Raw genomic sequence first — 116,711 nt, 5'->3', positions numbered from 1 at the left:
GGTTGAGAAGGAGAGAGAAAGAGAGAGAGAGACAGCGGTAGAAAGACAGAGCGACGATGACAGAGCAGGATAGACAGAGACAAGGACAGGTGGGAGGAGAGACCAAAACAAAGAGAGGGAGAGAGCGTGATAGAGAGACAGAGAGCAGAAGCAGACAAGAACATAATGTGTTTACACTGCATCCAGTGATTTTCAGCATAGGCTAAGACAGTTGTCTTAAATTTAGTCAGTACAATCTTTACACCTTAAGAATGAAAATGTGTTCATATGTCGAGTTGCTGTTGAATGTTGTTGCGTGAAGATATACTTCTGTGTTTCGCCATTAAGTAGAAAACAGTGTGTGAATCAACTGTACATAGTCCAACCTGCCTCAAACGTGTCAGATGCCAGTCCTGGTCTGGGAAAAAAAGGACCATGCCAATGTTATATTGTCATCAAAGCGCCACCTAGTGGTAACAGGAAATGCTTTATACTTTGATGTACTCCGAACAGGTCATACTAACAGATTGCCACGTCATATGTCAGAAACGCCATAACACCTTAATGATGCTTTACTGTGTAAATTGTGAGCTGTCGTTGAACGGCATAGCCGCTGTGACTGCCAATATTTTTCCATGAAACAAAATGTTGTTGTTGACGGGCAAGGACATTTTGAAAACTCATAAACATGATATAAGTGGTTAAAAAAAATACAAATTACATGTCATAATGGTTTCAAATTTGGGTTTGGTCAATGAATCAATGACTCTCCCCTTCATGTTTTTTAATGAATTAGCCCACGCTTCATTTCATTCACAGCTACAGAATTTGATGTATCATCTCAAACAAAAATATGTCTTTGTGTCAAGACAAGGAGGTCAGCCATTTTGAAATAACTGTGCAATTTAGCTGTATTTTTTTTGTTGTTGTTTATTTTTTTTGCTATTTACTGATGCTGTACTTTAATAAACCTGACTGATATATTACCAGTGTATAGCTGTTCACATTTAATGGAATGGTTATGGCAGCCTGGTGCATTTTGGCAAATGGGAAGTTGTGGCTCAAATGCACAATGTCCGACGACGCTTATTAGATTCCACGCATGAAGGCCTCTGCATGTCAGTTTCTGAGTTTAAGCCATTGTGATGCGTACTGGCAACAGGAAAGCAAGCCTTGTGTGGCAAGTCATCATCATTTGTGTGCGTGTGTTTCTTCGTACGACGTTCATTATGAATGTTTGCTGTCAAAACTTGCTCTGTGTCACATTTGTCCTCACATTGGTCACAAAGTGCCATGAAAAAGTGCTTTATTATCATATTACCTACAAATATATATATATTGTAGGGGTGGAATCCCAGTGGTTTGACGGGATGTGCTGAGGTTAATGAGCCACAGTGTGGCAGCAGTCGCCCTGTTTGCATGTCCCAGTACAAAAGGGAAGTATTGTGTTTACGCAGTTAGGCTCAGCGCACTTGTGATCGTTATCGCCAGTGATTATGTGTTTTTAAAGGGATGCTCCTGTATCATGATATTTGTGTTCCGCTTGTGTTTTTTGTGGAGTTGTGGGCATTATATGCATGAATACACATTTTATGATTTATTCTATTTGGCTGCAGGCTAATGTTCCATGTTTATGTGTCACACTGCAGACACAGTAAGGATGTGATCTTGTCTCTTTACTGTGAATAAGCCATCATGTTGCCCAGCACACTACAGTTATCTGAACTGATGTTCCTTTAGCTTCACATTCCCAGGTTGTAGAGAGTGTTTGCAGATCCTCTCACTGGCCTCTTATCAAGTCTGGAGGTTCTCAGCTGGACAGTAAACTCCTCCCCGAGGTTTTAGTTCAGCAGCAGGTTATATTTCTACAGGACACTCATATCTCTGAGGTCAGAGGAGCACTGGATCAGAGATGCTGTTAGTTGTAACTCTGCTGAATTTGCGTATGTCATGAGAATTTCATCTATAAACATCTTATTTAGTTATTGGAAGTCATGAAACACGGGGATAGAAAATAATTGGATTTCTGGCAATTCAAAAAGGTAGCTTATTAAAGTTTCCTGAACAATAGAAGATAAACGCGCATTTTGTGTAAGTCTATATAAACTTTATTCTATATAGACTACGATGTGATATCCAGAAATAAAGGGGGGAAAGTTACCTTTAGTATCAAATGGACAGGTACTGTTTAAGAAATGTGATTAACGCCAAGCTAAAAGAAAGAGACCTGAAAACCAGTGACATGAAAAGTTTTTTATTTTATTTATGAACTAGAGGACAGACTAATACATATATATATAAACCAGGAAGTCCCATTGAGATTATAAATCTCTTTTACAAGAGTGACCCGACCAATTTTATTTCATTCATGTTTAGTAATAAAATATCCAGGCGATTCCTTAAGCATAGTTTTGGTTTCTTCTCTGGACAACCTCTACTTGTTGCGTTTACTCCTCCATTACTCTCCTGTGCGTAAAGGCTGCCAGCTGGGTCGGTCCGTGAACGCACCTCCTTCTTCCTGAGAGCCTTTTGTCGCAGCGCTGCAAGAGAAGCGACTGATAATCGGAACTTTCAGTCTCTGCCGTCACACAGGTGTGTGTGGTTTGTGTGTGTGTGTGTGGAGGGGGGGTCAAATCAAACCTGGTATCGCCTGGGAGAGTGGGGGGGGAACACCAGCCGTTTCCCACGGACTTTCCGAAGAAGAAGAGGAGGAGGAGGAGGAGGGCGGGGGTGGGTGTTTGTTTATTTCCTGGGGGGGGGGGTACCACTCAGTCGCCTCCCGGACAGCATCCCGAGCTGGTCCCTCTGGGTCGCCTCTGCTTTCGACAGGTCGATCCGAGCCGAAGCTTAACCGAACATGCCGAGCAAAAGCCAGAGTCCGCGGCCGCGGCTGTGCGCGCTGGAGAAGGGGGACAACGGCTACGGCTTCCACCTCCACGGGGAGAAGGGCAAGACGGGCCAGTTCATCCGGCTGGTGGAGCCCGACAGCCCGGCGGAAACCTCCGGGCTCCGCGCAGGAGACCGGCTCGTGTTCGTGAACGGAGAAGACGTGGAGAACGAGAGCCACCAGCAGGTCGTGGGCCGAATCCGAGCCACCGACGGCCGGCTGGAGCTCGTCGTGGTGGACCCGGACACGGAGCAGCTGCTGAAGAAGCGCAGCCTGAAGTGTCTGCAGGAGTTTGTCACCGACGGTGTCCCCCAGGGAGAGGAGGAGGAGGAGGAGGAAGAGGCAGTGGTGGTGGTGGTGGTGGACGGGGAGGATAACGTGGATCAGCGGCACGCCGGCGGAGAAGAGTTGGAGGAGGAGGAGGAGGAGGAGGAAGAAAAAGAGGAGGAACAGGAGGGGACGCGCAGGGAGTCCGACCCGGTCCCGCGGAGCAACGGAGAGATCGATCCTCACGTGGAGAAAAAGCTGATCAGCTCTGATCAGGTGAGTCAGAGGTAGAATAAGAGCAGCTGAAACTTGAGGTCACGTCTTCTTTTTATCATGACGTCATAATCACTTTATGATGAAATAGAGGAGAAACTTTCCTTAGAAACAATTGGAAATTACTATCGATCCATAGGCAGATACTAGAGATGCTTTTTTATTAAGGAATGTGAATAGTGTTTATGCTCCAGCATTTTGTCGTAGATCCAGGAAAAAAATGTGATATTTATACAATAAACAGCTGCTAAATAGTCATTTTCCATTAAAGCTGCTATAGAATGGGAGTTGGATCATTATGCATCCAGCTGTAGGTGCTCTGCATCAGCATCCTGGGTCAGCTGCACCCACCTACTGCCATGCCAGGCCGTGGGCAGGGTCATCTGGCAGGACATTTACTGTGGGTGAGAGGACAAACCGGTCTGGTTCAGCTGGGATCGGGAGAACAGGGACCAAACGAACCCCGTCCCCCCCGTCTCCGTCAGCCCGGACCGGAAACGGTTTCACATGATGTGGTGTCGAGCAGCAGAAATGATATTCTGCAGCTCGACACCAATAGAACGCCTCACGAACCCTCCACATCAAAAGACAGGAAATAGTTAGTTAAATAGTTGCTTTCAATTTCCACAAAATGAGTCACACTAAAGGAATCTTCCTCCTTTTATCTGTCTCTGTAAACCATTAAGAGTTCAGTCTCATTCTGCCACACACCACTTGTTGCTGGGTCAGATGTGTGTTCCCCCCCCCCCCCCCCCCCCCCCCGCCCCCCCATCTGCAGCTGTGAACTCAGCTGGACCAAGCTTCATTAAAACAGTACTTTAAGTGAAGAGGGTCTCACTGTACCCTGGATGTTTACCCCTGAGGCCGTGTCTGTCCAGATCACCTCCTTGGTGTAAAATAAACGGAAGGTGGGAGAGAGGTGGGAAGAAGGGAGCAGCAAACAAGGAAGTTTGTTTCTCTGTGTCCTTTTCTGTAACTTGTCCACCCGTGTGTTGAATGGAAGCCAGTAATAAGAAAATGATGATCCAGCAATCGAAGCTTTTCTGCACAAACTGCAGCAGCATTGCGCTGCAGCGTGCAGGATGATGTCTTCACCTCCTTTTGAGGAGGATCCAGATCACCATGTGGACGGTGTGAATCCATTTATGAGGGGAATGAGCTGCTTGGAGGAGGTCTGCGCTCGTCATTTTGACAATTTAAATGTATTTCCCCAAACACTTAACCTTTTCATTTATAAGCTGCACTTCATTCATCCAACAATTGAATCAAAGATATGCCTAAATATAACGATTTATTTTAAGTTTCTCCATTATAGCATTAAAATAAGAGATTTATTATTTATTGTCTGCAGCCCTTGAGCAAATATACAGCCATTGTTTCTTTGTTTACTCTCCATGCTGTCCGCCGATGGCCTGATGGAACTGCGCATGTGCAGTTCACGCTCTCGCACGCAATCCCCCGGGAAGGAGTGCAGGAACAAACACTGACACTCCTAACAAAGTCGTTGGGTTTCTTTAATCTGGGAATCCTCCCAGAGATTGATCAATCCAGTGTAAATTACACTTGCGTGATGCTAAGCATTGATCGCAGTCGAGAATCTTTTTTTTTTTTCCAGAAATAAGCACGCAGTGATGTATAAGAGCTAGATTTGGGAAATGACTTGATGAAAGAAGGAACAGCAGCTACCTGACGTTTTGTGTCTCCATGTTACAGGTTTAGAGGCATCTCAGAGTTTGTTTTTCACATTCCCGCTTTCTGGAATTTTTTTTTTGCATCCTGTCTGCCATTCCTGTGCCTTGCGGGTGAAACACGCACAAACACACTCGTGTACGGCCTTGTGAGACACACACACACACACACACAGCGATCTGTTCAACACCGACGTCTGAACCGCGTTTGTCTGGCCTCTTCTTAGAAAAGATCTATAAAAGAGGGTTTGAGAGAGCGACACCTTTCTGCGGAAACCTGGAGCCTCACCCGAGGTTGCCATGGCTACCTCGATGTGGTGTGTGCATGCGCGTGTGTGTGTGTGTGTGTGTGTGTAATGTGTTTGTGTGAAAAAGGAGGTAGATGGAAAGTGAGTGCAGGAGAGGCGTGAAAAAGAAAATTGAACAAGCAGTGATGAAGGTCAAAACACGGAGCATGGCCCCGGGAAGAAAATAGAAGCCGCTGTCGTCATCGTGGAACAACACACGCACAGAAACGCACAGCTGGTTCCAAAGGTCTCTGTTTTGTTTACCAGGCAGTAAAACTTTTACTCGGCCTTTGTTGACTGCAGTAGATTCTATCTCCCTGTCTCAGATCACATTACGAATGCAGATCTGGCTGAGTTGATCTGTATTTTCTGACTTGACAAGTTATGAAAGGTTCTTTTTTTTTTTTTTTTTTGCAATAACGGAACTATTTCAACGACAGCAACGTTGAGCGGCTAACCTGTACGCGCGTCATCGCTCCTCTCTGTTCCGTTTCCTCAGTGATTCATTTGGGCTGAAGAGCGAGAGTGTGAGGGCGAGAGATGTTGCCGACTGTTTACAATTCAGAGGTGTCCAAACTGTTTCCTTTCCAACCATCTCTCTCTCTAGCAGCTGATTGCGCTAATGAGCGCCTTCTCTCAAGTTGAAGGAGGTGTTGACAATTAAAATCACCTGCTTTTAGTAAACCGGCTGGACGGAAAACCTGCAGCGCCTCGGCCCTTCGCGGAACGGTTCGGACACCCCTGGCTTACATCAACCCTTTTCAAAGCGTAATTCAATTCAAATCGACAGTAGATCAGATGAGATCCGGGACATCACATTGCTGATTTCACTCTAGAATTGAAACTGAGAGGATTTCCCCTGAATATATCACCCTCAAGCTTTCGAGGATTCAATCTATTCTTTTTAATGAGATTTTTTTTTTTTTTTTGGCTCACTTCAGCTGTCAGTCTTTGTATGAGGGATAATCTGTGGTCGGATTTTTTTTTTTTTTAACCGATGATTGAAAGGGATTAATCAGATCAGTATTTCATCATCCATCTCTGGTATAACAACACATCCATGTGACATTCCAGGTTAAAGTTACTGGAGTTTTTAATTTTCCAGTCCACATTCTGGTCAACAAATAAACATAAGCATTCGTCGGTTATGTTGCCGCGTATGAGGAGAAGAAACGGTCACACCCATCGTCGCTGTGTGAGCCAGGACTGTCAGGAGTTTGTTTTTTTGGCTGAACTTCTCTTGTCTGTGGGAGTCTTGGCCTGTGCACAGACCCCCCAGGACATTTGTGTTGATTTCCTCTGATTGTTGTAGGTGGAAGATTTCCCCACTCTGTCATCTTGGTCCTCTTCTAACCCCCCCTCCCCGCCCCCCTCCCCGCCCCCCCGCCTGGAGCCCCAGCAGCTCACAAGCAGGAAAGCAAAGAAAAAGAAAGATTGAGAGAAACTGTATCCAGACGAGTCCCAGATAGAAGATGTACTACATCTGATGTAGGACAGTAAAACAGACGGGGGGGGGGGGGGGTTGAATAGATAATGAATCACTTCTCAAAGTAAACAGTAAAACAGACAGTTCCATTATCATTGAAGCCATTGTGATCAGCCTCTGTTTAGCTAATAGAGTGTGTGTCACTCTGTTTGTCTGACAGGCTCGGATGCACTTTGTGATTCGCTCTTTTCATTTGCTCACGCGTTACATTGATTCATGTTTGATTATTTCCTATGAACGTACGTGGGAATTTATAAGCCGCTTGCCATTGGTGCGAACAGGACGATGATAAATGACGTGAAAGCAAAGCTTTGAAAAGGTTCGAGTAAGTCACAAAATAATCAACCTCACATCGAGCGCCGTTTGTCTTGCATGCCACAGGAAACCACATTCTCTGTTTAGTGCGTGCGTCTTTGTAGACTCTGGCAGGGTTAGGCATCGCGGTCGGGTTTTTCACATTGTGACATACAGTGCTGCAAAACTTTGAGGCCACATTGTAGCTTGTGTGATTCATTTTAATCCATTGCACACGCAGGAAACAGAGGAAGCCCTTCCTGTTTTCTACTTAGACTGCTTTTACCCGCTTTATGCTTCAAATTATTTGTGAATCACAAATAATCACATAAGACGTGTTTGTTTTAAGACTGGCGATAGCTTCTATCTTGGTCTCGTTGTACATACGTGGTATTGTTACTTCAGAGACATGATTTTATGCTCGGCATTTTGTGCCTCGATAAGATCTTGGAACAACCCTGCAAGATCTTTTTTATTTTAAACCCTGCCTTTGTTCTGCGCCGTGCCAAGGGGTTGATTTGTTTTAATGTCCAAAAGCATCCTGGCCTCATAATCACGTTTGACCTCCCACTTGTTCCTCGGCTGTTACGCTGAATTATGAATTTATTTTTGGGAGCGACTTAGAATTTCAGTCTTTAAGTTTTGCAAATGCTTTACTATGTGACATTCTTTAAAACCAAAATCTCACCTCGCACTTTACCAGCGTTGATGATTGACTTCTGGACAAACAGATTCCGTAGAGCGATTGGCATGCAGGCCAGAGGTGGACGATGCAGAGGGCTAAGAAGTGCCTGGTATGTGTGCCAAGATATAGCAGGCTTTATTGTGTACCCCTAGAAATAAGAGGAGGCACTCGAGGAAGGCCTGCAGCGAGACACTGAAGTGTGAAAGGACAGCCCAATTAGTTTTTTTTTTTTTATTGCTGGCCTTAGGATGCAGCTTCACCACTTCAGCAGAGATAATTATGTTAGACTGAAATTAGGACAGAACAATAATCCAGCTTCATCCTTCCAACTCAGAACGCTCTCACTGAACCTCCTCAGTGACGTCAATACAAACAACGGCACCACTGTCCCGTCCCTCGTGGCCAAAAAAAGCCACTGTGGCCCGGGTCAGAGTTGGAACCTGAACCCTGTGCATTTGTGTGTGAGTAGGTGGGTGGAGGGTTTTCTTGTGATTGGATCCCACTGGATGCTGGCCAAAGACTCTACAATGCCACATTCCATTTCCCTCTCCATTCTGCTGAAGTTCACCACCTCTGGCCGGACAATGAACCGGAGGGCCGCGCCCTGCAGAGGGGGCGCAGAAATGACTCGGCCCTTTGCCCTGAAATAGACTGAAACTCTTAGACCACCTCCTTCCTATGGTATGACATGCAGATGCCTACTGTACATCAAGAAAAACCCAAGACAGCAAATTATCGACATGAGTCGCACAAATCTGCATTTTTTTGAAACAAAAAACTGAGCACGTTTTGAGTGAAAGGTGTTATTTTCTATCTTTCTCTCTATTTCTTGCCCCCGCTGAGCTTTATATGCTGCCCCCCGCCCCCATCTACATAATCCAGTCACAGTTTAGGCCACACCTGTGACTAGTATACACACAAATCAAGCTTGCAGGTGGAATGCATATGGCTGCATCTCATTGTCTCCGAGTGCTTTTTAAGTATATTAAGCAATGCAGCGCAGGAAGGGTGAACAAGCTGCTTGTGTTCGAGGTTTTCATGCAGTTTCAGATCCTCAAAGGGGGTGGCTAGGGAGGATGAGGGACAGGAAGACTGGTGGAGGAGATAAAAGTTGTTGATTCCTTGGTTTGTGTCTGGCCAAATGCAATCAAGGTTTTTAAGGCGCTCCTTGAGGTATAGCAGAAACGGTTGGCTTCGTTTTCAGAGCCCTTATCAGCGCCTGAAGCCCCCTGCTGTGATGACTGACATTACGTCCCCGAAAGGACTGCATTGTAAAGGGGACCCTCAGAAAAAACGTTCTTTGATGCCATTGGAGCGGCTAGTTTGTCCCATCCTCAAATGGAAGGGCTGGGGGGGGTGACAGTAGGGTGCTTTGTTCCTCCCGTGTGCCTGCTTAGCAGCTGGTTCAGTGGTCCGGCTTGAAATCCGACACCCCCGTCCTGCCCGAGAGAGTGGTGCACTCCGTGTGCAGAATGAAACAAAACTTGTGCTGTTCTGGTTAAAAAGGAACTCGGTTTAAATCAAACATTTGTCGAGTCCACCCCCGGGGCTGTTAATCTCCCGTCCAGAAGCTATGCATGACAATCCCAAGGACTGGGAGGCCAGACGATTTGCCATGTCACTCAGTAACCCATGGTGCCTGGCACTGTGTCGGTTTTCGTGGTTATTCTTTATGCTGATCAAAGAGGCCAAACTCTTGTTAGCGCTAGTTAGCGGCAGCAGGAGAAAGGATGAAAATGAGACTGTTTGGAGGACATCCTGTCTCTGCGCTCCCTGATCAGCCGAGTGTGACAGCGTTTCATGCAAAGCTTTGCAGAACTCATGCACTAATAAGTCGTCACGATCAGAAACCAAAACACGAACGGTTGAAATATGCCAATGAGGACTTTACACCATTCTACGACATTTGTGAATGTGAACTTTTCTCTGTCTTACTGAAATAGAGAGCAGCGGAGTCAGGTTTGTACAGGAATGAAACAAACCTACAATAAGAGCAGCCTTCAATGTGACTGAATGTCGAGTTACCTCTAGTCCACTGGCCCAGCATGGGGAAAACGTGAAGTAACTGGGAGGCTGAGAGGTGGAGCTCTGCTCCCTGCGCGCCGCGACAGCTTTGCCTTGCTTATATGAAAGTTTTTTTTTTTCATGATTTCATGGTTTCATAATGATTTACAGGAGGTTCATTTATATATATATATATAATACATATTTCTTTCCAAAGCTGTAATTTGAGTTTTAAATATTTACTTTTGCATTTCTGGGAACAAAGATTATCCAAACATTCTGCTTCGTAGCAGAGCATTAACTCAGCAGAGCTAATTCTTCATGATCAGCCATCCATACATGTTGAGGTGCTGCTGCTGCCTTGTCACAGGTCTATAAGTTGAACTTTGCCGCTCTAGCTTATCTCTTGGTTATCACAGCTTCCTGAGGAAAACCAGCAACGGGACCAGAACAAGGTTACATCAACCTTTGGGGTGGAACCTGTGTATTCTTAAAAATATGTATGGAAGCAAACCATTTTCTGGAGCTGCAGGCGTGACTTTGAAGTGTGTTTTGAGAATATTAAAACGGCTGCATGGTTTTTGTTTTGCCGTGATCTCTACTCAAAGCAATCGCTTACTTTCAGCTGCCAAGTCCATTTGACGTCTGCGCAGTGAAACACAAACATGAGCGCCCTGAACGTTGATTCACGGCACTCTGGAGTGAAAGTTACTGAGTGAAACTTTTTGCTTTCCATTCCCGCTGCCCTGGATTCTCTAATATCGGCCTCTGATAAGTGAGTACCTACACCAGCGGGACACGTTGACACTGGGTCATGTGTTATTAACCCTTTAAAGCCCGCACCACTCGAATTTTTGCAAAATAAGGTCTTAATGGAACCTTCTGACAAATGAGTCAAAAAAAAAGTGCTCTAATTTATGTAACTTTTGCAAAATTCAGAATTTCTTTCATGGAAAATGCAGATGCATGTGTTGGATTGTATCTGTTAGCTTTTTCGGCCAAATATAATATATTTGGCGATGATGGCTTAACCGCTGATGAGCTTTTGAAAGACGGAGCTTTGGGCCTGGAAACCTCGCCTCATGACGACTCTTGGACGAATGGCGTCAGGATGTGTTTCTTTACTCGTGCTGTCAGAAATGAGGAAACCATTGGGTGTTTATCGGGAAGTGCAGTATGTCTGACAGCTGAACACTGAAAGAGGAATCTCCTTTTGTTCCATAGTCAATCAGACACTCTGAATTTGGGTTAATGAAGCTGAAAATAAAACCACATGATACGACCCGCATGCCAGTACAGTCAACAGTCAACATGCTGGTTAGCTCAGCTAGACATAAACACCATAAACAGCCAGCCTAACTTTAAGCAGGCCACCGTTCCTTATAAAGAAACAAAAGGGGAATAAACGTTCTAAAGCTCATGTTTGTTCCGGAGAATCGGCGACTGGATGAGCTCGTAATCCTGGACAAAGATCAGCGTCTCGGAAAGGCTTTTAAATGTCAGGCTTCTTTACTCTGTTCTCTTGTAACTAACCTGAACCTTTCCCCCCCCGATTGCGTGCATTTGCGCTTGCATTTTTTTGTGTGCGTTTTTGTGTATCGATTTCTCTTTTGTGACAGGAAGTTGAGACAGTGCAGAGGGAAGGAAATTAAGGGAAGGTGTGTCAACAGTTCCTTTTCAACACTTCCCTCCTCAAAGGAATGTTAGTGTCACAGAGAAAGTATGTTTCAGCATTTCCCACACGACGAGCAAAAATGTAGAACCGTTAGGGGAGACTAACAATGACGGAGTTCATAACTATGATTATTGGTTGTAGTTAAGTGGGGCTAAAACTATTTGCTCCTTGATCAGTGACACTTTTTTTTTATGTACATTTCATGCATATTGCACAGAATTCATGGCGATAGTCAGGTTTTAGGTTTGTGTGTGTTCAGCAGATGCCACAGATTTCAGATTGTGGAGATTCTTTCATGCCTCCACTCCTCTCTGACACAAACCCTCCTCTGTTGCCCTTTCTAGAGCTTCTCTCACCCTCACTCCCCACTGGGGGGGGGGGGGGGGGGGGCAACATTAGCCAGAACGGGTGTCAGTCTGAAGCCAATCGAGGCAGCAACGTCTGCATTCGGGTGTCCGACGCTGGGAAAGCATGCCCTAGTCTTTAACCGGGATTAAGAGCTTCTAACAATCCAGCACGAATCCCGTTTCTTCAGAAACACACCCGGCAATCTAATTTCTGATGAGCCTCATGCTTCAGACAACATGAAAGTGATTATTTACTCTGCCCTTGAATGTCTTAAGTATATGACGGAGCGCTGTTAGTTAACTGCCGCCTTTCAGGGGAGGGAAAGTGAGTAATAAGAAACAGTCAGCAGATCAGTAAACCGTTCACGAACAGAAAGCCCAGCACTTTTCTGTTCAGGCTGCACTTTGGATCGCTCGTTTTACTTTTACAGAACGTATAAAGAAGGTGGTCTCATTTGAAGTTTGGGTGTAACACTTCAGAGGGTGAAAAGCATGCAATCAAACCCAACTGTGTGTATAATCAGTCACCATTATGTAGCCTGGAGCGCATCTGATCAGCAGAAAAGTATATTTCCTGAATTTTTGAGAATCCTTTAAAAAAGCTGGACATTCTCTGCAAAGAAAGCCTTTCTGTCTTAATACAGAAATGGCCTTAATCTCTGTCTGCAGGAACATGAATTAAAACCAGCAGCAAAGGACTGCTGTGGACGTTGGACAATATGAAACCTCTTCCCTCTGTCCCCCTTTTTCCTGTCCCAGAAAATCCTTACAGGGGTTAAAGATCATCAGAGAAACAAAAATGTGGTGTGTGTGTGGAAAAGAAGATCTGCCAGTTCCAAAGTTCAGACCCTCATTTTTGTATCATGTTTCAATCATTGCTGACGTGAGGAGAGAAGGTGCTGACTCGGACCCCCCCCCCCCCCCCTCAGTTACCTGTTTATTTGCATCCACTGGTGTTTTAAAGTGGCTTTAACCCATCAGCCCATGCGTTCTGTAGAAAGGGAGTCATACTGACTTATTTATAGAGGTTGTTCATTGTCTCCCAATGTTCAGCTGACAGAGGGGTGGGAGCACATTGAGGGAACAGCGTGGTCACATTGACAAAGATTATCCTGACCAGCGCGGTTCCTCTGAGGTCTGCAGCTCCCGCGTCTCCGTTCAAAGAGCTACAGAAGCCCCTCGTCTATATTAAGAAGCTGCTTCATTTGGAATAGCGGAAGGGAGGTTCTTTGTGTTGAGCTCGTTTTTCCTGAATGACAATACAGTTGTTGCTTTTCCTGCCATCCTGGATGGCGAGGTCAACACCCAGCTTCCATTGTCGTCCTTCGGAGCCTGGAGCAAAGCACGGCTCCGGAAACAGCCCCTTCCTCAAGACGTCAAAACCCAGAGTGGAGTCAAACTGCCCCCCCCCCCCCCCCCCCATCCACCCCCTCCCCCAAATCCTCCACCAGCATCCCCAGTATAGACTTCCAATCACATGCATCCAAAGTCCTCTTCCTTCCTGGCCAGTGTTTTGGAGTCACACGAAATCAAACGGCAGCTTTAGGGCAGTGAATTTGAAAAACACGCTGCCCGACGCAGCAGCATGCGGCAGCCACCTGCATGTTCAGCCTCGGCTTTATATTCATGGTCAACGATTCACAGGAGCTCTCTGTGATCTTTGTTCCTCTTGTTCTTCCTGAACAGGTATTTTTAAAAGCTGATGCTTCGTTCTTTTAATGCCTGCCTGCTTCGCCGCATTAACTCGTAGCAACGTCTCCTGTCTCTCTCTCTCTCTCTCTCTCTTCTGGCCTCTTCCAGGAAGGATGCACTGAACGGCGGCCTCGTCTCTGTGTGGTCCGCCGAGGATCCAACGGATATGGCTTCAACCTGCACAGCGAGCGGGCGAGGCCGGGCCAGTACATCCGAGCTGTGGATGAGGACTCCCCAGCAGAGAGAGCAGGCCTGCAGCCAAAGGACAGGATAGTGCAGGTAGTTTTATGAGGGTCAACACTAGATTACTGTGGGATTACTTGCTGCCAGATTTGGGGCTTTATGTAAGAAGCATTAGTGTAAATCCAGGTCGGTATTAAGGAAATGTACTTTTAAAGTCCTCTTTATTAGATGAAACTGAACATAAAAAAAACATCAATTTATCCAGTCTATTTAGATGAGTCTCCCAGACGTCCACTAGGGGCAGACTTGAGCGAACTTCATTATCTGGAAAGCCTTGGAGAACAACGTGACCTCACCTGTAAGGTATCAGGCAGAAAACTGTTTACATCACATGAGGGAAATATTCACTTTCAGTTCTTACTCATTTACACCTTGTAGATTATATATTGTCCTGGGATAATATCCATCAGGTGTTCTTACACAAGATGACCTTTCCATGGGAAAGCATGTTAGAAATGTCTCAAAGGGTGTGTGTGTGTGTGTGTGTGTGTGTGTGTGTCTGTGTGTGTTTAGGTCATAGGGTGGACTTGCATGTCTAAGCCAGTCCCACAGAGGAAGCTGGACAATAGCTGCTTTGGTCTGTAACAGCAGCAACAATAGCTGTCGGCTCCGGACAAAGCCCTGCTCCTCAGTGGGTGGTGCGGCGGTCTGGGGCCCTCTGGGGGTCTGGAAATCTTTAACAGACCCAAAACTCTTGTGGTTTTAATCCTTATATCCTCCTTCCTTTTCCTCATTCTTCCTTCCCACGTAACTCTAGTTCTTACGTTTTCTTTGGGAGTGAAGGGAGGCATATATATATATATGTATGAATGACAAGCCGCTGCTCCGATTTGATTACGTGTTGAAGAAATATATTACACAGAAAAAATAATAATTCTGTATTATAAGGTGTGTGATATTAAAGCCACAAGGTCTGTAATTTTCTTTTCGTAAACATGGAAAAAGCAGGTGTGGTTTGTGATTAAAAAAATACAGGCAACTCTGTTGCTCCTCAAACATTGTGAGGATGCAACTCTGAGAAAAGTGTCTGGCATCGTATGAACCAGAATTTTAGGACATCCTGTCCAGAATCCCGCCATGAAGCCGTGCGTCAGTGTCGCCAGAGTCCTTTGAGGGATTTAAGATCTCACACATTCTTCTGAACACAGTTAGCGCTGGGAAAATGGCTGACGCAGAACTGTGTTCAGTATTCTGCATGTGGATCAGTTATATTAGTTCTCTGCCGTGATGGAGGAACATCAAGATCCTTGTTCTCCTTATTGGGGAGAGAATTACTCATTAATCTGCCAATTAATAGATTTTTGTCAATAAAAAAAATTAATAAATATTTATAATTTATAATAATTGTAGATGTGCATTTTCATCTGTTTTAGATCAAAAATAATAATTAATGCTGAACTAAAGCTGTAAAATATACACGTAGTATTTGTCATTACTGCCATTTGTATAATATGATTAGGCCACTCCCCCCAGACTGGTTCTTGGTTACTTCTTTTGTTTTAGCGCCTGAAATGGTACAACAGCTTTAATTGTGTCTTTTAAAGTATAGCCGTCACACAGTCTAGTAAAACATGACTAATAAGCATGAGGGTTACAGGAAAAGAGAAATTAAATTCAAACAACTGTAATTTGGCAGGTAGCCGAGGACATTAAGACAATAGTTGTTAAGGGTTTGATAGAATGTGTGTGTGTGTGTGTGTGTGTGTGTACGAGACACACAGGATGTCCTGCCCTGGAGGCTCCGGCAGTCAAAGAGATAATATTTAGAAAGACATCCTCACATTGATTAAAGATGTGGGAACAACAATAAGACAGTTTAAAACCCGAAGCGGTTGTCTTCCCAGGTGAACGGCGTGCTGGTGGAAGGGAAGACACATTCAGAAGTCGTAGCCGCCATTAAAGTCGGCGGCAGCGTGGCCCGTCTGCTGGTGGTGGACGCCGACACAGACGCCTTCTTCAAGAGCTGCAGAGTGGCCCCCACCCAGGACCACCTCACCGGTGAGAGGAGGAGTCAATGACTGCAAATAACTTATAATACATGCCCCCCCCCCCCCCCCCCCCCCGCCCTGATATTTAGGGAATCTGTGTTTTAGTTTTTTTTCTTTTTAACTCCCTCTTTCCTGATAGTTTTCTTTTCTTTCCCTTCCTCCTTTTCTGCCAAGAAACAGACAATGAGTGCCTCTCTATTCCCCCCCTCGAGTCGAAGTCCTGTTGAGAAAGTTAATCTTTGGGATGTAAATACTTCAGATCATGCAGCTCAGATTAAATGCATCCGTCAATAAAAAGAATCTGATAATTTGGCAAATACAGCAATTACAACTATTAATTACATTCAAACGTACTTTTCCTGGCCTCTTAGCTGCAGCTCAGCAACAGATGAAGTTTGTCCACATCTTGTGGAGATTTTCTGGTTTTATAACATGGCATTAACCTGTTATCACATTAACAGGTTAAAACTCCATCCTCTGATTAAAGCCACAAGATATGGCATAAATATCCTGAGAATTTATAAGGAGACAAACGTCCAAACTCTGAAACCTTCAAACTGAAAAAAAACAACCCTGATGTTTGTTATGATTGATTCACAGGACTTTGCTTTCCTCTCCTTCCACACAATCAGATCAGACGCTCAATAACTGCATTTCAACTTGAGACAGAGCCGAGTGTATCTACCCCAGCCCCTAGGGGGAGCCGTAGCACAGTCACACACACCTCCCAGGGTGTGTGTGTGTCCTGCACTCAGCCATATCAGTGTCTCTCCGCACCACCAGCCCTGTCTTGTTAATGTGGTGATGTAGCGCTCTGCGTCTGGAGAGGAAATTGATTTTTATTTTCATTTATTTTTAATGTTGTCTTTCATTGAAAATGTTGACAAGCGTGAAATTTGGTGACACACACACAAACACACACACACACAGTAGTGTAGAAAGTAGAAAACACACCTGGAGGAGCAGAAAATATAAATGTGAGCATGTGCATCTCCCCGTTGGTTATTATTATCCCCCACTGAGAATAAATTGAAGAGGGGAATCCAGGAAGATGTTCGGTTCTGTTCCCGATTGTTCGTCATTTTTTTGTTTCCAGAGCAGATCTCAGATATTATTTAACACATTTCATCACCTTTTTATTGAAGTATTGAAGGTGCTGCCTTTTCATTTGGATGTTTATTTTTATTTTTTTCATGGCTACACGTTGAATTTTGGCTCCATTTGTGAGTGGGATTAGTCTTGGATGAGAGATCTGTGAAGATTCTCAGTCATCCAGGTCATGGTAGATCTTGGATGAGAGGATTTAATGCTTTCTAATAAATTAGCTTGATTAATATTCATTTATTCATGAACATGTGGGCAACATGTGCTGCGTCCTGGACTGGGTCCTCCAGTGCTCTGGATTAATACGTCCTGCAGGGGAGATTCTAGCTAGGCGTTTCCCAGGTAACTGCCTGTGAGGATGCCTGCCTCCACTCACCCTTAACTTGGACACACCGCCTCTCACCCATCAGCCCCGGCTGGCCACTGCTTTGTCTGGTTTCCAAGGCGCTCGCTCCAAGTGGCCTCTCAGGCTGGAACTGGAGCAGAGTTGGGACTTTGGAGAGGCTCCTCTCAGCGTCACATACACACACACACACACACACACACACACACACGGGACAGACCTGATCAGATACAGATAATCTCAGATTAACTCTGAGGGAGCAGCTGCTATCGCTCTTAATAGTAAACATTATCTTAATCAACGATTTGTGCTGAGCGGAGGCAGATCCCAGGAATGGAAGGTAAGGGATATCAGACCTCAGAGACTATGTGCTAAAACATGGCTGCATGGGAACCTTAATGCAACTAGAGGGAGGAGGAGGAGGAGGAGGAGGAGGAAAGGAGACCAGGAGCAGCTTCATCTTGTAGAGATGAACCACGCGTGAATAATGGATGATCTGCTCATACCTGAGCTATGTAATAGAGTACCTGTTGGGGGGAATGAAAGGGGAGCTGCAGATGTACTCTTGATCTAGCAGAGTGGGTCTTCCTGCTCCGGTGGTGCACGACTGGGACTGAAGGACGGCAGATATCACTGGGACATCAGTCCTGGCAGCCAGGGAGAGACAGTAAAAGCAGATTTTTGGAGTCTAATGACCGATTCTTGTGTCATGCCCACAGGGCCTCTGCCGGAGCCCGTGATAAATGGAGGGATGGAGGAGAAGGTAAGATTCACCAGCAGCAATATCATCAGGAGGATCACACTTTTAAAGAGTTCAAAGACATCGTTTGCTTTGGGAAATTGCTTTAGAGCAAAGCCAAATAAGGATTTTCAACTTTAAAAGGATGTGAAAAGCTGCGGGCCTCCTACAGTGGCCACTTCCTCCTTTACCAAAGGAGCCACATCTTCCCGGCAGGGTGGAGTTCAATAATAAGTCAACCTTCAGCTCTGAATACTCTGTAGCAGCTTCTGGTGTGGACAAACAGCCCAGCAGGACAAGGCCAGACAGCGTTTGGAAGTTAACGTCGCGTTTTCTCAGGTGTGGTTTGTCACATCAGAGAACTGGTGAAGCGGCAGCATTAGTCCCAAAGGCATGGACTGAACGGAGTTTCCTGCGATTGTCTAAATGCTCTGGTGTTCATTGTGTGGTTCACACACACACACCCAGCTAGTCGCTTGGCCGAGAATAGATTGAGTCTAAAAGAATCAAATCCACTAGAAGTACAACTTTGTGATGAGACACTAGCTTCACACTAATCATGCTCGATCATTTGAGTAACAGAAGCTATATCTCAATTCAGGGAGTTAACAACCGTGTGTCATTTGCTGATCGCTAAGGCTGTGTTGAGGTTTTAAATGAGAGTCCTTTTTTCTGCGGGGAATTTCGGCACTTATTACCATCACTTATTGTCGTGTCAAGAAACACCCCGCCTGTTTCCTGGCAACACTGACAGATAGAATTGATTAATTCATTACTAAATAGTCATAAATTCATTATGGTAGAAGCTGTTGCATCATAGAAAAGTAATTTTCCCTGGTGGATTAATAAAGTATTCTGATTCAGATCTGATTCGGATCTAAGAAGAAGAAGAAAAATAAGCATAATAAAGAGTAGGAAACGCTATTTTCATTTGGCCAAGGGCAGCTATTCATTTTAGCTTAAGTGAGTTGAGCGTTCAAACGGTACAGAATGTTAGCTGTGACTGTGAGCGCATAAAAAGTAAGTGAAGAGCGGTGAGATTTTTTTTCTATCCTGTTGTGGTTTTTGAGAACCACTCAGGTTACTAGACTACCAAAGTCTCCGGTGAACGCACACCAAGCCTTTAACATTTTACTTGAGATAATGACAAACTTGTACAAAGACACCAGAGCAGTAAAAACAACTGTGCTGACTGAGGCGGCTTTCCGCTTAGACATCGGCCCGGACACACGGAGTAAAGCGTGACCAGGCTTCCGTATCTCAGGGTCTGTGTGTGCAGCGGTAAAAGTTTTTCCTCGTATTGTTGCGTAACTGGTTGAAAGCTTGGAGAGCAGAGGTAGGGAGGGGGTGGTGAGAGAGGTCAGGGACAAGTTGTTTTTAAAGGCCGGTGCAGAATACAAATCTTTGAGTGCAACTATTATACTGAGGCTGTAGGACGTTCCTTGTCCTGCAACTTTTAGCACATGCTTCAGGAAAAGCGCAGGATGACATTATGTCAACAGGGAAAAGAAGCAGGAAGAGCGTCCCAAATTTCACCACAGTTACAAAACAAACGTGCTTTTCTTGATTCCATGGTAACATAAAAAAAATATCATTTTTCAAAGTAAGGCCAGATCAAGAAATGAACATATATGACAAAAATCATAGAAGAAAGCATAACTTAGTTTTCCTCAAAGGAGTTTTTTTTTATTATTATTATTAGTCAGACTAAATGCCAACTAAAATCCAATGCTGCACCCCTGTGGTGAGCTATGGTACTGCACATAAGTGAATTTAAAATAATAATAGTTTCCCAATCACATACGTTAAAATGCAAGTCTCTGCTGGTTTAATTATCATGATTAAATAATAGCAATAATTTATATATATGTATATATTTGGTTAGTATTTAGTTAATGAAGACACAATGACTACGTGTATGTGTTTCCAGGTGAATGGTAGAGGGGCCAAGGAAGAGGGAAGGGACTCAAAGCTGTCTGTCAGTCCATCGCCATCCAACGCCTCCTCCAACGCCTCAATCGGAACTCCGCCCACAAACACCCCGCCTGAGGTAGAAAAGACTCTATCTGTGATCATGTGTGTGTTGTGTAGCGTGTTCTTGCTGATGTATGTTGACGTCTGTGTCCCCTTGTCACTATTCAGGGTTTGAAAACGGAGGCCATCCCAGCACTCAACCTGTCTCTGCAGCAGGTCAAAGAGCGCGCTCACCAGAAACGATCCAACAAGAGAGCCCCGCCCATGGACTGGACCAAGAAAAATGAACTCTTCAGCAATCTATAGTGCGCCTGAAGGTGCACTCACACTCGCCTCACACACAGATTTGATCATTGTTACGATGAGATGACGGAAAACTTCACCACACTCTAAAAGAGTAATTCAGCGGTTGGCTGTAAACAAATTGAAGCTGTTCTGTAAAATGAAGTATTGTTGTTTTTATTACTCTTCACATTCGTATAATCCAGAACATTTAAAGTACAGTATACGTACAATGTGCTACTAACAAGAAAGATACACACCAGCATGTCAATACTTGTGTGTGGAACCTGAGTCTGGTGCCTGTGGAAAGGGATTTAACGTTCTGCTTCTCCGTCTGTGAATCCGTCTTTTAATGGATTATGCTAAAAGGTTAAATGTCTTCTGTTGTGAGGACAATGGGACCAGCCTGACAATCAGTTCATCATTCATCTAGGGTTTACTTTGCTATTAGTATGAAGAGATCAAACATCTGACACAACACTGGCTTAAATTTGCTTTCAGGTCATTTACATTGATAGTTTTATTTAAGTAGATTATAATTTACCTCTCTCATGTTTTTTTTTTTTTTTATTAATGATATGATCTCAAAATAAGGCATTCCATTCCTCAAAAAAAAAAAATCTAACAAAAAACTATTTTTTATCTTAAAATACTGGCTTTAAACTGGAAACAGGTGATTTTGAAAGATATAATGTATGTATATACAAGATATATATAGATGTCATATGTCCATTTTTACATTCAAGATGAATTCCAAACTTCTGAAATGACAATAACTTCCTCCTAATTATGTGTACCATTGCTTCATCTGAAAATATATATATAATCTTTTATGAAATGTGAACTACAGCTTATTATGAGTAACTTTTACTGTCCTCTGCATCACATTTTTAAGGGATAGTGTTATTGCTCCTGGAGAAACCATTTGCCTTAAGTTTTGCTCGTTTCTCTCATTGACATAAAAACAAGATTTAAGATTGCACTTTCTAAAAGAATGTCTGTGCTTCACTAGGTTTTATTTGTCCAGTATAGAGAATAGTGATGTGTTTTTGTTTTTGTTTTCAAAATGAATGACTGAATCATATAAAGATTTTTATTTGGCTTCTATAAGCAGAAAATGATTTCTTACTGTAATAAATCAGTCATTTCAACATTACCTGCTGACGTTGGTTCTTATTCAGTTCCGGTATGTGAGCAGGAATGGTTGCTTTGAGACTCATTTTCCTGGCTTGTGCTGTAAAGGCAGTGGAGGTTTCATTTCTTGACAAAAACCAAAAAAGATGAATAATTCTTATACTGTACCTCACTTTATTTTGTTAGAGACAATAGAAGGATTGATTGAATTTGAATTCCAAAAACATACAATGAAACATAGTAATAATATTAAATTGCAGATTGTCATATTGATGCATTACATAACTTGCATTATCAATTATTAATCCACCATATATGCATCATTGATATAAAATATCTAGTACTGAAATCTAAAAAGAGAACCTCGTTTCATGTTGCACCCAAGTGGCCGAGACAGGCATTACAGTAGGACAGCTTGAGTCAGTAAAGATTTTACATTAAAACCACAGCAGGGATGTTTAGTTTCCTCCTGTTTGCTTTCAGATTGTCTTGATATTGAATAATTTTCCTGCACTCATACTTCCAGCAGAGAAGTGTCGGATCCTGCTCCACTCTCTGACATGTCTCTGGCAGCTGTCTCTGACTAATGGCCTCAACCTCTCACTCTCTTCCTACCCTCCTTCTAGTCCTGCCATTATTACCACAGCTAACTGTCGCCATCTGCTGCTCGCTCTCGTCTCGGTGGGATCATTAACGTAATTGGACTTTCTGACATCGATGGACACCATCGGGTGGGGGGGTTATATAGGTGATGCATAGAGAGATTATAATACTGATGAAGGCTGATGATTTAGTGTGAGAATGTTACGGGGTGTGATTTCTGATTATAATTGAAGAATGACATTCAAATCATTCAAAGCTGATTACAGATATAGTGACGATGGAGCTCTTTAAGGCAACGTATTTTTTTTGTCAGTTTTTCATACAAAAAAAAAGGGATATAAACTCACATACTGTGTATATATATATATATATATGTATTACTTCTTGAGCCCTCCCTGTCAAATTGACACAATACCCAGACAATATTACTCATTACACACATTAAGCTCTGTTCAAAGGTCCTCGCTTACATCTTCACTTCCTGCTCCTGTTTGAGTTGTGCTTTTGAACTTTAAATAAAAATAAACAGAGTGTGAAACTTAAATAGAAATATTACTCAGGAATGCAAACTACCAACTGGGTTTTAGAATCACTCTGGAATCATTACCTCTGACAAGCAGGCTATGTTTCTACCGGCCTCTTTTTTTTATTTGTGCCAATGAGGCATCCTTTGGACAGCTACACGATGCTATGGGGGACGTTCTGAGCAAGTTTTATTTTTAAAAAAGCGATTATGCGGCATTTTCCAGGTGTCATGTAACCTTTTGACCTCTCAGTGGGCTCTTACTCCCCAGGCAGAAAACTCTATTCCCACATGACAATTTAAGACAAAAAGAGCACAGCCTCTCATTTTGCTGCAGAAGAACGCGTTGAGAAGAAAAGTTGATAAGACGATAAAGGGCAGGTGCAGGTTGTGCGCTGGACCTTTACAGCTTAGATGCAAACAGAGTTGGTTGCCAGGCAACCGGGTCCACCGGGGGTCCTTGTAAGGCTTGGGAGCTGGGGTGAGACGAGGGGTCGTCACAACTCTACCTTCAAACCCACACAGCTAAATTTAGACCGTGTGTGTGTGTGTGTGGTGTGTGTGTGTGTATGTGAGAGAGAGAGAGAGAGAGTGGGGGGGAGGGGGGGGATACAATGTGTAATGCATCAGCTGATTGGTGTGTAGGTCTGCTGTAAAACAATCTTTATTCTATTCGTCTTCTCTGAGAAAGCTTTATCCCTGTCTGCCTTAGTTTCCACCCCCCCCCCCCCCCCCCCACACACACACATCATCTCCTTTTATAAAAATACCCAAGGACAATCCTCACTATTAATAGGAAGTGTTGTCAACTGGCTCCGGAGAAATGGGACCTTGTGTCCAGCTAACTATTTTTGCGGTCATTTGTTGCTACAGTCCCTCACTCTCCCAATTACATTAATTTACTGGACACGCAAAAGAAAGTCCCGAGTTCATGTGTGCCATTTCAAATCTGAAATTTTCTCTCAAAAATCTCAAAAACAACCTGTAAAAATAATCCACCACAGAGGACGTGTTGATTTATTACAGTATTAAAATATTGAATCCTGACACGCAGTTTTTTCCTTGGAAGACCGCCAATATTATTCTCTCTAAATGCCCACAAAGAATTGCCCCAGAGCAGCAGTGATGGCTTATTTACTTGGCTCCTCATTAAGCACCGGGCACTTCTAGTTCCAGCTCTGAAGTGGCAATCAAGCTCCACGCATAGTTGGAGTGATTTATAGGCCCTGGGGGGGGGGGGGGGTCACCATCCAGCACTCAGCTATTCCCTCGACTGCTGCAACTGGACTTTATGTGAGATGCTGCTGTTCTTCTGTTGCATAGATACAGACACACTGAGACATGTTCTCATTGGTTTATGTCAGGCCACAGACGGGGAGAACCCAAAAGCACGGCAGGAGAAGGGAACCCAGAAACTGTAATATCAGATGAGACAGTCGATCATAACTTGACTTATCTATTTTTAAGTCCTTATGTTGAGACATTTTTGGGGGCTCCTCACACTTGCACATTTGAGCATCCGCTAAGCTCTGATCGCCCCTTACCGAGTGTTTCAAAGGGCACTCAGTAGAACATGTTCCTCTGCCAAGGCCCAACAGTCTCTTCTAATTAATTTCAAACCTAATTCATCCACCAAGTACAATATGCACAATTATTTAAAAAAACAAAACCCAGACTTTTAATTTCAAAGGAAGTGAAGATAAATTCAGGAAAATACATCAAGCAAATTTAACAGACTTTATTAACAGATGGAAAAATAATCTAGCCGTTTTTTACCACTGTCATTTTAGATGCCAGTAAAAACTCTTTAGATGGAGATAAATCTCTTAATTCTGATTAGTTATGTGGAGAAATCCAAAGACCAAAGGGCCATGTTTCAGTTTCAGGGATGCGTTTGTTGAATGGCCTTCATTCCCTTATAAGAAATTAGCCTCTGTGGGTGTGTGTGTGTGTGTGTGCTTTGGTTCGGACATCACTTAAAGCTTAGCACCATTCCAGGTAAACACCTGTCACAAACACACATACACACCCTCACTCGTGCAAACACGTGGATGTCCCAGATATTCACAGGCAATTTTGGAGGTCCTGGTGTTTAACTGACGGCAAGTGGAAGTACTTTATTCTCGAGTAATCCTAACTTCACATTGTCTGTTGGTTTTACTTACAAGTCTTCACTTGCATGGTGTCACATTCCCAAACCTCTCTGAAAGAACATGGACATTCGGCCATTGTGTCATTACTGCTTTCCTACATGCCCACTGCACTATTTATACCAGAGGAGCACAGCTGCTTCTATAGGTACAGTTACAGTGGGGGGGAGGGCTTCGGGTCCCCACTGCCTCAGCTAATAATACAATACAGCATATACACTACCATCCTACACACACACACACGTCTGGATATTATTGACCGTCCTCCATCCTCTGTCAAAGTGCTTCCTGTATCTGTCGCAGTGATGAGCAGCCACAGACGGGCAGTCCTGACCTGCCCTCCTCCGGCATCACACCTGCCAGCAACCCTTCAAACACGCCGGTTACATCGCGACTAAGGTTGTCCCCGTCCCACCTCCAAATCAGTGGGCGAGAGGGGTCACGGCTGCAGGATGTTTGTGACGTGGACAGAGTGAGAAATTTCATATAATTTCGAAGCATTTCAGGGAAAAATTAAAAGTAAATTTCTCTGTTTCCCGCTTCTTCCCTGTGAGAATTTGCTGACTTTCTGTTTTATATTACAGCAAATGCATGATATATGATAGAAAAAATATTATGAAGAGTTACTTTTTGTGCACTCAGATCTTTGGAACTATTTTTCTTTCAGTATCACTCCACATAAGTAGATAGCTTGCTAAGAATAAAACTACTCACAAAAGAGGTCTATGGATTATGACTAGGTCATCATTTCTGTCAATCACACTTTTGAATATTTAAACGCATTATTGTATCATTGTGAGTCCTGTCTTGTTTTTATATATTTAAGAGGACATCTGTATATCTCCAGTGTGTGTGTCCCTCTTCAAGGGTGGTGCAGCCTTATCAACACTGTGTTTTATTAGCATTAGAGGATGAGCCTCAGTAACCTGACCCCAAAGGGAGAGCTAAATGTCAGCGAGCCACCTTGAGCTTTTGTGCTGCGAAAACCGGCCCACAACAGCTCCTCAAGTCAGAATGGAAAGTGCAGCAGCTTAATCACGAACACAAGCATAAAGGCAAAAAGGAAAAAGGTAAATGTCCACATTACATTCACCTATAAGAGAAGTCTTTGGGTCCACTGGCAACAGTCATGAATAGCAACGGGGGTCACGCCCAGGTCATCTTTTTAATGGAGGGCCCGATGAAAAGGCAATTATAAACCGCACCCCTGCGTCTCCTATCACCCAGTGGATAAACACAGGTAATACTGATTTTAAAGGACTATTTAAAAACTTTTTAAACATTAAAATATTTATTTTATTAACATTTTTATTTGTAACAGTGGCTTTTTGTCTATTGTGTGCACGTATTGTAACTTGTGCTGTCGTGAAGGTTCGTCTGTCATGTCTGACATTTCGCTTCACCTTGTGTGTCGAGACTGAACGTATCGACTGGGCAAGCTACAAATGAATTGCCCTACTGGGGTAAACAAAGTTGTCTGAATCTGTGACTAGAATGAATAACTTTGAATGTAAAATGAACATTATTAAACTGCCTGTTTGAGAGTAATGAATGTGGGAGAGAAGCTCAAACAAAAAATAGCGTCTTACATGCAGTGTTGTAAAATAATTTACTAGAATAAAGGGAATAAAACTTGTAATTACACTATTGATACTCGTCTTTGTAGTGAAAAAATAATATGAATATTTTATTTTTTTTAAAGTATATAAGAAAAACGTTTTTGTTCTTTTATTAAAATCTGTTACTTTTTTATATTTCATTATTTTTTTGAGATTAAAGGAGCGTTCACATACACACACACACACACACACACACTCTCTCTCATGTGTACATCAGTGTCCCGTACTTCTAGCCCCTCCTAATTACCCTGACCATACATGCCCCTCAATGCACATTATTTGCAGCTTGCCGGGCAGCACCCCCCAGCTGCCGTTGTCCCCCCAACCCCAATCCACCAACATGACAGCCCTTTCTTTATCACAGGACCATCCCTGCCCACCTTTTTGTGAGGCTTTCAGCCAATGACTGGTGAGTACATGATGAGCTCGCACCAATGGGGCTTCTTTTTCAACTCTATAAAACTTTTCAGAAAGGTTTTGCCGGGTCAGTCCAGGGCTCCGAGAGAAAAGCAGCAGCCATAGAGAGAGAGAGAGAGAGAGAGAGAGTGAGGAAGAGGGGGGGTAGAGAGACTGCGAGTATAGCTTCCATTGTTTTAAGGTTCAGTGTCAGGCCAGCTGGACCGCTCAGACTGGCGTGAATGCTTCCGCTTTCTGTCCTGAAGTCCCTCCATTTCAGCAAGGATGGAGAACGCACACATCAAAGAGTCAGAGGACGTCCTGTCCTACTTTGGCGTCACTGAAGACACTGGCCTCTCACCTGAGCAGTTTAAGAAGAGCCTGAACAAGTATGGCTTCAATGGTGAGGGAGAAAGAGAAAATGATGGATGGATGGATGGATGGATGGGAAGTTCCAGGAAGAGGAGCATTAATGCGTTGTTTAATTTGGTGTTTAATGAGAAAAAATGTCTTAAACACCCACACTGAGGGGAGAAGAAAGAGAAGCTGGAGGTGAGATGGATTCTCTGTGAGCCTTTGGTGATGGCCTAATGGAGGGAAACCTCGGCATGTTTGTTGAGCAGCTGATCAGAGTTTCACGTGCCTGACAGTCGGCTCTGGCTGAAGGACGATGGTTCATTTGAGACTTTAGGAGCAACTCAAGGTCAACTTGCTGAGTTGTTCCAACTTGCATCTCAGCCTCGACTCAGTTGCCAAAGGAAGGCATGAAAAAGGTTGTGGGCTGAAATGCTTCACACCTGTGTTTCTCCATCCACGACATAGGAAAAAGATTAGAATTCATTTTGACATTTTGAACACATACATTTCAGAAAATCTGAAACGTTGCAAACTGCAAAGCAAATTGCATCTTTGTGTTGATACTTTCTGCAGTTTTAAGAGCTGTGTTTTTTTTTTTTGCATCGCATCCTGCTCAGTGGGTTGACTCTGTGTTTGGTGACAAATTGATGCTGGAACAAACAGTAAACTATAGCTTGACATCATAATTACTGGACATGAAGACTGGCAGCAGGACGAGCTCGTAGTTCTTGTTTGCTTCGCTGCGTTGTCATTCGTGAACAACGTGCAATGGTTCAGACCGTCGCTGACTTTGTGGACTGCAAGCGTTAATATCGTTGATTCATTTGACGTATATATTATTGAGGCGTTAATACGTTTTTTTGTCTTTCTTCACCCACAGAGCTACCAGCAGAGGAGGGTGAGTTCAGACGTGATGTTGGAATCACATGTCATGTTGTGTCACCTGTTCCTCTCGCTTCCTGTGATGTGATGACAAGCCATTGATTAAATCCCTGTCACTGGCTTCACGCTTGATCCCAACTCACGCGCCTCCTTCCTTGCTTGACTAATCTTTTTTTGCATGCTCGCATACGTTATTGAGATTACGTCGTGTCATTATAACCGTTATATGTTTATAATAGCAATTTCTTTAACAGGAAAAACCATCTGGGAGTTGGTGATTGAGCAGTTTGAGGACTTGTTGGTCAGGATCTTACTGCTGGCCGCCTGCATCTCTTTTGTGAGTTTACATTTGTCACATAACACAGAATGTAGATGAAGAGAAAACTTCATTTATGGATTTTACTGTCAAAAGACAAAGCCATTTGTGATATGTGTTCATCCTTCAGCAGTCGTCATGAATTTCATTTCATTTTCAATTAAATAAAATTCCAGGCAAGAAGGAAGTTTACATTTTATGTTTTTCCCTTAAAGAAAGGCTTAATCTGTTAAAAACTCTGATTTCATTCTCAGATGATTTTATTGTACAATAATAACTGTTATAAATTTGGAGCAAAGGTTTTTCCTTCTCCAAAATGATACATTCATCATATTAGTAGAACATGTTTTCAATTATAAATCATTTTATGACCTTACTGCAAACCCTCCATAAAAAAAGGCCCGCGCATCAAAAGGCTAGGTTTAGATTAAAGCGCTATAAATGTCCAATCCAAGAATGTCAATCCAGGAAAAGCTTGTGAAAAGGAAACAAAATTATATATTGGCCGCAGAAAGCATTGTAAACAAGGTCTGCTAGGCTAAAGATAAGGAGAGAGAAAGACACACGCTTCAGCTCAAAATGTTTTGCGCTCTATTACTAACAGATCTGAGCTGCATCTTCTCTGACACTTGTTCTGTTTTCTTTGAGATTACACACAATCTCCCACACTCAATCTGCCAAACAGAGTGCGAGTTATTCAATTACATGTCCTAGTTCTGAATTGTGCAAGGAATCCCTCTTCCTCCCTCTTCCTCCCTCTTCCTCCCTCGTCTCCCTCGCGTGTTGCTCCCTCCAAAACAGTTTAGTAGAGGAGAGTAGGCTGGACACTTTGTCTTAATCCTTGATCTCCCTCTTGCACAGCTGTTACTATGGCCTTAGAAGGCCCTAGAACTCTGTTGTGTGTGTGTGTGTGTGTGTGTGTGTGTGTGTGTGTGAAATAGGCAGCAAGACAAAGACAAAGACAGAACGAGTCTGACTGCGTGTGTGAATGGCTGCAGCTTTATTTAAAGAACGTCTCAAGCCAGGACGAGAAACCATATCCTTGGACAAAGGTCAGGGATGGAAGGAACGAGGGATGGCTTGCAGCAACAGAAGAGAGTGAAAGGCAGAAAGAAAGGCGGGGGGGGACGTCGGGGATTGGGTTGCACAAAGACATTGTTTGTTACGATGACAACCGTGTGTAATATTCTCAGTCATATACAGTGTCTAAAAAAGAGAACACTAAACTCGGAGGAATGTCCTGCCATCGCAATGCGCTGACAGGCGCTGATGCTCATTCTGGAGATCGGGCGAGTCTCTGAGGGGAAACAGGGTGAGGAGAGAGAGCGAGAGGCTGATGGTGTTACCCAGAAAGGGTGAGAAACAATCTGAGAGGAAAAGCAGGCAAATAAATAAATAAAAACATTGCAGGTTGCAACTCAGAGAGAAAAGAGAGGGGTGGAGCTTCTTCTTCTTCTTCTTCTTCTCCTCTCTCTGAGTTTAGCTCTGTGCTTCGCTGAACTGCAGCTAATCTGTGTCAATGTCAACACGAAGCCTTTCCGAAACAGATCTGTGGTAGTAACGTGGGCTAATTTTTTATACGTCATCACAGACTTCAAAGAATCGCTGAGTCGTGCAGGCATGGTTTGTGATGTCATGCTTTGTTCACAGTGATGAAGAAGAAATGTTTGTCACTTGAATGAGGAGACCTGCATGATCTCAGTGGGGGGGGGGGGGGGGGGGGATTCAGATAAATTAATTACGTTTAATTAAATTTGCTGTTATCTACTCAGATATGTGGATTTGCCATTTTTCATCACCTTGCAATCTGAGAAAATGGAAATGCTGTAAAAAAAAATTACATTTAACAAACTACTAGCATAATTGACTAATTATGAAACATAAATAATAAATTACATGTGTTGCTTCCAATTTGGATAGAAGTGAACTGAATTGAAAAAAAAAGAGGAAATAACATTTAAAACAAGAAATTTGTTGCCATTCTAAATCTTGGTACACAATATTTGCAGGGTTTTCTCTGGACGTTGAAGCGCTGTTTTGTTTTGTTTTGTCTTTGTCCAAGAAAAAGGAAAAAAAAAATGTAAAGGTGCAAAAATCATTTTAAATATATGTGATTTTCATTTTGTGTATGATGTGTCTCTCTAAGGTGTTGGCCATGTTTGAGGAAGGTGAGGAAACGGTCACAGCCTTTGTTGAACCCTTCGTCATCCTCCTCATCCTCATTGCAAATGCTGTCGTTGGAGTGTGGCAGGTCAGTGGCTGAGCGGAACAATTGCGATCTCAAGGACTCATACCTGCCCCTGAACACTGACAGTCACACACACACACACACACCTAAATAGCCTCTTATACTTAGTAACGTTCACACACCATAAATCTCACGCGGTGGGCAACCGGCTCAGGGCGAAGCCCCCCCCCCCGTCCTTTACAGCGAGGCGCGCACCTTCCAGAGCTGACGCTGAGTTCAAGGGAATCCAGAAAGAGTGTCCTGACGTCAGCAGGAGGTGAAAAGATTGAGGGATTAAGCCAAAGAGGCTGAGCGGCAGTATGAGGGGAGGGGGGGGGGGGGCATGCTGGACTGGGACACATCCCGCCTTGAAGTCTCAAGCTGCATGTCTCTTTGTTACGATCCACGCTGAGCAATCCACAGTAAAAATACAGAAGGATGATCGGGTTACCACGGGCATAGTGTGTCTGTGTGTGGTAGGGGGGCTCATATCAGACCCTGCAGCAGTCATTTGGAAACTATGCACACTGATTCACAAATGGGGGGGGGGGAATAGAGAGGGAGGGTAGCTGGCATAAATTGGACTTTACACTTTGAGGCAGTCGAGGGCAGCCTTGGAAGAAATCGCCAACCGCCTGCACATGGAGCTGGTTGACCTCGGATCAACCTGCTGTTCTTACTGCACGGCCCAGAAAACACACAGATGATTTGTTAAATGGGTTATTCATCATCCCATCAATCAATTCATGTCTTACTGTCTTCATCGTCTCTATTACTGGAACAATGAGGGTCCGAAAGACAACATTAATACTGACAACGTTTCATGCAATGGTTCGTGCTTTGTTCAAAAGGAACGCAATGCAGAGAGTGCCATTGAGGCTCTGAAGGAGTACGAGCCTGAGATGGGGAAAGTCTACCGGGCAGACAGGAAGAGCGTGCAGAGAATCAAGGCCAGGGAGATTGTTCCAGGTGATGTGGTCGAAGTTTCCGGTAAGAATGCAAAAACTGGAATATGTTCTTCGGACTGCTTTAACAGTTGCATATATGCATATAAGTCCATTTAACCCGAGTGGATGTTTGAACAGACAGAACCATTGTAATTTGGCTGCATCGGTGGCACGGAATTTATGTGATGTGGCGAGGATCATCAAAGCAGATTGACAGAGAAGAGCGAGTGTGCGTGGACGTCCATGATGTCCCTTTGGTGCGTTTCACATGGCCGTGTTTCTGTGGACACTAGTTGGTGACAAAGTGCCTGCTGACATCAGAATCATCTCCATCAAATCTACGACCCTGCGAGTGGACCAGTCCATTCTCACTGGTGGGTCTCGTGTCACAGAGCAAACAAACAAATAGAGGTTCCTTCCCTGACCACAGCCCCGCCCGGACCCTGTGTGTCTCTGATAGGTGAGTCTGTCAGCGTCATCAAGCACACTGATGCCGTCCCGGACCCCCGAGCCGTCAACCAGGACAAGAAGAACATGCTGTTCTCTGTGAGTCCTGTCCCGTCTTTTTGTCCAGTTTGACCAACTGCCCCCCGCCCCCTGACGATTTGGGTTTGTGCCTCTCTTAAAACACTCTCCAGGGCACAAATATTGCAGCTGGAAAAGCCACTGGCATCGCCGTTGCAACCGGCGTCTCCACTGAGATCGGGAAGATCCGTGACCAGATGGCGGCCACCGAGCAGGAGAAGACTCCGCTGCAGCAGAAACTGGATGAGTTTGGGGAACAGCTCTCCAAGGTGGATAGTGAGATAAATAGAAAATAGTTGATATAATATAAAACAAAGCTTTAAGGCCTCCCGTGTGCCTCTGGACCGCCTGTCCTCCAGGTCATCTCCCTCATTTGTGTGGCTGTGTGGATTATCAACATCGGCCACTTCAACGACCCTGTCCATGGAGGCTCTTGGATCCGCGGCGCTGTCTACTATTTCAAGATTGCTGTGGCTCTGGCAGTGGCTGCCATCCCTGAAGGTAAGCCCCCCGGTTTAGGAACGTATCTCAGAAGTACATCATGTACCTCATCTATAGGATATAGGATGCTGCGTGCGCCAGTGCATTCAGGATTAAATCCAGGCTAGTGGCTCATGAATGAGCTGCGCAATATTGTTATTATTATTTGGTTAGCTTCTTCTTTTTTTTGCCGATTCAATGGCAAGCAGCCACAAAGCCCAGATGATCCTCCCTCGGGGATGATTAGAATCCGAAAAGGATCAAACCGCCACTGAACACTTGAAGCAGCGATGTCTCTCCACCTGTTCTGAGGCAGAACCAGCATCGTCCTACAGACGCAGATGCCACCATAATGTCACTACACTGGACAAACTCCAGGCCTTGTCAGAGACGATGTTTGCCAAGCATCCGACCGCAAATCCCACTGAAAGCTTTGCAGCAGCCCCCCCCTCCCTCCCTCAGGAATACTATGGCGAATACAGCAGCTGAATGTGTGCCAGCACGGGACTACCACTGCTGGTCACTCTGCCCAGTGGCGGGGGGGGGGGGGTCCCCAGACATATCAGATGGGTTAGGCCACAAATATCTTCATGTCTTTTAATTGCAATTAAGATTGTTAACTGTGATTATTTTTTAGATTAAATGCATCATAATTTGTCGCCAGACTTTGAGCCATTTAAACATGAAATTCCAATAAGGATATTATTATTTTTTTGGGGGGGGCATAAGATCATCATTATCTATTATTTATATTTCTCTCTAGGAAAAGAACATTTTTGTCCACATTTCAGTTTTTTCAGTATTTCATTCAGTTCCTCTCCTGGTGCCTGATCTCCTTTCCTTTCCCGTTGACGGCAGGACTTCCGGCTGTGATCACCACCTGCCTGGCTCTGGGAACTCGACGTATGGCCAAGAAGAACGCCATCGTCAGAAGCCTGCCCTCTGTGGAGACGCTGGGATGCACCTCTGTTATCTGCTCTGACAAAACCGGTACCCTCACCACCAACCAGATGTGTGTGACTAAGGTCGGCTCATGCTCATTGCTTAACTTTAATAACATCTTCTTATAACAGAGGAAAAAGGCAGATGTGATGTATTGTTTGTCATATTTCCACACAGATGTTCATCATCGATAAAGTTGACGGCGAGAGTGTTTCACTCGCTCAGTTTGACATCTCGGGTTCAAAGTACACCCCAGAGGGAGAAGTGTAAGTGAAATAAGAGTAAAATATTAACGTATATTAAGACCAGAGCATGCACAGAAACACTGTGTCACCGTCCTGATACTTCCTGATTTTTGTCACTGATTTTCCTCCAGTACAAAGCTGGGCTTGTCTGTAAAATGTGGCCAGTATGATGGACTGGTTGAACTGGCTACCATCTGTGCTCTGTGCAATGACTCTTCTCTGGACTACAATGAGGTCTGCGGCACATTTAGGACATTTGGTTACCCTGTAAAGCCCTCCCAATTCAAAATTTGTTTTTTTTTCTATGTGATCCAGTCCAAGGGTATTTATGAGAAAGTGGGTGAAGCCACAGAAACAGCCCTCTGCTGTTTGGTGGAGAAGATGAACGTATTTAACACTGAAGTGCGTGGCCTCTCCAACGTGGAAAGGGCGAATGCTTGCTGTGCCGTAAGTCCAAGAGATAGAATTCACTCGATGACTTCAGTCCAGTTGTACTAAACCTTAATACCAATGGTGTTTAAATCAGTCTTGATTTCATTTCTTTTACTGCTAAAGTTCAGCTTTCCCCGCTTTGGTGTTCGAAAAGGTGATCAAGCAGCTGATGAAGAAGGAGTTCACACTGGAGTTCTCCAGAGACAGGAAGTCCATGTCCGTTTACTGCTCTCCCGCCAAGTCGGCCAAAGCCCCGGTGGGACGCAAGATGTTTGTCAAAGTGAGAATGTGACTGAAGACAATAGTAATATAATAATAATATAAATATACAATTACCTGAATGGAGTTCACGTTAAGTGATAACATTGCTGCATGTCGGTGATGAAGTTGCATGTCCTGTTAACTGTGTCATCAGGGCGCTCCAGAAGGTGTCATTGACCGGTGTGCATACATTCGAGTTGGCACCTCCCGTGTGCCCCTGACTGCCCCGGTCAAAGAGCACCTTTTGTCCGTTATCAAGGAGTGGGGCACTGGGCGTGATACACTGCGCTGCTTGGCACTGGCCACTCGCGACACACCTCTTAGGAAGGAGGAGATGATCCTGGAGGACGCCTCCAAGTTTGCAGACTATGAGGTGATAAAGTAATAGTAATAGTTTTTAAATCACTGATTTATTACAAACTACATGAATTTGTTTGTATTTGTCGCTCCAAATAAACTTTTTTTTTTTCTCCAGATTGACTTGACCTTTGTGGGCTGCGTCGGCATGCTGGACCCTCCTCGTAAGGAAGTCATGAGTTCCATTGAGCTGTGCAGGGCTGCTGGCATCCGCGTCATCATGATCACGGGTTGGTAGACAAATTAAACTCAGCAGTTCAATGTCATCGTGAAGGAAGACATCGATCAACACTGATCAGGACTTCCATTCTCTGCCCGTAGGCGACAACAAAGGCACAGCCGTAGCAATCTGCCGTCGCATCGGCATCTTCGCAGAGGATGAGGACGTCACTGGAAAGGCCTTCACCGGTCGTGAATTTGATGATCTTTCTCCGCACGATCAGAAGAAAGCCGTGCGAAAGGGCTGCTGCTTTGCCAGAGTGGAACCGTCCCACAAGTCTAAGATCGTCGAGTTCCTGCAAGGCTTTGACGAGATCACTGCCATGGTGAGAGGGACAACTCGTGCTTTTGCTGTCATTCTGAGTTTTAAAAGTTTATAAAACCGCTTGTAATATAGGTAGAAAACAATAAAACATCCGACGTTAATAGTTTACTCCTCTACATAAAACCCCCACCCCTTCACAAAGACTGGTGACGGAGTGAATGATGCCCCTGCCTTGAAGAAAGCGGAGATTGGCATTGCCATGGGCTCTGGCACTGCCGTCGCCAAGTCAGCCTCAGAGATGGTCCTCGCCGACGACAACTTTTCTTCCATTGTGTCCGCTGTCGAGGAAGGCAGAGCCATTTACAACAACATGAAGCAGTTCATCCGCTACCTCATCTCCTCCAACGTCGGGGAGGTCGTCTGGTGAGTGCCTGACGCTCAAGGGTGGTGCATGGAAAAAGGCATGTCATGTGGGGGAGAAATCATCTCAGTATAAATGTTTGAGCCAATATTGGAGACAAATTTTGGTTTGGCACTGAGATATGAACCAATCATGAGCACCAACAGGGAATCATTTAGTCTTCGCTTAAGACAAGAGGGACAAGAAGCGGGACAGTGTCCAAACTAATGCAGTCATTTCCTTCAGTATCTTCCTGACTGCCGCCCTGGGTCTGCCCGAGGCCCTGATCCCCGTCCAGCTGCTGTGGGTCAATCTTGTTACCGACGGCCTGCCCGCCACCGCGCTCGGTTTCAACCCCCCCGACCTGGACATCATGGGCAAAGCTCCCCGCTCCCCCAAAGAGCCCCTAATCTCTGGCTGGCTCTTCTTCAGATATTTGGCCATTGGAGGTAGAAGACATTCCTGCTCTCACTCTGTCTCTGTCTCATCCATTGAAGGGTTTCCGTGCAGCGAGAGATTAGCTGCTGCATCTTATTTCACTTCCTTATTCAGCTTTGGGTTTGATTTCTTTATTGCTGAGTCATTCTTCTTGTTGTGCTGGCCGAGGCACCCACACATTGGAACCTAGTTTCACACATGTTGCACCTGAAGAATGAAGAATGGTCTGTTGACTGCAGAGTTTCCTTTTTATTCCGTATGGTAATATGCCTTCCAGGTTATGTTGGTGCTGCTACCGTGGCAGCTGCTGCCTGGTGGTTCATGTACTGTGACGAGGGTCCTCAGGTCACTTTCTACCAGCTGGTTGGTGTTTTACTCTAAGATTATGCATCTATTAATCCCAAAACGGACTTCATTTAGAATCATATTAAGTGAGACTACAAATGATTAAAAGCCGTTCCAAGTCAGAAATCGTGTGTTTAATTCCCCGTCAGTCACACTTTATGCAGTGCACCGAGGACAACGAGGACTTTGACGGGATCCACTGCGAGGTGTTTGAGGCTGCCCCTCCGATGACCATGGCTCTGTCTGTGCTGGTCACCATCGAGATGTGCAACGCTCTGAACAGGTCTGACTATGTTGGCGATCTCAATATGTGACATTCCACCCTGTGGTGGAATGCGACAAAGTAAATTGTCTCCTATATTTAAAGCACTTACTCCATTACGTATCTCAGTCGTAGCTGTCAAACATGAGCTTACGACAGTAAGAAGAAGATGTGTCTCATGGATTCGTCTTCATGTCTCCCTCCTTTGCTGACTTTTGGAAGAAGGCTTTATGGACTTAAATCACAGACAGACACAGACACGCTCTTTCATATGCCCTCACACATTTTCAGTCTGCATTAACGTTACCCTCCGCCTCCCCATTCACCCCCCCCCCCCCAGCTTATCTGAGAACCAGTCCCTGCTGCGCATGCCCCCCTGGAGCAACTGCTGGCTGGTGGGCGCCATGACCCTCTCCATGTCCCTTCACTTCATGATCATCTACGTCGACCCCCTACCCGTGAGTCCGCCCTCCTGCACTACAAGCAGAAATCCATCTCCCTGTGCTCCTTCCTCACGCACCTCACACACTGCCTCTCTCACACACACACACCCTTCTTGTTGCTTTATACTTACAATGCCCCCAGATTACTAACAGAGGTCGAATTAGGCAAACATTGAGTTTTCGTGTTGAGATAACTCTTTTCCTTTTTTTCCCCATCATTTCTGTGTGAATATTCCCAGTGAAGATTTTTTAGAATAAATGTAATTCAAATTTGCATAAATTCACTGAGCTTTATTAACAACAACTCATTCTACAGGTGACATAATAGGCACAGAATGTCTTTATATGAATTGAACATGATATTCCCGATCATCTGAGCTCTAATATTAATCATACCTGCACAGTCAGCTGTTTTAACACAGTGCTGCTCTTGTCCACAGATGATCTTCAAACTCACCCACTTGAATGTAGAACAGTGGCTTATGGTGCTGAGGCTCTCTTTCCCCGTGATCCTCATCGACGAGGTTCTCAAATTTGTAGCGCGTACATATCTGGAGGGTAAGTTCATCGTGCATCCTTCATTCTCTTAGTATAATGTTTTTAATGCACAGGAGCAAAACACAGATCATGATGAACATCACGGTGAGTAATGATGCGGAATGAGGATCCTGGTGAGAAAATATTGTGTTTGTGTTTGTGTTTGTGAAAAGTGCGGGAAGTATCTTGTATTTGGACAGATAGGCTAAGTTTAAATAGCCAAATATTGGAATTCCCTGAACTGGTTCATCCTACAAATGTCCTTCAGCACACAACACTAACTGAAAACTGACAGGAATATCTTTTCCTATCCAGGAAAAATCTAGAATTCAACTGAGCGGGAGAGAGATGAGACAGGATGGAGCTGCTGAAAGCCACCGAATGTGACCGAGACATCAAGGGCCATGAATAAAAAGAAAACAGACAAAGCCGTCTGATAATACACCAAAAGAGCCGCAAAATATATATTTTTCTGTGTATGTACTTAAGTTAATATATAGATGACCTATTAAAACTATTCTGTGTTGATTCTATTCTTTAAGAATAAAATATATGTATTTAAAAAAAAAAAAAGGTTGCCCAGCTTATTTTCTTGAACACAGGTTGTACCTCGTAGATGTTTAATCGTGTCGGCCTGATAAACAGGCGTCTGCTCAAATTATTATTTTTGTAATCAGTGAAAACTTGAATAATTTTGGATTCAACCATTATTTGCACAAATGAGATGAATGCATGCTAGTTCAATTAAGATGTTCATATTAACACCGTTTTACGGCATGTAAATCCATTTTACAAGATGATTAAGAATGCTCAGTTGACACATGATTTTTTTTATTATCATGTAGTGAAACACGCATGTTATGCACATCAGTATTATACAGTATTATACATACACTTTGGTGTATGGAGCGCCTCAAAATCAAGTTTTAAGACTACTGTTAAACTGATGCCGTGAAAGGTTTACGACACACATTTCTTTTTTATACATTCATTCATTAAATTTGACTTCACTTCTTTTCTTACAGTCATCAAGCTTCTTTAAAGCCTAAAGCCGACATGGCTGTAGTACGAACAGGAAGTTACCAACAATGAGCTAAATTAAAAATAAAAAGACAATTAAGACATGCCGAAAATAATATATTACATCTGAAACGCAGTTTATTTCAGAGACTTCCAACTTTGGATCACTTCATTACTGCACTGTGATTCAGTGTCTTATTACAGGTCCTTCACATAAAACATGAGGGTAGAAAGGTAGTGCGCTTTATACATGTAACAAACGTGTTGCGTTAATCGAGGGTTTCTTTGGACTCTTGTCAAGTTTTAGCTAAAATATATTTTACCTATGTATTAGTAGTGAAATAAACTTTCTCATAGCATTTAAGACTCATTGGAAATCACTTTTGGTCACTCAGCAACAGTTTCAACGCTGAAGCATTATCATCCCTGAAGCAAACACAAAACGCAGATGAGAATAAATCCCATGTTGGAGGCGCTAGCAGCACTTTCCCTGTGATTCTCAGTATTTCTTGTAGTGATGGTAGGTCAGCCCTCCTGTCATATTTGGACTTTGGTTCCAGTGAGACTTTAAAATCAGGAGTCGTCTGCAGCTTCACTGACTTCATCTTCCAGAATGTCCTTGACTTTCTCAAAGCTCTCGGCCTGCCGAATTAATTCCAACTTCACCTGCAATGGAAGTAAAAAGCGTCCTAAAGTATTAATAACTTCCATTCATTCGGGCTATTTAACAATCGCTCCCCCGCGTGAGCCGTCTTCTACAGCTGCGTACGACCTCTCACCTGCAGGGACTGGGAGAGCTGGACGAAGTCCCTCTGAACGGTCTGGCTGGTGTCAAACTGGGAGCGCAGACTGATTACCTGGCTTCGCAGCTCCAGACACTGTTGATGCAGGGCTGCCTGACAGCCACAGAGAAAACAGTCAACAATGCCTGTCTGTATTTGTCATATTCAGAATATAAACTTTGCCGTAATCCCAAGTATTCAGAGAACAAAATTAGAGATTCTAATTTATTTAGCAAGGAGACCTAGCAGAGGAGTCAAAAGCAGGTTGAATTTACTTTATCATTGCTGAGAGCCTTGTTGGTGTTCTGAATGTGAGAGAGCGCCACCCGCAGGGCTTCCAGCTCCGTGCGGCAGGCCAGCAGCTCAGCTTCTGTCTGGTCCTTCGTAGCCTGGATTCTCTCCATCTCCATCTTCAGACTGGACAGCTGCACTGCACACACAAGCACAAAGAAAGGCCGCTTCGAGTCTACATTTGGAAGTCGATCCCTGCATCAACTGAAAAAAGGTGTCATTATTTAAATTAAAGATTTACTTCAACTGAACAGTTCTGTTTCTTTTGATAATAATGTGATCACCAGAGGCTATTAAAGGAGGGATTTAATTACGCGTGATGCAATATTACCCATCATCCATCACGGGACCTTCAATTGTCTTAGCTCACAATAAAATCAGTTTTTTACTCACCTTCTATAATTTCTGATGACAGTATTTGCAAACGGGGAGCACGCAGGAGAGAAAGGAAAATATAAAAAAAGTTCAGTGTCACGAGTTGGTGTTGAAACCCTTCTCCACATAATCACACTTCACTGACCAGTCTCCTCCGTCTGGCTGTTCAGCTGCTCTCGCAGGTTGACGATCTCAATGCGCAGACGCTCCTCACAGTGCGCCCCCTGCAGGTCAGACTTTAGCAATCAGCATGCACATTGTTGTAGCAAGTAGAGAGAGACAGGCCCCCCCGACGTCCCTCCTTCCTTCCTTCCTTCCTTCTCTCCTTCCCTACCCATTGATTAAAAACCATGGAAGGGAATCGTACCTGCAGCGTTGCTGGGAATAAGGAGCTGGGCTCCGGTCCTTCATCCACAACCTCCTCTCCCTTCAGCCTCGACAGCTCATTGGACATCTTCCTCTGGGAGAAGGACAATTCCATCTGGACACACAAACTCTAATGTGAACATCTGCTCCTACCGACTAATACATTAAATGAAAAATAGTGTACAGTTACATAAATACTATACAGGTAACTATAACAACCTGCCGTAGAGGTCAAGTGACTGTTGCTAGGTTAGCCACTGTCTTGCGGATGAGTGAGTTGTCATGCATCACTCAAGCAGACAAAGAGCAGCTAATTCTGTTGTATTATCAACATCTTGGGAAATACACTCCCCCCCCCCCCCCCCCCCCCAGTACACAGTACAATAAGTAGCTGGAGCCAGCGGCCGGTACAGACAGACAGCCTGACTCTGTGGGATCGACGTTCCATCGCTCACCAGCCGACTCTGGACCGCATTCTGTGATTGGCTGAAAGATTTCTGTAAATCCTGGAGGAGGAACTCTGATGTGTGGACCTGAGACTGGAGCAGTGATACCTGACAGCACACAGAAACGAATCAACATTCAGATAGCTCTGTGTGTGTGTGTGTGTGTGTGTGTGTGTGTGTGTGTGTGTCCCTCTGTCTGTGCTACACTCATAGCAGCCATGCTCACCTGTCTGTGTGTGTGCTTGGTCTGTGTGTCCAGCTCTTTCTCCAGCTCCTCGTTCTCAGCCTGCAGTCGACTCACCTCCCCTCGCAGCTCTGACAGCTGTCCAACACATCGCAAAAGTAATCTGTTTTTGGTCAAACTCAAAATTTCCAACTGAATAATTCAAAATAGCTCATAGTAAAGTCTGAGTTCTTTTCCTGCTATAAAATGTTGTGCGTGAATGCTTGACAAAAAACTTTCTTAAATACAAAAATTGTAAAACGTTTATTTCAAAGCAGCTTTTTTTTTTTTGGGAATCAACAAACGGGTCAATAATATCATAATGCAAACCAGCGATATCGGTTTTAAATTGATACCTGGGCGTTGAGCGCGTCCCAGTCGCTGTGTGTAATCAGCCTGTGTCCAGCTGGTGGAAGGTAGATGGCTTCAGGCACCAGAGTGCCTGTGGACACCAGAGATTCGGTGTCCTCCTGAGCTTTGAGTTTTCTGGGCAGAGAGGGCGTGTCTAAGGAGAAGGAGGACAACGAAGCCGAGTCGCAGTGCCGCAGTGAAAAACACCCTTCTGCTGAGAGTGGCACCCCGTCTCCCTCCGCTGCCACCTCGGGCTCCACACGCAGGATTTGCATTCCGTCTGCTAGCGTCATGTTCTCCAGCTCGGACTGGCTGTTGATGAAATGTGTCTGGGATTCATTACTGGTGTCTGTCTTGGCTTTCCTTTCAGTTATCTAAGAAATGGGGGGGGCAAAGCAAATCGTCTAAGTGTAGAACGCTTTGGACAGAAGACATGAAGTTACACACTGACCATGTTTTGTCCACTGGATCGTCTCCACTCCAAAGGCTGAGACAGGAGAACAGATATCCTGGCCTCATACTGCGCTGCTGTCTCTGTAAACAAAAATATTTACTGAAATATTCATAATGAAATGTTTTCTCCATACAAAACACCCGGGAAAACGAAAAGGAAAAGTGGTTCATTGTGTGAATTACGTGCTCTCAAGAATTGTGAGTCTCAAACACACACGTGCGTATAAACATATACATAAATACACACCGACCTCTCAGAGCCTCCTGCAGAGACTGCATCTCTTGATCACACTGTTTCTGCAGCTCTGCCAGTTCCTCCTGTTTGCTCAGCTCGCAAATCGTTGCCACACCCTGCCAGTGTTCAACCTGAGCTCGGCACTCGGTGAGCTGGGCCTGCAGGCTCGTCTCTAAAAGTGATGATCAGGGTGCCATTTCTTTTTTATTTCGTTCACTTATATAATTCTATTACATAGAAAATGATGTTTCCTACAGACTAACACCTTCACAAGCATCACCATTGCACCAAATGAGAAAACTTGGTTATATATTATTAACTTTCTTTGACTGCAATAGAGAGTATCTTTCATTTCTCAGGGAAGAATGCTTGGATCTTTATACGGAAGAATGCTGAGGGGGTTGGTATCTAAAATGTGGGCAGTTTGAAGGGGAACATTACAAAATCAAAATCCACTAGATTTAAATGGTTGGTTGTTACTAATCCAGAGTTACGGGTAGGTAAGTATGCGTTTGACTGACTGCCATTCTAATGGCTTGTCTGTCTGCTTACGGTGGGCAAGTTATACTTCAAATAACTTGATTTATGTTGCAGCACTATTACATATACTACAGTATTTGCAGCAGGTCTCTGAAGGTTTTACATTTAAGGTGAATCTGTAGTATTAAACTATTACATGGTTGTTACAGCTGCCATGCTGTATCACAGCCGAGGATATTCAGTAGAAGATAAACGAGTATTCATGCTGGATCGGATTTAAAAATTCACTTTGGTCTCGACTCTTCGTGTCAAATGTTAGTAGCTGCACAGTAAACAGCTCAAGTGTTAGCTAGCAGCTAGAACCGTCCATTATTTCTATGATAAACGATGCTTACAAGCAGTCAAACTGTTGCTCCAATATCAGCAGGTTGAGAACAGGCTGACATTTTGGTTCAGTAAGAACTCGAGTTATAAAGCGGCTATTATCCCATCACAACTAGTGTAGCGTTAAATAAAGTTACCTGCGTCTTCACTCTTTGGGTTCATATTCTTGTCAGTCTGCACTCTTTGGACAATATGACGGGAAAAAAAACCGTTTATAAAAAGTCAATGAAACCTATCAAAGTACTCATTTTGGTTTGGTATTTGAAATTGTCAACGAAGTGACAACATCAGGAAACAACTTTCCCCGGTCTGAGCCTACGGAAATGACGTCAGCTAGCTTCCTGTTTAACCAGTGCCCCTCCTTTTGAGTTCGGTCAACATTTGGTTCGTGTGGTTCCTACACACTAGTTTATCGATTCTCGCTGACAGCTTGTTTGTGATGATCTGTTAGATAATATGGCGATCTGCACGAGTCCCATCTTTTCCCCATACTTGGCTTTCATCGCCCATAAATTCCTGTTTTTAACAATTATTCATTATGATCACACTCATTTCTTCATTATTTGGTTCCTCTGTGTCTATGATGGTGGTGGACCTTAAACCCTGAAGGTTATTTTCTAATTTATTTTGCGCTTTCTTCATGGCCACAATAGAGGTGCAAGAACTGAAAATAGTTTTTCTTCTTTTTTTCTTTATCAGCCTCCAAGTTAAGGCACGCAATGTCTTCTTTCAGCCGCTTGACAGACATCTCTTCTTTTGCAATTCCATTTGTTCCATTGGGCATTCTTGCCTTTGCTGGATGGTTGAATTTGCGTAGAGTTCTAGGAGGCATTGTAAGAATAAAAAAATTACTGTCATGAAATAACTGACAGGATAACTGTAAAGACAGGCCAGTCCTTTGATGCACTGCAAAATATGAGACTCTTTGTCACTATTTATTGGGAAAAAAATACCTGACAGTCAAGTAAAAAGTTTTTTTTTACCAAGCAGCACTAATCCTGAAAATAGGAAGCTATTTTTTTTAACATCTCCACGTCAGTGTTTTTGCACCTGCTTCCTGTTTGATAAAGGCATGACTATACAAGCTCCATAGTTTCCTGTTTGGCTTTCAATAAAAATTATACAGGATCCAAGATGACTGATTCTTTGGCAAAGTGAAACATACCCTAAATAGTGATGGTGAATAAAAAAAATGTTTTCACCTAAAATGGGTTTTAGTCAGATTGCAGTCAAACACTCATCTGCAGTACATGCTGTGCTCAGAAGCTGCAGATCTATAAATAGCATTGACTCGGCTCGACTTTGTAGCCTTCATCCTTTTACAAGCATCACTTCGATTTTCATCTAGAAAACTGATATGCAGGAATTCATCCACGCCGTCTCCGCCTTACCATTTACAGTCAAACAGGGTGTGGCAAGGGCAAAACTGAGCAGAGGATACAAGAGACAAAGCACAAGTCATTCTGTCATTGTTACAAATACTTTAAAGGCATTGAACCCTGAATGTGAGAATCATATCTTGACATGCATCCAAATTAATATAGGACAAATAATTATCAAATGCAATTGGAAAGCTGAAGATTTGCTTGAAATTATTACCATGAAAGGTTTGTCAGACTTTAAACTCAAGAAAAATCCTCAATTTCTATACTGAATATATCTTTATTTAGGACAGTTGTAGTTGATCACAGGGAAAACAGGGAATTATAAGATGAAAGTGGTTTTAAGTGCTTCATTGCGACCTCAGTTGTCATTTAGTTTAATAACAAGAGTTGTCTACATCATAAATTCTAAATATTAGCCGACATAGAAATTCACTACGTAACTCAGACTTCCATTCAGCCTTTAAAGAACTGTATAAAACACTCGTGGAATGTTCTCAAAAACCATCTCATACAAATCGACTCATGTAAGAGTGCTTAACATGTTAAATCAATATACAATTTATTTATTATAAGCAGACTGATTTTTAAATATCTTGAAGTGACATCGGCCTTAAACCTGAATGGCAGAGGGGTACAGTATCAATGTATAATCAATTTTATGAGATTATCAGTAACAAAAGATCATTTTCCATTAGACCAAATCCTTTTCACATGCACATGTTTTCTTTTTACTGAGGTAATCAGATTTTACAGAACCGAAAGCTTGAATGGGCTCCTGCAGTATCCAGAAAACTGTATGAAAACATATGTCTGCATAAACAGCACCGAGTGGTAAGAGTGGCACAACAGTGGGTGTAAAACCAATGCCAGTTTATGATTGAAGGTGATCTTTGGTCCAGTGTGGAGATCCAAATATTAGTGAACATCTGCCTCATTCACGAGCCCATATCCTGGTCACTGACACTCTGGCGAAGGTAATCTTCATATAGCTTTTTCTAAAAGAAAAAATAAGAAAAGTTGGTTAAAGACAACCAATCATCCCTGTTACGGTCACGATCCTTTAACATTCAATCGCTCGTACACATGGGATACCTTTTTGGTCTTGACCACCTCTTGAACATATTCCAGCTTCTCCTGCAGTTGCCGTTTCTGTTTGCCTGACAGAGTTGGTTGAGTCCTAGATAAAACGAGAGGGAAATGCCGTAAAGTTCAAGAATGTGTCATGATTCATTTTAAATGAAGAATCGGTTGACTGAAGTCGGAGAAATTTGGACAAGATATTTAACGTGGCTCAGTGCTGCGATGCCACAAAAGGAAATCAGAGATGAGTAGAAGAACTAAAAAAGTTTAGGACACTATGTATAAAGGAAAGTAAGATATGGATAACTTTAAAGGGCAAAAACCCACAATTACTTTCCTTATGGATTAACCTCTTAATTATGTGTGTTTAATTGCGACAGATTCAGCGACATCAGTCAAAAAGCAGCAAAAGTGCAATCATTTTGTTCTCCTACTTAAAGGAGAAGCGTGCGATGATGAGCAGGAGGAAGGAAAGAAGGACGAGTCCGGCACAGCCATAGAGTTTCTGCTCCATAGTGAGGGAGTCAAACACTCCCACTACTGGAATCTGTGGATGACATGAGCAGTAAATTCAACCTCATAAGGCTTCATAAGTAGATGACGCAACAACTGTAAACAAACGGCTCGACGCTCACCAGGTAGAGTGACAGCGTCTCTGTCCCTTGGCGGCCCAGCGCCATTTCTAGCATCTCCCGGGAGAGACCGCCCAGCACCAGCAACGCCATCAAGGCCATCGGGACGCTGAAGCCCAACAGCGTTATGAAGCAGCTCTTGCAACGTGCTCTGCGGTTCCCGGCACTGGTCAGCCTGTAAGGGCAGAGGGTGGCGAGTCAGTCTCTGAAGCGTGCTGTGCGCCCCGCTAGCGTTGACCCCTGTGCGGGACCGTGCCTCAGTCACCTGTCATTGATGAGCCTATCGGTGATGGCCTCGCTGATGAGCTCGCAGTCTTTCTCCAGGGAGTTGAGCGTGTTCTGGACCGTCTGGTTAATCGTTTTCTCAATGGCGCGACACACCTCTTCAATCTGATTGACGCAGCGGCTAGGCTGAGCGACGAGGGAGCAGAAAAGGACGAGGAATAATATACAAAAGAGTAGGCTTAAAAAGGAGCAAAGACAATGAAAGCAGAACGCTCACCTTATTGGGATTAGGAATGTAGATGGTGGGCATGTCAAAACCGCATTTGTTGAGTCCTGGTCGCTTGCAGAGCTCCTGTACGATCTGCATCATTACTCTCTGAGGCATGCAACCACATCAAGACAAACAACTAGTCAAAAGGTTTGCAAAAGCAGAATGACTTTGCCAACAAACAACCTTTGTAGCCAAGGTGCTGCTGTTCTGACCTGCCTGTCCGACTCTCCCCCCGCCTCATCGGCCTTGCTCAGGTAAAAACGCAGTCGATCCCCGTGGTTCTCATTCAGGCTCTCCACAATGTTGAGGGTGCGCTTGCATAGAGCCTGACCCATGGGGTCAAAGAACACCAGAATCAGGTCACAGAGGTCACCTGGGAGCAACAGCGGAACGCAACTTCATTTTTCACAACAGATTTAGACTCGTGCTGTGTTTGAGGATATCTTACGTTTGTAATAAAGTTCATGGCAGCGATAGTTTTCACCTGCTCCTCACTGAGAGGAGCGGGAGTTTCAGAGAACTATTACAAGATTTACAGCGAGCCAAATGTTTCAGATGCTGTGTTTAAAAAGAACAGGTAAATTAATTCTCCATTCAGTTTTGCTTCTAAGTTCTTAGATATTTCTATTTTAACCATTTTTCCATTAATATTGCTTTTCTTGACAAGCCCGATTTCAAATTCACATGGAGATAAAAGCAACAACTAAGATGTTGCCATTTTAGGCCAGTGTTAACCGGCGATGTAACAAGTTTAATAAATAACTCGGCATCACAGCACCAGGTGCAACAATTGTCTTGGGAATCTTTGATAACTAGAGGACAGATGCGGCCCGTTACTGGCAACCCACCAAGCCACAGGATGACTTCGTCAACGTCAAATGGGTACTTCATATCACCGTCCACCAACCCCGGTGAATCCACAAAGGTCACCAGGCCGAACCGTTTCTGTCTGGACGTGCAGATCTCTGTGCTCAAGTACTCTGAAACACCTATAGGGTAGAGCACAGGTAAGATATAATACTATATAAGGTATGCTGATATTTTAGTTAATGCTGATTGATGCTGATCACTGATCTCTATAACAAATCTGAATCCTTGCAGGAGTAACACTTCTTTGATGAGCTAGCGACTATGAAGCTCAAGGCTGCTTCAGTGTTTCCTAAGGAAAACAGTTGCTGCACACTGGTCAGTTTGAATCCCAGGTTGTGATTGGAGGTGAAATCTCACCTTTGAACTGTTGCAGAGGTTTGAAGTGTGGATATAAGTGGAGAGTGGCATTTCCCTATAAAAACAAAAAACAAAGTCAATCAGGGATGAATAAATGTGTAAACTAGGTGTCTGGATCTTCAAGTTAGAGTAATTATGATTTCTTTTTAAAAGGGAAGCTATGTGTAACACTGCTATTTTGAACAGACATTCATTTTTGCAAGATGAGGAGTACAACTGGAGTCTTGCTTTGCTATTTCTTCTGGATACATTTCAAGTCATTTTACAAGATATTGCACCTCATTGATTTCCTAATGTTGAACTCACTGTGAGAGACTCTCTCTTGCGGCCGCTCGTAACAAAGCTGAAGCCTTGGGTCTCAATGGCCACTCCGGTGCGCTGGATGTGCTCTTCAACGTACCTGACACGAAAACACAAAGCATTGCAGTCGTTAAGTATTAAGCACTAATGTTTCTTTACAGTATATAAAAGACACCACCTCGTTCACCCGTCATGGAATCACTGAATGCTAAACTGACATGACACTTGCACGACATACTTGAAAAAGGCATAATTACCAGTTGATGAAGGAGCTTTTCCCAGCAGAGTGGTTTCCCATTAGCATCACAGTGATCTTTTTCCTGGGCGCCAGCAGCTTCACACCAACAGATTCGGCTACTGTTATCAACCCTAAACAAAACAGAGAAAAACTTTAATTAAGGTGGCACCTGTTTGAGTCTGGACAGGCTTCCAAAGGGGAGCAGAGTTTCTACACCGTGTTCTTCCTTTGTATGTGAACGCACGGCTATACTCGCGAAACTAAGCATGCCTCGCCACATTACAAGAACGTTTTAACTCGAGCCGGACTCGACGTAAATAGACGCGCATCAACGGATATTCACCAAATAAATTAGAAGATCTTTACCCATCAGCTGCTGTTAGCTAGCAGCTAGCAGCTAGCCCCCCCTGGTCGGGGCTACAGTCACGTGGGTTAATTCAGTGGGTAGCTAGCTAACCTCAAACCGGTTAACCTCTAGTTAGCTGAGCTGTGTTATCAGATGAGGGGATTGGGACCGTTTCTAGGGACAGTTCGAGCCCGGCATGCATTATATTATATCAGTCAACTCACCGCTGTCGGGATCGGCGTACAGTTGATGACAATCCCGCAAGATGCGCTCATCGCAGGGCACGCCGGCTGCAATGGATTCGGCGTTTGCAGCACTTCGGCTTTTGATTTTCCCAGACATTGATGAAACAATAATGAAACAGCTCTTCTGGATAGAAATGTACAATAATCAATCGAGCAAGTCTCCAACAAACTCCCCGAACTAGGTGTGAACAAAGCCGGTTTGCTTTTTTTTTTTGAATCGCCCCGGTCTGCTAAAACGTAAACCCAGCCACGTCGTCAGTCAGCCTGTCGCACAGGCTTTTGGGTAATGTAGGACTTCCATGTGATTTCCGTATCCACCCATACCGGGCTAAGAAATAACACTTCATTATTAATATTAATATTATGCTTGTCTTTATGTTTAATGCTTTGAAACGAGGGAGTTACAATATTATGTGAAAGAAAATCGATAAATATACGCATCATGTCTCTGAGAGTAACAAGTTTGTCCCTTCGTGTCCTCCTCTGATGAAGATGCGTGTCAAAAGTGACACGTTCCTAAATGAGGCCTTGCAAATTTACAGGAATAAAACAATTCAGTCTGTAGCACAGATACAATTATTGTATCTCTGCAGTGGCTTCGCTCTTTGAAATTAAGTACTGTCCATCTTTGTTAGACTATAGGTATGGTTGGCCCTGTCTGCTTCTTCATGTAGAGACAATGTAGAGAAACTGCACCTACTGATGTGTGTTGAGCGTGAAACGGCCTTCCCATCCCACTCTCTGCTACAAATTGACACGTTCACCAATTTAGCTCAAGTCTCTAGGCTGAGCTTCAGCTTCACGGCTGCGTGGGAAGGTCCAGCAACTCTTCATATTCTTCTTACATCAAAGTGAATCTGCACTCTTTTCATTCTGTTTGACCCCCTTATTACACTTAATCTAATGTAGTCTGTGTTCTGTTCACTGCAGCTCATTGTGGTTGTTTTTCCATGGTCACACTGCTTTAATGGGATTCTTGTTATCAGTGAATACATTTACATAATCTGTACCAATATAAATTGTAATGTGTCACACAGAAGCATCTTGCATTTTACAGTCTGTTTAGCTTCTAACAAACAGTGACTCAAAGGTATATTCATTTCACAAGTTCTGCTAGAATTAAAAGGTCACTGCACACCAAATAGTGGATTTATATGAGTGTCAATTAAGTAAATGCAGAGTTGGCTTTCACAATAATGAAGATTATGATTTATTTTAATTAATGAGATTCACATTAGTCATATGTCGCTCAGCACACAGAGACGAGCGTGGCTATTAATATTTCCTTCATTGTCGCAGTGTCCTTCGTTCCTGGTTACCAGTGGGCTTTTCTCTCTTTGGCTACCAGCTCCAGGAACTGGGAATGACTCGCGTAGAGTGGGAAGGACGAGTCAACATCAACCCACTGAACATGTCCAGCATCATCTCCAGCTTGAAGCGGCAGCTCACTCATGCTGTCCCCTGCAGTAGCATCGAAGACATGTCAACATTCAGATAAACAGGCAAGTTTGTCCCTATAACTAGGCAAAGAATATACAATTACTGAATTACTAATACCTGACTCATCGTGGAAGTTGACTGCGACTGTCTCCATCCAAGCGTGGTCAGTGTTTCTGGGATCATCCACGTAGCCTTTAAAGACCTGAAGGCAAAAAGGATTTACTTAGAGAAGCAGTTGTTTGCCACAGTTTAGTAGTATACAAGTGACAATGTGTCAGTTGCTGACCTGAAATCCTTTTGATTTGAACAGTTTGGTGATGCGTTCATGTATTTTTGCTCTTTCTGATGGTGGGACTACCAGCGAGTTCAATGCCTCTTCTGAGAACTCCCGCTGCAGCGTGAGAGAGACCTGCTCCCCTGCATCTACCATCCCCTACAGAACACACTCATGAGCAAACAAGAAGTCACAGGAACACCTCACATCACTGAAACAGAGTCCAGGTGTGAATTTATTTTTGTTGTCCACTGGCAATTTTGAATAGAGTATAGTGAATAGCAAGTTATGAGACAAAGTGTCAGTCACATACGGTGTAAAACAGCAGATCCAATTCCTAATGCTTATGTTCATTCATCAAATATTCATTATTTAAAGCCACAAACCCCAGGAATGGCCCACTGCCCACAGTCTTTCCTCTGGATGGACACAAATTGCAGGAGTGGCTGTTTGGAGATTGGGTGATGCATCTTGGCTCCTTTGGCATCTACTTTCCACCTGCCAGACAGTGACATGCATCAGGTAATACAAAGAGAAAACTTTACAGCTCTAATTCCAGCAAAGATTGGATGCTATGTAGAACCTTAATCAATAAAGGAATAAAAAATATCTGTATATTTGACCTGCATTCAGTCTGAACACAGTAGAAATTGTACAATAATGATAACTGTTGACTTTGCTACCAATTATTAAAGCATTCAGAGAAAGTAGAGAAATCTCTGCATGTTAGACGTGAAGGCTGAAAACCAACAACAGAAAAAGTTACCTAGTGACAATGGGATCTGCTGCGTGATTGGGCCCCCATTTTCCAAGCAAACCTCTTCCAGTCAACCCTGTACGTCCGCGAGGATTTCTAAGTAAACAAAGGTCAAATTTGTCTAAATATACTACATTTACTAAAGATATGTCTGTTAGAAATACTTTTTAATACCAAGTAAAAGCAGTCACTCCAGTGTGTTTGTTGGTATTAAAGCCTCATTAATTAAAATCTTTGACACTGTAATATGAGGAAATATCTCCCCACAATGTGAAAGGATTATTAATACAACAGATCAATTGCATACATAATCTTGTTGCTATAGTGGGACCACTTCAGTACGCTTTCTATCCTTTGAGCCTCGATAGTTACTAAAAGCAGATGTGGACTATCTGCTTTTAAGCAAATGCAACCAAAATAACATCACTAATTGATGTTATGTCAAAGTCAAGCAAAGTTTTTATGAACTACTTCTCCTTGTTTTTTATGTACTTACAGTGGTTTTCCCTTGTCCAATTTGTAGCTGCCCTCAAAGCTTGTCCTGTCAATAGCACCATCGACAGCATTGAACTTAGGAGAGAAAGTTCTGGGAAATAAGAAGCGGCCATGAAACCCGGAATTACTTAACTCCAACTACACAAAGAAAATAGCCAAGATTTTGGACCACATAATAACTGACAGATGTTCAATTTACTCAGAATAACATACATTATTTTATTGCAATATGTATTATGTGTGAGGCGCTCACCCAATATCAGGATCTGCCCATACTGGTGTCTTCAATACTGATGGGTCGGTGTAGCTCACTGGAGTATACTGTGGCCAGTTCTGGCTCCAGGCCACCTTGTCATCAGGCACAGGAAAGCGCTTGACTTTGGACCCTGGATACAGGTGGCATCTGGACTTGATATGAGGCTTAGATGAGGCTGGCATTGTCCGTATACTGGTCATGTAGAAGTTACAGTAACTGGTAGTGATGGGTCTGACTGTTTGACTTGTACTGCGAGGATGAGACAAAGGGCAGGAGATGGCTGGTCTGCAGAGGAGGAAATGTGGGACAAAAGCATCCAGAAAGTAAGACTCTCATTGTCCCCCCTGCAGCAGCACGGTCCCAGCGCTAACCCACATGAATTCCTTGACATTCGGACTCTTCAGTGAAAGCTCCTCTTTCATCATAAATCTCTTCTGACCCACCCCACTGTTATATTCAAAAGGAAAACAGATACTGAAATAGGATGAAAACCTCTGCCATTCTGCATTCACACCAATTGACTAATTAATAATGGTTTAATTCACCTCAATCTGACTAACACCTCATAATGTTATAATAACTACATAAATGTTACCATCAAATTCTACCAGTGATTGAGGACTTTGACAAATATTTGCACATATTTGTTCCCATATTTGGATCACTGTGTTAGTTAACAACAGAAACCTGTCCTATATTGCGCCTTTATGGCGTGTAGTTGTTTAAGCATTGTTATGCACAACGTACCTGACTCCAAGGGTGTAGGCGACATGCGGGAGTCTGAAGAGGGTGAGCACTAGACGAAGCCGGCCGATCCAGTCCCGTCGCAGAAGGAAATGAACCATGCCACATGAAGCACGAATCAATAATACTAGAACAAAAACACACAGCCCAGTATCCAGGAAGTAGACCGCCCGACGCGATGACGTCAGAAACTCGCTTGCAAACAATTGAATAAAAAGAAAGAGTAAAATTATGTAGTAGTCTATTTAACATTTAATACTCTACGTTTATTGCATGTATCTTAATTTAAAAATCTCAATTTTTGAGGGCATGTATGCGGCTTAACAATAAAATAACAAAAACATCTTAGTACAATTACGTAACGTTGGGGAGCGCCACGTTTATAGATATCTGAGCTAAACATTCACGTATTTGTGATGAATAAACACACAAAAAACCTCGATAAATTCACAATTTGATTATAAAGTCTTCTTGTCACAACAAGCAGCGTGTAAAAATGTTTATTTATTTATTTTTGGCACGCCCACACGCTGCTGCTGCATGTTTATTTTGCGGATTGCGCTTGTTTCGTTGTCATAAGAGAATGGAATAGGCGGTGCGTGCATGTCCCTGACGCAACTCCGCCCATACAAGACACCCTGGTGAAATATCTAACGCATATCTACTACCGTAGTTTTGCACGGGCATTTACGCTCGGTGCTGAAGCCAAATCCGCCTTCACGCACGAAATCTACTTACTCCTCTTGATTTAGAGAAGGTCTGAGCGAGTTTTCTTGCTCTGTCCATCAGATATTCGGTTCGGCGACGTACTCGGGCGAACGCTAAACCGTGTTGAGCGCGGCGGTGGCCCGTAGGAGTGAAACAGTGACAGAACAGGACCGTTTCGGAGAGGCAGAATGGCGGATTCGAGCAGCACTGCAGCGGTCGGGGCCGCAGGCTCCAACAGTGTTGCTGCCGCTGGGGCAGCTGGCACCGTCGATGGAGCGCCAGCAGTGGGACCGAAGACCGTGTGCGAGTCCGTTAAGGGCCAGATGTTCGACGTGGGGCCCCGATATACCAACCTGAACTACATCGGGGAGGGCGCTTACGGGATGGTGTGGTGAGTTGCGCTGTCGGACTACGGGGAATCAAACATGCTAGCTAACGGAGGCTACGTTAGCAAATACTTTTAGCCAGTTAACAATAACTATTGTATTGAACACGAATTTACAGGTGTTGTTATATATATATATATATATATATATATATATATTCAAAACAGACCCGCAATTAAGACATTCTTCGAAAGCTGAATGTAGCCCATGTTGTGGTTAGCAGTGTAGCCGACTTGCTAACGCTACAGGCGTGGCTACGAGCTTTACCGGAAACAAGATTGGGGGTGATTGCGCAGGACGTAACGTTTCTCCCCGAAGAAAAATCTTTTGCAGACTGCAAAAATGTGTCTTCGTTATCACTCAAGTTATTTTATTTTTTTTTTGCAGTCCAGCAATTGTAACTGCTGTAGTTGCATTCGTCGACTTGAAAACTTGGCCTGCAGCAAATCTGCTGCAGAGGATGCGGTGTGAGATTTGTGGCCTTTTCCTGGTGTTATCTCTGAATGTGATCTGCACGGCTTCTCTGTGTGCGTTGAGGACGTGTTGAGGAACCCTGTTGCGTTTGACATCAATGCCGAGTCATCTGCTACAGCGACTGGCAGCCAACGCGATCACGATGTGACGGTACTGCGTGGATGGCAGCACGAAAGCTGGGCCGGCACGTCACTTTCAACAGGAGGGGCCTTGTCGATCACTGACATTTGTTTTAAGGAGGCAACCGACAGCGTGTTGCTTTCCTATTTCATTTTATTTTATTTTATTTTTAACGTCAGGCTCCTGAGACAGCGCTGTTGCAGCATTTGCTGTTTTGTCGACGTTGCCAACGTTGCTTAGTTTAGTGAACAAAGACTATTTTAGTCTTTAGATATGCGGAAGTCTTCTTGTGCAAATTGAACCAACAAGTCGCTCTATTGGAAGTGGTTCACGGAGAACGTGACCAGTTCATGCAGCGGTGCGGTGGATTGTTCAACAACCAGGAAGTTGTGATGCAATAGTTCCTGCTGAGGCTTTGCCTAAAAAAAGGCTGTTTGGTAATCAGTAATGTAGTTTGGGCCCTGATAACTACAAGGGCATTAACAGCATATCAAAGGGTCCCACACCATTCACGGCTGCCCGCCACACACTGCGTGTTCTCCATCTGGTCCGTCTGGTCTCCATCCTGTCCTCCATCTTCTCTGCACCTACCCCACACTGACGCTGCTCCTACTCCCGGACCTCGATCTCGGACTTCACAACCCATCGCTGCAAATTAAGGGTCACATGTGCCGCCTCGGCATGGCTGCCTGCGACACCGCCTTTCTTTCTGTCTTTCTTTCTTTTGCCTTGGCATCAATCTGGATTCTGACGCAGACATTGTGTAATATAAGACTTGTTTTGTGTTCATTTCCCCCCAATTTCCTTATCCAGCTCTGCGATGGACAACATGACAAGCCATCGTGTAGCCATCAAGAAAATCAGCCCCTTTGAGCACCAGACTTACTGCCAGCGGACGCTGAGAGAAATCAAGATCCTGCTGCGTTTCCACCATGAGAACATCATTGGCATCAATGACATTCTCAGGGCACGGCACATTGACAACATGAGAGATGTGTATCCTTTTTGAATGGATTACGGGAATGGTCTCGTTTATTTGCCAAGCTTTGAATGAGTCGCTCGTTTCTTAATGATCTGTGAGGAGACATCTACAAATAGTGATAGAGTAGCAACGGAAGACGAGTTTCTCCTCAGACCATAGGAAGCCATCTTTTTTTTCCTGCTCTGAAATAAAAGTCAAAACCCATGAGAGTGAGACGAGAGTCGACCCGTCAGCCAGGTCATGTAAAACAGAGGGAAGTGTTTTCATCCGACCCAGCAGTTGTGATTCATGATTGGGTTAGTCGTTGTCATCTCCCTGACTAGATTTACTCTATTTGTTAACTTGATTTTAGCTGCAGTACTAGCGCGTAAGTGGTATCGCTCTGGATGATTGATCTGAGGTTGAGAGGAATTTGTCACCGAGGCGTGAACACCGTGTTCAAACAAGATCCTTTAAGTTGGCATCGTTTTAAATGCAGTACTATAGTACCTTTATAGTACCCAACATGTCTTCCTTGGTCGTTCAAAAGTTACTTGAATTCAATTGAGGGAACAGAATAATTCTAACAAAAATGTTTGCATGAAGAAAAAAAAAATCTTTCTGGATCATTCAAATTTGTAAGTATCAAAACTTACTTCATTTCAATGATTTTATTTATTGCTTGTGTTTTTGAGCCTTATGCTGCGATTTCTACACTTTATTAATAACCTTGTTATTTTTTTGTGCTACATGTCCAACACCTTACCTTAGTAGATATTATGCGTGTGGACCACCTTTTTTGCCAGACAAAAGTCGGGGTGTATGCTCTGAACCTTGGCTTTTGGGAGGGCGAGTGCAGGTTTGGTCTGTATGAAGCTAAAAAGTCAGAATGTCCGTCTCAGCTTTGTACAACTTTCCTATTGGGGCCGGAGGCAGTACTATCATCTAATGGAAAATGACCTCCTAATATTTACCTCATACCAAAGCTAAGTCGAGTAGAACTGGTGACCTCTCATGTACCTCCTCTCTGAGCAGATGGTGACTTTAAAATAAATAAATGGAGAAATTCACTTGCATATATCTTGAAATCACCAAGTTCAAAGCATCAGTTTTCGCCGGTCATTCCTGCATGTGAAAGAATACTTGCAATTTGTCAATATTATTAGATATCTTCTTCATTTGTCAAACTGTTGTACATGTTTGCTGAGGGAAGACGTAACCGAATGTTCAGTCATCATCAGTGAGTCTCTTTGTGTTGCTCAGCTAATGGGAACAGTGCACACGAGCATGATGAAGGGCACAAACTGGAAGGAGTGGAGGAGTTACACGAGATTGATTTCATGCATCATTGCGTCCAAGAAATCGATTAATGCAAGCGTGAGCTGCAGTCTGAGGGAGAACCAAAGAATGGTTGCCAGATACCAGGAGCTAAATTATTGATGGGGGGGGGGGGGGGGGGGGGGGGGCAAATAAAGTGGCCTTGAGGCAATACCCTGTACTGAAAATGGACCTTAAGAATTGAGTCCTGCCAACGCCCTCTTTTAACTTGATCTTAAACAGTTACAGCGAGTAGAATTTTCACCATCTTAGTCAAGTCATACCATCCGAATATTTAGTAACACTAAATGTAACATTTAGCTGACGTGTGCCGCTAGTTTAGCGGGTCATAATCCAAAACTTGGTGACAGAAGTCACTAAGTTCACCCCGTGGTAGAGCTCGGTAAGAACAGTTGATCCTGAAAACATTTTAATGTTTTGGTTCGTTGACCATTAGATGTTTCATTTTTGACTCCGGTGTTGGAGAAAACTCCACACTGACATAGCGAAACGTTTACCAACAGACGTTTCTGCGTGTCGGTGCAGACGTTTGGACTCCTCCGGACTCTTAGGCTTTTGTGGTTTTAATTTTATTCCTGCACTCATGTGACCGATTACGATGGGATGAAATTGCTCTGAGTGGTCTTCTTGTTTCCTGCGCTGCCACTGGACACCATTAGTGCTGTTGTCCTCCTTGACCCCCACGTCCTCCAGCTACATTGTGCAGACGCTGATGGAGACAGACCTGTACAAGCTGTTGAAAGGCCAGAAGCTGAGCAACGACCATGTCTGCTATTTCCTCTACCAGATCCTGCGAGGCCTCAAGTACATTCACTCAGCAAACGTGTTGCACCGGGACCTCAAACCCTCCAACCTGCTCATCAACACCACCTGTGACCTCAAGGTCAGCTCGCACCAGTAGCACCAGTAGCATCTCGTGTACAGTTTAAGCAGTGGTGGGTTTTAAATGCACGCCTACAGCACGGGGAAACTGCACGTGCACGCAGCGCTTTTTCCTTTTTTCTTTTTTTTTTAACGTTGGTGTTTATTGAAAAGGTATCTCAGGAATGTAGGTTGTGGGTGAGGGAACGGCTAAAGCCCGCCCTTGTCGACGAAGGCGCTGCCAAATAATTGTTTATCTTGAATGGTGTTCTGCTAAAGTACAGTTAAGCATTTCATCACGGCGCGGTGGCGTCGTTCGTGGCGTCTTGTACCTTCATGTCTTGAGTCTGGGCCAGGTTTTCATTTCCAATTTTGTAATCTATTGTTCAAGCTCCTTCATGCTAATTCTTTGTTGTTCATTAACATTTGCTCAGCAAGATTTGGAATTTACAGATAATCCATATCGTATGCCTCCCAGCTGTGTTTTTCTGGAGTGTGCGTTTGTTAAGCTAGCAGATGATTGGCCAAAGGTTGTGTGCAGTAGAGTTTATTCGTGAGGTTCTACGTAGTGTAAATAATTTATATTACTGTTAGATGGTGCCATTCGTAACACATGATGGCTGCTTGATGTTTAAAGTGCAACCGGCTTCTCTTCAGCTTCAACGCTTTCCCTGTCGTGTTTCTTCTTTCTGCACCGACGCTGATCTGAATATTCATATTTATAAGCTGAATAACTTGTGTTTGATGAATGTATTTGAGGAGACTGAAAGATAAAGAATGGTTCACACTGCTTTTCATGTGTACCCTCGGACCACGATGCTGCCCGAAGCCGCTTTAATCTCCAGTAAAAAAAAAACATGGAGGGTCACTGAAATTCATTTTAGGAAATGTAAAGCATCACGGATTGAAAGTAAAGTACAGACGATGGATTTGAAGTTTTAAAAATATATTACTATAAATATTATTCACATTTTTACAACCATAGCGACACTGTTAAGTCTTATCATTTGTTCCGTTTGAAATGTCTGCGAGCATGAGGCGGGGGGGGGGGCTGATCTGTAACTATCCCCTGATAGACTGATGTCTCTGAAGTCTGACCCCCCGTTTCATCCTCAGATCTGTGACTTTGGCCTCGCACGAATAGCGGACCCTGAGCACGACCACACAGGTTTCCTGACTGAATACGTGGCCACTCGCTGGTACAGAGCTCCGGAAATCATGCTCAACTCAAAGGTGTGTGTGTGTGTAGGGGTGGGGACCAGAAATAGACTAATGGCATGTCAGGTTGTAGACTGTGCATCCTACATCCACGTCTGTGTCTCAGGGCTACTCCAAGTCCATTGACATCTGGTCCGTGGGCTGCATCCTGGCTGAGATGCTGTCCAACAGGCCCATCTTTCCCGGGAAACACTACTTGGACCAGCTCAATCACATCCTGGGTAAGACCGCTGTCTCGGCTATTTGAAATACGTTAGCGTGTTGTCTTTTCTCTCTCTCGCAATTAGTCTGTAAATTGCAGTTCATATAAACAGAGTTTGCATCTGTAAAAATTACCATAATCTCAATCTAAAAAAACAAATTAACCTGAATTTTTATAGCTTCTGACATGTAAAAAGTTGTATTGCATTTGGGTGTGGTTGAGGTCCAACTATGGACGACTTGTTTTGCCGCTATCTAGAAAGGATGGCGATCTTATTGATTGACTAGGAAAGATCGGGTTGAAATTAATTTGGATTTTTAATGTCTGCCGTACTTTTAAGTCACTTGAAATTGAATTGATCGTGAACCTCACTGAAGGATGTCCATCCGTCTCCCCTCGGTGCAGGAGTGCTCGGTTCTCCATCTAAGGAGGATCTGAACTGCATCATCAACACAAAGGCCAGGAACTACCTGCAGGCCCTGCCGGACAAACCTAAGGTCCCATGGGACAAGCTCTACTACAAGGCAGATCCGAAAGGTTTGTCAACATTTAAAATGCGTTAACGGCATTGATGGATACGTTTCAGAGAAAAATAAAATTAAAGTACTGCCACTAAACGATAGGAAAAGTATTACTAATTATAGCTAATTAGACCGCACGAAAGGGTTTTAAGTTGCTGTTAACATCCTGCTGTTGTTTGTCGGGCGATGGCGCCATCTTGATTACGCGCCGCGTGGCCTAATGAGATTTCACGAAGCTTATTTACATCATCAGCCGACTGGATGCGATTGTAACGTGACCATTGACGCACAGCGACTGAGGAAGATGATGTTTTTCTGCTGTCAGCAAGCGGATAGAGATGGCAACAAAAGTAGACTCAGAATATTCGATGGATCGATTGAGGAAGAATGCAAGAAGAAAGCGTAATTTACCCCACAGGCGGCAGCAGAATGCTCCACTCGTACCTTTTTTAAATTTAAAAAGCGCCTCACCTCACACCCAGTTTGTTAAATTATCAGTCCGGCATGCATCTAGAGAATGAAATCAGTCAGGTTTAATGTGACATTATCGCACAGTCTGGTGATTGAACTTAAACTCTTGATGAATCTAATGCAGCTCTCTGCCTGCTGGGCCACATGTTGACCTTTAACCCCATGAAGCGCATCAGCGTCGAGGAGGCCTTGGCTCATAATTACCTGGAGCAGTACTACGACCCCACTGATGAGGTACGCGCAGAGCAACCAGCCCTGCTTTTCAGCTGTTTTTCTAAATGCAGCTTCTTTTGTTGTTGTTGCTGTTTTTAATCTTAACTATTCAAGTCTCCACCTCCAGCTCTGATAGTTGCAGATATCAGGTTAATAACTTTTCAACATATTTCAGCAGTATTACACAACGAAAGTCCACATTCAACCACCGGGACTTAGTTGTTAAACCTTATTGTCAGCTTTCAGTTGAAGGCTTGTACATTGTGCGTGTGTGTGTGTGTGTGTGTGTGTGTAGCCAGTAGCGGAGGAACCCTTCACCTTCTCCATGGAGCTGGACGACCTTCCCAAGGAGAGGCTGAAGGAACTGATCTTTGAGGAGACGGCTCGTTTCCAGGAAACCTACCAGGGCTCCTGAGAATCGCAGGTATGTGAGAAGGAAGGCCGGCGGCTTCACACCAACAGTTATTTCAGGACGCGGCGTTCTTGCGTTTTCAAGACAGATGAGATTGATGCAGGTCAACCATTTATGATAAAAATGAAAAAAACCAAATTCAAATGCAATGAACTTTCTAAAATGTTTCTAAAAGTACACAAGTCTGTTTTATCTGTTTGTTTGTTTTTGCTTTGTTTCAAACAGAAGGGCTCTGTGTGGTTTTACCGTTTGTAATACAAGACCACTAGATGTCAGTGTGGTTGTTTAAACATGCAAAGTGCCCAACAAGCATTAATAAGACTGTAATAACAGTAACATAACATGGATCCTATAGTCTGGATTAATAGGAATAATTGGTTAGTAATGTAATTGGTCCAAAAGTAGTTACTATAGTTTGTTTTTTTACTATTACTATAATAGTCTCTCAATCATGCTGAATAAACTTTTGCACTGCAGGTCCATTAAAAGATATTGACAGTGGTGAAAACCATGTGCGTGATATTGAACTCCTTGAAGACAGTTCAGTGGACACCGAGGGGAGTGACAATAGATGTCTTAATGTCCTGCTGTTGTCCACTGGTCAGTGAGGGAAATGTCTGAATATGGAACGCAAAGAACTATTTCACTGCTGGGACCCGGTGCTTTAGAGAAAAGTATTTTAGAAGTACTGTGTACACGACTACACAAACAGGGCTGAGGTATTTACTTTACTTACTCAACCCGATTGGGACCTTTGCGATTTACTTTCATCGCTGTAAACTATGAGGGAGTGTGTTGGTCCACTTATCTAGGGTGAGTTTAAAACGGATGTTTTTGATTTGTTTTTTTTAGCCCTAAAGAATGACAGAGTCACTCAGATGCTTGGAACAAGAAGACTCCAATCTACACGCTAACACAAGAAAAATGCATCTTGAAGCAACCGACAAAAAGAAATACGAACATTTAAATGCTTATCTTTCCATTTCTACTGCAAGAGAGCTAAGCTACCTTTGATTTCTGCGGCTGGGTGTGGTGGAGGGGTCCGGCTTTCAGTTCTATTCATGTCGGACTTTCCCGCCCCTCACCTCGCGTTGGTTTAACATCCTGCCTCATCCCGTCCCATCGGCATCGACTCTCCCCTCCCTTCCCGTCCCATCCCGATTGGACCCTCCTCTCCTCCCCTCTCCTCTCCTCCACCTGTCGCTTCTCTGCCCGCCTGAACTCTGTTGCTTCTTCCCATATAAACAAACCACTGTATTAACTAATGCCCATTACTCTCTTGTCTTGCTCCATGTAAATTGCATTATTGGAAGAATCAAGTTATAAAATAACAGGGGATGCTCATTGGTGTGTTTTTGTATATACAAAAAAAATTATGAAAGCTTTTCTTTCTTTTTTTTTTTTAAGCGTGGTTGTCGCAGTAGACCATTGTTCAAGTGCTTTTGGATCAGTTCAGAGTTGTATTTGTATGTTTCGGGGTTTATATTTACTTTCATTTTGAACACTTGATTATGAGACAAACATTCAGTGTTTTTTCAGGCATGTTGGCAGGTTTAGAGATTTCTTTGTTGATGTTCGTATGAATGCATGCATTCCTGAGATTAACCAAAGTGGCAGAGACTCAAGAATGTTGGCGGGGGAGTAACTAAGTTGTGATTTTTGAGTTTTATTGTAAACACATTTCTTGTGTGACAGAACATGACAGACGGATTGAACTATCTTTTGTTGTTTATCTTTATGGGACATTTCATGAAGGGAGCAAAGCAGAAAGAAAGAAATATTGAATTGTTCCTATAATTGTTTCCATTCTGCAGACGCACCAGGCCCTGCTTTCCAGAACTTTCACAGTGCAATTCCAGTTTTATTTCTTGGCCAACATTCCCCCTCGAAAAAATCTTAATGGGAATAATTCTTACAATAAGTAAGATTTTTTTCAAAGCAAACAGGAAGGGCGACCAGAACATTCGTGTGAGCCACTCGTATAATATTACTTTATCACCCAAATCTCGCCTCATCGCGTCCTTTTAGCTATGAAATATACCCAACATCTAATTCATGGTGTTTTATTCTAATTTTACATTATAAGCAGATGATTGATTGATTGATTGATCTGCTCGTCTCACTGAAGCCTTTTACGATGATCATCGCCACTTGTTCCTAACATTTCTGATCCTCCTTTAGGATCCTGTACAATATTCTGGAAAATGTGGCCTGGGATGGGTTTAGGGTTAGGTTGACGGTGATTTTTCCATCCTGTGGTGTCAGACATGCGTCAGCTGAGGCCTCGATGAATCAGAATCCTCAAACTGAATTAAGTCTGTAGAAGAACAAAAAAAAATGTCCAGTTTGTAATTCTTTTTTTTTTTGGGCTTATTCACGTGACAGCCGAATCTAGACGGTCGGAGCTTCTAGAGCTGATAATGCAGCTCTAGAAACTTTTACAAGAAGCTCCTGACTGCTGAGAGAACTGCACACGTTGCTGATTCTTGTCATGTGGATTAGGACTGTTGGTTGTAGGATTCGAGATAACGTTTGAGAATCAAAACACAATAAATTGCCATATTATGGTCGGGTCGAAGTTCATTCAGTGACGATCTGGCAGATATGAAGCATCTATATCTATATATATATAAGCTACTTGGTTTCTGGCTACTGGTAACGTGTGTTAAGGTGTTTCTAACTTTTACTGCCTGTTTCTGTCGTCGTTCACCTCTCTCTTTGCTCTGGATGTGACTGTTCTAATTAATTGCTGCTTGTTCTGAGTGTTGCCGATGAGTCAGCCTGCACTAGTCTTTTTGCCTGTTACTCTGGGACCAGTATAGGAGCCCCCAACATGGACCAGCACGTGCTCTGGATCCTCTGTCTGCCAGGGCAGGCCTAATGGACTCCACATCTGGAGTGTCCGCCAGCCTTGCCCTCCCGTCAACAGTATCATCAAATATTTTTTCCCGTCTCGGGCCGTTTTCTCTGAAGCCATATCCAGCTGGGATTGACGCGGGGCTTTTTGGCACACGTGTTGAAAGTCATCCGCTAGTTCAACATCCCAACTCTCGCCACGCTTTACTCAAAAGGGCTGCCGCCTCCTCGCAGATCATTTACGGTCGCGCAAGCAGGAAGGTGATCCAATCATTACCCAATCAGCACGCCTGCACTTTGTCTTTCCGGCCACGCCCCCCTCTCCCCTTCAAGTTATTTTGGCTTGCTTCCTGTCTTGCATCCTCCTTGTTCAGCTTTAAGTTTTGCCTGCCATTTGCGTCCGTCTCTCTGTTAAGGACCTCTGATCCTAAGTAATCTAATCTTTTGTACCAGTGTGTGTGTGTTTGTGCGTGTGTCTTCTCATTAACTCGAAGCAGAGACTCCTTTTGTCCTGCTTGTATCTTGGATGTGTGTTTCCTTGCAGCATGGGCCCTCTTTCTGCAGTTCCCTGTGCTTTTTCATCTATGAGACTTTTCTATCTTTCTGACCGACACACTCTGTGTGTATTTCTTATGTCTATTTGGTCAGCAGTCAACCAGGCCCTGCTTGCTTTTGTGTCCGGCCTGCCGCCAGACCAAATGTGTCACCGGGTAACCATTGAAAGGAACCGGGAGGGAACACATTTACAATTCTTCTGAAACGCACTCGCAGTTGCACGTGCACACTTTGGCTCTTTGGGAGGCGGGAGTGTGTTTGTGGAAGGTTGTACTAGAACGCATCATGTAGTATCTGAGTCTGAAGGGCTGCTTGTCACGAGGCCTGTTTCCAGATGTTTTTAAATGGCTGTTCTTATTATTATATTGGTGAGTTGTTGTAATTTCTTTTTTCTTTTTTTTTAACATAAAAGGGAGTTGAAGTATTTTTTTTTTATTAGGTTGTTTTTATTTGTATTTCTGTTTCTCTCATGTGAATATTATTGGCAGTGTTTTCAATCTTTCTGAAATCCTTTTTTGTTTTTTTGTCTTTGATTTCCCCTCTTATGATCTTATGAGGAACTATTTTAAAGAGGATATAAGTAGACTGTCTAAGAGGTGAGTTTTTGAGGGTTATGTATATTAATGGATATTATGAATTAAACGATTAACAGAAACAGACTCGTATACATATTCAATAAAATTTCCTGATACTGTTGCAACTCTTTGTTTTTTGTTTTTTATTCTCTCATGTGTAGATTGTTGTAGTTTACTGGTTCATTCAGTCGACCCAGCTTCTGTAACGGTCCAGTTCTAGACTAGAGATAGAGTTAGGGCTACTCCAAGAGTAACAATGTAATCAGTACTCTGCTTTAGAGCCTAAATACACAGTGAGTGTAAACATTTAGTGTTTAAACAACAAAAGATACAATAAAAGACACGTAACAAGATATAAGTGTCAGCATGTTTTCACTTCTCTATTTTGTCTGCACTGAAATACTTTATTTTCCTCAAATTAAGTAAATCCGTGAGCAAAAAACAAAAGGTTTCATCAACCTGAGCGGTTCAGTGTTATTCAAGCCATAAGCTTATTGTATTGCACAGGTTTGCTTTTGGTTGGTTGCAGACAACATCCTCAGTTTTAGCATGCTATGTGCAGTCGATGAATTTTAAGAGAATGGAAAGATTCCTAACGCAATAAAACAAAAGACAAAACTGCCAAAAAAATAATGCACGACTATTACAAAAAGTGGAAAAATGGCCAGTGATGCAAATCCCTGAGGTCATTTTGTGCAACAACGCAGACTCCTCTCAAATATGTTTGTAAAGCTGCCCCCCCTCCAAAAAAAAGCCAATGCGAAGCCTGAGAGTCATGGGAATGCACATCTCGGCTTTTCTGGCTTTGCTGCTTCCGCTTCTCCGCTCGCATGTCTGAACATGGTTTCACCTTTCCATCGCTTAAATTCCAAGAGCTGTTTGCATAATTGTAAGTATAAAAAAAAAACAGGAAAACAGAAATGGAATCGAAGTCGGGTCGGTCCTGTCAGGACTTACTGACGCTTTTGCATGTCAAAAGGAAAAACCCTGGAAAGCCGCGCCACACTGCTGTGAATAGATTTTTGTTCTAGTGAAAAGCAGGCTTGTTGTTAGACTTCAGAGGCTGCGCCTGCCGTCGCGCCATTGTTCGCCACATTCCAGTGGAATCCTACACTGCAACGCTTCACTGACTCTAGAGTATGTCCAGCCATCCTGCATCGCTCCACACAGTTATGTTTCAGTTTTCTGCTCTTGTAGGCCTGAGTTGAGTTTGCTTTTCTCCAAACACCACATCCCCTTTGTCAAACACACACGCTAAGAATCCTGTAGTGCCTTCGTCTTTGTCGTCAAGTCTAGACACGTACACAGCTTCTTTCCTGATATTATATTTTCTAGGTGAGATATAGTGTGTGATTTAGATTTATAAAACCATGCTGCTGGGGAAAATTCTAATTCAAATAAAAGAAAAGAAATCTAAGAAAGGCGTTTGCAACTGTGTGTCCAGATATGACTGGTGTACACACGCACACACACACACACACATCTGTACAATACCCACCTCAAACAGGAGAGGTGACAAATAATTGCCACAGGCAAGGGAAAGGTGGTGCGAGCGCGAGCTGGGTTAAAAGCTGGTGCTTCATTAACAGATTTTTACTGCTCTGAAGTTGTTCCAGGTGAGCAAGAGGAGGATTTACTTTGGTTTTACCAGTCTGTCCAGTTAGCGCTTATCTCTCCCCTGTGGGGGACAGAGATCACATTGTCTCGACTCAAACTTCAGAGCGCCTTCCGTTTCTGTGAAGCTCCAAAAGAGGGAATTGCTGCGAAAGGTTTGGGCGTCCTTTGCCCGCTGGTTCAGGTGTTGGTCTGACAGAGACCGGCCGGAGCTCAGAGGACGTTCAAAGGAGGAAGGATGAGCAGTTTCCTGTGCTATGTCCTATCGGCTCTGGGTGGATACGTGCTCACTTCGCTTTACCTGCTGAAGAACCCACTCGTTCTGCACAAGAGAAAACGCACGGCCTTTTACTGCACACACATCTCTCACAGAGGAGGTGAGTGCGCGGCTGCATGAGTGGGTTTTACTGCTCGAGAACCTTTATGCTTTATTTTTTGACAGCTTTAGGGAGGGTTGCCATTAATCGGATCACAAATAGGTCACGGGTGTGTCAAGAAGGCTTCCTGACTGGAAAATAATTTTCTGTGACCTACATCAGCACTGATTCCAGCAGTAATCCTCATCCTCATGGACTGGTACGACCTCCAGGTGTCCAATGGGATGGCGACCCACATTTGAGTTGGCGCTGCTGGGGTTGTTTGTGTGGCAGAACTCAAAAACAGCCCTACATGTAGATATGTTACTAATTGTACAATCAAAAGGTTTTCTCCAACTGGTTTGATGTTAAAACTCTAATGCATAATATTACAAACCCCTTTAATCCACTAATTGAACATTGTTTGGATTGGAGGTTCTACACAAATCACTACTAGTGTGTCACGTGGGTGCACACATGTTTAATTAAGAGGTGTTTCCTCTCAGGATCTTATTATTCATTTGAGTGTTTGTTCAAAAGGGGACCATTTGGAAATAAGGTCAGAGGGGACAGACTTTGATGGTTTGGACGTGTCCAGAGGAGAGACGGGGACTATATCGGTAGAAGGATGATGAGGATGGAACTGCCAGGGAACTACATGGACGTAGTGAGGGAGGACATGAGAGTGGCTGGTGTTGGGGAGGACGATGCAAAGGACAGGGCTAAGTGGAGAAGGTTGGTTTGCTGACGGGGCGGGGCGAAAGAAGCAGGGAATCTCGATGGAAAATGTAAGCATGATAGCCTCCTGCTGATGTCCCAAAGTGTTCAGTATAATCTTTATATTATTCATCATGTCCGAGACTCAGCTGAGAGAGTAATCTCAGTAAACGCCCAAACGTTGCCACATTTTGTCTGTATTCGCTGTGCTTTTTGAAGCTTCTGTGCATCAGTCCTCTTCTGTATGTTTGCAGGATGTGGTGAGAGGATAGAAAGCACGATGGGGGCGTTCACAAAGTAAGCACCGAACAAGATAAGCTTTTTCAAATGTGACTGTATTTCACATTTCCCCTCTCAGAGTAACCAGAACTGATTGAAAACCACACAAAATATGACATATAGTATAGTTGCTTACTGATTACATACGCATGTTGAATTTATGTTCACTAAGAATTTGTTTTTTGACATATATTTAACAGAAACTAAAAAAATGGAATACAGGAATTATTTGTGCCTTGTACATCCTCAGAGCAGCGCTAATTGAAAGCCTTTCAGCTGCACAGACAACATGTTTTATAATCTCTCCTCCACCTCTCTCCAGCGCGGTAGAGCAAGGCACACAGATGCTGGAGCTGGACTGTCACCTGACAAGCGATGGACATGTGGTGATCTCACACGATGAGAATCTGCTGAGGCAGACCGGCCATGATGTGACCATCTCCTCCCTCAAGCTACAGGTGGGGAGCGCAGATTTACACGTCGGCTCAAGTTTCCTCTCAAGTTCAGATTCACCATCTGCTTCTGTCTCATTTCAAAAATGAGAATATAAAGGCAAATATATCCACTTTTAATTTTACCTAAAAAATGCTTTCACACAACTTTTTCTGAAGTACATAATCACTTAATTAGATCAAGCTTTTTTCCTTTTGATGTGGTTTATTGTGGTTTCAAGGCTGCATATTTTTAACCAGGAATATTCTAATCGCAGCAATGAGAAGGTTTATTGGTGAAGCCAAGGTGTGGTCACTCTTTTCTTGTTCCACTGGCTACATAACTCTGCTCTACTTTTGTGGAATGGCAATCATTCACCACCGTGATATCTTGCCCTGCCTCCCGCAGGTCATGTTGCCTGAGCTGTGGCATTTTTGCATGCTAATTTATGGGAGTGATCCTTTAGGATTAGTGGGATTAAAAAAAAGTTTAGGATTCAAGGCTACTCAAAATAAACAGTTCAGCTTGTAGGGAAACGACCCAATTTACAGGTGTACAATAAAAAACAAGAGAGAGGGAGGGACCTTTTAAAATCCCTGGAGCGCATAAATAATAGGACTTTTTATGCCTAAATAAACCTGCCTTTTAACTTTCTTAGGATTTGCCCCTGTATAAGGAGCGACTGGAGGTGACATTTTACACAGGTGAGTGCCTTTCCTCCTTCCTCCTCCTAAAACAAAAGACCCTTTCATAAAGGAGTTTCTCAGTCCTTTACACCCCCCCCCCCCGCCCCCTCCTTGCAGGTCACTACAGCACCGGTCCAGACAGGAGGTTCAGCCTGCTGGAGGACCTGTTCAGGACGTTTCCTGAGATGCCCGTCAGCATTGAGATTAAAGAGAACAACCAGAGGCTGATAGAAAAGGTACAGCACCATTTAACACTTTATCACTTTTCCATTGGTTGGAAATAATCTGTCCAGATAATGAAATAACATATATATTTTATTTATTTTAACATCGGTGACGCCGCTGGGTTGTCGTGCAACTCTAGATACATAAAAGCAGACAAGAAGAAGGAAGCAGATATCGTCACTTTCCACCTTGTTTTGTTTTAATCTAAAAAGTTCTCTTTCTTTAGTCCTTTCTTGCGTTTGCTGTCCGTGTTTTGCACGCTCAAACAGTGGCGTGATGCTTCTGTCAGCAACAGTAAGTCCTTTCTCATATGGATGATCATCATTTCAACCTGCCCACCTTCTCTTCAGGTGTCAGACTTGGTCCGATGCTACAAGAGGGAGGAGATCACCGTCTGGGCAAGCGTGGACTCCACGATCATGAAGAAATGCCGCTCAACGGTACATCGGCCACCAGGGGCCGGCATTGTTACCTATTGTCCCCCCGTCTATTCACACAGGTGAAATTGATCCCTTTGTCTGTTCCTTCGTAGAACGCTTCCATGCCGTACAGTTTCACCGTCAAACGGAGTGTGCTGCTTCTGTTCCTGTTCTACACCGGCCTTCTGCCCTTCGTGCCGCTGGGGGAGAGCTTACTGCAGTTCTACCTGCTGCGCATCATCAACAAGTTTGCACGCTCAAATAAAACATCTTTGCGTATTATTTATCTAGACAATAAATACTTGTTTCCATGTTTACGTCCAGACGTTTTTAATATGTGTGGTTACTTTGACTTTAGGAAATTGCAAATATTCAGTACAATCTGTTTTCTCTTTTTTTGATGTCAAAATGCAGTTTTTTATTTCTCTCTTTGTGTACTAAACTAAAGGACGTACATCCCAGAGAGTGACATCCTGAAGAAAAGGCTGATTGTGTCTTTGTTAGAAAAGTGAGTGAAGGTTCCAACAGTCTTCCTTACACCAACATTGAATATATGAAGTTCTGCATTGATTTAAATTTAAAACATTTAGTTATATAATGAGGCAGGTCATAAGGCAGCATGATCAAGTTTTAGATTGATTTGTACTACCTTTTGTATAAACTGAAATCACATATTCATGTCTGTCATTCCAGAGTCACAATGAGGAAGAGACTTTTTAATCACCTAGCAGCCCGAGGAATCCAGGTATAAAACTATGAGCAGAATAAAAAGGATAAATGCTGTAAAAAAAAAAAATAGAAATTAACTCAACAAATGTTAAGAATGGTTTAAAACAGAAATGGAATATAACAAAATATATAAGTAAAATATGTTTCTTACATGAAAACAGTAGATTAATTTCTCAAATAAAGAGGGATGGCATGAGGAAAAGTTATGTGTAAAATAAAGTCCAATGTTTAATAAGTGGAGAAAAAAAACACCTCAGATTCATGATTGCCGTGAGTGTCCTGAATGCATCACCTCTGTGCTGATGTGAGTAATCTGTTGAGATGAGGTCACCCCCATCATCGGACCGCAGTGAATAGCATGAACAAATGAAGTTATATGTCCTAGTCAGCTGCTGAGGATATCACAGAATTCTAAGTAATTCTAAGGTTGTGACTAAGAAAAAGTCTTCACCTCATTATCCACATAAAAACAAGCCAGGATAATCCTAACCCAGAATCCTCAGCCCCACCCTTAAATTGATTATTATAACAAGTGATTCAGGAAAACTTGATTTATCTGTGTGATGGCACATATGTTATATACAGTACATCTATTTTTTTCATCTTTAATAACAAAGAACTCTTTATATTTGAACAAACAATGTATTTAACAAGCATGTAAAAGCACTATTGGGTGGTGTAACAATGACGAATATTCTGCTGCCATGGCAATTCCAACAGGCATTGCAGAAATGTAACACACTTTTTTCTGAATGTGTTTTCTCTCGTTTGGCTGTGAAATCTGAGGGCGCTGATCCAAATTTAAGAAAAACATCTTTTGATAAATTCAGTGATTCAACACTGCATGAAAAACGACAGGGAAAATCGACGCCCTCTGTTTTTAAATGTCACTTGTGTATTGATTCACTCTCAGTGAAATTCAGACAAACGGCCCAAAATCTTTGACATAGACAAAGAATTTTTAATTTTTTATGTTAGTTTGCCAGAACCTTCCGTTTCCTGTTCTCCATCGTACAAATTCTCATGTACGTCATGAAGGGGTGACTCCCTAATCAAATAGAGATAAAACACTGATAACAGAAATTTCAAACTATTTTATTTGGTATTTGATCTTGAGAATCACAGAATGAATGGTGTTTAAGTACTAATAGTACTATTTTACTGCTCTAAGACCAACAAAAAACAAAAATAAAATTTCACTAATAAAAAAAAAAATCAGGTTTATAGTCACGTCTGTGTGATCTTTATATATTTACATTGCAGGTGCATTTGTTTGTGTGCAATGAAGACGAAGACATAAAGAGTGCGTTTGAGGTGGGGGCCACAGGAGTGATGAGTGACTATCCATCTCTTCTGTCGAGCTACTTTTGCCGTCACCGAAATCTGACCTGCAACACACAGGACCACAGTAAATAATTCAGAATTGGAAAAGATTGAAGATGAATGTTTAAAAAGAAAAAAGTGAGCGCGATACATTCACCGGTCTGTGATAAGATTGGTTAAGGAACTGTTGGTTGAAATATTAAACTCAAAGCAGTGAGAATAAAGTGGATAAAATTCTTTAGTGTCAGGTGGTAACTGCTGCTGATAAAATGACCTGCATTTGGTTCATTTCTGTGTTAGATAGTAAAAATAGAAACAGGAAGTGGTATCAGAGCTGATTATTTGAGCTTAATCCAGATTTTTATTAGAATTCTTGTGATCAAAGTAACATTTATCTGAGTGTGAAGGAAAGAGGAAATTAACAAATGAATGTTTCACATTAAAATGCATATATAAGCAAACACAGATGTATATATAATTATAATAAACAAGAGGGGTGTTGTCTTTTTCTGGTCTTTGTTGGTCCTATTTGAATATTAAGGCATTGAATCAATATGTTCAGGCTATGGAAAAGGATCAGTGTTTTCTTTCTGCTTGTGATGTATCCTCTTAAGAATGTATTCGAATTTGGGTCCCCTACAATCGGAGAGCTATGTGAGACTCTTTTTTTTTTTCCTGTACGGTTTTCAATTTGATCCTTGGCACACAAATCGCAAATAAAAACAGAGAGGGTTTACATGCGCAGTGAGCCTCACCTGCTGCCTTGTTTTCCCAGGTCAAAGTACAGCACCGCTGCTGTGATAATAATCTACCAGTATATTGGTGAAACGAAGGCTGTATTTTTCTGACCTGCTTTGCTGTGCTTTACCGTGTGACAAATAAATTAATGGAATATAAGTAGATCCGTGCAGACGGAGGTCTTTCATGCAGTAGATGCACAGAGCGACGGTTGGGATTGTTTGAACTAGTGAACCAACAGTAAAATTAAACTCTGGTGACCAAAGAAGCAGGGACTTCCGCCGAGCTCATAGTTTCTTTAAAAAAATTCTAGATTAAAGGAATATGATTGAATATGAATGAATGTGTATTATGTGCTAGTCTGTATATGTATTTCCCAGCTGGGATCAAAGTAGTATCATTTCCAATCCTTTACCTACGGTAAGTTACTTAATGATTTCCTGACTCTTCATGTAAAAAGCAAATACTTGCCCCTGACGGTGAGTTTATGTAATCAGTTCTAAACAAATCATACGGATTTATATCTCAAATCCAAAGAACTTGAAAACTCACACACAAAAAAAAAAAACACGCTTATAGGACTCTATAAAAGGACTCGCGTGAAGTCGCATCTGATTGGTTGACCCACATTCTAAACGTCACCCAGCAGCTTCTGATTGGTTAACTGGGGGTTTGTTTTGCACCCTTCAGACTTCCGCTTCTTCGTGTTTTTTATAAACAAACCATATTGTTTTTCTCCTGCCGTGGCGGACGTACGGTAATTTCTGCTGGCCGGAGATTTGATACATTTCAGCGTCTGTTTCTGCTTCTATTTCGAAAAAAAAAACCCGAGAAAAAAAATAAAATTAAGAGACGCGGTAAAACAAGCGGGGTCTCCGTGGGTCCGTGGGTCCGTGGGTCCGGCTCTACTGTCCGAGTCGTCCGCGCGTGGTCGACAGTGAAAACCTGCCGAACATATATTTATAACTTTGGCTCATTTTCTTGTCAGCTTCAGGGAGAAGAGCTTCTGTTTTTAATCAGGTGAGTCGACAGACGCCGTTTAAAATATCCTGCAATGTCTACCTGAACTGTAGTGTTGTGCTAAGCTAGCAGCTAGCTACGTCAGAGCTAGTGGTCTGTTGTTGACATTCTGCGTGTGTTAGGCCGTGTCAGACCGTGCGTGTCATTTTTGTGTTATGCTGGGCAGCATGATATGGATTTGAGATTTAATCATTATGCTTCTTAATGACGGATCACGGAGCAGGAAGCGAGCTGGTGAACTGTTCTAACCTGTTTGCCAGCTTTCGTCTCGACTGATTTTATTTATAGCAAAACGAGTGTGACAAATGTTACCTCCAATAGATTTCTCCACAATAAAAGCATACACAGCCACGTCATTTTTTTTTTTCTAGGGTTCTAATTTATTTATTTTAAATGCAAATGCGTGTGGGTTAGTCAGTGAGAAAGCTCGTTTCTACGGTATTAACGTGGATAGGTGATGAAGTAATCCTGGTGAGTCATCACGCCACGGATGTAGTCCCATATGTGGGATAAAAATACAGAATCTAAATTTTGTAAATTCGTAAAATATAACCTTTCATTCATTTATTTCAACTTGATTCCCAACTCCCCATCCTCCTTTAGTTTTTCAGCGTGGACTTTGGATTTGCAGTTTTAGAACCATCAACTTGGTCATTGTTAAAATTAAATTACTCAAAGCAGGATGAGTTTCTAGCAGTTTACCGGATCTAGAGTCGAGCCCAGGACTTCAGGGGACAGTTTTAAAGGATCTAATCTTGCTGCTGTCAAAATTTACATTAGATTTATGGCATTTTATTCCCAAAGCTAACAGTAGTTACATTTTATTTTTTACTTAATCTTTTAACTGTAAAATAGCTTCGGGAACATGGCCGGAACTCGGCTTCACCGCAGTCCTCACTCAGAAATAGGACGCATCAAAGCCACAAGAGGGCTGCAGATCACTAAGCTAGTATGCAGAAGAATGTCCCTCTGCCTCTGCATCCACAGATCAATTACATCCAATGGAAGCAATGCATGATTATAAAGGGGAAGTAACCGCAGCCGTCCCACATCACCAGAAACAATAGGTTTGCCTCCCCATTCAGAGTGATGTCGTGCACATTTTCAAAAACAGATTATTATTATTATTTTATTTAGATTAAAATAGCCTGGGGTACCCTGAGCTCCATCCTGCTAAGGAGATCTCAACAGCGTTTTACTTTTGCTGCTTAAGTGGCCCTGTTATTAGCTATAAATATCCTCCATCACTAACGCTTGCACGACGGCATTCTTGAATCCTCGTTCTCCTCAGAAAATGGTGAAACTTACAAAGGCCAAGACGTTCCAGGCTTACCTGGACTCCTGCCACCGTCGCTACAGCTGTCTGCACTGCCGCGCCCACCTGGCCAACCACGATGATCTGATCTCCAAGGTGAGCATGTACAGACCTCTGTTGTGAAAATTATTTCAGGTGAGTCATGACACCTGGTGGTAAACAAATACTGGACTACACACAACGAATAATGTATCACTCAAGGTTAGAGGTCATGGTGGAAATATTTGGGAAATTATAATTAAGATGTTTTATTTATATGTGTGTGTGTGTGTATATGTACGGTATGTATATATATATATATATATCAGACATATCTTCACTTCTTCATTTTTCTTCCATCTCAGTCTTTCCAGGGTAGTCAAGGCCGGGCCTACCTCTTTAACTCTGTGTAAGTATTTTGTTTTTAAATATTACTAAATGTTGGCACACTGAATATGCCAATGTTGTCCAGTTTTATTTCTAACTCCATAATTACCGTGTAGATGGCTAATAATGGAATTTCAGTGTTACAATGTGTGTGTAATCGACATTTTCCTTAACGTTTTGATTTGTTTGTCCGACTTTGCTATCACATTTTTCTTATTCAGAATAGATTATTAATGATATGAATGAAAATACGTTTCTGAATCATTTGATTTTCTTTAGAGTAATAATAAACGCCCTGAAAGTGTCGGCCCCATTTAAAGAAGTTACAGAAGTGCAGTTCCGTTCTTGCTCAGGATCTCTCTTGTCTCAGGTTGTTGAGAATAATTACGGTGACTCGTGATGGAGCTTATTTGTGATTGGACTGCAACTGTTTTCAGGGTGAACATTGGCTGTGGTCCTGCAGAGGAGAGGCTGCTACTCACGGGCCTTCATGCAGTAGCTGACATCTACTGTGAAAACTGTCACACCACACTGGGCTGGAAATATGTAAGTGTGCCCCCCCCACCTCCCCCATGCAAAGGAAAACTGACTTATTCACTGTTAAAGTAATTTTAGGCTTGACAGAAAGAGAAACAAGCATATTTATTGTGGAGGCTTTGTTTTAACAATTCAGATTGAAGAGCAAGAATAAAAATGTGGTTTAAAATGTGGTTCGCGTTTTACTTGAATCTTCTTCTCTCCACAGGAACAAGCCTTTGAACTAAGCCAGAAGTACAAGGAGGGGAAGTTTATCATCGAGCTGTCTCACATGATAAAGGACAACGGCTGGGACTGAGAGGGAAATCTTCATCTTATTTCATGACTTTTTCCAAAAGTTGCATCCCTTCGATTTTAAAAGGGTTCCAGTGTAGCTTCCTCATCCCGCATACGAGCCATCGCTGTGCTGCACACTTCGTACAGCTTTGTCAAGAATAGCATGTGATGCTTTATCTTTTCGTGTGTTATTGATGTTTTTTCCAGCAACCACAACAACACATTCGCTGATATTGCTATTCCAATTGCTAGTTGTGGTGGGACTGAATGCGTGCACCGTTCGTGTGTGAACAACAGGAAGATGTCGTCACACAGACGCAGGCGTGTGTTGGATTCGAGATCATGTTTGAGTGATTAAAACCAATGGAAAAATAAACTCTGGGTGAGGTCAAGGTAAGTCGAAACATGGCTTGCTTCACCGGATGTTGGGTTTTTCTGGGTTGAAGGTGCACATTTAGACAAATCTGGATGGAAGTGAGTTAAATATTTAGGCCTGACGAACCTGTAGATCATATTTGAGTTATGAAAGGGTATGGGAATCCTTCTGCTAATGGAGAGATTGGTCTTTTTTTTTTTCTTTTTTTTTTTAAATCATGCTTTATAAGGAAAGAATCAGATCAATCAAGTCCTATTTTGTTGGAGAAAATCAGGATGTTGAATTGTTAATCCCAAAGTCTCCAAGAATTCTTAAAGCTTCTGCTCGAAGGTGTACATTTGAGCGTGTGTGTGTGTGTGTGTGTGCATGCTAAGTATTAGTCTGGGGTTCACGTCTACAAATGTCACTGCGCAGCTGGAATATCTTAGTTAATGCTGACGAGATCTGTCCTGAGCTGAGCTGCCCTTATGGATACATTTACTGAATTGTGTTAGAGCAAAGTATGATGAGAATTCTGTAGCATATTTATGGTGATTATTCTTTTTTTTAAATGTCTTCTTTTGTTGAAAGTTTATTTTAACCTGATCATTAAAGTGCAGTGTCTGTAACTTGTAATTTTATTATGCTGATTTGTCTCGTCTCTTGGAACTCACAACACAAACTTCTTGTCTCCAGTCTGTTAACAGGCAAAATAAAGGTAAATCAAATTCTGGACCCAATCAATATCCAGGAAGCTGGTGATCCAGAACGTTTAGATTTATATGGCTCATGAAAAATAAACCACTGATGGATAATGATAATGGTGCAGACGAGCAACGGATCAAATTGTACTGTAGCTGAAAATAAGTTAAATATGTTATAATATATTTAATATGTATCTGTTGATTTGGATATGACAATGATTTTCTAACAAACTAATGCTCACAATTTCAGTTTGTCATAGTATTAATTTAGGCATCAATGCAAGGCTCTCGGTTCCGTGAAGAGATCCGACACTAAATCGGCCAGCAGATGGTGATATTGGTTCTGTATAACTTTGTGTATCAGTGTGTTCAATGCCCCGACGCTACATCAAGCTACCACAGCCCGTAATCGATGTTGAGGTGTAATTAAGAGGATATGACTTCTATTAAAAAATTAACCATGTGCAATGTTCCAGTTTTGGCTTCCTGAAATACATCCATCCTTTATAATGGTATAATAATCCTTTAACTTTATCACTCGCATCCAATTATGTGATGTGGAAAATGTAGAATAACCGGGCGCAGTTAATCTCAAATCCAGGTTTACCTCATAACCAGGCAATGACCTCCATGTGAATAAGTTAATCAGTGCATTAGTTAAAGGTTAATTCAACATAACACAAATGGTTTGATTCAGAAAGGACATTTTTGCTCTCAAATTAATTTTAAATACAGTGCAACATGGAAAATGCAGTTAATGTTACATTTTCTAAAACTGATCTTAGAATTTGATGGATCATACACCCACTGTCTCCCATTATTTCATTACGATCACAAACTGTTTCAAAGGAGCAACTTAATGTGTATTATAGTAATAAAAACGCCATCTCTGACAGCGTATTTGCTACCATATTTCAATAATGACAGAAAGGCAAAAGGAATCTCGGTGTCATGTCTCCCGTCTAAGTAAATGCTCTTTTAGTATTCCCATGAAAACTTTGACTAGGAAAGAGTCACATGAATGAGCTCTGACCAGGATGCAGATGGTGGAGAAGCTGCTGACAGTCATGAGTGTGTGTGTGTGTGTGTGTGTGTGTCGTACATTTTCAATAGTTGGCTCTGCCCTTACTTTTCATTTCTGAAGGAACTATTGTATGAGTGTGCATTCTAAGTACATTCACATGACACCACTGAGCTAGATAAAAGCATTTCTGACTAACAATCTGTGAGTAACTTGTCAGAAGTACTGAGACTATGCTGAGATCCACATCTCGACTTTCATATAAATATATTGCACGCATACTTTGAATCTTTGCACACTCATGCGACCAGCATGTGCTTGTCACGACAGGTGCCCAAAGCTCCTTTGATTAATTACAAATTGAATACAAAAATAAGACAAAAGACTTAACTCCGAAACTCAGATCTTTATTTAAACATTTTTTTTTTTTGCCAAGACAATGGGTTGATGCAGAAAAATGTGACAAATTAAAGTTTATTTGACGCCCAAAGAGTCTGTAATGAGTTGTTTTGCCTCAACCTCTCCCATCTCAGTTACTCCATGTTAAAACACACCGCCGTGTTACTGAATTGCTCTGCTTGGTATCATGTGACGTTTCTAATCGCCTTCAGGTTACGTTGTTGGCTGCCTTTTTTTTTTATGTTCTAAAAAATAAAGCAGTGTTCAGTGATTCTTTTTTTTTTTTTTTTTACAATTTTATTAATTTGCCTGAATGAAGTGACAGCCAGCGTACCAACCTGCAGTCAGGACACTTGCAGCAGAACATACCACAAATGTATACATTGTGCACGCTCCTCACACCAAACGCAGGGTATCACTCACTGCTGTGGCGAACGTTACGCGTGGAAATGACTGTAAAACGAGAACAATTTACGCTCGACATTTTGCAGGGCAGCGAACTAGAGACGCTGCTCGTTTTAAGCCTGATCGTGCCGATGACCCCCACGTCCACAGAGATGGATCCTTCCGAGATGGTCGGCCACGTGATTTTTTCCGTTTCGCCATTTTCCTCTTCAGCACCGGTGCGCTTGCTGGCCGAACAGCGTTTATCGCCCCCCCCCCACACCCCCGTCGCGTCTCGGTGTTTGAATCTGTCCAGATCCAACAGTGGGCAAGAGGAAAGCCTACAAATAATACTACTAATAATAATCGACTCTGCCTTTATTGTAACGAAAGCAAAGTGCAAGAATGGATGAGGAGATCCCCGAGTACTCGCCTTTCTTCGCTGTGATGGGAGCCTCCGCGGCCATGGCCTTCAGCGGTAAATACAGCAGCTCACAGCTTCTCCTCCTTTCGGCGTCGCCGTGAAGCAGACTCAGATGTAGCTCGGTGGTGGTGGGGGGGGGGGGGGTCGTCGTGACGCAGCCCGGCACCGAGGTGGCTGCTGTCCCGGGGAGGCCGCGTCTCCCATCGAGGCGTTTTACACGACTTTGAAGGTCAGATCCGGTAGAAGTGATGATTGATGCTAAGATCTGATCCAGCGCGTGTTGCCCTTTGATCGGACCGATATTTCAGTGGAGCCCGCATCAAGGCCTTAAAGGGATTATATATATATATATATATATATATATACTCGATGTTGGGGGAAAAAATGAAATAAACGGCGAAGCCCTTTTCTAGAGAGCGCCGCGCGTATTTCGGCATTTCATTTTTGTTACTTAACTGGTGGATTTATTTCCACATGCTCAGGGATGAATGATTTCCTACACCTTAAGAATACAGCGAGGCCTCGGTCCACTATAGTCCACTATAATTTAACCCTACGTGGGTGCTGTTAAAGTGGCCAGAACGGGAACAGCTCCATGATTCCACATGTAAAGAAGCAAGTAGAGACATCCAATAGTTGGATAAATTAAATTAACCCCTCCATGTGATTTTTTCAATACGCGTTTCATTTAGTCGTGTCTCTTAATAATGGCTGAATTTGATCAATGGAAGCAGCCTCCGCCGCTTCCTCGTCCTCCTCGCAGCGGTTTCAGCACCTGGACAGCGACAGAGAACGCAACTGAGCAGAGCTCCTTGTTTTCTGGTACTGGTGACAAAGAAGAGCACTGGTGGGTTGGATATCTGTCCCGGGGGCTTTGATTCAGGCCAAGAATTGAGAATACATAAAAACAAGCTACCATTTTAATATTTATCATGACAGTAGTGATGCGTTTATCACCTTTTTGAAGTGTTTCCATGGAGGATTTGTGAGCAAACTTCACTCTTTGAGTGCCATTCACGTCTAAAGACGTTTTGTTTTTTTAAACCCAAACATTCACTGCCAACCCTGACATTGAAACGAAAAATGGTAGGAACACACTGTCTTTTTCTGATGAAAGAAGATGCTTTAATCTCTCATTAAATACTTTTGGAGTTTCCATGTTTTATAGTAAATAATTTTCAGTGGGGCTTGGAAAATCTGGGAAAATGCGTGAAAACTGGGGCATGTAGCTGAGTTTAAAATTGCTGGCACTCGATGAGATAAAAACACCTTTATACCTCCACCAGAAGAGGCTTAAGGGTCGACGATAAGTGTTTAATTAAAATCTCAAAACATTTAATACTCAGACTAAAATTATATAAGGGGGTGGGGGTGGCACACATCATTTAAAATACAAATTATTAATATTAGAAATAATCAACATTTCAGAGCTCATCATTGAAGAGAGGGCTGATCTTTCTGCAGCCAGTCGGTCCCCTGCGGTGAAGAACAGCCTCGCTAGAAACGTCTTGCCAACATGAGGGCATTTTAACGCTTCATTGAGGGTGTTGAGCAGCTCCACACCAAGATATAGACCATTGAGGATGGTAATAATAAAAACAACCGTAAGACTCTTCACACCTTTTATAGTTTAACTTCTGCAAGTGATCTTCTGATTATGGATCAACTTTAGTGCGTTGCATCACTTCTGTCTGTGCATACACACATAACAGGTTTGATAGGGGGTATAGCGATTACTATTTGGATTATAGCGATTTTGTGTGTGTGTATATATATATATATATATATATATAAACAGGAATACTTCTTTGTCACCCAGCGTTAGGAGCGGCGTATGGGACGGCAAAGAGCGGCACAGGTATCGCTGCCATGTCTGTGATGCGCCCAGAGCTCATCATGAAGTCCATCATCCCCGTGGTCATGGCTGGAATCATCGCCATCTACGGGCTGGTGGTGGCGGTGCTGATAGCAAACAACATCTCTGACAGACTGCCCCTTTATAAGTAAGTAGATTTATGCACACATAATTAATTTATATTTATATTAATGTTGCTTTTTGTACATTTAGTTGTATAAAATGTCAGGAGTTGAGCCTCACTCACTTCCTTCCACGTTATGGATCAACTTGTGTTTAACATTTTCATTTTGTGAATAACTCTCAGAAAGTCGTGCATTATTTTGGTGAGTAAATGTTTAAAATAGTGACTTAATGAAAACTAGTCAGTCTTGAGTGTTAGTATTCATTTACGGGACGGCGTCGTCCATAGACAGACGAGCAGCTCACGGTGCATTCAGGTGCATCCTGTAACTCACAACTCTGGAAAAAATAAAAATAAAAATAAAAATACTTTTTGTCTCGACATAACTAAAGTAGAACCTCTGTTGCAATTCAACAGGAGCTTCCTGTATCTCGGTGCGGGCCTGAGCGTGGGACTGAGCGGTCTGGCGGCCGGGTTCGCCATCGGTATCGTGGGCGATGCCGGCGTGAGAGGCACCGCCCAGCAGCCCCGGCTTTTCGTCGGCATGATCCTCATCCTGATCTTCGCTGAGGTTCTGGGGCTTTACGGCCTCATCGTGGCCCTCATCCTCTCTACAAAATAAGTGTCTGCAACAAACACCGTCTCCATTCATTCCACATCAATGCAGCAAGAACAAATAGGATCTTTTCACCCACTTCCATTACACCCCGCGGGTCTGACAGGACGGGATGGCAACAGAAACGTGGCAGCGGTCCTCAGTAGAGGCGATTTAATCCGCATTGTTTAAAGCCATCCAGTTGTGTCAGGTCTTGAGGGTCCAGAACGGGCATGAAGATGTGTTGGTTGTTGTGGGATGACGTGTGGACAGTCTGCTCGATTTGTTGTCTGATCTTAAGCTGTACAGTGATCCAGAGTCCCTCCGCCGCCCTGTAAATGTAGTAACCAGTCTGTGCTGTGAGTGTGAATATCAACGTTGATCCCTCCGCCCATTTTCCCTCCTTCGTTTTGTTTGTTTGTTTGTTGTTGTTTTGCAACATTCTTTGTTTCGAGACTACTGAAGATTCGTTCACTTTAGTGTTTGTTTGTTTTTCTCATGTTCTTGATTTTGGGACCATTTTTGAATCGCAATGAACCGACGAGACATTTTTTTTCTCTCACTATTTATGAAAAGTTATGAAGATTTTGACTTAATAAAACTGTCTAAATGGAATACTGTTTATTGAATACCCTCTATACATTAAAATATATAAATTATCTGTGTATAGTTAGATTAATTGCACTGTGGCTAATTGTTCTAAGTGCTTCGAATTCCTCTGGATGTAGTGTGAATATTATTGGAGGATGTCCACATGTTACATGGAGTTGTGTGTGGGCATGTGTGTGTGTGTGACTGAGATGTTCAAGTCTATTCCTGTTTAATATGACATTCTCAAACACTAGTATTGTTTACCTGTAGTGCTGCTGTGTTGATATTTTTTGTTTTGTTTTTCTGTTTAAGGTGATTGCTCACTGTTCAACCATGCCTGTCAGATTTCCAAATAAAACTCAACCTCCTCCAGAACTCCACTCGCAAACCTTTTTTCTGATGGGAGAAAAGTCTGAGGATGAAAAAGTCATTAAAATTCACACCATGGTGGACATATTCATAAATGTCTGTTTCATTTATGTTCAATCAAAGCTTCATAAAATGATATTTTTGCTTTATCACATAATATTGTTGAAACCTACTGGGAAAAAAAGGGGAGGTGAAAGTAATTGTTATTGCATCAATAAATTGGCCACTATTATGTTAACATGAATCCACTTCAAAATAGAAAGGTCAATTCTTTTCCAGCAAGCTTCATGAATATCTGGCAAGCAGTTAATGCATAATGGATGAAAATGGTGAAAAAGACATGCAAAAATAATTCATCACTCAAATCCTCTCCAAAATGTGATGGTTTAATTAACAGCCTTTCACCTCGCTTATCTCAGGAGTTGGTGGAGACCAAAACTGAGCATCGGAACTATCCAGAGAACTATTATTTGGTCTGACTCCGATCCCATTACATTTTGAGACCAGTCTGGATCCTAAACAATCTGGATTTTCCCATTTACTTATACTTAACTTAACTTATAATAGCTATAAAGGGGTCTGATATGCACTATCATGCAAAATGTATTCTGGATCTGATCCAGAATGAGTTCAAGAAATTAAATTAAATTTTAACACTTCATAAACTTCATTTATGGATTCCAAAATCAGTTAAAAATGTGCTTTTCTAGTCTCATACTAATTGTATTTTGTGTGGCTTTCCCAATGTAAAATGAAGTTTAAGGTGAGTTGAGTTAGGCAACCTTCAACTTTCACAGGAGGCAGAACCCCGTATCATCTTCAGCGCGCATCGTAAGTACGTCTACTTTGATTATTTATATCGATACGTTGCTTCTCTGGGTAATAATGTAAATGTATTATTATAAATATAAATAAATATATGTTTTCTCAACAGGTCAAATAGTTTCTCGCGGCTATTTGACGTGAGTATTTGCCCTGAGGCGGCGGCGGCGGCTGCGGCTCCCGTCGCGGTTGTTTGTTTACGATCAGGCTGATGTTGAAGTCGGTCATGGAGGAGGGAAGCCCGGCTAATCACCGCTTCAGTCGTTCTGTGCTGCGTTCCCAGCCATAGGTCCACTTGAGGGGAGAACATCTGCGTGGGCTTGTGATCGATTTTCCGGGAACGTCGCTTGTGAACCACAGGCAGGTAACGGTGACGCTAACTTATCCATTAAACCCACGAGAGAGCGCGGCGCGTAGCTAGTGACGGCTAGCTAGCTAGTCTACGCCTTTAGCTGCCCCATCTTGCTACTCATGGCCTACTAGCGCTGCGCCGCTGATAAAAGGGAAATTCGTGATGGCCGACCACATTTGAAACGCTTTCTTTCTGTACGTGTTCGTGTACAACCAGCAGCAGACATGAATTATAATGCCCCCGACCTTGCTTTAGCGTGCTAACATTAAATGCGCGTTGACTGCTGTGTTGCTATCGTTAGCTGCGCCCGTTAGCCGGTCTAAGCGGCTAGCTGAAGCATGAAATGATAGCATCGCTTTTGACTTTCTGTGTTGATGAGGACCGGACTGTTGCCGTTTTTATTATTTTACATGTGTTGCGTGTTTCCCATTGGAGTGTCTCACAGGAATCAATAGTCTCTGATTAAACTGTTCATTTGGACTCGTCTGCTCCTCGTCCTTTCCGGCAGCTGGGCTGATGTTTTTGGCTTTCCACCATTACGGATCGAAAGCTGATTTGATTGTCCTTCACTTCTCCCGGTGAGACTGTCGCAGCCATGTCCAGGCGAAGCAGGGACAGCCGTGCGTGGCGCTACGTGTGGGGCGGGATACGGAGGGACGCTGACGACGCCGGGGCGCTTGTGCTGGCATCTGAAAACGAGGACTGGAACTACGACCGACTGGAGGTCAGCATGTTTGTTCTGCAGCAGCCGACACTTGAACAACAGAACCCTTGCGAAACAGGTTTCGTTTCTGTCATGTGATTCTGCTTTTAATTATAATGCTAATGCCACTGCAATATCGTGAAAGCCCGTAGCATCCCCTAAAGCCATGATACCAAATGTCTGTTTGTCAATGCAGATTTGTAATGCTCGATGAATTGGCTTACTTGGAACCGCAACAGAGAGAAATGCAACTAAATATCACATTTTAAGCATCAGCTTTTAGAAATGTGTTGCATCCTAACATCAAAACGAGAGCTGTGTTGTTACATAAGCAGAGCTGCTGATTCCAGTCGTTAACCTTCTATTTGCTTTGTTGCGCTCTAGTGCAGCGACTCAGACTCGGAGGCAGACTTCTCAACAGAGCTGGTGCCGCCGGTGCCTCCGGTGCCCAGTGCGGTGCCCGTCACCGGAGAGTCTTACTGCGGCTGCGATTCGCCGACTGAGACCAACTGCAACTCTCGTCTCCGGGGCTTTCACCAGGTGAAAGACTGCCGCTGTGGCGAGGAAGACCAAGGTACGAGACAACTGCTGCGATTCAAACGCTGACTAATAAGGAGTGCGACCGTTTTATAGGTCATGGGGCCGTTGACTGACCTCATTTGGGTTTACGCCACTGAACGAACTCGTGCTCTCTTTTATTAAGATCTGTAATTCGTGACGTGCTGTTTAGATGAATGATGTTTCCTCTGTGGTGATTGATGCATAATAAAATGTAAGAATAAAAATAGTATCGTAGAGAAACTAAATGACTTGTAATGTTTCAGAATTCGATTGGGTTTGGGATTCCACTAGCCGATCAACGGCAACATTGCTGAGCTGCGACAATCGCAAAGTGAACTTCCACTCTGAATACAGCTGTGGGACAGCAGCAATCCGTGGCTCTAAGGAGCTGGCTGAAGGGCAGCACTTCTGGGAAATCAAGATGACGTCCCCAGTGTATGGAACAGACATGGTGAACCTCTACTCTTTACCTCCCGAGTAATCATCTGCTTTAATTATGAAACCTATAAGGTAGAGGGATCTTCAGGAGAAGCTGCCTTGACTCTAAACTGTTTTCTGGTTGTGCATAGATGGTTGGCATCGGAACGTGTGACGTCAATCTGGACAAATACCGGTACATGTTCTGTAGCCTGTTGGGAAAAGATATAGACAGCTGGGGTCTCTCTTACACTGGTAAGATCAACACAAATTATTCTTCTCTCATGCATCTATTTTTTATACAAGTTAAAACATCTTTTTTCCTTTTGTCAGGCTTGTTGCATCACAAAGGAGACAAGATGAACTTCTCCTCCCGGTTCGGACAAGGTTCCATCATTGGAGTCCACCTGGACACGTGGCATGGCACACTCACTTTCTTTAAGAATCGGAAGTGCATAGGTTAGTTCCTGCTACAAAATAATCCCGTATCGACTGCAGCGCTGGCTTCGTGATCGCTGGTTACATTTTTCTTTAGAATGGTTTGATTCTGCTCGGCACATCTGTGTGATGCCGGCTTTTCTGTTGTGCACAGAGCAGCTGCTCATACCAAATTGATTAAAGAAAACATTTCTAATTAGAAATTGTTGATTTGTTGCTAACCAAAAAAATATCAAATCCCAATAATGCAGCGTCCTGAACCACGATGGGAGAATAAACATGAAGGGAAATGACAAGATGCATATACATAGGGTTTTTTTTTAATGTGCAGAAAAATCTGTAAATATATCATTAGAGTTTAACAAATACATATTTTGAAACTGACGTATTAATTTTCATATGGAGAGACAGTCTGTGGATTCATTTAGAGGAACTTAAAAACGCGTGTCTCTATTCTGAATCCAGGTGTCGCTGCCACAGAGCTACGCAATAAGAGGTTTTATCCAATGGCGTGCTCCACGGCAGCAAAGAGCAGCATGAAGGTGATTAGATCCTGCTCTGCGCCTACCTCCCTGCTCTACCTTTGTTGCGCTCGCCTTCGCCAGCTTCTTCCAGACTGTATAGACCCCCTGGACGTGCTGCCGCTGCCGCCAGGCCTTCGTCAATTGCTCCTCAACAAACTAGGTTGGGTTCTAAATCTCAGTAGTGGCACGGCAGAAGAAACGGCAGATGGGCCCGAGCGCCCCTCACACTTGTCTGCCCCCCCCTTGGCTGGACCGTCCTCCTGTGAGAGCGACTCAGAGGGTTGTACGTCGGACCCCGAAGCCTGTCGGAGGAAGAGATGCCGCTGGACGTGACTGGGACGGGTTGAATCCTACCTCTCCGTAAACACTGGCAGATATTTAATCTTGCATTTCCTCCCTGCCTCAAGCTCATCTCAACATCAATGAAGTCCAGTAGTGTAGAAAATAACCTTGGGAGTGGTGCTGGATGGAAAACTGTGTTGGCAGACATTTTTACTGTGCGCTTCTCTCATGCCATTCCTACGTCTCCATGCTTGTCAGACAAACATGGTGAGATTATGTTAGATGGCATAACTTGTAGCCTTTAAATGGTGCAGGCGTCAACATGCAAGTCACAGAGAACTAATCTTTGGTTATCGTGATGCTAAAGCAGTTAAAAGGTTATTGCAAATAATGTGTTTTTGTTTTCTTATTCTAAATGTGATCATTACATCTTTGCATTTGCAATTTTCTGTTCAACTGCCAAAGTGAGAATCACTGATGCACCGTTCCATGAGTGGAACAGACAGGAAGTAAAAAAAAAAAATAGAGTAAAACCTTCAGAAGTGTTTAAATCGATTAGAATTCAAGAAGAATCTGGGCGGTGAAATGAGCCTAAATGCACTTGAGCTTATAGTCCAAAAATGAAAATATTGCTTTAATACAACCACAATTCTCTCTAAGCAACACATGATTTCTGATCAGATAAAAAAAATTTTTTTTTGGGAAAGTTGTTTTAAGAGAAATAGTAATGACATTCAGTGTCATCCAGCTCCTTAAAATGTCTTGTGAGTTAAAGTCTGGATTTCCTCTTCTCCAAAACATGTAAATTATGCAGTGTATATAGTTGTCTAGTGTACTTTTAAGTCTGGTCAAGAGACAGGTATATGTCACTCAGAACAGGCTGCCGCATATTTTAAGTGACTTCTCTTCTAGGTCTTTATTTTTTAAAGCTCTTTTTCCTTGATAACACACCTCATGGGCTTGTATTTTTATTGTTAAATCATTTTTTGTACCTTATGCAAGGATTTTCTGACTTTTCCAAGCCTTGTTCCAACGCTTTGCCAACTTGGTTTGACTAGAATTCATTATGATTTTATTCTGTTTTGTTGTTTTACTTGTTTTCCCACCAGGGTTTAGAGGCAGAAAGTGACAGACTTAAGCTACTATGCAATAGCAGCATTTTATGTGAATTTGAGTTTTCAGAATGAATTTGTGCGTTCGGGTGTCATGATGAGGCACAGACATGACACAGGACCATGGTCGTTAATCCTGAGTAGTGAGACGCAACATGCTTACATCTGTTGTGTGATGGTTTCTCAGAAATGTCTGTATAGGTCTTGTGCTGTTTTAACACCAAGAGGTTAATTGTAGCTAATAAATTGTATGTCGTCACAGTATTTTTCTTCCAATGGATGCATTCAAGCTCTTTTTTCATACTGTTATATTGTAAAAAGGAAAATTTAGTGTTTCTTCTATAATGTGATACTAATAACATTGTATGTAAAGGCCTTGCCTTTTTTTCTTCATCTGTATGATTTTCAGCTGAGAATAAAATGAATGATGAAATTGTTTTCTTTTCATCTTGCTTAAAATATTACATTGATGCTTAATTTAACTAAAAATAGGAAGAAGGGCTTGCAATTTAACCATTTTGCTTACATTTTGCACTTCCTGAATGAGAAATGACCAATGCAAATGCTTTAGCTATAGTATGACTAAAAGGAAGCCAAACGTTATATATTATTTTTCTTTCATTGCAGAAGTAATTAAATCCAATATTTAAAATACATCCCATAGTTATGAGAGAGTACGACATTAAAAGTGCATAGTAAATAAATAAAATAAACCAACCCCCACTTTGCCGAGTCCCAATTTGAACACTCTCAAGGACCACATTTTATTTATGTATATTTATCTTATTTATTTTAAAAAAAATTAACGAACGCCGCCATTTAACATATGCCACGCGGAACGAAGTATATAGATAAAGCATTCAGGGGGAACTATTGGCGGTCGGACCAAGTGAACGGAAGTTGTGTTCCCTGTCTCCGGAGGTCAGACGCAGCGAGACCGGGGATATAGCGACATCGAGGCTATTTTAGTTCCAGGTATTTTTATGTATTTATTTTTTAGCAACATATTTATTCTATGATGAAGTAAATTTATTAGCATAATTGGTTTGTTATTAAAACTATCTATCCGCATTATATCGTTTGTGCACGCGTTGACAACCGGTGCTGACCGGAAGGCGTGGAATAGTTTCTTCTCTTAAACTATTTGAACTCGACATCTCTTACAGGTTCACGCACCGACCTGTGCGAATCCATAAAGGTTTCGGGGTAGCTCCCGAATATCAGACAGTCATGGCGAAGAAAAAACGACTCCGCCTCATAGCAGAAATGGCCCGCAAAATTCGGGCGTACCGAGAGCTGAAGTCCCGACCGAGCGAGTCCCAGAAATACTCCCTGGACTATGAGACGATGAAGCGGCCTTACACGGGGAAGATGCTGCCCGTGCTCGCTTGGCTGGATGTCCGCAGGGAGAGCCGCCTCTTCTCCATGCTGGCGGGCCTGAGGATGTTCGGAGTGGGTCGCCTGTTCACTCGGAAGTCCTGGCTGGAGGAGCACCCGGAACCGAGTTACTGGCAGATCACCAAAGTCAAGGTGGACTACACGGCGGAGGTGAGCGCGTTCAGTTCTAAATGTGGAACTGAGAAAAGACACAGTCTGTGCTGACAAAAATGAAACATGGATTTTTTTTTGTGTGTGTTTTCTAGAATATGGATCATGGCAAAGCTTGGGGGCTTCAGACCCTAAAAGGTAGGACGTGGATCCCGTCAAAGCCAACAGTCTTATATTATTGCATTCTACTTTTGTTCGTTAGATATATGTGGGGGGGGGGAATAATTCAGTTTTATGTTCTGTCATCAAATGAGCTCAATAATATGATCTGAAGAGAAGGAGTGATGCGTCCTCTAATCAAACTGCACGTGTTGACTTTTTTTGCGTGCTCTGCTTGGCAGGAAAGCCGGCGAGTGAGGTGAAGGAAGTGGATAAGGCGATGTACCACGATTGGCGCCTCATTCCCAAACATATGGAGCAGGAGTTCAGAGACTTTCAGCCGCTCCCGGAGCCTCCCGTGCGCTACGTCGTTTACCCGCCCCTGCTCCGCGCCATGATTCTGGCCCAGCACAAGAAAGCGTTCGGCGCCGTCATGGCAGAGGAGCCGATGCTGCCTTTAAAGAGGGACGTTAATTTCAACAAAGAATATTTCTTCAAACAGGAACAAGAGCAGAAGAAGAGGAAAGAGGGGACGGCGGTGTGAGCCTCGAGGCTCGGATGATCGATAACGTCTTTTAGCCGAAGTCGTGAGGAGGCCGGTCTCTATGTAAAAAAAAGAAAAAAAAAAAAAACAAACATTTGTGATGGTAAATATTACATTTGAGTTACATACACCTGCATGAAATCTCTTCTTAGTTCTTTTGTAGACTTTGTGAACTCCTTCAATGAGGTAATTCCAGCCTTATAAGGCTCTGATCAGACATGAATCACGCTGTTGCAGGAAGGGACGAGTGTCCAAGACCGACCAGATGGGTTCTACTGTTCCTGCAAACAGCTGATCGTCTCCTTTTGCAACAAGCCTGACATACAATCAAACACATTTCCTTTACAACACGGCACCCTGGTTTGCTGGAACTCCCGAGACCTGTCTGGTCTTCAGTCCATTTCGTTAGCTGCTGCTGTTAGCTGAGCGTCACCATCCTATACCTATTGGTCTCTATAAGACACCCCCCCCCACCCCATTTGTTCATGTAGACACCTTTTTTTTTTTTAAATGATTTCAATTATGCAGCAAAAAGGAACTCATTTTTATTTTTAAACACGCAGGATCAAATAAATCTGAGTCTGGTCATTTCTTTCCTGCCGTCACATCAGTCTTCACAAAGGGAACGAAGGATTCCACACATCTGCATTGGCAGTCTTCCATTTACTCTCTAGTCCTCTAGGCGTCCTTCAGTTTGTGGCCGGAGTGGGGCTCAGGCGGTGGGGGGGTCGTCTCTCAGTCTGACAGCGTGGAGGGCGTAGTTGATGGCAGTACTCTCAGTCCAGCTCCAGGCTCCCGATAAAGGGTTGTAGAGCATTCCTTGGACAGACTGCACCGAGAAGCCATCTGAAAGGGGGGGGGGGGGTAAGAAGGAAAGATGCAGGCGGAGAGCTTGTAAGCACCACAGGGAAACAGGTTTTCACTACCTTGCTTTAAAATAAGTATTAAAATATGTCATAACAGCATCAATTCATGAAAAGAATCTCCAATTATTTGCTGCATGGAATGAGAAGGCAATTTATTTATGTTTTCTAAAGAGAAAAAAAGACTCAAATTGCTTCGACAAATCACTTTCAATTTGTACATTTTAAGGACTTACTGGATTCCAGCATGCGCTCCAGCTCCACTGGGCTTATAAACTTTTCCCACTCGTGCGTCCCACTGGGAACGATGCGAAACAGCTGCTCAGCTGCAACAATCGCGAGTGCGTAGGACAGCTTGGTTTTATTAATAGTCGTGATGAAGAGCGAGCCGCCTGGCTGCAAATAGAGAAACTGAACATTAAATATTGAGGATTTACAGGTGTTTCTGGTTCTGTAGCTTATTGCTAACTGAAATTACGTCAAAAAACAGGAAATGACCAAATGCACATTGGAATAGGCAGAAACATCTGACACGAGCCAGCAGCCTGAGGAACACACACCTTCAGGACGTGGCTGCAGCAAAAGGCAAATGTTTCCGGATTGGCCAGATGTTCCACCACCTCAGACGCTACGACAGCATCAAACTGGCCTGCCCTCTGCCGCTCCTCCTCCTCCTCCTCCTCTTCCTCTCCTCCAACCTCCACTGAAGAGAGCTCCTCCAGACTGCAGGCCCGGTAGCAGACCCGGGAACGAAGTTCCGGGTCTTTGGACGAATGCAGCTGTGCTGTGCTGATGCTCTCTTCTACCGGATCTATACCCAACACATCGGCTCCCAGCCGTCCCAGCGGCTGTGGACACCAGGGAGGTTATTAATATTTCAAACATACTGGTCAGGGGAAAATTTAAATCTGTTCTCTATGGAAACATTTCAGTCGGCTTTGCCACAAAGGTAAAAATAAAGACATAAAAACATGTACACAGTCTTCTTGATTTGCACAACTTACATTTTGTTTTAACTTTACTTTGTTATTCACCAAAACACTGAGATAAAATCGGTGTTGAAAAACTTCATAACAATGAATCGGAGTCTGGTCATAAACTTGGTGGACAGAAACTTTCCAGCTTCATTTTCAGGCATGAAGATAACGACATGTTCACGTGTAAAAGTGGGCTATAAATATAAGAATACGGGGTTGAAGCGGTGGCTGACAATATGAAGAGTAAACTACAAAAAAATAATGTTAGAATGATAAGATCAGAAAAACACCGCCCTCTTATGGACATTAGTTAAATGCACAGAGCAGCGTGGACTTACTGAGACAGAAAACCATTTTACTAATCATATAAAATGTACAAAGAGGGACTGTAAATATGAAAACAAGACTGTGCCTTTACCTCCGTGAGCAAACCTCCTCCACAGCCAATGTCCAGTATTTTCAGTCCAGCCAGTGGTTTCCCAGGATGATGTCCGGTGTGCACGTTCAGTAGATTATCCCTGAACATGGAAATGAGCATGAACAACAACAAAAATACTTGTGGACACAACTGACAGTCAGTCCCCTGAGTTGACCGGCATCTTGGCATTTATTATACAGTGGGTATTTATTATAGTTATACTGAATACAAACGTACCTTATAAAAGGCACCCTCAGATCATTCATGGCGTGAAGAGCTGCAAATTCACCCTGTTCATCCCACCACTTGCTGGCCAGCGACTGAAACCTCCTCAATTCATCTGGGTCCACCGTCGTTTGGGAGGCTGACCGAACACTGTAAACAGAGCGGTAAACACTGTAAACAGAGAGGTAAACACTGTAAACAAACGTAAACACTGTAAACAGAGAGGTAAACACTGTAAACAGAGAGGTAAACACTGTAAACAAACGTAAACACTGTAAACAGAGAGTTAACACTGTAAACAGAGAGGTAAACACTGTAAACAAACGTAAACACTGTAAACAGAGAGGTAAACACTGTAAACAAACCTAAACACTGTAAACAAACCTAAACACTGTAAACAGAGCGGTACACACTGTAAACAGAGCGGTAAACACTGTAAACAAACGTAAACACTGTAAACAGAGCGGTAAACACTGTAAACAGAGAGGTAAACACTGTAAACAAACCTAAACACTGTAAACAGAGCGGTAAACACTGTAAACAAATGTAAACACTGTAAACAAATGTAAACACTGTAAACAGAGAGGTAAACACTGTAAACAAACCTAAACACTGTAAACAGAGCGGTAAACACTGTAAACAGAGCGGTAAATACTGTAAACAAACATAAACACTGTAAACAGAGAGGTAAACACTGTAAACAAACCTAAACACTGTAAACAGAGCAGTACACACTGTAAACAGAGCGGTAAACACTGTAAACAAACGTAAACACTGTAAACAGAGCAGTACACACTGTAAACAGAGCGGTAAATACTGTAAACAAACCTAAACACTGTAAATAGAGAGGTAAACACTGTAAACAAATGTAAACACTGTAAACAGAGAGGTAAACACTGTAAACAAATGTAAACACTGTAAACAGAGCGGTAAACACTGTAAACAAATGTAAACACTGTAAACAGAGAGGTAAACACTGTAAACAAATGTAAACACTGTAAACAGAGCGGTAAACACTGTAAACAAATGTAAACACTGTAAACAGAAAGGTAAACACTGTAAACAGAGAGGTAAACACTGTAAACAAACGTAAACACCGTAAACAGAAAGGTAAACACTGTAAACAAACAAGTAAATACTGGAAACAAACACTATACACTTGTGTACTTGATCATGATATTCAATATGGTAAGAACACGCTCTTGTAATACTGTGTTGGGGGCCATAGATTTAAGAGTCTCTGTATCCAATATGACACTTTAACATGCTCAGATGTCAGAACTTTACTTTCAAGTGTTTGAGCCCAAAATAACCGTAACAATTCTACATTTAATTAAAAAAAGAAAGAAAGAATCTTTCTTTGTTATTGGAGCTCAAGTTAATTTCACTTCGACCCATTCCGCGCTCGGTCCGTGTCCTCCGCTGCTGTTACCTGGCTCGCCGGTGTACCGTGAGGTTCTGGGTCCGCGGACAGGCGCTCCTCCGCCGCTGTTTACAGACCGCAGTCCAGCTGGAGCCGCTCCGGATCCCTCCGCACACAGCGGCCACTCTCCAGCCGCGGAGCCCTGACAGGAGGCGGCCTAGCTTGTTGGCGTACATGCTGTCATTCCACAGCTCAGCGGCTAGCTAGTAGCTACATTACATTTGCTCACTGCCCTTCAGTGTTCATTGTTGTTCTGTCCGGGTAGAAACATCGCATAACGTGGCTATAGTTCCTTCTTATCTAGCGCTTTCCGTCTTTCCGACTCCAACGCAATAATAGGCGGCGTGTTCTGCGTTGTGCTTCTTATATTTCCATTATACAGTACAAAGGCACTAAATTAACGGGAGTGTAAAGCAGGCTAACACGAGCTTCTGTTCTGACCATAGAGAGACGATTTACATTCAACAAGGAAAGAATTACACACACGTAGTTATTATAGACAGTACTGCCCCCCTTTATATTTAAAATGACATACATCAGCATCTACTTTATATTTCCCTGAATAATTAAATAACCAATTTTTATCATCTGGTTGCGCTAATTTTGAAACTGGAAATCTGTGAATGCTGTTGTTGACGTCGTTACCACATAAACCGCTACAAATGCTTGAAAACTACAAATCTGGCTTGAATGCATGCAAGCAGAATGAGTTTGATAAATTAATCTAATTTATCTTGCTGTCTGAACAATGTGGATCATGCAAGAACGTGTTTGTATTTGTCTACCAAACTCTCTTGAGCTGTTCTTGTGCAGTTTGCTTGCATAAATAGTCATCATTCAGTTTGAAAGTCATCTGTTCATGAGTCTTACTTATTACTGTAATCAATTTCTCCATAATGGCCATGTAATTACTAAATGCAAAGTACTGGACAATCTATCTGCATGCACTGTCTATTTATGTCCTGTTCTTGTTTTGACTTTGACCCGTGTCTGTCATTCTACGCTGAAGAAAAGCAATAGAAAAATAAGGTTGTGCATTTTATACATTTTCATGGTATAGCTTCGAGGAAAACACTTTTTGAGAGCTAATGCAATTGTAAACAAGTTTAAAGAATCACAGAAGTCCATGTTCATGATAAAACAACTTGCTTTAATAAACCTCTAAAGGCAAAGTGTTATAGTCAGATATAAATCTGGAATGTCTGGAAAACAGGAGGGCATGCAGCATTTCAAAGCTCTGGTTCTTTAAATCCTTGCATAAAGCAATGTGTGACAACTAAATGCAAGGCAGTCATGATACCAGGTATAATGAAGAGAATAAAACGAATGTAAACCTTTTGCTAAACAAAAACAAAAGGAGACAAAAACCCTCAATTTCAAATTTAGCAGTTCCTGGCAGGTTGCAGATTTACAGGATACAGATGGCTTTGATGTGAACGTCCCCATCGAAGCTGATGACAGAGTACTTCTCTGCACCGATGCGGTTGGGGAAGTGGATAGTAGAGCCATCTGAAAAATTCACCTGGAACTCTGTAGGGGTGAATTTAATGACCATCTGGAAGAATTTGTGCAAGAGACACACAGAAAAAAAAGAATGTGCAAAGATTACACCTTAAACATGGTGATTTGTTGAAAACGAACTCATTTACAAATACATAGAAGCACAGTGACTCAAATTTTCCAACAGAGGTCACTAACAAAGTGTAAGAAGTGGGACAGAGTGCGTGGCTGCAGAAAAAAACAGGCCAAAACTATATCTGCACGCCGTCTCACCTTAAAATCCTCTCCCAGTTTGAAGGGAAAGCTTTCCGCACGGACCTCCTCACACCAGTTGCCTCCCTGATAGGAGTTGCAGACGACCACATTCTCATCTCCGTGGGCATTAAAGCGGGGGTTGATATGCAGAGTAATGTCCTTCTCATCTGTACCAATATTCATTGCAAAACTGAAACACAAAGTGACACAGAACATGCATCAGTGTTTTTTACAAGGCTCATTGTTCCTCAATGTCGCTTAAAGATAATAGATTGCACAGCGGCCTCCAAACAGGGAAAGTGTTTCAGGTTCACTGTTTATTCAAATATTCAAGGTTAGTGCTTTACATCAGTGCTTACTTTGTAGCGGCAGCCTTTGGGAATCCATCAATGGTCAAGGTCTGCCCAGTCTTAAAGGACATGTTCCTAACCATCATACCCTGTAAGGATAAAGAGGTGGAGAAGAGGTGATCTTATTTCATGGAAATGCTATTGGACAACACAAGCAGTAGTTTCAGCAAACTCTTTTACCCTCACTCAGAAATGGTAAAGCATCTGTTTTTAATTATCCTCCCACTGAGAGAATGGTTGGAGATTCCAGCTCCTTCCTGGGCCGCTGCTGCCAAAGTCCTCCCACATGGAAGATTTTGGCAGAGGCTATAATAAATGTAGAGAAAAACGAGCGGCGGCTGTTGCACTGACTAATATTTTCCTACTGAGTAACACTAGATGACGGGTACTCAGTGGATAAAAAAAAAAGGCTGCACACAGTTGAAATCCTCGGCTCTAGTGTTCGGTACATGTGGCAGGGGAATATGAGCGGTTCCGGTATTTGGACATTATACTTCCACTTTCTGTTATTTGGTTGTGTATCAAAGATCGCCATTGATTATCACTACTCCAAACTGTGTATTTAAGGAACTGCTATCTGTCTCCAGGGCAACATGTACAGAAATAGAATTACTGTAATTTGGCTAGTCCCCCCCCCCTTCTTACAATACAGCTAAACTTAAAGCTAAAGCTAAACTTTCAGGGTGCAGGAAGAAGAATTCTAATGGCCAGTGTGAGTTTCATGCAGCTGTTGGGAAAATAAGTGTTGCTAGTTTCATTGCTGCTGTTTGCCAATTCTGGCAGAAGACGAGGGGATAAATCTGACTGAACTGAAGGGTCAACCGTGAAGTGAAAGGGCGGATTGGGTATGGAATTTTTTCTCCTGTTAAAGCCCGACTGTAATATGCGTATAGCACCAGCACCCGACCTATGTACGGCTCGCCTGGACCCCGGACCAGCTGACACCCCGGGTCTAAAGGAATCTGCACACTGAATTCAGAACAAATTCCACACCCAAATAGCAGAAAGGTAAAATCTATCTGCAGAGTAAAAAAAAAAAATCAATCTTCAACAAATAAATGAGTTATTGTTAAGGAATTATTTTAGAGCAGTTGCCCTGGAGGAGTTTTATACAATATCAACACAAATGGATATTTCACAGAGCAGGAGCTAATTTATAATTGCTGGTTCTTTCACTCCAAGAGTTTAAGCTTGACATTATATAATTAATTTGCAGAGAGAGCGTTGCTGCTTCAGGATGATAAGGCTTAGATGATTAGAATGACATTAAAGTAATTATTAGAATTTTTAGAGGAAAAAAAAAACTGTAAAGGGACAAACCACTGCATTCGTCGACCGCATGCTTGTTGCGCTCTGTGCTGAATACTTTGACCATAAAAGGCAACTAGAGAAGTCTGATAATTTCAGATCACGCAAGACTTTAAGAAAAAAGAAAAACATGGATCAAAGCGCACTGAGCTGGTTTAGTTCAACCCGGTGTGAGTCCTAAAAAATATCACCTCATGCCGCTCGTCCAAATTGGCCATAACATACAGAGAGGAAAAGCAAGGCAGGAGCATCCAGGCTAGACTTACTGGCATCTTTGCTGGTGGTCTGTCAAGCACAGTCGAGAGGAGGTGAGAATGTAGCAGGGCCTCGTCTGCATTCTGACTGCAGCATATATACAGTGTGGGCGGGTCTTTCAACCCGAGTGGCGTTTCAGGCAGCAAATGCAATCAAGCCATTAGATAACATCCACCGATGGAGTCAAAGTCAAGTTGCTGCTTAAATTACTAACCTGACCCGAGCCGTGCAGTCGTTCTCACCTCACTTAACAGAAGTGAGAGGCTGAGAGCATATTTGTTGAGTTCTCACCGTTTCAGTAGAACCTGGCGGCTCTGAGTCTGACTGTGAGAAGGAGTGTTGGCCAGAGGCCCAGACAAAAAATAGAAATGTATTTGCTGCCAGGGAGACAGCTAAATATTTAGGCCTATTTCCCGTTTACTGTATATAGCTTGTAGCTAATTGTAGGATCGAATGACAACATTTGAGATTGGTCTGCCTGTCAGTTCCGTATACTTCAGTTTAAGGGGAAACAGAAAGAGACAAGGCCAGCGGTGGAACTTTATTCAGATGTTCTTTGATTGCTCGCTGTCAAACACCCGGGCTTGACATTTTACCACCTATTTTTTTAAAAAGATAACAAGGAATGATATCCCTGACAATGACATTTCAAGAGTTTGTATAAAATAAAAGACTTCTGAACAAGTCAAATGCACAGCTCTTTAAATGCACAACTTAATTTATAATCGGTTTAGTGCTAATAAAAAGCCATGTTCGTAAAATATCTCTATCATATCACAACCTTTTAACATTTTACTTCTGATTTCATCAGACATTCAGTTCAATCTTCAGAGGAATCTTGACGATCAACAATGATGAAATTCTTCGGACAGAATAGTAATCCTTTGACAATGTTTTAACCTTATCATCTTTTTATTTTTAAACTGTGGTGATATTTCATTTAATTTTATTTAATGTTTAATTGATCAAAAGACAAAAACAAACAAACACATAAAGCAAATCAGTCAAAAAGGGGTCAATTTGTGTCACAACTATTTAATAATCGAGTATTGATTCATTTATACTCGGTGGCTCGATTTGCCAGAATAAACTTCTACAAGGAGAGTTTTTATAAAGTTTTGTGGAGGACAAAAAAATAAATTATTTATCAAGTCACTTATTAAAAAACGATAAAGCTTTACAATCGCACTGCCATAGAGAGCATTACAGGTGTATTACACAGTGATTACACCATTCATCTGTAGTTACACCTTCTAATCATATGAACGGCCCCCTCGCTGCTATTGGTCCACTGGTGAAATATGCACAGGGACTTTAACGCCATTGGTAAATAGAAACAAAAATGAAATAGTTTCCTATTAAATATTGATAAGGTTGTATTTCATTTTACAAAGCTGAAATGCGACCTGACATCCCACAACCATCGCCGTCCTACTGAAATGTAACCAGACAGCGGATAGACGCGTCTCCCTCACGGCCTGCCATTGACTTACCATCGGGCGCGGCGTTCAAAGATATCGTGTGTGTGTGTGTGTGTGTGTGTGTGTTTGTGCGTGAGAGACTTTAGTTGGCTGCCGGCTGGAGACAGTTTAATTTATTATTTCAAGGCTGGCATCAAAATGGCATCAGTAGCAGCGGCGCATGAGCCTGGCTCCGTACCAGACGCTGCTGTCCCCGCGAGCATATTTGCACCAGACCGGGGAGGATGCGGAGACGCCGCCGCAGACGAGAGCCTCGAGGACGCGGACATGATGAACGGCGAGCCCGAGGATTGTGGGGTTGACTTCACCAACAAGGTAAAAGCTTAGGCCTCTGACGCGGTGGCGCTTTAGAAGCTAACGTTAGCCAATCTTGTGACAAAATGAATGAAACTTGCGATGATTCGTTTTTGTAGCATCTTATCTCCTACGTGGTGCACGATGCTTTATGCAATAACATATATGCGCGCGTATTAAATACAATTTTGTACTCCACTGACTTTTATTTAATTACGAGATTGCTTGTGCTGACGCTAGCTAAATTAGCTAGCATCAGCTGTCGCTAAAGCTAGCCGAGCCGCGGAACCAAGTTTAGCGTCGGTCCGGAGGAACACATTGAACCAGACGCTGCCACATCACGAATCTTATCGAATCTTATCTGATGACTCTCCTATTGTCAAAAAGCACGGCGATGCAGCACAAACATCTGTCGTAGGAATAAACCTAACATTGATTTACCATCATGTAAACATACTCAAAATACAGGCAGGTGATGATGATGATGATGATGATGATGAAACGACAGGAACGGGACAATGTGGGATTTTAACATGCAACAAGAAAGACAGTTATTTCAGGGTAGCAATCTATTCTTTATTTTGCTAAATGAGTAAGATATTTACTTTTCGTGGAAACCTGAAAGCAACTGCAATCAGATTTGTGTAATTACACGCTTGTAATGGTTATTACAATGGTCATCAACAGATTACACGTGGTTGCATCAGGTAGATAGACCCAAATCCTTTTGAAACAGGAATGTCATTGCCTGCCCCATCCATGTAAGCAGTCGTCTTATTTGTTGCCCTAATCCTAATGTACCATAATAGACTTAAAGATGGAACAAATAAAAGTGCTTTGCGTGAAGCACTTTTATTGTCGCTCTCATTATGGAGCCCCCACTATCAGCAGGGATTATTAATAACCTCGAGGTGTTTCGTGGCTAGCAGAATGCACACGACAGTCTCGACTTACGTCAGCCTGGAGTCCGGTCGGTTTGAAACGACCCCGCGAGTCGAGAACCGTCAAGACTGCAACAAGTCAGATGAAAGAATGTACTTGAATCATGCGTTTGTTTCATGCATCCAGACTCACAATGTCAGCAGTGACCTATTTGCTCTCTACCCCCCCCCCCCCCCCACCCCACCCACATGCACAAACCCAACAGCTAGCTCTTGTTAGCCCAAACGGAGAGCAGTACGACTCGTTACTCCGCCAGCTACGGGACAGGATGGAAGAGGGATGTGGAGAGACCATCTATGTGGTTGGGATGGGCTCAGGTGAGAAAGACGTTGACCGTTTATTATAAACTCTGTTTACTGTATCAGCCCGCATTCCTCTGCAGGACCTGCTACAAAGAGACGTTGTTGTTGTTGTTGTTGTTGTTGTTGTTGTTGACCTCAAGCCATGCTGAGCAATGTCAAATGAGACGCTCCTGTGGATGGTCAACCGCTCTTCTTGCCCTCGCGAAACAAAGCACCTGTCCTGTTGCCTAGCAACACGGAACGCTGGAGATGATTGGTTCATCAGTGGTTTGGCTTAAAGTTGTTTTAGTAAGAAAGTAGTACTTTAGTAGTAAATGTCCTGTCTTATTAATGGCAGCTGTTCTTAGTAAAAGTTGTAGTGGCAATAATGATAGTAATAATCAATATACAATTTATTGTAATTAAAATGGCTGTATCGCCTTTGAGCCTTTGAAATCGGGCATTCTTGTTGCGTCTTTTTTAGATGCAGCCTATGGCGCTGAGGCACGGCTTTCATCTTCATCTTATTGAGCGCCGCTGATAAATAAACATGGTTTTGGGACATTTTAAACACAGTTCATCTTTAACCATTCCCCCCCCCCTCCCCCCCCGGATGCTCCTTGCACCCTGTTCCTCTGGTCTCATCGGGTCATAGATGGCGGCGACTGGGGTCTGGACGATAAGGACATGGAGGCTTCAGCGGCCACCGTCTGCTCCATGTGTGAGCAGCTGGACGCAGACCTCATCCCGCTCCGGGAGCGCAACGAGACGGCCGGCTCGGTGCGCGACTATCTGATCCGCCGGCGTGTGGGTGAACTGGACTTCCTGGAGGTCAGGTGAGCGGTTGTGGTTCTGATCCGGTAACACTGTAGATCCTACGTTTTGACGATTCAGATGGTTTGACCTTCCTTTTCCATCCCGACTTTCCCCCTCGTCCGTCACCCAGGGTCGCGGTGGTGGGTAATGTGGACGCTGGTAAAAGTACTCTGCTGGGAGTGTTGACACACGGCGAGCTGGACAACGGCAGGGGCTTCGCTCGCCAGAAGCTCTTCAGACACAAGCACGAGATGGAGAGCGGAAGGACCAGCAGCGTTGGCAACGATATCCTGGGGTTCGACCAGGAAGGACAGGTGAGAGGCAGAGACGACGAGTCCACTGGTTGTTGTCCCCTTTGAACTCGGCCCCCGTCTGTCTGTCCTCAGGTGGTGAACAAACCTGACAGTCATGGAGGAAGCCTGGACTGGACCAAGATCTGTGAGAAGTCCTCCAAGGTCATCACCTTCATAGACCTGGCTGGCCACGAGAAATACCTCAAGACGACAGTGTTTGGGATGACGGGGCACCTGCCTGACTTCTGCATGCTCATGGTCAGTTTAGGGGGGGGGGGCAAAGACAGGGGAACGTTTCCTAGACACATTTTACACACACGTGTTTTTCCTGTCTCCGTTCCTCACCAGGTGGGCAGTAATGCAGGAATTGTAGGGATGACCAAAGAGCACCTGGGCCTGGCCTTAGCCCTGAATGTGCCTGTGTTCGTCGTGGTAACCAAGATAGATATGTGTCCAGCCAACATCCTGCAAGGTCGGTGCTCTGGGGGTCGTCTGTAACGGCCCTCAGCTTTATGTCAAATTAAAAAAATACACTACTGATACACGCACTAAGCGACTGTGTGTGTAAAGGGATGGGTGTTGTCGTTTCCTCATGTCTTTTAATCTTGACACAGAGACATTGAAGCTGCTCCAGAGGTTGCTGAAGTCCCCCGGCTGCAGGAAGATCCCCGTCCTCGTCCAGAACAAGGATGACGTCATAGTCACAGCTTCAAACTTCAGCTCTGAGAGGTACAAAGTCTCTCCCCCGAACAGATTCGGTATTGAAGATTGTAAATGTCCTTTTGTAAACTTCTGTGGTTCCTGCTGTGTCCCTCCAGGATGTGTCCCATCTTCCAGATTTCCAATGTGACTGGAGAGAACATGGACCTCCTCAAGATGTTCCTCAACCTGCTGTCTTCTCGAACTTCCTACCGAGACGACCAGCCGGCTGAATTTCAAATAGACGACACCTACTCTGTGCCGGTACTCTAAGCAGCGACAATTTAGGGACATTTAAACGCCTCATTTAGGAATGCATTATCCTTTCTAAATTCGAAGAGTTAGGAATATACACATGCAATCCTCACCAAATGCCATCTAATCCCAGAGTTCTCTGTTTTCATTCCTCAGGGAGTGGGAACGGTCGTATCAGGAACGACTTTACGGGGACTCATACGTTTGAACGACACGATGCTGCTGGGGCCCGACCCGCTGGGCAGCTTCATCTCCATCGCCGTCAAATCAATCCACCGTAAGAGAATGCCCGTGAAGGAGGTGAGAGGCGGCCAGACCGCCTCGTTCGCCCTCAAGAAGGTAAGAGAGGGGAGAAAAAAATACTCCGATGAAATGTGTGTCTCCGTGGCTCACATCACTGAAGCGCTTTCTCATGCTTCTTTCAAGATCAAGCGTTCATCCATAAGGAAAGGCATGGTGATGGTGTCGCCGAGGCTGTGCCCACAGGCCACCTGGGAGTTTGAGGCTGAGATCCTGGTGCTGCATCATCCCACCACAATATCACCCAGATACCAGGCCATGGGTGGGTAGTCGGGAGAAACCGAACAAAGCGCTTGTTATGTAGCGGTTTTAGGCCAACGACTGGAATTTTAGGTTTTATTACCATGACGATACGGAGCCAGCTTATCAACTTGTCGGGTCTCGTCTTTCCCTCATTTTTTTGCTTTATCGAATCACCAACGTGTCCCCGCCCACCACTCAGTCCACTGTGGCAGCATAAGGCAGACCGCCACCATCCTGTCTATGAACAGAGACTGCTTAAGGACAGGAGACAAGGCTGCAGTCCACTTCCGCTTCATCAAAACCCCCGAGTACCTGCACTGCGACCAGAGGCTGGTGTTCAGGGAGGGTCGCACCAAGGCTGTCGGGACCATCACCAAGGTAGCACAGCCCCTTCTGGCGTGCGTCGCAGAACCTCTCGGTCTTATTATCATTATATGAGAAGTTTAAATTAAAGGCGTGCCTCCTACCCCGACCGGCCCCGGGCGGAGGGCGTGTGGAATTTGTAGCTCTTTGTCTTGTCAAGATTCAAATATTGCTACATTCTTTTCAGCTCTTGCAATCCACCAATAACTTGCCATCAAATTCCAAACCTCCACAAATCAAAATGCAGTCGACAAAGAAGGCACTGCTACGAAAAGACGACGGCACTACGGCGGCCGGCGATGACGCGGCGATGGTCACGCAGTCAGCGGGAACAAACACGACACAAGCGGTGAGAAAACGCGTGGTGAAAATGAAACATCACTCCGTGTGACATCCTGCCTCTTTTCTCTAACATGAACTGCTTGCTTTCCTCCATTCTTTTCTTTTAACACCCTCCTACCACATCTTGCTTTGGTTTTGATCTTATTTCAACCTAAACCTTTTCACGCCGACACTCGTCCTCTGCCTTGCTTGCCTGGCATCGTCAGGGAGAGGGAGATGAGGACCCTCAAATAAAGGAGGGCAACAAAGAGAACAAGGTAAATCTGGGCACAGAAACTGTAGGACACTTATTTTTTTTCCCGTTGCAGCCCCGTTTCTTGATGCATTTTTAACCCCACCCCCTAGGCGGGGGCTACGTAATCACAGGCATTGGTTTGTTTTTGAACACAGTCGCGTTTGGAGGTTCCTTATACTGGTTCTCTCTTCCTTGCAGCCAAAGTCTGGAGGAGGTGGAAGGAGGCGTGGAGGCCAGAGGCACAAGGGAAAAGGCCAGAACAGCAGCACCAACTCGACGGCAGCTCCCTCCTCATCAGGAGCAGGAGGCTGCTGAACTGCTCCTTTGACCCCCGGGTTTACCCCCACCCTCTCAGCTGTCACTCTACCATGTCTCCATTCCATAAAACCTTGAAGGACACGGATGTCTTAGCGAGCCCTCCTTCACTCTTATTGCACCTCGCCTGTTTACTGAAGGTCTTGTAGTTAGATTTATTTTTATGAAAGGGAAAACCGAAGTGTGTCCTGAAAGGCATCCACAGCGACCGTGTTCTAATGTCGGCTGCCTTTACCATTCTGAATCGTTTGGGTGACAGCAAGCGTTGAGATGTTAGCCGCAGAATGGTTTGATTTTAAGCATGTTTTCCATGCCTTTAACTCAAAACACAAGCAGACATTCCTTTAGGCCCGATGTCAGTAGCAGAGCAGGCTAAGCGATAAGCCCCCACCAGAGGGCTGGAACCATTATAAGCAGCTATTAATCCCCCCCCCCTCTCTCAATGCGTTGTGTGTTTTTTTTGCAATGAAAATCATGATTAATGTTCTATTTATACTGCATATGTAAATTCGCTGTTAGGTGTGCTCTGTTGGAAAGATGCCTTTGTGTAACCTGCATACAAGTCATAAATGAATGTAGCAGAAACACTTTGTGATTTCCAATCCACGATATATGGAAAATATAAGCTGTTACATGTTGTAATTGACATTTATTTGCATACATGCAGAACATTCACTATTAAATAGATTTAAATCTTTCAAACTCTTACTCTTAGATTCAGTAGTATCCGCCATGCTTTATACAAATACTCAACAGTTGCTGAAAGAAATGCAGTTCTTGCAGTGCTACTTGTATCTCTAGTGCCCCGTGTGTTCAGGCCTGTTGTTAACATTTTAGACACACTTTGTTGCAAAAAAAGTGACAATAAACTTTACTGATGTTCAACAGTACCTTTTTATGTGAATTGTTTCATAAATCTCATGAAAGAAAAAAAAAAATCACAATACTGTGTAATTGATTTACGGTTTAAAAATAGGTTTTTAGTATATTCATTGCCCCCCCTCCCCGCCAACAGACCAATTTAAACAGTGTTGATGTGTTTTGTCTTATTACTTATACGTAACGCAGGTGGGGACGGCCTATGGGCCAACTCTTATTGAACAAAACGTATTATTTCAATGCTCTTGTGTTTACCACAGTGGCTTCCCATGAACTGGAACAGGCTGGGCAAGGGATTAATCTTTGAGTAGAAAACAGACAGCACAATATTCTTATGCATTACAACTGAACAGAAATGAAAAGTGAATGTGTGACTTAAACTTCCTACAAGAGCTAAAATCATCTGAAACAAGCAGATTGTTTTTAGAACACGGGAAAGTTAGTCAAATCTGAAAAACCCTCAACTGAAATTAAAGGAGACCATTTCAAGCTTCAATCCTGCAAGATCTAATTAAGTTGGCAGGAAAGAAATATGTATTCACTATCGATAAAGTATCCAAACCGTACTTTGATAAAAATTGACAAGAGAATATAGTAAAAACAACAACATGTGCCTTACAACAAAATTCAAATGAATTCCATTTTGTCAATGAATCTTTCTGAAGGCCCCAGTCGGTCATCGTCAAGGACAATCTACAGAGGTAACAGTATATATATATATATTTTAAATTTGTATGGAGCTAGAAGTCGCAACTTAAAGTGAGACATGACGACAGATTAAACTGATCAACCATTTTCACTTACAAGGGCCCATTCAGTCACAAGCAACAGTCGTTTGACATAAAAAAAAACATTGCAAAGTACATGTAACATTTACTATAGATTTTCAAAGAAAAATAATTTATGCTTCCTTCATGTTAAGTCACAAGTGCAGACACACAGTCTTGCGAGTTTGAAAAGGCTTCACGCGGCATGTGCAACATTAGTGTTTCACAAAATAGTGAGTGGAGTCTGTCACTGAGGTAAGCAGCCCTCCTCAAAACTAATAACATTACAGGTGTATGCTAAGAAGTGTTCAGTTTTTATCTTTATATATATTAAATATTCTGTTAAAGGGTCCAGTTTTTGGCACATAAATTTACAGATGTGCAACAAACGCAAGAAAGTTGACAACACATCTCACTCCTGCCCAACAAATGTGGATAGCTGCAGGACCAGAGCCGCGAGTACTGAAAACAAACCTACCGATTCCAACAGGTAAAACAATTCCTCGCAGCTTTCACCATGTAATGCCAAAGTCTACAGCCATTTCTCATTACAGTAAAGTACTAGTCGACTTTTCTGATGATGACTTAATCATTAAGGTTTTACCTGCATCCAATGCTGAAATGTAATGTGATGGGGAGGGTCTGTAGGGAAGTCGCAAAAAAGTAGCAAGACAAGTGCCTTAAAAGAAACAGGTGAAAAGACTCAAATGTACATGGACAGAATTCAGTAGTTATTTGCGGGTCTTTTAGCCATCGATGTCCCAGCTGAAGAGGTGATGTTTCACCAACATGTCCTGCACTCCTTCTTTCAGTGGCCTCTGCTCCTTCTGCTGTAAAAAACAAAAAAAATGGTGAGCCTTTACAAAAATCAGGCATTATATTAGACTGCTAACTAACTTGTGTGTTTTAAGGACAAAAAAAAAAACTCATTGCTGACGTGACTGAAGTCCCCTAAATACGAATGAGTTCCGAGACTTGCTTACTGCTGTGCGAGGGGATACGATGGTAATCTGCTTGGCTCACCTCTTTCTTGTCAGGCAACTCACAATCTTGGGAGAGGCTGAAGGCAAACTTGGACAGGACCCTGAAGAAGCAACAGTGGATTGGTTATCACTGATGACCCCAGTCCACTGAAGCCAACTCCAGGAAAACAGAACCTTCTTTTAAATCGTTACAATAAAGTCGTACCTGAGCTCACACTTGATCTGGACCCAGCCCGGACTGCGAAGGAATGACCATGGATGATACCATTTTTCCACAGCAGCCATGCTGGAGCACAACACCTCTAACCATAGATGCAGCACCTGCTCACTACAGAGTTAAACATGTTTAGACACGCGTCATGTCTGACTGTGATGACTTTAATTCTATAATTAAATGCATCAGGTTTCGTCTCACTTGAGGCCAACGCAGACAAGAGATCTGAACTTGATATCCATCTGTGCGTGTGCCAAGTCGTGACTCATGTTGACTGACTGCACCGCCTGTGAACAGCAGACAGAGGGCGCTCATGTACCGCCTACAAACAGTCACTCCCACAGACTGAACTTTCAGGAATGGGAGGGAAAACTGTATTATCCAGAAATACATTTGACCTCAAGGATGATCTTACACAATAAGCTACGTAAAACAAACTCAGCTTAGTGTGTCTTTTTAAATATGCATCATTTCTCACTCTGTACAGCAGCTCCTCTGGTGTCAATACCTTCCCATCTTCATCTAGCCTGTTGAATACCAGAGGATAATGAGATTCCAAGGCACACACAAACAAAGAGCTGCAAACCTGGACTACAGTATTTTTTTGCTGCTACACAATGTTGACAAAACAAAACGGCATGACTCATTTGTGAGTGCAGCCATCATCGTGTTCATGTGAGATCTACAATACATCTTCAACACAGGCAACCATTACAAGCATGTTTGATTTAAGGCTTCAATAATTAGTAATAAGTGCACAATATGACTGGTTTTCCACCTCACAGGTTGGTTGGCACTTCAAGCTGAGCTCAGAAATGTGACTTTAGTTTGCCCTGAAAAACGCTGGGTCGTTTGCCATGCCAGTCCTTTTCTCTCTAAAAAAATCAGGCGTCATTCTCTTCAAGCTGAATGTAGAAGTGCTCTAGTCCTTGAAATGTTTTTTTGTGTGAATTATACATCTTTATTTCATTCATTTCCCATCTTCTGCTTAAAAAGATTACAATCTCCTAATAGTTGACAACAAAGGACAGGCTTACCTGTAGGTCTTGCACAGCACCAGCCTGGAGTAGACTGAATTGAAGTCTCTCTCGACCTCTCTACTGGCCGCCTGAGAGGAAACCAATGATTGAGACCTTTGCTGAGTTTCATTAAACCATTTGTCCGTAAGGTTTGGAGTGTTAAGCTTTCCTACCTCTTCTATGAATAACCAAGGGTGACAAGGTCCTCCTAGTATGAATGGCTTCTTGAGTCCATGCTGGAATATGGCCTTTAGAGCCGGGCACAACGTGCCCCTGGCCAGGTCCGTCACTGCTTCAGTCACAGAGTCATCGCCTGCTAATGAGTACTGAGGGCAGATGCAAAAGCACCAGTCACTACTTTTATTTCGGGAAGGAAACGTAAAGAAGCAAAAATGAAAAACAGACAAATGGATATTTAATGTTCTAAGGAACATCTCAAGTCAGAATCAGCAGGGGAATATTTACGGCTAATTTAATGGACTATTAACTGCTTTCATACCTCTTTGCTTCTTTCATCTAAAATATCCACGAACTTAGCAGGAAACCAACCTGTTACAAAGAGCCAAAGAAAATTAATTTCAATTGAGCGATTAAAACTATAATTTAAAAAAATCAATGATCCACATTGTGACTGTGGGTGTTGATAAGAGAGCACGCACCCCTAAGGCCATTGAGCTCTCCAACCCAACAGTGTTCATCCTTCTGTGAAATGATCTGGGGGTAAAAAAACATTGCCAAGTGTGTGTGCAAACTCCGAAACACCATGAAGAGGCGTTTTGTTCATTTGCATCTCAGTCCTGACTCACAGTGATGATGTCATTCTTTCTGAATCCCAGCTCATCATTATCGTGCCGCTCAAAGTCCAGCAAAGCCTTCGCCCGTCTTCGACGGTTGCGAGACACTACGAGAAAGTTTTCATGATCTCGATGGTGGCTCTCCATGGAGTAGTCGGGCGTCAGCTCCTAGAGAGGCGGGATGGGAGACGTCAGCTCAGAACGGAGGGCGGTAGATTTACTGGGTGCTACAATTCCAATATCAAAACTAGGACTGTTATTTAGTGTAATAAATAGGATGCCTTTATTGACTACATCCACAACAGGACATAAAGCATACTCTTCCTTGGCTGCAGTGTGTGAACTCACGGTGCTGGAGTGATGATGCGGGTCCAGGCAGTGGAAGTGCTCTGCAGTGCGAGCGATGGCTTCACGCAACGCCGCCACCAACTCTGTCTGCTTAATGTTCTTGGATTTCAAAGCCTCTGACTCGTCTTCCCCAAACAGCATGGAGCTCAAGGTGGACTTCCTGCGGAGAGACTGTCTCCTCACCACCTGGACGTATACAGACATGATAAATGATTTGATTTGAATTAAAATGCAGGAATGAATGAACACACCACCTAATTATAAGAAATAAGTGATATTTCAGCACAGTTAAAAACTGCAATGATGGACCTTGTTGAGATTGGTGTTGAAAGGTGTGTCGTTTCCATTTTTGAGCTGCGCCTTCTCATTTAGGATGTAAGCTAGGTGCTTGTGACGGTTGGTTTCCAGCGTTTCCTGGGATAGTGTTCCTGCTAGCCTCATGGCCTCTCCGAGAACTTCTGGCCCGTCTCTCAGCTGGATTGGCAAGTCTGACAGAGTGTTAAAAATGGATGCCGAGTTCTCGGATGATACAAGCTCCTCCTCCTGGAGTAGGGGATTAGATCGCGCAAGGATTAATACTCAGGATCTACAGTTATTGTCGGTAGCAATTAGCTATTGCCATATAGGACTTTTGTTGGCTTTAATTGTTGTAACATGACCAATGCAGAAATAGCTTATCTTGGCACAAAGTAAAGTGCATCAGTCTCACAAAATAGGTGTTACAGTACAACTACCTTGATCTTCAGCATACCCAACGTGACCTGGAAGAGCACCAATGAGCCCTGGTAGAAGAGCAGGTCCCAGATCCTTAGGAGCAAACGAATGTCCACCACACTGGCAAACGACGTCAGGAACCAGTGTAGTGTGATCAGTGACAACTCTGGGGGTAGGAAAAGGAGGGAATTTCATACTGTATTCCATTAAGAGTCTTGTCTTTCCTAAAGCCGAGACCTACCTATGTCGTGCTCCTGCAAAAGGCGGTCGAGGGCCGGCAGGTACTGAACAATTAGCTGGCGAAGAACTCTTTGGTCCGTTTGGACACCCAGCAGTGTGGAGGTGAAGTAGGCCGGAGGAAGGAGATCTTCGATCAGCGCACACATCATCCACAGGACATCCTCCTCCTCGAGAAAGAGCAGCAGACAGGAAACCACCTAAGAGGGGGGGAAACAATTAAAAGCACCACTGAAGATGGAAAATGGAAGATCATATCCATGTTTAGTCAGTTGATTGGTGATATGTAGTACTTTGTGGTTTAAACAGCCTCTGTGAGTTTGCCCTCACCATGCCAGTGCCTTGACAGTACCCAATGTCTGGGTAGAGCCAGGCCAGGCCCTTGAGGATGCGTCTGAGCCTCGGCACGCCGACGCTCGTCATACAACTGAAACAGGCATTGGTTGGCATAGTCCGTAGCAGGTCCTTCTCTATCTGAGACACAGAGGTTTAACAAGGAACAAATGCATCACAATTACAAAGAAGCGAAGGACTCACGTTGATCCGTGTTAAAGTGGGACCCTCGTCATTTAAGTTGTAACATCCAGGGTTGTGTTATTTCAATCCATTGAGACTCAAAAATATGCACACGGTTCTTAAATTTCTTTTAAGTGTCCGTTTTTGAAAACTGACGTTTTGTTGCTGTGCACTATGTTTGGTAGGATGGCGCTTGCTTCCATGTGCAGCACGCGGGGCCTTTACCTGTTTAGCTGCGGCGCCGTCTTCATTAGAACTGTTCTTGATGATTTCTCTGTATGGGATCTCAGAGGTCCTCTTCTTATGCAGCGCACCAGAGAGACGCATCCACAACTGACAGACAAAGCACCTTTGTTAAAATGCTGAAACGTGGTCTGTGATGCGAGGCAATACTGACACAAATATGAGATAGTTAGTGTAAATACTCAAAGACAATTGTAGGACTCAGTTTGAATTTATTGCTTTACAGCCATTCGGATTTGAGATGGGATCTATCCTTGTATTTACTTTTCTAAAACTTAATTGTTTATCAGCTTTAATTTTTTTTACAAAATATATTTGACCCGTGGGGGAAGGTGAAGGCATAATCAGCTTTTTTCAGAAGTACTTGTTTACTTTGAGCATGTATTTTTAATTTTTTTTTTGCACTGAAAATTGACTGAACCAAATAGTATTTTACCATAATAGATAACACAAGTAGGTCACTATGGTAAGCAAATCGACTTACTTGCTGCCTCATGCTGTGAGGAATGCCACCCAGCACCAGGGAACGTAGACGCTCGGAGCGTGGCAGCACAGAGTCAATAAGCTCCCAGGTCAAGTCACCCACCGTGTGGTTGTGGGTGAACTCGAGGTGGGCCTGCCAACGCAGTCGCTGCTGGGGGTCTTCACGCTGGGGGGAGCCTCCAGTGCCTAGCCAGGACTTTGACTTCCCACCGTCTGACCATCGAGAGTGATTCATCAGTATTTAATTGTGTATGTGATTTTTGTAACATGCAGTAACCACGCTAACGCTTGAATGGAGAGGTAGGCATAATAATACAAGCCTTGAAGAAACGGGACGTAAAAACATACGAAACATATATTCCCCATCAGCAAGCAAGGGAAATGATAAAATAACAATTTAATTAGCTGCTGTGGCAACTTTGAGATTAAATTCATGTATAAAATCTAACCACTGAACATCCCAAGAAACGTTTTTGCCTACTTTGAAGGAATTTTACTAGAGTAGATAAAAAAAATAAAAATAAAGATTGAGGATTGAAGAAATGTGCATGTGCTCATGTGAGAAAAAGCGTTACCTTCACTGTCCACTCTAAATCCAAATTCATCATACTGGAGCTCAGGTTGTTCTGAGGGGTCTTTCTATGGAGACAAACAGACAGCATGCAGGCCATAAGTCGAGGAAAGGTCAGCATGAAAAGCCTCACTGGCGATGGTTAGGAGTTCCTCAAAACGTTTTTCAGCCTCAGTTAGATGCCAGATATTAAAGTCACAAGGACACAATTCTTAAGGGGCTTCTGTTCGTCTTCATAGTGGCTGAGGTGATACCAAATCTAAGGTGCTTATCCAGATGTTTGGTTGTTTACAGATCATTTCTCTCATTCATAATTTACTGTCATCAAAATAGTTTAATCATGGAGGTTCGCATATTAAAAACACATGAGGTTACATTCTCACTTGATGGTACTTGGCCAAAATGTCCTGGGGCCACATGCTTGGAGTGAGAGCAGAGAATGGCCCACCAGGAGCTGGAGTGTATGTACCTAAAACACATTCGTACATTAGAGAACTGACACTTCATGTAAAATAAAAACAGTTAGAAAACATACAATTTGACACGTACAATAAGCAAATGTTGGCAATTCATAAGTAATGATTGGACCAGTAATGAGATATTTGTTCATCCATCCATTTTGTTGTAGAAGAGACGACCTCAATCGTCTCTTCTACAAAGATGCTTTATCATCTTTGCAGGTCACGGGTGTTGCTGGAGCCGATCCCAGCTGACTAGGGGTGAGAGGCGGGGTACATTTACCATTTACACCCCCCGGACGACTAGCCAGCACATCAAATGACATATCAAAACAAAATACATTAATTAAAATCAAATCTACTCAAATCTTTACCTGACATTTTAATGGAGTTGAATGAAAGTTTTTTTTAATGCAAAAGGCTGCAGTCAATCTGTAGAACGGCGGTCAGCGGCTGGAACCCACTCTGCAAGAAGGACAGAAGATAAATGGTCAGTGGTTCAGTAGCAGCACTGTCGCAAGAGTAGAAGTGGAAGCATCCTTGAGCGTTTTAAGATTAACAAGCAATCTGCAGGATGACTCAGAAGTTTAAACTACAAATTCATCAAAGAGTAAATGAAATTATTTCATTTGTACAATATTTCCTATGAAGAACCCTGAGAGCAAACACAAAGAATCAGCTGTAGATGGCCGACAGAGAGTCCGGATACTTGTACTGTATTCCTGTTGGAGCCGGGTGGTTATGTTTTCACCTTTGTCTGGTGCTTGGCCTGTTCGCTTCTCAGCAGGATCAGACATTTTCACACATTTTGGTAGAAAGAAAAGGGATTGGTCAGAAAAGAGCCCATTAAATTTAAAGGCAGTGTTTTTGTTTTTACAATACTCAAATGTAAAATTAACAGCGAATGCAGATACAAAAACACCCACAAAAAATATGCTTCTTCCAAACTATTTTTGAGAACACCGAATAACTGCCAATGCCTTGATTATAGAATGAACATAATGAGCACCTATTAAAACTCGTTTAGAGAGTCAACCCCGCACACAGATCTCTGAGTTAGTGGAGGTTGCTGGGTCAGTGTTTGTGGCTCTCACTTTGCTCTCTCTCTTTTTCCTCAGATCTGAGAACTTGGTGATCCATACTTTCCTCTAGAGACGAATGTGAACCTGGTGTATTGGGACAACTCTTGGTGATGATTGGATGGAAGGGGTAGAATTAAGGGGCACAAATAAATCCATTGCACTTTCTTCTCAGAACACTGTGTATTTGTCACTTTTTGTTTGTCCATGTTGTATGTTCACTGCGGTGTGCACAGCCCTCTACGGCGGTAAGCAGGTAATAAAATCAATAAAATAGGAATAGGCTAGGCTGCCAAGAGGGCAGGTGACGGTCACAATCACTATAAGAATAAAAATTGCATAGAACTCCAGCAGTGACTGACGTTATGTCCGTCACTGTGGAGCACGAATGCAGACAAGGTAAAAAGAAGATAAAGAAGAGAGAGATAGAAAAAAAAAAAAATAAATAAAAAAAAGAATGAACATAAATTGACCATATACAGGCGGCTGCGTCACTGCAACAAGCAGGACCTGCACGGGGCTCAGCAGGACAGTATGCTTAAGGATTCATTCCAGCAGGAGGATTGCACCGTTTGAAGAGGGATTTAGGATTTAAGAAATCAATTATAGGTCTGGAGGATGGCAGAGCATTTTCAGCCAAGCACTGAATGCTGCTCAGGGGGGGGGGGGCACTGGGATTTTGGAGATGTTCCCTTAAAAGAACACTGAATCACCTGCCAAGAACACCATCACAACAGCATTCGCAGCAAACTCCAGAACATATAAAACAAAAAAAACACCTCTGAAAACAATTTGCTGATTAATAAATGAGTCATTAAACACATACAGCAAGTCCCTTCAGCAATCATTTTAAGTTAATCATTTAAACCAGTACCAGTCTCTTGGATAAATGTGAGGACATCCTCTTTGCTTAACGAGAAGTTGAATTATAGATTCACAGGTCAAAAGAAACAAAGTACAAACTAAAATTTTGTCTGGACGATATTATATACATGCTTCTCTCCCAACATTAAAACCTTTTGTTTTTATAGTCCTCTTTTCCAGATTGCACGCCGTTTATTTACAAGGCCTACAATAAAAATAAAAAAACGAGCACATTATTACATTAAACACTGCACTCCGGCTGAATTTAAAACACTAGTACATACAATAACAGGGTGCTGGACACTTTAACATTTGTGGTACTTCCTGGTCACATGCTACTTCCTGGAAGAAGATTTGTAATATTACGCTGCATACGGCTGGAATGAGCTTTTAATTAGGAGGTTAGGTACTCTGGTTTTATTTGAACAATTCTCGAGGTTTTGATCATTGTTGTCTATAAATCACAAAATATATGCATCCGTTTATAACTTGTCGCAGTAAGTGAGTGTATGCCAGTCCATGCTTAGTTTAATGAGATATGGTAATCTTTGCACACCGGTCTGCCCTAGAAACACAATGACAACAACAAATCCTTTCTTGGCCTTTACATGGGATTTGGCTGGATTCAGTACATATTCGGAAGACGGGACGATCTTCCCCACGACAGAGGCGAGGCCGTCCTCACCTGTGTTTGCACACGCTGGTTGACACCCTGCAGCAAGTAAAGCAAAGAGAAACATCCTGCTGCTAAGAGAAGGGTCTGTGGCGCGAGCATGGAAACACCATTCCTCCTTTTCCCCCCCACCTTGTTCACCAGGTGTTTCCCTACAGACACGCTCCTCCACTTCTCTACCACCTCCTCCGGGTTTTCCTTCAAGCAAACACTAGAGACTCAGGTTCCACCACACATGTGCCAGACAATCCCCACCTCATGTTCAAAGCTATCTCAGGTGTTGTCTTTAGCATGCATCCAGCTCTAGTTTGTGCTAAACAAGTGTCACATCCATTGATTTCCGTCTCAGCCAGTATAGACATTTAGGATATTGTGAACTCTGAAGGGGAAAGAACCTTTTTAGTGCATGAATGTCGACCTCAGTTCAGCCATTAGGGGTTTTTCCCCAATGATAACACATTTGGTCAACCCGGAAAAATCCAGTGCGTCAACAGTGTTTGCAAACTGAGACGAGCCCAAACATCAGACTCCCGAGCATTGAACTGTTACCTTAGTCGCCAGCTGTTAGCTTTACATGCTACCTTCTGCGTGTAGCTAACAGCTACACAGAACGACACATCATTATCCAGCGCGCACAGTCACTCACCGCGACATAGTTCCAGTGGAAGGATTCCGGCTTGCGGCTGACGTGTCCTCTGTCGGTGTAAATGGGAAGACACCTTAAACTTAAGCCATCTTTCGTGTCTTATTAGCGGCTTGCCTTCTTTCACATTACTGGCGACGTGTAGCTCAGTGTGGTATCCTTCCACCCGTAAGAAGGTTTTCTCTCCCTCCATAGGGAGAAGTAGTTCCAGATCCCGGAACTACACTTCTCAGTGGAAAATATCCATCCGCAGAACAGCGGGTGACGTAAGACATGACGTTCGCTCTTCCATTCATCCATTCATTCATTCATTAGTTTTCTCATGGTCCATTTTAACCCACATATCAACCTGTCACGATTAATAACGACTTTAAATGTAACGCCAAATAAAAAATGTAATTGACAAGGGTTTTACTCGAAGGGCACAAAGCTGAATAACATTTAAATAATATGATCATTATCTATTCGTGTGGTTATTAAGCAGTTTCCACTGAATTTGAGCATCCTAGATTATCCATAGAAAACTATCAACCATGCCGAATGGCTGTTTTTAGGTCATAGTCCAGTTCCTATACTTTTTTTTTTTTTCATGGATCCACAAGTATTCTTTAGTGTAATGAGTACTCGCCAAGATACTGAACGTCTCCTTTTTATTACACACCCTGCAAGCCTCCAACACTTTCTGTGCGAGCAAATTGGCCTAAGGGCCAATACCCTGTTAATCACTTCAGTTAGACTACGTCTGGTTAAATGGGCATCGGGGTCCGATGATAAGCATGTCTCCTCACTATGAGGTGATTCATG

At 43.1% G+C, this 116,711-nt stretch overlaps 15 protein-coding genes across 16 annotated transcripts; 9 read left to right on the top strand and 6 right to left on the bottom strand.

The window, feature by feature from the left end:
* The first annotated feature begins 2,836 nt into the window (after positions 1-2,836).
* Positions 2,837-20,261, top strand: LOC137905702 (Na(+)/H(+) exchange regulatory cofactor NHE-RF1-like). The gene is made up of 6 exons (XM_068749951.1): positions 2,837-3,409; positions 13,673-13,843; positions 15,652-15,805; positions 17,962-18,005; positions 19,912-20,031; positions 20,124-20,261. The coding sequence occupies exons 1-6, from the start codon at positions 2,837-2,839 to the stop codon at positions 20,259-20,261; spliced, it is 1,200 nt and encodes a 399-aa protein (XP_068606052.1).
* Positions 20,262-26,773: 6,512 nt separating this feature from the next.
* atp2a1 (ATPase sarcoplasmic/endoplasmic reticulum Ca2+ transporting 1) lies at positions 26,774-38,109 on the top strand. The gene is made up of 24 exons (XM_068750070.1): positions 26,774-27,065; positions 27,900-27,917; positions 28,156-28,238; positions 30,364-30,468; positions 31,296-31,434; positions 31,685-31,765; positions 31,852-31,937; positions 32,030-32,185; positions 32,276-32,417; positions 33,255-33,421; positions 33,516-33,604; positions 33,715-33,817; positions 33,899-34,030; positions 34,170-34,295; positions 34,431-34,649; positions 34,752-34,863; positions 34,955-35,178; positions 35,320-35,540; positions 35,764-35,966; positions 36,233-36,318; positions 36,450-36,583; positions 36,903-37,020; positions 37,446-37,563; positions 37,858-38,109. The coding sequence occupies exons 1-24, from the start codon at positions 26,948-26,950 to the stop codon at positions 37,866-37,868; spliced, it is 2,991 nt and encodes a 996-aa protein (XP_068606171.1). The 5' UTR covers positions 26,774-26,947; the 3' UTR covers positions 37,869-38,109.
* Positions 38,110-38,357: 248 nt separating this feature from the next.
* On the bottom strand, positions 38,358-43,140 carry rabep2 (rabaptin, RAB GTPase binding effector protein 2; the record flags this gene model as incomplete). Its single annotated transcript, XM_068749793.1, has 12 exons — positions 38,358-39,228; positions 39,342-39,458; positions 39,620-39,774; positions 40,029-40,040; positions 40,156-40,234; positions 40,378-40,491; positions 40,832-40,930; positions 41,049-41,144; positions 41,402-41,770; positions 41,848-41,930; positions 42,101-42,256; positions 43,086-43,140. Coding segments are annotated over 12 exons (1,428 nt in total), but the record flags the coding sequence as incomplete, so codon positions are not given.
* A 2,128-nt stretch (positions 43,141-45,268) lies between these two features.
* On the bottom strand, positions 45,269-48,994 carry si:ch211-11k18.4 (uncharacterized). Its single transcript, XM_068749792.1, has 12 exons — positions 48,877-48,994; positions 48,326-48,437; positions 48,075-48,168; positions 47,769-47,823; positions 47,390-47,530; positions 46,754-46,914; positions 46,548-46,646; positions 46,311-46,456; positions 46,049-46,220; positions 45,848-45,960; positions 45,426-45,510; positions 45,269-45,328 (listed from the first exon to the last, which is right to left on the bottom strand). Exons 1-12 carry the CDS (start codon positions 48,992-48,994, stop codon positions 45,269-45,271), a joined length of 1,356 nt encoding a protein of 451 aa, XP_068605893.1.
* An 876-nt stretch (positions 48,995-49,870) lies between these two features.
* On the bottom strand, positions 49,871-52,964 carry nudt9 (nudix (nucleoside diphosphate linked moiety X)-type motif 9). Its single transcript, XM_068750227.1, has 8 exons — positions 52,867-52,964; positions 52,117-52,404; positions 51,865-51,954; positions 51,378-51,464; positions 50,998-51,109; positions 50,624-50,770; positions 50,455-50,539; positions 49,871-50,358 (listed from the first exon to the last, which is right to left on the bottom strand). Exons 1-8 carry the CDS (start codon positions 52,962-52,964, stop codon positions 50,213-50,215), a joined length of 1,053 nt encoding a protein of 350 aa, XP_068606328.1. The 3' UTR covers positions 49,871-50,212.
* Positions 52,965-53,744: 780 nt separating this feature from the next.
* On the top strand, positions 53,745-62,705 carry mapk3 (mitogen-activated protein kinase 3). The gene is made up of 9 exons (XM_068750024.1): positions 53,745-53,962; positions 55,365-55,547; positions 57,544-57,733; positions 58,828-58,944; positions 59,036-59,150; positions 59,537-59,668; positions 60,248-60,357; positions 60,632-60,760; positions 61,601-62,705. Exons 1-8 carry the CDS (start codon positions 53,760-53,762, stop codon positions 60,749-60,751), a joined length of 1,170 nt encoding a protein of 389 aa, XP_068606125.1. The 5' UTR covers positions 53,745-53,759; the 3' UTR covers positions 60,752-60,760; positions 61,601-62,705.
* A 3,881-nt stretch (positions 62,706-66,586) lies between these two features.
* Positions 66,587-71,607, top strand: gdpd3a (glycerophosphodiester phosphodiesterase domain containing 3a). Its single transcript, XM_068750153.1, has 10 exons — positions 66,587-66,725; positions 67,676-67,718; positions 68,023-68,158; positions 68,791-68,836; positions 68,936-69,054; positions 69,394-69,483; positions 69,576-69,709; positions 69,911-69,970; positions 70,156-70,207; positions 71,455-71,607. The coding sequence occupies exons 1-10, from the start codon at positions 66,587-66,589 to the stop codon at positions 71,605-71,607; spliced, it is 972 nt and encodes a 323-aa protein (XP_068606254.1).
* Positions 71,608-73,146: 1,539 nt separating this feature from the next.
* On the top strand, positions 73,147-77,272 carry ypel3 (yippee-like 3). Its single transcript, XM_068750023.1, has 5 exons — positions 73,147-73,272; positions 74,564-74,683; positions 74,932-74,975; positions 75,391-75,499; positions 75,699-77,272. The coding sequence occupies exons 2-5, from the start codon at positions 74,567-74,569 to the stop codon at positions 75,786-75,788; spliced, it is 360 nt and encodes a 119-aa protein (XP_068606124.1). The 5' UTR covers positions 73,147-73,272; positions 74,564-74,566; the 3' UTR covers positions 75,789-77,272.
* Positions 77,273-79,034: 1,762 nt separating this feature from the next.
* On the top strand, positions 79,035-81,654 carry LOC137905776 (V-type proton ATPase 16 kDa proteolipid subunit c). Its single transcript, XM_068750033.1, has 3 exons — positions 79,035-79,107; positions 80,873-81,056; positions 81,450-81,654. Exons 1-3 carry the CDS (start codon positions 79,035-79,037, stop codon positions 81,652-81,654), a joined length of 462 nt encoding a protein of 153 aa, XP_068606134.1.
* Positions 81,655-84,159: 2,505 nt separating this feature from the next.
* Positions 84,160-86,737, top strand: spsb3a (splA/ryanodine receptor domain and SOCS box containing 3a). Its single transcript, XM_068750246.1, has 6 exons — positions 84,160-84,485; positions 84,849-85,038; positions 85,289-85,476; positions 85,595-85,697; positions 85,776-85,901; positions 86,346-86,737. The coding sequence occupies exons 1-6, from the start codon at positions 84,357-84,359 to the stop codon at positions 86,735-86,737; spliced, it is 1,128 nt and encodes a 375-aa protein (XP_068606347.1). The 5' UTR covers positions 84,160-84,356.
* A 1,993-nt stretch (positions 86,738-88,730) lies between these two features.
* On the top strand, positions 88,731-90,020 carry mrps34 (mitochondrial ribosomal protein S34). The gene is made up of 4 exons (XM_068749927.1): positions 88,731-88,773; positions 88,965-89,346; positions 89,442-89,484; positions 89,688-90,020. The coding sequence occupies exons 2-4, from the start codon at positions 89,029-89,031 to the stop codon at positions 89,987-89,989; spliced, it is 663 nt and encodes a 220-aa protein (XP_068606028.1). The 5' UTR covers positions 88,731-88,773; positions 88,965-89,028; the 3' UTR covers positions 89,990-90,020.
* A 46-nt stretch (positions 90,021-90,066) lies between these two features.
* coq3 (coenzyme Q3 methyltransferase) lies at positions 90,067-94,181 on the bottom strand. 2 transcript variants are annotated; one of them, XM_068749925.1, is made up of 6 exons: positions 93,905-94,181; positions 92,485-92,622; positions 92,248-92,347; positions 91,413-91,700; positions 91,089-91,263; positions 90,067-90,835 (listed from the first exon to the last, which is right to left on the bottom strand). In XM_068749925.1, exons 1-6 carry the CDS (start codon positions 94,069-94,071, stop codon positions 90,702-90,704), a joined length of 1,002 nt encoding a protein of 333 aa, XP_068606026.1. In that variant the 5' UTR covers positions 94,072-94,181; the 3' UTR covers positions 90,067-90,701. The 2 variants fall into 2 exon arrangements, with proteins under 2 accessions (XP_068606026.1, XP_068606027.1); XM_068749926.1 differs by having other exon boundaries at positions 90,078-90,835; positions 91,089-91,248; positions 93,905-94,164.
* An 843-nt stretch (positions 94,182-95,024) lies between these two features.
* LOC137905288 (beta-galactoside-binding lectin-like) lies at positions 95,025-97,634 on the bottom strand. The gene is made up of 4 exons (XM_068749508.1): positions 97,575-97,634; positions 96,010-96,089; positions 95,669-95,840; positions 95,025-95,450 (listed from the first exon to the last, which is right to left on the bottom strand). Exons 1-4 carry the CDS (start codon positions 97,578-97,580, stop codon positions 95,304-95,306), a joined length of 405 nt encoding a protein of 134 aa, XP_068605609.1. The 5' UTR covers positions 97,581-97,634; the 3' UTR covers positions 95,025-95,303.
* Positions 97,635-99,182: 1,548 nt separating this feature from the next.
* gtpbp1 (GTP binding protein 1) lies at positions 99,183-104,422 on the top strand. The gene is made up of 14 exons (XM_068749507.1): positions 99,183-99,359; positions 100,486-100,597; positions 101,217-101,397; positions 101,508-101,691; positions 101,764-101,928; positions 102,019-102,142; positions 102,285-102,399; positions 102,489-102,633; positions 102,781-102,963; positions 103,051-103,186; positions 103,367-103,545; positions 103,718-103,879; positions 104,079-104,129; positions 104,306-104,422. The coding sequence occupies exons 1-14, from the start codon at positions 99,183-99,185 to the stop codon at positions 104,420-104,422; spliced, it is 2,031 nt and encodes a 676-aa protein (XP_068605608.1).
* Positions 104,423-106,674: 2,252 nt separating this feature from the next.
* Positions 106,675-112,678, bottom strand: sgsm3 (small G protein signaling modulator 3). The gene is made up of 19 exons (XM_068749789.1): positions 112,574-112,678; positions 112,195-112,258; positions 111,621-111,832; positions 111,119-111,226; positions 110,708-110,851; positions 110,382-110,577; positions 110,161-110,306; positions 109,736-109,969; positions 109,427-109,612; positions 109,091-109,246; positions 108,944-108,998; positions 108,784-108,833; positions 108,458-108,610; positions 108,303-108,373; positions 107,744-107,792; positions 107,467-107,552; positions 107,257-107,379; positions 107,092-107,152; positions 106,675-106,898 (listed from the first exon to the last, which is right to left on the bottom strand). Exons 1-19 carry the CDS (start codon positions 112,676-112,678, stop codon positions 106,815-106,817), a joined length of 2,283 nt encoding a protein of 760 aa, XP_068605890.1. The 3' UTR covers positions 106,675-106,814.
* Between the last annotated feature and the right edge of the window lie 4,033 nt (positions 112,679-116,711).

The sequence above is a fragment of the Brachionichthys hirsutus genome, chromosome 16, assembly GCF_040956055.1.
Source record: "Brachionichthys hirsutus isolate HB-005 chromosome 16, CSIRO-AGI_Bhir_v1, whole genome shotgun sequence".
In the NCBI taxonomy this organism is placed as follows: Eukaryota; Metazoa; Chordata; class Actinopteri; order Lophiiformes; family Brachionichthyidae; genus Brachionichthys; species Brachionichthys hirsutus.
This window is presented reverse-complemented; position numbering and strand designations above follow the sequence as displayed.

Bases quoted from the DNA above. Each gene is read 5' to 3' on its own strand.
- mrps34 (XM_068749927.1), top strand. From the start codon at position 89,029: ATGGCGAAGAAAAAACGACTCCGCCTCATAGCAGAAATGGCCCGCAAA. The intron at 89,347-89,441 runs GTGAGCGCGTTC...TGTGTTTTCTAG, and splicing joins AGGTGGACTACACGGCGGAG to AATATGGATCATGGCAAAGC. The intron at 89,485-89,687 runs GTAGGACGTGGA...TCTGCTTGGCAG, and splicing joins GGGGCTTCAGACCCTAAAAG to GAAAGCCGGCGAGTGAGGTG.
- LOC137905702 (XM_068749951.1), top strand. From the start codon at position 2,837: ATGCCGAGCAAAAGCCAGAGTCCGCGGCCGCGGCTGTGCGCGCTGGAG. The intron at 3,410-13,672 runs GTGAGTCAGAGG...GGCCTCTTCCAG, and splicing joins AGCTGATCAGCTCTGATCAG to GAAGGATGCACTGAACGGCG. The intron at 15,806-17,961 runs GTGAGAGGAGGA...TCATGCCCACAG, and splicing joins CACCCAGGACCACCTCACCG to GGCCTCTGCCGGAGCCCGTG.
- gtpbp1 (XM_068749507.1), top strand. From the start codon at position 99,183: ATGGCATCAGTAGCAGCGGCGCATGAGCCTGGCTCCGTACCAGACGCT. The intron at 101,692-101,763 runs GTGAGAGGCAGA...GTCTGTCCTCAG, and splicing joins GGTTCGACCAGGAAGGACAG to GTGGTGAACAAACCTGACAG. The intron at 103,546-103,717 runs GTAGCACAGCCC...CATTCTTTTCAG, and splicing joins CTGTCGGGACCATCACCAAG to CTCTTGCAATCCACCAATAA.
- atp2a1 (XM_068750070.1), top strand. From the start codon at position 26,948: ATGGAGAACGCACACATCAAAGAGTCAGAGGACGTCCTGTCCTACTTT. The intron at 32,186-32,275 runs GTGGATAGTGAG...CCTGTCCTCCAG, and splicing joins TTGGGGAACAGCTCTCCAAG to GTCATCTCCCTCATTTGTGT. The intron at 35,541-35,763 runs GTGAGTGCCTGA...CATTTCCTTCAG, and splicing joins AACGTCGGGGAGGTCGTCTG to TATCTTCCTGACTGCCGCCC.
- coq3 (XM_068749925.1), bottom strand. From the start codon at position 94,071: ATGTACGCCAACAAGCTAGGCCGCCTCCTGTCAGGGCTCCGCGGCTGG. The intron at 92,623-93,904 runs GTAACAGCAGCG...CTCTGTTTACAG, and splicing joins ACGGTACACCGGCGAGCCAG to TGTTCGGTCAGCCTCCCAAA. The intron at 90,836-91,088 runs GTAAGTCCTTAA...CCCCCCTTTCAG, and splicing joins GGAGCGCATGCTGGAATCCA to ATGGCTTCTCGGTGCAGTCT.
- sgsm3 (XM_068749789.1), bottom strand. From the start codon at position 112,678: ATGTACGAATGTGTTTTAGGTACATACACTCCAGCTCCTGGTGGGCCA. The intron at 110,307-110,381 runs GTAGGTCTCGGC...TCCTACCCCCAG, and splicing joins TTTGCAGGAGCACGACATAG to AGTTGTCACTGATCACACTA. The intron at 107,553-107,743 runs GTGAGAAATGAT...TGCTGTTCACAG, and splicing joins CAGAGGAGCTGCTGTACAGA to GCGGTGCAGTCAGTCAACAT.
- gdpd3a (XM_068750153.1), top strand. From the start codon at position 66,587: ATGAGCAGTTTCCTGTGCTATGTCCTATCGGCTCTGGGTGGATACGTG. The intron at 66,726-67,675 runs GTGAGTGCGCGG...GTATGTTTGCAG, and splicing joins ACACATCTCTCACAGAGGAG to GATGTGGTGAGAGGATAGAA. The intron at 70,208-71,454 runs GTATAAAACTAT...TTTACATTGCAG, and splicing joins TAGCAGCCCGAGGAATCCAG to GTGCATTTGTTTGTGTGCAA.
- LOC137905288 (XM_068749508.1), bottom strand. The intron at 95,841-96,009 runs GTAAGCACTGAT...TTTGTGTTTCAG, and splicing joins CCAAAGGCTGCCGCTACAAA to TTTTGCAATGAATATTGGTA. The intron at 95,451-95,668 runs GTGAGACGGCGT...AAATTCTTCCAG, and splicing joins AACTGGGAGAGGATTTTAAG to ATGGTCATTAAATTCACCCC.
- spsb3a (XM_068750246.1), top strand. From the start codon at position 84,357: ATGTCCAGGCGAAGCAGGGACAGCCGTGCGTGGCGCTACGTGTGGGGC. The intron at 84,486-84,848 runs GTCAGCATGTTT...GTTGCGCTCTAG, and splicing joins GGAACTACGACCGACTGGAG to TGCAGCGACTCAGACTCGGA. The intron at 85,902-86,345 runs GTTAGTTCCTGC...TTCTGAATCCAG, and splicing joins TAAGAATCGGAAGTGCATAG to GTGTCGCTGCCACAGAGCTA.
- LOC137905776 (XM_068750033.1), top strand. From the start codon at position 79,035: ATGGATGAGGAGATCCCCGAGTACTCGCCTTTCTTCGCTGTGATGGGA. The intron at 79,108-80,872 runs GTAAATACAGCA...TTTGTCACCCAG, and splicing joins CGCGGCCATGGCCTTCAGCG to CGTTAGGAGCGGCGTATGGG. The intron at 81,057-81,449 runs GTAAGTAGATTT...GCAATTCAACAG, and splicing joins GACAGACTGCCCCTTTATAA to GAGCTTCCTGTATCTCGGTG.
- mapk3 (XM_068750024.1), top strand. From the start codon at position 53,760: ATGGCGGATTCGAGCAGCACTGCAGCGGTCGGGGCCGCAGGCTCCAAC. The intron at 57,734-58,827 runs GTCAGCTCGCAC...TTTCATCCTCAG, and splicing joins ACACCACCTGTGACCTCAAG to ATCTGTGACTTTGGCCTCGC. The intron at 60,358-60,631 runs GTACGCGCAGAG...GTGTGTGTGTAG, and splicing joins ACTACGACCCCACTGATGAG to CCAGTAGCGGAGGAACCCTT.
- si:ch211-11k18.4 (XM_068749792.1), bottom strand. From the start codon at position 48,994: ATGTCTGGGAAAATCAAAAGCCGAAGTGCTGCAAACGCCGAATCCATT. The intron at 48,169-48,325 runs GTAATTATGCCT...TTTTCGTGTCAG, and splicing joins AAAAGCTCCTTCATCAACTG to GTACGTTGAAGAGCACATCC. The intron at 46,915-47,389 runs GTGGGTTGCCAG...TGTTGCTCCCAG, and splicing joins CGAAGTCATCCTGTGGCTTG to GTGACCTCTGTGACCTGATT.
- nudt9 (XM_068750227.1), bottom strand. From the start codon at position 52,964: ATGGTTCATTTCCTTCTGCGACGGGACTGGATCGGCCGGCTTCGTCTA. The intron at 51,465-51,864 runs GTAAGTACATAA...TTGTTTACTTAG, and splicing joins TTGGACAAGGGAAAACCACT to AAATCCTCGCGGACGTACAG. The intron at 50,771-50,997 runs GTTTGTGGCTTT...TGTGTTCTGTAG, and splicing joins GGCAGTGGGCCATTCCTGGG to GGGATGGTAGATGCAGGGGA.
- ypel3 (XM_068750023.1), top strand. From the start codon at position 74,567: ATGGTGAAACTTACAAAGGCCAAGACGTTCCAGGCTTACCTGGACTCC. The intron at 74,684-74,931 runs GTGAGCATGTAC...CTTCCATCTCAG, and splicing joins ACGATGATCTGATCTCCAAG to TCTTTCCAGGGTAGTCAAGG. The intron at 74,976-75,390 runs GTAAGTATTTTG...AACTGTTTTCAG, and splicing joins GCCTACCTCTTTAACTCTGT to GGTGAACATTGGCTGTGGTC.